Genomic DNA, 144,179 nt, shown 5'->3' on the forward strand with positions numbered 1-144,179 from the left:
GTGAATGAGGCTATTCATGTCAGCATCCTATGCCCTGTTCAACATTTCAAAGATGTTCTAATGTGTGTCTCTGGGACATGGAACAGGTGTATTGATGTTGTGTCACTTTCTCATCTTGACAGGTAACTGCCTACGAGAAGGGGGTGATCTGGACCAACGTCGTCAGGGCCGTGAGGACTGCGGGGGAGCGTGATCGGCAGCTGGCCCAGGTCCGCAAGAGGTGGCAGGACATCCGGTGCTGGACCCGGTGGATCGCCCGGGTCCAGCTCAAGCTCTCGCCTCCTCGCCCCCACGGCGGCCGCTGACACCTGACCACCCACATGAAACGTGTCCTGGCGGTGGTCTTCTCTGACCTCGATAGGCAGTTACAGGAGAGACTGCAGCAAGGAGGGGGTAGGTACATGGCTTTTTGTCGTGATAGGTGTCGCCAGCTTTAGGAAGTGCTATTTTGCATGAATACACTCCCTGAGTTCATATGTGCAGTGCATTTTCTGTTCCCACATGTCACCTGGGGCTCTTTTTCATCCCTTCCTCTCCTTGACATGTGTCCCCTGGTGTGTGTGTAATCACATTTGCACATGGTCATCTAGGGTGCCAGTACATCTAAGTGCACATTGCTTTCTGCATCATGTGGGAGGGTGGTCTGTGACTTGTGTTGGTACCTTGCCTGTGCCATGACCTGTTCACTAGGTTGGGGGTCCATAGTTGTTGTCACTGATGCTGATTCTCAACATAGGAGTGTGAGCTTTCAACTGGACACCCTTGCAGCATGCATGACCAATGTTGTTGCCTCAGACATGATGTGCATGAGTGTGAGATATGCATAGTGCCATGACAGTTGAACATGGTAGAGTCAGCTCATTCCAGGACCATGGAGCAGTGTGCCCACTACAGTCCCCTGAGACACCCTCGCCTCCTAATCATGTGTGTCATCCAACACTGTGCACATTCTCTGTGTGTGCTGCATAGGTCTGCCTCTGTGGCATTGTTCCCTGGCCTAGTTTGTATTTTGGTAATGTGTGCTACATGTGTCCACTGGACAGGGATACACCATTTTGCTTGTGCATACTCACACTGGGCAGTGCCTGTGTGGCTATTCACAACAATATGTTGATGGTTGTTTGTCACAAATATGTGTTGCCAGCCCCACGAGGTGATGTGGTGTAAATGAAGCAATTTTTCAAGCACAGTTGTTGTAACCCTGTATAAGAGGTGTCACTTCTTGATCTGTATCAATTACATTGACTCAGGTATTGGGGGGGGGGGGTGCGGGAGAGGCATACATGTGCATCCCTGATTTTTCATTGCCAGGTCTGACTTGTGTGTGAGAATTGCCTGGACTAAAATACACTGGGCAGTGCCCCAGTGATGCTGGCCAGTGCTTAATGTACGTGCTTTGCAGCCTGTGTCATTTTTTTACCAACAAGAATCCTGCTCATACATTTTTGCCACGTGTGTGGTTCAGATGCAACGCAGTTTGGACTTTGTGTGCTGACATCTGTGTGTACATTCTGGCTTGCCATGAGGGTGTCCCCACAGTACAGCTGGTCTTTTTTACCACCCAATTGCAGGCCTATTAGCTTATGCATTGTCCTGGGTGTGGACATGTGTGCCACTCCAGATGACAGGCAGTAGGTCATATGTGTAGCCAACTGTGTAATCAGGTGACGGATGGCCTGGTGACAACTGACATGATTCAAGTTGTTACTCTTCATGAATTGTACCTTGGCACTCACAGCACTTGTCAACAGTTGTTCATGTTTAACATGTGGAAATTTGATGATTCGTGTTAAGAACACTGATGTGCCTGCATGCAATATGTCGAACAAGGCAGTGCTCACAAAAGTACATTGACACTGTCATTAAATAAGCTGGCACCTTTTCAAAGAAGCCACTGTTATAAATAAATGGTGTTGCAGATTCTCCATATACATGTTCCCACGGTGGTCTTGATTTTGTGAGACTCATTAGTTGTCGGTGATACAAACTAACGAGTGTCAAGACATCAAGACCTCCGTGGGCCCAAGTATATGTACTTTCTGCAACACCATCTATTTCTAACAGTGGCTCCTCAGAAAAGGTGCCAGCTTCTTCAATGACAGTGTCAATGTACTTTTGTGTGCACTGCCTTGTGCAACATATTGCATGCAGGCACATGAGTGTTCTTTTCACGAAACGGCCAATTGGCACATTCAAAACATGTAGATTGGGTAAAGTATTGTGAGTCCCAAGGTACCAACATTTGTTCGTTTTGTGTTCCAAAGGACTTACAGGTCTCTGAGTGTGGTGACACCTTGAGTATTGAGGTGTGTTAGTTTACCTTGAGTGCACCACTACTGTTTCTTTCAGGGTAAACAAGAGGTGTCATGACCTCACCGGTTCACAACACTAGCTTCTCAGTGTATTTCTCATTCAAGTTGTGGCCTTTTGTGTATTTAGTTTCCTGGTGTCAAAGTGGCATGGTGGGTCTACCAACTGGGCAGTACAAGGCTTACATATGTGCGGAGTAATCTAGCTGTTACTCATGATGCATTGCCTGATATGCACTGTGACCAATTGTTCTTGTGCTCATGTGTCAGATGTATACAGGTGACTGATGCTTTTTTGTTTCTTCTCCTTGCCCACAGCATCATCATCCACAAGCGAGGGAGACACCTGCATGGACCTTGGGGATGGACCCAGCGACAGTGCCACCAGTGCTGTGGAGTCAGCAGGAACCAGTGGCACGGACGGCGAGGGGAGTCAGTCGGAGGACCTGTCCGTAGACGAGAGCATGTACGACACCGACGGGTCCCAGGCTGACATCCTTGAGGAGGCGGAGGATGCAACAACATCTGGCAGCATCCACCCATCTGTACCCGCCTCCTCCATTGCCATCTCCGCCCTCCCAGTTGCTCCCGTCCCTTCTGTCCGTGCAGGGTCCCACTGTGTCTCCTTCGGACCAGGCACCGCAGCCCCTGCCCCTGTCACCCCTGCTGCCCTCAGTGAAGAGTCTGTGGACACACTGCAGCAGTTGCAGGTTGGTCAGGCATCAATGCTGCATGTCCTCCATTAACACACTAGACTGCTCACACAGTTGGTGTCGTTCGTGGAGGGCATGTCATCAACGATGACTGATCAACACAGGTTTCTGAGGTCCATGGACTCTTCACTGACGGAAGCAGTGTCTCTCCTGTGGTGCTCCGTCCCCCCCACCCCAGACCCATCCACACTGCCCTCTCCCATGCCTGCCCAACACACACCCAGACAGTCACGGGCACGCACCCCAACAGACACATCCAGCACACCCCCAAGTAAGGCACAGCGAACACCTCCTGGCACGCACACTCAGGGGGATGTAGTCACACCCACAGGGTCTGGGGGCAAACGGCAGACACGCAGCCACAGTCAGAGTCCGCATTCCTCACAACCCACTTCATCCAAAACCACTCCCCTTAGCTCCCCTGCCAAACTGTCACCCAAAGAGACCTACATGGCTGGTCTGTCCTTCAGCCCCACTGTGACACCACCCCGCAAGCGGGTGAGGAAGTCCCCGGGCAGGGGAGTTGAGTCCCCCCATGTCCACCCCCTCCCCCAAGAGCGCTGCACCCCATCCCTCGGACACCCCCCGTCCGTTGGCCCTGGGGTCTCTTCCGGTGCAGGGGTTACTCTGGACGCCCTAGCAGCAGTGTGCAGCGAGGTGCTCACATACACTTTTGGTGCTGCCCCACCCCCTGTGGTGGAGACATCCAGCCCTGCACCCACCACACCTACCCAACCCACTCCTGTCCCTGCGGTCCCTGGTACTCCCACTGATGATGCCCCCCCTCCCTGGTCGACAAACCTTGAGGTGACTTTGTGCAGGCAAGGTAGGGGTGGACACAGTCGGCTACGTCCACCCTTGTACTCGAACTATGGACTGGCCATTGGCCTTAGTGAATAGTGCCTTCTTAAAGATTTTTATTTGTGTGCTGAATAAAGCCTTTTCATTTAGTTTCAACACTATTGCATTTCAGGTACTTGATGTTGGTGATGAGGCTTATGAAGTTGGTGTTCTGTTAATGTGTTAGGGTTCTGAGAAATGTTTTAGTATGATGGTCATGAGGTGGACCATGGTATCTGTGTGCCATCACAATGTCTGTGCAAATATTAATTGGTAGTGTGTGTTCATTTTGATAGGGAGACATTGTCCCAAGGAGTGTTCCTTCCTCTGTGGCACCTGACATGTTCCCTGCAAACAGTAGCACAATTGTTGTGCTGACCTGTGTCAACATATCCTTTGTTGGTGACGGATCCCTTCAACAATGGCCATGCATGCTCACCGATGTCTCCTGCTGAATCGTCTGTGCCATCCTTGCCAGTCACTGTACTTGTGTTTTGGGTATGTAGGAATGCCATCAGGGACCAATTGCCCCTTTTCAGCACTATGCATGTATGTAATCACGGCCTAACACACAAATGGCACGTGTAATGCAGGGTATTTGGGCACCTGACTCACAATTGTGGGCATTGTATCTAGTCGCTGTGAACCCTATTCCTTCCATGAGAGACAACATCTGGGTAGCTGGACCAGCATCTGGACATTCCTATCACTCCTGTGATGTGCGTGACAGTGTGTGTTCCCTTTGGCTAACTTATTTTTGTATGCATTTCCATGACTATACAGTCTGTTGGCATGAAATCAGGGTGTGTATTGTGCGGCATCCTCCATGGGTGGGTATGCATGTGTTATATGTCCTCACACCCACATGTGGTGTGTCATGCAGTGTGTGAAAGACATCCATCCTCCTGGGAGTGGGGCACTGCTGGGAGTCCTCTGCACCCAGCCCCATATCTCTGTCCACTGCTGGGAGTCCTCTGCACCCACCCCTCATATGTATGTCCACTGCTGGGAGTCCTCTGCACCTACCCCTCATATGTCTGTCCACTGCTGGGAGTCCTCTGCACCCACCCCCATATCTCTGTCCACTGCTGGGAGTCCTCTGCACCCACCCCTCATATGTCTGTCCACTGCTGGTAGTGACATGCACCCACCCCTCATATGTCTGGACACTGCTGGGAGTCCTCTGCACCCACCCCCATATCTCTGCTCACTGCTGGGAGTCCTCTGCACCCACCCCTCATATGTCTGTCCACTGCTGGGAGTCATCTGCACCCACCCCCATATCTCTGTCCACTGCTGGTAGTGACATGCACTCACCCCTCATATGTCTGGACACTGCTGGGAGTCCTCTGCACCCACCCCTCATATGGCTGTCCACTGCTGGGAGTCCTCTGCACCCACCCCCATATCTCTGTCCACTGCTGGGAGTCCTCTGCATCCACCCCTCATATGTCTGTCCACTGCTGGGAGTCCTCTGCACCCACCCCCATATCTCTGTCCACTGCTGGGAGTCCTCTGCACCCACCCCTCATATGTCTGTCCACTGCTGGTAGGGACATGCACCCACCCCTCATATGACTGTCCACTGCTGGGAGTCCTCTGCACCCACCCCTCATATGTCTGTCCACTGCTGGTGGTCCTCTGCACCCACCCCCATATCTCTGTCCACTGCTGGGAGTCCTCTGCACCCACCCCTCATATGTCTGTCCACTGCTGGGAGTCCTCTGCACCCACCCCCATATCTCTGTCCACTGCTGGGAGTCCTCTGCACCCACCCCTCATATGTCTGTCCACTGCTGGTAGTGATATTCACCCACCCCTCAAATGTCTGTCCACTGCTGGGAGTCCCCTGCACCCACCCCTCATATGTCTGTCCACTGCTGGTAGTGACATGCACCCACCCCTCATATGTCTGGACACTGCTGGTAGTGATATGCACCCACCTCTCATATGTCTGGACACTGCTGGTAGTGATATGCACCCACCCACGCACCCCCTTGGAGCTGTACACTGCTGGCCAGGACCTACACACACAACAATATGAAGGTAACATGCTGGGCCAGTCCTCTATGCCCACATTCCTTGCGTGTGTACGCCTCGTATCCAAAATGTACTGCTGTTGTAACGGGCTACGTGTGGTATGCACCGTGCCCACGCATTCATGCGTGGGTACGGTCCGTACCACTGTTGTAATGGCGCCGTAGGGCTACGTGTGGTACGCACCGTACCCACGCATTCATGCGTGGGTACGGTCCGTACCACTGTTGTAATGGCGCCGTAGGGGTACGTGTGGTACGCACCGTACCCACGCATTCATGCGTGGGTACGGTCCGTACCACTGTTGTCATGGCGCCGTAGGGCGACGTGTGGTACGCACCGTACCCACGCATGAATGCGTGGGTACGGTCCGTACCACTGTTGTCATGGTGCCGTAGGGCGACGTGTGGTACGCACCGTGCCCACGCATTCATGCGTGGGGCGGTCCGAACCACTGTTGTCATGGTGCCGTAGGGGTACGTGTGGTACGCACCGTACACGTCCACTTCCGTTGTTGCGGTACGCAGGGGTTGCTTGACATGCCCCCCAAGTGACCAGTCCCAGGTGGTAATGTATAGCCTCCATATTATAGGTTTGTGTTTGAGTATGGGGTATGTTTCCTGTCCCTCACCCCCACCCTGGCCCCTGGGTGTTGTTCTCACCTTCTGCGACGTGTGCGTCGGGTGCGGTGCATCAGGTCGTAGGCCAAGAAGACCGGGATGACACGTAGGGCGGGGTTCATGGCTGTACATCGCGTACCGGGGCTCCGTGGCGTAGGATTCTGCTTTCCCGGCAGTTTTTCGCTCCTGTAATCAAAGCGTGGTACGTAGTGACGTCTGGACGAATCGTACTTGCTGGGCCGGAAAACGCTGCTTAAATATGTGCAGATGTCGCGTACAAGCAGTTCCGGATCAGAATCGTTGGTATTTTTTGCCTGTATGGTCTTTTGTACGATTCGTACGGAAATAGGCTTTCTGTACGAATCGTACTTCCTAGGTTGTAAGGAGAGTTTACCGGGTACGAGTCGTACGGGTAAAACACTCCTTACAATGATTTGTACGGCCTTTTTCCATGATTGGAATCGGCCCCTTAGTGTATGGATATATTTTGGTGTACGGCTAAACTGATAGGTTTGAAAAGAAGACTTGAAATCATATGCATTTACTTTTTTTTTGTAAGCACTCAAACATATTTGAGCCACTGTCTGCATATTGTGAGACTGCTGTGAGCAATTGTGGCTGTATTTGCATTTTGAGGCAGCACTAGGTGTTTCCAGACTGTTTATGGAAATTGCATGTCTCACCTGGGCATTTGAGCCATACTTGAACTTAGGGGCACCTCTTATTTGAGGCTAAGGCTACACATGAGTAGACTGCACCAGGGGGTTGATTTTAAATCTGTGAATTATGCAGCTGCATTGACCATCAAAGATCATACTGGAGCATACCTTGCATGTGATGGTTATGCTTGGGTATGTAAAGCTGTTACTGAATAACTGGCATTTTGCCCACACATCTGGGTCCTTACTTACATATGAGGATGTATCGAGCACATGCACAATGTCCTGCATGTGACAATTGTTTCTGGGTAATTGATGGCTGTACTCATTGCAAATCACGGCTGCACCAAAAAAAGCATAGCATGGCAGCACCCTAGTTGCTAAAATCGTTTTCATCTGCTTTAACTACACTTTAATTTGTTGCAGTTCATTTGTTGTTGTTCAATTTTTGCAACAATCTTGCACACCGAATAATGTGTATAGTATTCAGAGTGAAAGTACAAGCAGGGTCCATCATGTCAAGATTTAGTTCATAAAGGACCAGTGACTGGACAAGGGAGTTCATGTGTAACGCGTTGTGAGAGTCTCTTTGTGGATTGTCCTACTTTTGTTGTGTGGTGTGAGCAGTAACTTAAAAGTGAATTTGTACGGAGATTTATGTGTCCACTAGCATGTGAATTTGCATGAATTATTTTGAGATCTCATATACTGCTTGAAACTGCCAGTTCAGCCTGAACTGTGACTCCCAGCATCCTGCTCTATTGAAACTTTCTGGCACGTCACCGGACCAAACCACGCTACACACCAATATCAGGGCTAAAACAGGCACACTCCTCCAGCCACCACCCAGGATGGCATAGCTCTGCATTTTTTCCCGACATGGAACAAAACAAAATAAAACACCCACATAGGACGCTTTCACAACAGTGACTTCCAGTTGGTTCCAATGTCTATTATAAACATGAACATTGTACTTCGTAGAAAGCAGAGGATGAGACCGTAGCTACCTGGCGAGTCAACTGGTATCATGCAAGGGAAGTGTGCGTCAGTTAGACAGGATCCCTTCACAGGTTATGCCCGGAGAGGGGGCAATATCTGTTCAGCCCTGGACCCTATCACAGGAGTGACTGCTCCAGCCCCGCCCCGCCCCCTCAGGCCCACCATCATTCTGCAATCCCGTTTCTGCACCATGGAACCAGCTTGTTCGACTTAAAAACCTCTTGAGTAGGGATACATTGTGGGTGACTACCTCATGTCCTCGCTGAGCCATCCTCATGGTGCCGTTCACTCCATCCACCTGCCTCAGCTCGGGCTCAAAGGGAAGACGGAACTTTCTCCCAGCATTTTGGTCTCTAACTAAAACCAAATCCCCTACCCTTAAGCTGCTTTCTCTAGCTCTTCGAGGGCAACTCTTAAAATCATTACATTGTTCTTACTTGTCCTGTATGGGATCCACACTGGGAACCCCTGTAATCCAGCCAGGGTGATGATGCCTAGCATCTCTGACGGGCGATCCAAGCACATTTTGCTGGGGTGCTGGTTTCTGGTGGAAAGAGGCATCTGCCTGCTTTCTCTCTTGAGCAATTCTAATGGCCTTAGTTATAATCCTCACAAATCTTTCCATTCTCCGTTATTCTGCAACTATTGAGAGATGATCCCCAAGTGCTTGGCACCCATGGGCCACAAATAGCTATCTCATGGCCATTGTTTTGAGTAGTTATCCATGACCACCAACATGTACCTTCCAAATGGGAGACTTCCCAAGCCTGCACTGGCCCTCACCTCACCAAGTGTCTCTGGGGAACAGGATCTGTAACCACCAGGGCTGGAGGGGCTGGATCCCCGGCAGCTTGGCACATTGCACCGCTTCGGATCACTCGTTCTACTCCCTCAACCACCAAAGGAAACCACACTTTATTGAGAAGACGACTCTTAGTCTTTACTGTTCTTTCATTGCCACCTACTGCCAATTAAATTTACTCATAGGACTAGATCTCGCCAGATCACCAGGCGATAGCCCCCTAGCAGGCACCCTTCTTCGGAGGTCACCTGATCTTGACTCACCTTGTACAAAGACAGGAACGTCTGCTAGACTTTGACAGTCTTCAGGGCCAGATTCTGTTTCTGTGAGACCCAGTTATTGGTTTGCATAATGCCAAGTGCTGCACCTGTACACACTCATCTTGATCAGTAGCACTAACAATGTCAGGGAGAGCAATATGCAGGGGCCTAGACCATTCGCTCACTAACCTCACATGCGCTTCCATTTTTCAAACTAGACTTTATTCTTCAGCTGCGGCAGCCGAGGGTGTCAGCAAAAATAGTCTGCGGGGTTCTAGGCCCCAGGCTTGTGTATCTTCTCACATGAATAATCCTGCAACTGCAACACCCACTTCTCAATTCTGGGATGAGGTTTGGATGCTGAGCCCTTGAACAAGGGAAAAAGGCGCTTGTGATCGGGATGGACAGTGAAGTGGTAGCCGTGGAAATACATATGAAAGTGTTAGCCCATGATTCTCAAGAGTTTCCTGCTCTATTTGAGAGTATCGTTGTTCTGTTGGGTTTAGCGCCGGGCTGGCAAACACCAATTGCACCTAGCCCTGTTTGGCTGGCAAACATGAATAACTCAGTTTCGTTAGTGAAGTAAAAGTATATTATTGTAGCATCCACCGGCGGGGCCTCTTTTATTCTCTGGAGCAACTCCTCCTGGACAGCTTCCCAGATCCATAATGTTGTTGATTTGGTCATCTCATGAAAAGAGCAGTGAGAGCAGTTAAGTTGTATAGGAAAGGGCCAAATAATTCACTACAATCCAAAAACTTCTCACCTCTGTGACTTAGATGGGTGAATGGATGGTTTTGATGTCCCTTGCCTTGTTGGGGTGCAGGGTAACCCCTTTGGCAGAAAACTGGTTCTCAGTAGAGGTGATGAAGGTCTGGAGGAATTTGCACTTGTCTCTATGAAGGATGAGGCTGTGTTCTTGGGGGTCTTGTCTGCACTTTCTGTAGCCCACATAGTCCTCCTTCTGAGAGAATGCATAGACTAGTATATAATCGTTCACATTCAATACTTTCTTCGATGAGCCTGACAGCACTTTTCTGACTATACCCTGAAACTTCTCCCCGATTCTTGATACTCCAAAATGTAACCATTTGTACTGGTGCTGCCCCAAGTTTGTTGAGAAAGTGGTGATATAGTGGGAATCTGGAGCAAACAAGATTTGATGGTACTCCGACTGTAAGTCCATCTTTGAGAACTAGCAGGATCCACAAAGTTCTCCTACAATGTCATCAACAGTGGGTGAGGTGGCTTTCTTTATTTTTGAGTCACTACTATTGGCGAGACCCAGGGGCTCTCAATTATGTCCACCTCTTCGAGCTGCTCTAATTCTTTCACTTTAGAGTGGAAGTGGAAAGTCACTCACTTGTGCCTCAGTGCTGTTGGTGGGACTTTGTCACCAACATGTAGCTGTACTTGCTTCCTACTCAGGCATCTGTTGCCTTGAATACGGTTTTGCATTCGTCCAGTAACTCTTCCAACTCTGGTATGCACTTGAAATGGGAACTTGACATATTGAAGGTCCTCTGTCGTTGGGCAACACAGCAGCATTCCTAGACCTCTTTTTGTGAAATATACCTTGGCTCTCGTAACAGTACCCATGTGCTTAATGACCGTGAGGAAAATGCCTGCCAATGGCAAGGGTTTGGATGTCCATAGGCACACACTTTTTTGCATGGCCTGCAGTTGCGGCTGTTTCTCCAATATATTTTCAGCTGCTGGGCCATCATGATAATGGGCGTGCTGGTGCTTATTATTGTAATTCCTGGCCTTTTGTCAATCAGAACTTGAAACCTTGGGTGGAGTGTGCCTTCTGGCAGCTCAGGTCCACTGCATGCACTACGTGCACCACTTACTCGCTCTTCTTGTCATTCATGTCTGGACTTTCGTCCTCCATTTCTGAAGGGGCAAGCGCTTCCACCGTTTGCTTAGCAGGGTTTTGTGGGGGTCAGGAGGACCTGCATGCCGTTGCAAAGTGGTTGGGCTTCCCACACACTCAACATTACTTGCAGGAGGCTGGGAATTCTCCCTGGTGTGAAAAAGTTCCCCTGTAGCGTCCGCAGTGCCCCTTAGGATTTTCTGTCCATCACTCTTATTGCTGGAGTCAGCTTCTTTAGTGATTTGATGGACTAGCTTGCTCTTAATAGGTTTTTCTCAGAACTGACTTTCATATGTGACTCTAGCTCAGGATAGTTGTTTGGAATGCCCCAGTGTAAGGGTGGTCAGCAACGGGTGCCTGGCCCCTGTAGTATCTGCTCTCCTAGTTTCACTGAAGTGCCACCTTGTATTATCCATGAGCTGATTTCTTAGTTCTTGCCTTGGAAAGTGTGGGTACTGCCTAACTCTTTGAGCTGGGTGTGGTAGGATTCAAAGGATTCATATGGTTCGTGCTGAGCCTGCCGCAGCGAGAACCTTCCATAAACAGGATTTGCCATGGGTGGGAAGTGTTCATTCACTGCCTTTACAATGATAGTGTAAGTGTGTGGAGGGCCTGCCTCCGGTAGGCACAATTACAGATTATAGACTGCCCCTGCCAGATGGAGGAGGAGAGAGCATTTCCAGTTGTCTTTTACTGCTGTTACGGCAAAGTAGGTCAAGGCATTCCACTCACAGTTTCCACTTCGGGTCTGTGCTAAGGATGTACCTGCAATGATAAATGGTTCGATAGCCTGTACGGCCGCAATGTTAATAGTCCTTCACCTGGGATTTTATACACCCTCTCCTGGCTACTGATTTTACTGTCTCTCTGACTGTTTCCAACTTCTCCTTTCCTACCCCTTTACAGGTGGTCACCACCAGTGCCGGGTTGTAGCTCTAGTTGTTTGGAGCCTCAGTGCTGCCATCCCTCACTGGAATTGTCTCTCACCAGAGTATGCCCTCTCATATTATTTCCTCTTGTTTGCCTGTAAATGAGTAGTTTATCCCCTGCCAGACAGTGCCTTGTCTGATTTTATCACTTTATTGAGTTTGTGTTATTTTATCTGTCCTTCATTACTCTTACTTGTTTTTCATAGCTACAGTCTATTAGCCCTCACCCTGCCTGCAGGTCTTGTCGTGGATGAGAGTTATCTGTTTGTTGCCGGAGATTCACCCAAGGATGGGCCTCTGCGTGGTGGTGAGGTACAACCACATACCTGGGATCCTCGGCATCCTCTGGCAGTACCTTGGCCATTGGCGAGCTGGTTCATCGTGGCGTGCACATGCTCTCCTTGCGATGTTAAACAGCCTCCTCTCCAGTTCGCAGCAGTCATGCTGCACTCTTCACCCACTATTCTCCCACACACCGGCCATTCCACTTAGCGATGAGGTGTGTAGGTCTTAGTGGCTTCATTATGCCGGGGCTCACGGCTCTCTCACAACCCTCATCGCTCAGTTATGTCTTTTAACAGGCCTCCCCATTAGCATGAAATGACACAGGACCAAGCGATTTAGTGCTCAGTTAATTACTTTTATTATCTTGCACCCATCACTCCACCCTGTTTAAACCTTCCAGTAGGTCACCAGACCAAACCATGGGACTCACCATTAACAAGGGTAAAACAGGCAGGAAGGCACAACTCGTCACACTAAGGCACTTTATTAGAAGATAGTGGGATAGAAACATATGTCATATTAATACTTGAGCATCAGAGGGAGGGAGAAGGGGCTTATCTTTATTTGTAACTTCAAGTAGCACAATGTCCACAATGTATCATTTTGCATGTGTCTTTCTTACTTGTGACACACTGTTACTCATACCATTTTTAGCCAATAACACTTTCTTTCGTTCTAGGACTGGAAGTTTCACTTTTCCATTGTAAGAATGCCCCATAGCTGCTAAAATTACCATATATAAAGAAAAGGTTTCTAGCACTCATGTTAGACCACATCATTAGTTACACAGGACACTCTGCTTGTAAAGGATTCCTATTTACACTTCTTGGGTCACATGGTCTTTAGAGCAGCTGAATAATTTTAATTCCACTTAAAGCACTGCACCTGATTCAGACTGGACTGGTAAAAACAGTTGCCGACCCCATTGAATTTATGAGACTCGCTCTTTTTCACCCAGAGATGTCAGATGCTAACAGCAACTGACTTTATGGTGAAATCCTGTCTAGAAATTAGGATTTGCAGGTCAAATCAAACCCAGAATTACTGATTCCCTTAGTGTACGAAATTTAATTATTTGGGGTGGGTGACTTCCTCCTCCAGTACTAATCACAACCCTTGTCAGAATTAACCCTCAAAGTCACAAAGTCGTTAAATTCACCTGAGTTTAACCCTCTGATAGCAGAGCAGAGAAGTTTAACTTAGGGCAATATTTGTAGTATTTAGCAGTACCTAAACAGTAATGAAGTGAACATGTAAAACAATAAAAATCCCAATCAGAATTAGACAAAAAGAGTAACATTTCAAAAAAAGGCACAGAAATTGCAAAAATCAAATAAGGGGGACCAGAATATACATTTCTAAAGTTTTAAGTGGAAATAGCACAAAAATGCACACAGCACGAATGATAGTCAATAGTCTTGTTAGACTGGGATCTAGGTGCATTTTCAGGCTGAGTGTGATGGTGGTCACCCAACTGACCCTTGCAGCTTGCAGTCCACATCTTTGCCCTGGGTACAGGAAGAGCAGATCCAGACGTTCAAGGATCCTCTGAGATCACAGACAGCAGGTCAAGTCCCCTTTTGACTTTCCGAATATCCAGAAAGTGTTCTGAAGTGGATGCCTGGCGATGCCACATATATGCCTGCTAAGAGCTAGTGGGTTGACTCCTGACTCCTCCCTAACCAATAGGTAAAAGTTCCCAGGGCCAACCCTTCTCACTTTTTCACTAGTTCCTGTTTGCCTATCTGCAAACAGACCCACAATGCCAAGTGCCAAGGCATTTTTAAGCAGCGAAAGACTTTGGTCACACTCAAATTAGGCTCTGAGGGCTTGGTGTGTTTTGAAAGCGTACTGTTGTACTCGTAGTGTCTTCTTACATCTAACTCTAAAATCAACTTTGAAGCAGGTACTGTACCCAGAACAAACCCAGAAACAGAAATTTGTCTTGACATCCTATTTTCTCCCTTTCAACGGTGCCCCAAGTGTTATATGTAAACCCACAGACAGAAGTCTGGTAGGACAAAAGCAGGGTCCTTCAGCAACCTGACAATGGAGACAGAAGAATTGTCTCAGGGTCCTCGTCTCTCACTTTCAAATTTTCTCCAAGTGTTTTATGTGAACCCAGTAGATCTGTTAAGCAGGTTTTGACACTCAAGCAGGATTTGACATGGTAGTGTCAAAAAGGATGCCCACAGCCAGTACCCTGCACATTCTGTGGAGTTCATAGGGGTCATCTGTGCCCATAAAGATAATCCTTTTATTTGCATCTGGGAGAAATTTCACACATGTTTCACATCTTTTCATGAACAATTACTGGCCAGGAGAAGCTGTAAAGCCCATACAAATTAACCTCCAGGAACTTCAGGCAGGGGAAAGGTAACTTTTTAAAAGTGATTAAAAAAAATATTTATTACAAATTCAAGTACACCATTGAAATGGATTTTAATAACTATTAAAATAGTTGTTTAATTAGTTTTTCTAGATGGTCAATATTAATAGTGTTATGTATTATTGCTTCTGCTTTACTACTGGTTAGCGTTCTAAAGCCATCAACAAAAATAGGGTCCAGCAAAAGCAAAGTCAAATAATGCCGAAAAGTCGGATTTCATTTACCTGATCATTACTCATTTTTAAGGGGACCCTCGTGGTCCCATTTGTTATCTCCAAGTAACTCCTGCGCCACTAGTTACGGTACCCAAGTTAGTCAAAATACTCAGAATGAGGGACGAACTAAGGTCCAAAGATTCCTATTTCTTATTTACTAAGCCCATTTTACGAGTAGCAAAGTTTTAATGGCTTGTAATTTGATTTAGATGGATACCGATTCGCAATTCGGAAGGTGTGTGTTTTGGGTGTTCTTTTCAAATTTGGGATCCATACCATATAAATCAATGTTTTGCAGCCTTAATTTCGATCACACACTACTGAACAGTTACTGACTAACAAGTTGGAAGTCCCCTTTGGATTCATTCACCTTTGGGAATCAGGGTTGCAGCTTTGGTGGGACAGGCAGTGGTCTAGGTGACCACTGCCAATTCTTACTAAGATTTTCCCAAAAACTGAAAATTTGTTTTAAAAGCAGCCCTGTTTCTTTTAAGGAAATGCGACTGCTTTAAAAAATCCATTTTGGAAATGAAATCGCAAGGATGGTGGTCTGCTGTCCCTTGAAGGCCACCATCCCAGTGATTGTAGCATCTCATAGAGGGTCGCAAACTGCAGCCTGCCTAATTAAAATTTATTAGGTAAACCTTTCTGTGACCCCCTACAATTATTTATTTTGCAATCCGAACTATTCCTACATAGGTTGGTTCACATAATTAGGTACTGCTCACAATATGTGACAACTTTAGTAACCTGTGCCTTAGTACACCTGGTACCTAGGACTTGTATAAAATTGATCAAACCATAACATTGCTATATGGTGTTCTCCATTTAGGTTTTACCCATTTATCAGATACCTTTCCAAGAATAATGGATTAGAAATTCAGTTTTACTTCTCCATGACAGAAAAGAGACTGAACACTGTTCGACTTGGCCTTCTCTGCAGGGTCACCTCTAAACTTTTTTCCTTCACTCATCCTATTTTTTTAACCCTTTTTTGTTGGCTTTAGGACTCTATGCTCTTCACAACTGCTAACCAGTATTAACATGCTTGTGCTCACTCCTTAAAACATGATAAAATTGGTGTACATCTGATTTTCAAATGTAATTTACTTATACGTCCCTGGTAAAGTGGTACAACATGTACCCAGGGCCTGTAAATTAAATACTAATAGTGGGCCTGAAGCATTAGTTGTGCCACCCACTAAAGTAGCCTTTTAAACATGTTTCAGTCCTGCCATTTCAGGCTGTGGGCAGATTCAAACTGCCAATTCGACCTGGAGAAATAAACCTCTTGGGCTTATTTTTTAATTCTGCCAGCAGAATTGGAAGAATTTAGTAATTCCACGTGTCATTTGAAATGCATATTTACTACTAAATTCCATTGCTCAGCTGGAAGAACTAATCAGCTTAAACCATAGCACTCCCATCAACAGTGTGCTGTGGGGTGTGTGACCGATATATATTTGCTTTTGTTGTACAGATGCAACAGAGGGGAGCATAAGAGCTCTTCCTCACGTGTAGCACAGTGTGCGGCACAAAGGAAAAAAACCGACACCCAAACTGAGCCATCGGGGTGTGGCATGCGCAGTGGCATTAGTCCAGTGTGGCTGTCACTATTGACGTCCTGCATTCCAGCAAGTTTAGCAAGGTCACCGACTCCCCAGGGCTGCAGAGGTGTGCACAGTGCTGGTATGCCCCCGGGTCAGTTGCTCACTGAGGTGGCAAAGAAAGGGAGGGGCCTTGTTCACCCGCGGGCCATTCATTTGTCTGGCTTCTTCGCCACAACAGTAGTACCACGTGAGTACCGTCCCTGCTACGAGGTTGGAGTTATTTGTTGGCTGGTACTCTTGTGTTTGTATGGACTGTTGTTTGGATTTCTGTAAAATGCAAGTTCCTCCAGCACAGTGCAGACAGAAAACCACAGCGCATCGTTATGTTATTTGTTATGTTATTTAATATTATGAAGCTCGCAGCTACTCCGAGCAGGGTCCCGGCGCGAGCCCAAAAGAAGGAAAGAGTGAATACAACGAAGTGGGAATGAATTAGTCAAATACTGTGGAGAGTCAGAGGAAGTGAGTTCCAGGCCATAGCCGCTTTAATAGCAAGTGAGCTGCCCCCCACCCTAGTAAGCTGGAAGCGAGGGATATGGGCCAAGAACTGAGAAGATGATCGAAGATGTCTGGCGGGGGTGTAAAACAAAAACCTCTCCCTGAGGTAGGAAGGACCCAGAGCATGCAGAGTGCAATGGACCAGAGTTAATGCTTTAAACTTGACTTCATTGGCCACTGGCAGCCAGTGGAGTAGTCGCAGATGCTGCCGAACACTGCTTCTCACCAGGGTGTAAAACACAAGTCTTGCAGCAGCAATCTGGGCAGTCTGCAGTTGCCAAAGAAGGTAACCCAGCAAGCCGGTATACAGAGCATTAGCATAATCGAGCTGACAAAGTATTAAGGCCCGAATCACTGTTTCCTTAGCCGCTCTGGGGAGAAGTGGAAGAAATCTCCTGAGTGTTTTCAAGTAGCCCAAAGCAGGTCCCCACTAACTTCTTAATCTGGGTAGAAAAGGAAAGATTTTCCTCAAACCAGACTCCCAGATTTTTTGCAGGTTGGCCCGATGAGGCAGGCACAGGAAACTCAGCTGGCCATAGCGTTTCTTGAAATTGGGGGAGGAAGTTCCACAAAGGAGAGTTTCCGACTTATCCTCATTGCATTTATGCTGTGCTGAAGAAAGCCATTGAAAAACTGCTGCCAAACAGTTTTTGGCCAAGGATGTAGAGCAATCTGATTTTCCCCAGGTAAACAGCAGCTGGGTATCATCCGCATATGCTATAATTTTGGCTCCCAGCTCTTCAGCCAAATAAATCAAAGGGGTAACATAAAGATTAAAGAAGGGGGCTCAAAGAGCACCCCTGAGGCACCCCAGTAGTCACCTTCTGCGGTCGGGAGGAAAATGGAGGAAGCCAAACCTATTGTGTACGTCCCTCCCAAAAAGATTTTAGCCAGATCAAAGCAGCCCCTGAGATCCACACTCCCGCAAGGTGGGTAAGTAGCAGCGAGTAGGGGAGAGTATTGAATGCGACCAAGAGGTCTAACAAAACAAGATCAGCCCTCCCTCCAGTATCCAGACACTCCCGAATAGCTTCCGAGACTTCCACCAAGGCTGACTTAGTGCTATAGGAGGCTCTGAATCCGGATTGAGCTGGATGAAGCAAGACGGAACCCTCAACAAAGTCTGTAAATTGTTTATTCACCACCTTTTCACAGGCCTTAGCCATGACAGGTAGGAGTGAAATAGGGCGGTAATTAGCTGGAATCAACGGATCCAGCGTTGGTTTCTTTTAAGAGGGGCAAGATCTTGGCCTGCTTCCATATTAAAGGAGTTACAGCAAACAAATGATGGACGGAATGCTGACAATGCAAACATTCTCCCCAGTCAAAAGATCTGGGTTAAATCCATTGTTCTTTTGCCCACTACCTCACCCCAGTTTGGACCCAGCCATATGCAAATCAGTCTTGACCCTGTGCCCCATGGTAACAGTCCAGACTGAACTGCCAGGCCAGGTCCTCCCTGGACCAGAAACAAGCATCCTGGGACCGGTTTCAGGGTATGTCACCCTTCTTCAGCCAGGCTAGCTTGAATCCAGTGGCACAGTGAGCAAGGGACCCACGTCTGGGCATACCCATCCCACTTATGGCGAAAAGTGTTACAGCAAACAAATGATGGACGGAATGCTGACAATGCAAACATTCACCCCCAGTCAAACGATCTGGGTTAAATCCATCGTTCTTTTGCCCACTACGCCACCCCAGGTTGGACCCAGTCATATGCAAATCAGTCTTGACCTTGTGCCCTATGGGAACAGTCCAGACCGAACTGCCACGCCAGGTTCTCCCTGGATCGTAAAAAAGCATCCTGGGACCGGTTTCAGGGTATGTCACCCTTCTTCAGCCAGGCTAGCTTGAATCCAGTGGCACAGTGAGCAAGGGACCCACGTCTGGGCATACCCATCCCACTTAGGGCAAAATTTATTACAGTAAACAAATGATGGACGGAAGCGCTGACAATGCAAACATTCTCCCCCAGTCAAAAGATCTGGGTTAAATCCATCATTCTTTTGCCCAATACGCCACCCCAGTTGGGACCCAGCCATATGCAAATCAGTCTTGACCCTGTGCCCCATGGGAACAGTCCAGACCGAACTGCCAGGCCAGGTCCTCCCTGGACCGGAAACAAGCATCCTGGGACTGGTTTCAGGGTATTTCACCCTTCTTCAGCCAGGCTAGCTTGAATCCAGTGGTACAGTGACCAAGGGACCCACGTCTGGGCATACCCACCCCACTTAGGGCGAAAAGTGTTACAGCAAACAAATGATGGACGGAATGCTGACAATGCAAACATTCTCCCCTAGTCAAAAGTTCTGGGTTGAATCCATCGTTCTTTTGCCCATTACACAACCCCAGTTTGGACCCAGCCATATGCAAATCAGTATTGACCCTGTGCCCCATTGGAACAGTCCAGACCCAACTGCCAGGCCACGTCCTCCCTGGACCGGAAACAAGCATCCTGGGACCGGTTTCAGGGTATGTCACCCTTCTTCAGCCAGGCTAGTTTGAATCCAGTGGCACAGTGAGCAAGGGACCCACGTCTGGGTATACCCATCCCACTTAGGGCGAAAAGTGTTACAGCAAACAAATGATAGACGGAATGCTGACAATGCAAACATTCTCCCCTAGTCAAAAGTTCTGGGTTAAATCCATCGTTCTTTTGCCAACTATGCCACCCTAGTTTGGCCCAGATCTCTTGACTGGGGGTGAATGTTTTGATTTGTTCTGCATTCCGTCCATCCGTGTGTCTTTTGCTTTCTCGCCCTAAGTGCGCCAGGTATGCCCAGACGTGGGTCCTGGGCTCACTGTGCCACTGGAATCAAGCTATCCTGGCGGATGAGGGGTGAAACCCTGAAACCGGTCCTAGGATGCTTGTTTCCGGTCCAGGGAGGACCTGGCTTGGCAGTTCGGGCTGGACTGTTCCCATGAGGCAAAGGGTCAAGACTGATTTGCATATGGCCAGGTCTAAACTGGGGTGGCATGGTGAGCAAAAGAATGATGGATTTAACCCAGATCTCTTGACTGGGGGTGAATGTTTTGATTTGTTCTGCATTCTGTCCATCAATTGTGTGTCTTTTGCTTTCTCGCCATATGTGTGCCAGGTATGCCCAGACGTGGGTCCTGGGCTCACTGTGCCACTGAAATCAAGCTATCCTGGCTGATGAGGGGTGAAACCCTGAAACCTGTCCTAGGATGCTTGCTTCCGGTCCAGGGACGACCTGGCTTTGCAGTTTGGGCTGGACAGTTTCCATGAGGCACAGGGTCAAGACTCATTTACATATGGCCAGGTCTAAACTGGGGTGGCATGGTGAGCAAAAGAATGATGGATTTAACCCAGATCTCTTGACTGGGGGTGAATGTTTTGATTTGTTCTGCATTCCATCCATCAATTTTGTGTCTTTTCCATATTAAAGGAACCTGAGTCTCCCTAAGGGAAAGATTAATGAGTTTATTGACTTCAGGGTTCACAATCTCAGCGACTGAGGCAAGAAGCCTAGCTGCACAGGGATCAGATGGGGCGCCTGACTTCAAAGCCTTAAGGATCTTTAGTGATCAATCGGCAAGAAAGCTGCGGGAGTGATTGCAATTTTCCTGCAGGTGCATTTATTTATATACCAAACATGCCACCTGAGGATCATCAGACTTGTAGTGTAAGAGCAGCGACAAGAGCAGAGGGCCTGAAATGAGGAGATTTGGCAGAGGTGGGAATTTAGGGCAAGTGTTGGAGTACCACGGTGTGAGTTCATTGGTAGAGTTGTGTTTGTGGGTTTCAAATGACACTCCTCACTCTGTGTAAGGTACAAACATCGTTTGTTTTAGTGGAGCACGGAATACATGTGCACAGGGTAAACCTTGAACCTTCGGACTTACAGGATTCCATGGAAGGTTCCAGTACAACCCAACTATTCCTGCTCCCTCCTTCCAAATACCCTAATAACAGCAGAAACAAGAAGAAAAGAATTCCACGACTTGAGCTGGCACAATGGTATAGCTGCATGACCATCTATCATGCATGTTTCTAACCCACCCTATCCTTATTCTGCATGTTGATGATGAGTCTGACATGAGCTACATGTTTGTTTCTTAAAGTGCATTGTGTATTCTTTGCCCATTATTTCATGGGCTGGGTTTATTTTTGGGGGGTTTTCTATGTGGAGTTTGACTTGTTCTAGGATGTTGCCTTGATCTTCCTGGAGCAGCTCTGTACAGTGGGATATTTGTGTCTCCTGAACATGAGGGTCAGGGCCAGCATGTGATCACTCTTGACTGCTATAAAGAGGTGTGTAAATATTCTCTGAGCCCTCACATGTCTTTTGTAGCATTTTGTGTCGTCGGTAGGACCTTTATCCCATGGCATCCCAGAGATTAGTTCACCACGGCTCTGTGCTTGTTTGATAGTTTTAAAGATTTCAAAACTACCAAACACACAGCATTGATGAACCTGTCTCTGCAGCATTCCACTGAAAACACATGACAAATTAAGGAAGAGCAGGACATGGTCTATGGTGTAAAATACTCATAGCTACCTAAATGGGGTGGGTCAGAACTCAGTGAAATCTCACAGAGATTTTATGTAACTCTGTAGAATTCCACGGAGTAAAACTCCACAAGTTTGCTTACCCCTACCTAAAATTTCCTTTTAAAATCATGTGAGTCACTCCTGTGGTAGGCCATAAACAGCCCTTGTGGCAGGGTGCAGTGTATTTAAAAACTGGGACTTGTACTTCTAAGCTTTACATGCCCTGCTAATGAAAAAGCTTCCAAATGTGTTTCTCACTACTTCAAGGCCTAACTCTCCAATAGAATTATATTAGGTTACCTTATCACATTAAATAGGTGATAATATTTGTTTGCAAACAGGGTGAAAATATATGTCTGTTCTCTAAATAAATGTAAATTAAAATCATCTTTAATGTTTAGTTTGATTTTAAGTCACAGTTCTGAAAATACCACTTTTAGAAAGTTGACATTTTCTTGTCCCAACCATTTAGTGCCTACAGCCTATGTCCTTCATCACATGACTGTGATTAGAGTGGCAGTTCGCCTTTGTATACTCCTCTCAGACAGTGAGAAAACCGGGGATTAGGTGTTGGCAGGATGGGCCATCCTGCCAGGCTGGGAGGGGCAGAGCTTTTCCCTGTCCCGGGTATATTTCAAAGGAGCTGCCTCAGCACACACACACAAAAAATCACACCAGTCTGTTGCCATTCTAGACCTCTTGGACCTAGGCAGAGAGGAAGACAATTCCAGAACCAACTATGTGTGCGGGGGGAACTCTAGAAGTTTCTTACACTTCAAAGCTGGCACCTGGTATGCAAATAGGACCCTCAGACCCACTCAACAGTTCACTCCTGGACCTACAGAGGACAATCACAAGGCCTGCCTCGTCCTTCACAGGACTGATTTGCTGCTCCCAAATGACTGCCCTGGTGCTTGAAGCCTACCTTGAACCCTCAGAAGATTGCCCTGCTGCTTGAGGACTGGCTTGCTGCTTGAACCCAGGACTACCAGAGTGATTTCAAGGGCTTGTTAGCTGGCCTCCTGTTCTGAGCTACAGGAACACAAAAAGCTCCAACGACTTGAACCCTGCACCTGGATCCCGCCTAAAATGAATCCTACTTTCCAAGTGGCACCCACTCAGTCTGGGACTATTTGAAGTGAAAAAAGATCTTTCAGAGTAGACAAGAGAACAGTCTCTACCTGCTTGCCGATCTGCAAAGGTGCATTGCTGGTCTGCCTGACTTTATGTTAGCTCCTGCGACATAATTCTACACAGCAGCAAATACTGTTCAGATGCTCCTCGTAGAAAGGGTATCCAGACTTATGGAGCCCTAATTGGCTCCAGCCTGCAGCTTCATCCCACTGGAGATTTTCGACTTCCAAAAAGTGACAAAGTCAGAACAAAGAAATCTTCGCAGTGACTTTGTCCAGGGGCTCCTCGACACTGACTGCCCCTCCTCGGATACCGCCGGCTGCCTTTCCTTGCTAAACTGTACCATGTCAGGCTTTTTTCTTGAAAATTTCTTCTAAGTCTGAAAGTAAACCAAGATCGTGAAGGAAGTGACCCAATTAGGGTCACCCAGGTCACTTGCCATCACCTCTCTGCCTTCCACACAAATGACGAGTCAGTCAGACAGTAGAGAATACAAACCAAAGATGTTTTATTCAGGTACACTCGAGTGGTGTCCAGTCTGGACAGCCTCCTTGGATTGCTGCAGAGAAACTGACTTCAGCAAGCATGGCGATACATAGGATATACAGAAGAATGGGTTGCCATTCTGAGACCGGGTCCATGCTATCTCTGCGCCAAGTTCACTTTGCCTTTGCCCGCTGCTCTATGGGCAGGAGCAGGCATATCTAGTGGGAAAGGTATGTAATGGCAAGAACAGTGTATTCATTAGCACAGCTAATCTCAACCTTGGAGAAATACAAAAAAATATCGCAGCTGCTTATAGCTAGGGCGGAGAGAGTGAGACAGAAGTTAATTTAGATCATGGCTCAAAATGGCGGATGAATATAAAATAGTGCCGCAAATGCTAACTTAAGGCACACGTGTGCCGGTATTGTTCTGTCACTGGTTTCTCTTTCTCAGGGACGGGACACTCCAGGGAGTAGCCGTGTGCTTTATAAGTGCCCAGTAACATTAACATTAACATTAATACATGGAGTACTCAGCTATAACATTTTCATGCCAACAACCGGGAACAATCCACCTCATGTATTCGAACCGCGCTGCATCACAGTTGGCCTTACCTTTTGACTTTGCCCCGTCCTCGTGCAACTAGAAGTCCACGATTGGCGCCTTGATCTTTTAAGCACCAGTTTGCACCTTAAAATTCACAAATTCATAACTCCGGTTCCACTGATTGGATATTTGTTGTTCTGATGTAGAATTATTGTTGAAATGTTCTCTAATTTTCTAAACTGGTGTGGGAATTTTCTTGTGTTGTGCTTTTACTGTAATGTTATTTGAGTACAGTATCAATACTTTACACAGTGACTCTAAATTAAGCCTGACTGCTTTTGTCAAGCTTCCTGAGGGTTAAGTACAGGTTACTTTAGTAACCGTTTGTGGTTCAACCGGACAGAGTTTGTGGTTGTTGCTTGAGAAGGGTTCACACCCTTCTCAACCAAAAACCAATTTTTTAACAAACACATCTGGCATTCTGAATAAGGTAACTTAGTCTACCAAAAGCAACTCTCTGCGAAATTGGAGACTTTTCTTTTATAGGATTTTTAATTTGTATTGCAAAAGTTGAAAACAGGAAACATGCATACATGGTTTGGTCATTTACACCTTTTTATGGTTATCACTTAGAATCTGTACTATTTGACTGATACAATTAATTTTTATTGACCAATTTATATTTATGAATGTCGTAATAAATATGCTTATGTGGACACTATCCTTCATTTGAAAATTTAACACTGAGAACACTTATATTGAGATGATAATTAATACTTGTTTATTAGTATCAAAATCCCCAAAAATACTTTAACCTTGGTCATTTGGGGATCCTTTTAGATGTGCAGCCTCCTCACTGTATAAATGATAAGTAGTACACATTTTAAATAGCGTTTTGAGTGTGATTGAATAATTATTAAGGTTTTGTCATGATCCGATATAAATTAAGTATTTAAGGTTGTCTCTAACTACATTCTCAGTTTTGTCTGTTTTTTTTATACCTGTACATTTACAGAACTGCTTTCACTGGTATGTTTGCCCTGTTTTCTATATTCCCAGGTTCATAAACACACTTTGGCTTTTTTATAGCAGTTGTTCTCAGTTAGTGATTGACCTACACAACACAGTGCCTGTAGATATTTTAACTGCATTTAAAACATTGGAACATTGAGAGCTCCATTGAAGACAATGGATTAGTTCGGGTTTTTAATGGCTGGTATAAGCCTTCTGCTACAACATTCCAATGTTTGTCTTTCTGTTTCTCCCTTTTAAATTTGGAACATTCTACCCTTAGTGGATAGAATGTTCTAATAGCCTTATAGCACTTCTACCTTGGGCTATACCAGTTTTTAAAGCCCTCTCCCTCATTATAGGCCTTGCGGCTCAGGGCCATACAACTGGTATAGCCCGAGGCAGCGGGATATAAGACCATATTGTTTTGTGCTGGTCACATGCATATGAAATCATTCTATCATTTAACTGAGTTATTACAAATGCACTTGGCAGTAGTAAAAGTGTAGGTACACTTAGGGTGGTTTTCTGTTTACTTCTAACTTTGGTGTCACTTAAGGAATCTGCACCAAACTGTCCGATTAAATACCATAAATGACTGAGGGACTGATTTGCACTTTGATGGATGGGTTAGTATGTTACATACTGGATAAATACCCCATCTGCCTTGCTGCAAGTGCTTTAGGATACAGTGCACTTGTAACAAGGTGGAGGGATATCAGTCACATTTGTGAGGGTGTAACCCACCAGCCAATCTCTAAATCAGGCCCTCCGTCTCAGCATATTAAATGTTTACTCAGGCCATCCACGGTGGAAAATGAAGAGGAGGAGGTGAAAATAGTTGAGTTTTCAAAGTTAAATCATGTGGGAAAAATGCTATCTTTTATGCAGCAAAAATACAGCATGAAATAACATCACATGCAACATGCAACTAGACCTTAGAGGAGAGCCTTTGCCTGGTTGCTTAAATGAAAAAGAGACTTTTGTAGATGTTGTCTGTTAATTCATTGATCCTTAAGGATCCGGACTCTCAAATCGTACAATGCTAATAAACTTGAAAAATAAACTAATCTTATTAGAAGAGGAAGTATTTTTCCTTCTTCAAATGTAGGACTCGGGTATGCTCAGAGTATTTGTAGAGGCACATGATGTGATTGTCTGAGGAATATGAGACCCTAGAGGGGCAGAAGCTATCCCTGAAAGTAAAAAAGGAGGCACCGGGAAAGCGGTTTTCTCTAAATTTGTCAGGTGGTGGTCTGTCAGGGGTATGGGGGTCAGACGGATGGAGTGCCATCCACCAACGTCTAAATCATGCCCTTAAGTGCAAAGTTCAAAGGCAATAAAATAAATTATTTAATTCCTCTCTTGATGAGAAACTATATATTTTGTCCATTAACACATACTGCAGTAGTTATAGTTCTGTACAGTTGTTGCATTAGACACATATTTTGGTTTAGTCACCTAAGTAGTTTAGGGTATGTAAAGTAGTACTACTTTATAAACTCACAAATGCTGTTAAAAACCTTCTCTTCCAGGGGTGGGATATGTGTTTTCGTTGTAAATGAGGGATGGGTAAGGGAACCACATGAGTGGAGAAAGGGAATACCAGTAACAACACCTAGAGATAAGCAGGGGGAAGGAGATACATTCTTCTGTGTCAGGAACAATATTTTATCTATTTCTTTTAATTCTTTTTAGTATTTTCGATATAAACACAGGCACATAACAATAAATATTGCTAGAATTTGTAGAGACCATATGTAGCAATAAGAACTCACTTGCAGTCAACACCTTGATATGAAGAAAGGGGTGGTGATGGCCACTTGTGAACTTTGAATGTGGCGGGGCGTAACACTTGGCTTGTTTCCAGTTAACAAAGTGGTCAAGCGCGACTTCTTCTTGTAGGGTGTGGGGGGTGTGGAGGAGTTTTAAAAAATCAGTCCAATAGTGCATTTTGAAGCACGATTTTCACTTCACTTAAATATTCTCAAAAGACATAGGCTTTGAAAGAGCAGTTATTAAATATTGATGGTCATTAAATACTCAGGTGTTTTTATTTTTTTGTGGCAGCAGCAGCTGTGTGCTGGGGGGATGCACCTATGGTGCATATTCATTTGTGTAGGACTTTTTCCAGGACTAAAAATTGTTTCCAGAAAAGGACTTGAATAGTCCGATTCAATCATCACCAGAAACATATGAATAACTCTGTGGTGATGAGTTCAATTGAATTTCTTTCACTACCCTTAAGGGGCAGTATTTGACATCATTATGGTGCAAGGTCCCCATGTGAAGATGTGGCCAGAATACCTTTTGTGGCTCTCTAAAAAGCCCCGAGTTGTTTACCTGAATGTGCACAAAGGAACACCACATTTGAACCAGCCCTTTTTGGACAAATGCATCACCACAATTGCCGGGGTCGTCTGTCTAACCTTTCACGTTCACACAATTTGTGACTTGTTTGGAGGAAGGTCCTATTGACTACAGTGTTCTACTGCAGTCACACATACCAAGATGGTGTCCTTGACAGAGGTCAGAGAGGATGGTGGCACCAACGCTACTGCACATAAGGTCAAATTCACCACTTCCTGAAGTGCTAAGCTTTTCAAAAAAACTTTTAGAAAGCTGTAAATCTTCAAATGGTAAAGGATGCATCTGATCTTTATGTTCCCAAATGTCACCACTGATCCTCACCTGTGAATGTTCATGATTCCACTTCTTGGCCTAAATTTCGGCTGCCAAAAATAAACCATAATTCCAATTTTACTGTGCTACTTAGTTCCATCTGTCGGCTTCATAAGCCAGGACTGGTGGCTTAGTGGACCAATGCGTCCGCTACAGGGGCTTGTGTTTGACCTGATGGTCACAGGGTCAAATCCAGGTAGCTTCACTCAGCCTTTCATTCTCCTGAGGTCGATAAAATTAACACCATTAAGTTGGGTAACAATAAACATCTGTTATTCAGTGCCAAGCTGCCCACCGGTGAACGTGTGCTTTACAAACAGACGTTATGTTAAATACCTGAATAAGTTTCCTCCTCCATGAATCAGAATCCCAATTTAGTTTGTGAAACAAGTACATTAACCATGTTGAATGTACTGCTATTTACACAGCACAATGCTGGCTAGAAAGCAGCCCAGTCATTTACTTAAGATTTTCCCCATCCAGTGGGAATTCCCATGTTTGAAAAACAAAATTACATTACATTTTAAATATGGATAATTGCATTACATTTCATGTTCTTACACTTTATGAACATTAATATGTTTGTCAAAGTCACACGATTTTCAGGAAAGTGGTGATGCAAGCCCCAATGTTTACTAATCAAATACTTAACCCCTAGATTACAACTAGACTGCAACTCCTTCCTCATCCGAATTTAATTTTACATGTATGTGTTATGTGTATGTATTGTGGTTGTATGTATAGAATAAAAAAGAGTAAGTGAAATATTTTGAAACATCTCTTTGCAGAAACCAAAGAACAGCACTAAGGTGTGAGGTTGTAAATAAAGGTGCTTTCGCTGTAAGCCATTAGCATCACCATTGCAGAGATCATATTACTGATAAAGGGTTGTCAAGGGGGAATCTATGAGCTTGTTATCAGATAGTTTTAAAGCCTCACACCAACCTCTGTCTGCTGCAGAAGTGAAATTTAATAGTCTTCTTGTCAGAAACGATTAAATCTCGAGGTATTATGAGCTGCCATAAAGCAGAGGAACATGCACAGACTGAGTGTGCCCATCTCTGTGCCTGTTTGCATGTTGATGAAGAGAGAGGTAGTACGGATCCAGCTATTCCTATTTTTATTTTCGAAAATTAAAAGCAAGGTAGAAACAAAGAACAGTTGGCATGGAGCCGCTCCTCCACTATGGCGAAGGAGCGTCGCCACACTGGTTTAAAAGCAGGTAGAAACATAAAATGACGAGTTATTATCAGTTTATACTTTGTGTCCTGCTGCTTTGCAGTGGGCGGGCAGACTGTTTGGTCGGCCCTCTTGGGCTGCCCAAACCAGTCATGTGCACTTTCCCTGTTCTCCATGCAGGGTGCATGGAGAATATGCACACCCCTCCAGTCCCTGGCTGAGCGTCGTGTAAACAACATTGCATTGAAGCATTGTGATTGGCGTAGGGGAGGGAGCCTGGCTGCCTACTTCCTGTTCCTGTCAGAGGCAGGTGAGCAGGGAACAGAGAAGACGCAGTATCCGGCCCCAAGGAAAGCTTTTTTTTTTTTTAAATATGCCCCCCGTGATACATCCCTTGCGCGATACCCCCCACCACCCCTGCGCCAGCCTCGCCACCCATGCCAGCCACCACTCCAGTTGGGGGAGAGGTGTGTATTTTCTACATACGTGTCTTTGTGTGTATGCAGTACAGAAGTGGCTCATTGCTTCTGTAGTTCTGGTTAGATCGGAAATTTCACAATAAAAGTAAATTTGCTTTGCTACTAACACAGCCATAAATCCGCACAAAACTTATTTTTGCTTGAATTCATTGCGTGAAAGTGTTGTGTAGATTTGTGCTGGCAAGTATATTTACTAGGGGTGAGGTGTTTAACTCCCAAAGGGAATGTTACCTCCAGATAAAGGGCACAACTGCTCTAATGGCACTAATTGTTCCTCTGTGCACTGTTACAACTTTGATGAAAATTCTTTTTATCAAAGAAAAGAAACCTTTTTTTCTATGGTTTCAAAATATATATTTGAAGATGAGAAAGCACCACAAGAAGTTCAAAGATGTCTAAGGACTTTGTAATTTTATGAACAACCATGGAGTATGGTTGAGTGTTTGAAGCTAAACATTTTGCTCTCTCTGCTATTTTTGAATATCTTATGATAGCTAAGGACTATCGTGAGGATAGAAAATCTTTCTGGAAAATGTGTTCCCTGGGACTCAGGAAAGACGGGATGCCCCTTGTGAGAAATTGGGTTGCTGGTTCAATGGGTGTGACGTCTGTTCAAGCAACAGCCACAATCCCTATCAGGGTGAATAAAAAAAAGTCACTAAATTAACCCTTGGGAGCTTGGCACAACAAGCAGTCAGGATTAGAGGCAATGTGCAAAGTATTGACAACACAAGAAAAATCCCACACCAATTTAGAAAAATAGAGTGAATTTTAATTAATTATTTGATACCAAAATGACAAAAATCCAATACATAGAACAAGAGTTATGAATTGTTAAGGTCTAAAATGAAATCTAGCACCTGAAAGATCATTGCACCAATCGTAGACATCTAGTTGTGCATGACCGGGAGAAATTGAAAAACATGGCCGACCACAATGGAGCGCGGTTTGAACACAAGAAGTGGATTGGGCTAGATCAGGGCTTACCTTCTGGAATAGAAGACATTTTGAAGAAAATGTTCAGAGAAGGAAAAGTTCAGTGGAGCAAGGCTGTAGGCAGTATCTGAGGAGGAGGTGTCATCGTCGGGAAGCCAGTGGACGAAGTTGCAGTGAAGATTTCTACGTTCGGACTTAGTCTCTTTTTCGGATGTCAAAAGTCCTAGGCGGGATGAAGCTGGAGGCTCTAGCCTACGAGTGTTCCAGGAGGCCGGATACCCCTTCAATGAGGCACTGCTGAACAGATTATGCTGCTGCAGAGAAGGATATAGCGGGAGCTACTGCGAAGGTAAGCTGACCAACGATTCACCTTGGGCGTATAGACGAACAGGTTAGTTGCAGTCTTCCCTCGGTTCGCTAAGCAGTTTTTAGCCAAAACCTTTCTAAGAATCAGATTTTGGATTTTGGCTATCTGGGCACATTTAGCACCACAACAAAAGGTCCAGGACTGGAGGGACACCACTTGGGAGTTCAGGGCTCACTCAGGCTGGGTCCAGTGTGTGTTCAAGATGGTGGGAGCCGGTTATGTCCCTGTAGGTCTAAATAGGAGGCCAGCAAACTAGCGCTTGGAGTCACTCTGGAAGTCCAGGGTTCATGTGAAGTAGGCCTCAACAGCAGGGCAGGCCTCTGAGGATTTAAGGCAGGCTTCAGGCAGCAAAACATACCTTCAGGGTGCAGCAAAGCGGTCTTGTTGAGTACACAGCAAGCCAGAGCAGCAGGCTGTCGCCAGCGAGATCTATTGTTGCTGACTTGCCTCGGAAGTGGGACAGGAGATGGGCACGCGCAGGGCGATTGGAGCCTGTGTACACTCACATACAGCCCCGCTGTGTGCACATCTCCTGTCCCCCTTCCATCCACGCAAGCCAGCTGCATGCAGTAACTGCACCAACAAACACACACACACCAGCCGCTCCCAGCCAGTGCAAGCGTACTCGATCACTCAACAGCAAACACACGCACCAGCCCCCACGGTACAACTGAGCCCCACTCATCGGGCTCTTTTGTGGCTGCTACAGGCTCCGTCTCAGGACTCCCCTGGTCTCATCTCCTCCGCCTCGCATGACCTGGCACACGCGGGGCTTCCCTCACTCATGGGAGCCCTGCACTTTCATCTGCAGCATCGGCGGCCTCAGCCGCCACTTCTGACTCAGGGCTTCTCCTTACTTCTGATGCCACCGTGGGGCTCTCCCTCAGACATGGGAGCCCCGCGTCACCACTTCTCCTCTCGGCCAGCCACTCCGTGGGCGCGGGCTTCCCACGGAAGGCGGAAGTCCCGCTCCACGACAGGCATGACGCTGCCTGACTTCCGGTTTTCGGGCCGAATCGGGCCGGCGGTGGTGATACCTTCACTCCGTGCATAATGAGGGGTAGGCTTCACGAAAAATATAAAGCGCTTGTCTTATCAGAGCCCTTCCCTCGTGTGAACTCATCCCTTTTCTGGGACGTATGCCAGCTCCGGCCCTCCAGTACCTGGATCTGTCCTCTGACCTTGCTGGGGGAGCCGGGGGTCACTCGGGCATGTTAAGGCAGTTCACCCTGAACCTCTCAGTGCGCTTTTCTCAGATTGGGCAGAATATGATTTCAGCTTCCTTGAAGTGGCGGACTCGGCTAAGCGCGCTCCTGTGTTAGCAAGCTACAGGCACAGTGATGGACTCCGGGAGCAGATTTCCCTCCTTTCCAACTTGCACAAATGCCCACTATCAAAAAACCCTGCACAATGCTGGTCGTTACCTGTACCCTCGTGTACTGCTTCATGCCCTGCATTTGGTCTGTTCGAGACCTGTGCCATCTCTACCACTGTGCCCTGGTGCACGGGCTCCCACACGATAATTACATGCGGCCCGATACGCCGTGTGCCCTGCACCGTCCCTGTGCAATGCACTGTGCCTGCTCTGTGCCCCATTTCTGCCTGCTCTGTGCGCTGCTCTATGCGCCCCACTCACTGCACTCCCCTAAACACTAGCACTTGCTCTGCTGGTGCCTCGTGCGCCTTTAGTGCCCCAAACTGCCCATGCCTCCGGCGCCCTCTATGCGCCTTGAGGCCGCAGCAGGCACAACTGGTCTGGGCTCTAGGGGGCACAGGCAGATGGTGACATTTCACTGCTGATTGCAGGTGATGTGGTTACTGGGGCACGTGGGGGGGTTCACTGTGTCATGCAGATCTCTGCTCAACACTTCTTACACAGATGTAGGGGGTCGTAAGCTCAGCGCTATACAGATGCTTAAAGCGGGCGAGCATGTGTTGCACGAGTACAGGCACCAGAATTTGTGAACTGCTTGAAGATGCACTAGTGCCGGTGCATAATGTGGTCCTGTAGGCGCTGAGCGTCCTCCACCTGTACATCTTCAAATTATGTTTCTACTTGCAAGACAGATGTGCTTTACATGCCGTGCTTATCTGCCATTATACTCTCTCCCCATAGTGAGTTTTATATGACTCGTGTTCTGTATCAGCTATCCACGCATACGCTGACAGACATCTTATGAGCGGGTTATTTCTATAGCGTCTGAACTTCCACAGCCACTTCAAGGCGCTGAAATGGAAGGCGCCTTGTGGATGAGGTGATTGTAAACATGTACCCCCGGGTGTGTGTTTACCGACGAGAACGCTGTTTATTGGTGATCTGGATGGGTGTTTATAGACTGCGTGCGAAGTACAGAGGACACACGTGGTTTTCAAAGTAGAAGAGATTATCGTTGGCCGGTGACACACAACCTGCACACGGTGTGTTTACAATTACATTGCAGCGCCTTACCCCTGTTTACAGGCGCTATGGCCGTTTCATTGTGTAGGTATGGAAACAGATTAAGGGTGACATTACCTCTATGCATGTTTGCGGGCCATGAAAAGCACACTGGTGGCATTTGCGTGTTCTTTGTTAAGTAAATGACATGAAACGCGTCATCATTACCTACAATTACAATTTCCAAAATAAAGACAATTTTGTGCGACTACGATACATGCCTTCACACATGATATAGATATATATATATATATTCACTGAAAAAACCATAGGTTTCAGGGGTGTTATAGTTAGCTGGACATTTCCCTTGTACAAAACCCTAGAAATTCCCCTGTTATAGTTAGTTCAGCTAACTATAACTCGCGCCCCCGCAATGCACTGCTGATGACGTCACATATTACATCACTCATGACATGGTCAGTGACATCACCGATGATATCACTGATGACATCTCAAATGACATCACTGATGACATCACTGATGACATCATCCATTGAGTATGTGTTTCTGAACAGTTTTATTATGTTTAATATATATAGGGAAAGGCCTGTTGAAAAATAAGTGGGTGTACAAGTGTGTGAATGGATGATTTTCTAGGTGCGTAACTGAGTCTATAAGTGAGTCATTAAATGTATCTTACTGCAGACTAGTGACTAAACTGTGTGAATGTCTGTATGTGTCTGTGTGTTGGTGTATAAGTGGCCGTATGGTTTTGTGAATAGCTATATGAGTGTCTATATGGGTTATTGATTGGTTGTCTGAGTATCTGTATGGGTGCCTGAGTGTTTGTGTGGGTAGGGTGTGTGTGACTCTGTGACTAGATGTGTGAGTGGGTGATTCAGTGGGTGCATGTTTTTAAGAGTGCATCTGTGATGGACTGTATGGTTGGGTGAGTGTATGTATGGGTGTGTTAGTGATTGAATGTATATCTCAGTTGTACATGTGTCAGTAACTACATATGTGAAACGCAGTGTATATGTGTGTAAGAGTATATAACTATCTATATGAGAGAGTGTGTGATTTTGGGAGTGGCTGTATGCGCCATAGTGCAAGGATATCTGTGTCATGTGCTGTTTGTTTTTCTGCAGGGTTTTGTACGAGGGAAATGTCCAGCTAACTATAACACCCCTGAAACCTATGGTTTTTTCAGTGAATTTCAAAGGTTTTTTAAATGCCAATTCCTAACTATAACGTGCATGAAACCTATGGTTTTTTCAGTGAATTTCAAAGGTTTTTTAAATGCTAATTCCTATCTATAACTTATCTCTGAAGATATCATGAAAAGCATTCTTTTTTAAAAGTAGGGTGCACATTAGTTTTGTGGAAAAGCATCTTTGTGATTGGTTAAGAAAAAGCAGTTTCAACGTGGAGTACATATCATAGGATAAAATTTGCTCAGCTCAACCACACCTGCTACTTGCATTTGGAAGGCACTGTTCGAAATTAAAACAATCGTCAACTTTTAACCTGCACATGTCGTTAAATGTTCAAGAAAATGTTACAAAAAAATATCGTAAAGTTTTAAAAAATTGATGAACTTTTAACCTGCACATATTGTAGAATGTTCTAGAAAGTGTGTTGATAGAATACGTTGCACTTCTGACTTCTATGTGTTGTTGAATATTAAAAAATACGGTTCATATGGAAAATTAAAAAGAAACCAATAGAGAAGTTTTGAAACCTAAAGAATCAAGGAACTATTCTAATTTATTCTTTACATGTATTTATGTGTGCAGCAACAAAATTATAGACACACCAGCACTAGGAAGAGGAAGAAGCAGGGAGTGGAGGGAGGGGGGGAGATGGGCAGAATGGCACACATGCACAATTAAGTACAACACACATATAGACTAACAATGGCCAAAATGAAACACACCAACAAGGAGCACAAGTCACACAACCTGCCAACATCCCACCACTGAACGAGCATAGAAGTGAAAACCACGCTGCATTCATACAGGATGTGTACAAAGGCCAGTCATTGGTGTTGTGGGATGTCTGCGACCGTGGTCATCATGGATGAGATGCCCAGCATGTGGCACATGGTCGAGTTCACTGTGTGTTATGTTGCCAAACGGCTGCTCCTCCCTCCCACGAGCCCCCACACTTTTGTACGGTGAGCTGTTGTATCTCGTGCACTCGTACGGCATGCCATTGTAATGCCTATTTGCGCATGTCCTGCTACATTCCAACTACAAGATCACAGTGCCGTTTGGAGGTGGTGCATGCCACTTTACAACATCGACTGCTGCGGCTCTTGTAACAGGCCACACCAGAACACAGAGACACACTTACCGCACTTCCTGTACACGGACATGTCCGAGACACCCCGTTCCCCTTGCTGGATAGGCACACCCCTGCACTGACCTGTGAACGACAGACCAGCACACGCCAGTTGTGCATGCAGGAGGATGCGTACGTAGCTACACCTCCAGGCTCACTGCCAACGCTGAGGTGACAGCACACTGTGATGTTGCAGGGCTCGTGCCTATCATGCTAAGACAATGACCACAGGGACACACTTACTAAGATGTGGGTTTGGGGGGCATTGGCGGTCCTGGAGTTGTTGAGATGAGTCTTCTGGCCCTCATGGGTATCCCTGTATCATGCTCATTGACTCTATGGCACCTGTGGGTGTTCTGGTGTGGCTCTTGGCTGTGTTCCTTTCATGGTGCAGGCAGTTGTCCTGCTTAACACCAGCAGAAAGCAGGTGTAAAATCCCTGGTGCTAACATGTCTTATCGCCGGAATTTGTTTCGCATTGTAATTGGTGTGAAAGTTGTGATGTGATTTTTTTCGTGTGCACAACAACATACGAACTGAGCAGTGTATCTCGTCAAGATCCAGCACCTGACGCACTATTCCCAATCAATATATATACAATGAGATTTCTTAATAGATTTTGTGTGTACACTGTAAGTGCAGCCAATACCTCAGTGCAATACAATACAGGATTTTAGTATTTAGAATAAATCGCAAAGGTGCACCTCGTGTCTTTTTGCACGGGAACGGCTACTCTCCATTTCATTATCAGCACTTTAACGGAAGTAAAGTTGGGATAAATCTAACACACTATTCAGAAGTTGGTGCAAACTGCAGATATCACCAGTATTCCAGCGATAAGTGCCCCAAAATTTAACACCATGGTGGACTCCATCAAATAACAGTAATAAGAACAAGAAAGAGTCACACAGCAGTTAAGAGAACAACCAAAAACATTATTAATTTTTTTTTCAAACTCTATTTTTTATAATAATAAATATATAAACGATAAACTATTTTCAAACTTTATTTTTTTATTAACATAAATATAAACAATAAACTAATAAACAAAATGTAACAACGATAATACAAAACAACAAGGCAGAACACTCCTGTGGGAACCACGGATGTCGACGACATACCTGGAAAATCAGAAAGATTGTTAAAAAAAAAACCAACATGGTATTCTCAACAAAATACCACAAGAAACAAATCACAGATATATAAAATGTATACAGCTAACAAAATTTTATAAGTTTAACTTACAAAAACTGTAAATGTTGCCGCTTTAAAATATTTACCGAATCTGAGGAAATATTTTTGCAGAAGGCACCACGCCCACAACGTTTTTCTTCAGTGGTGAAGAAATTTTTTACTTTTTCCAAGGGGCAAACAAAGACCAATGCCACCTTCTTCATTCGCAAGATTTGCCAAAGAGTTCTGTTACGAGGGGAAACTAACAAAAAATTCTCGTGCGGCACAGCAAGTATTATGAAACACCTAAAGACCCTTCATCCAAACAATCTTGCACGAGAAGAGTGCAAACAGATGAGAAACACTCCTGTTCTGTATCTGTAAAAAAGAATCACAAATAAATGTATATTAATAACTTTCAAATTTATACTATTCCATCACTGTACAAACACATTTTATATAAAAACTGACTAAGAAACTATAGCCCTGAACCACAAGTGTGACGATCGTTAAAACACTACATGCATAGTGCACACTACTTTGAAGCAGTTCATACCCTAAAGCCTACCTCACTAAAAGACTACATGCTAACTGACTAAATGATTACAGTACTATAAGGAGGCACACTGGGTGAGTGACAGGGTGTTTGCTAGAAGAGTATGAATACTAACTAGGGAATTGAAGGTGTGAAACACAACTGTGTAGGTGATTAGAGGACTGCATCCATACTGCATAGGCATTTAAAGCAGTCCATGTGCTAAGGCCTGGCTCACTGCATGACTACTTGGGTACTGACTGAATGATTAGAGTACAGCAAGGAGAGTGCCTAGGTGAATTTATTAGTGCTAGGCTTTTCGCACAGGGAATGGATTAGTACTTGGTACTGAATGGGTCACTAGAGGAGTGCAAAGGCAGTCACAAGCGCTGGACTGAATGGATACTGACTAGGAAATTGAAAGTGTGAAAGACAAGTGTCTAGGTGGTTAGAAGACTGCATGCATAGTACATAGGGGTTTGAAGCAGTCCATGTGCTAAAGACTGGCTCAGTGTATGAATACTTAGGCACTGACTGAATGATTAGAGTACTGCAAAGATAGTATCTTGGTGAATTTATAAGTGTTTGGGTTTTAGCACAGTGAATGGATTAGTACATGGTGCTGAATGGGTCACTAGAGGACTGCAATTGGAGTGACAGGGTATTTCCTGGAAGTGTATGGAGACTGACTAGGGAATTGAAGGTGAGAAAGACAATTGTGTAGGTGGTTAGAGGACTGCATGCATAGTGGATAAGGGTTTGAAGCAGTCCATATACTAAGGCCTGGGTCACTGGATGAGTACTTGGGTACTGACTGAATGATTAGAGTAATGCAAGGAGAGAGCCTGGGTGAATTTATTAGGGTTTGGCGCAGTGAATGGATTAGTACATGATGCTGAATTGGTCACTAGAGGAGTGCAAATGGAGTGACAGGGTGTTTGCTGGAAGTGAACGGATACTGACTGGGGAATTGAAGGTGTGAAAGACAAGTGTGTATGTGCTTAGAGGACTGCATGCATAGTGGATAGGGGTGTGAAGAAGTCCATGTGCTAAGACCTGGCTCAGTGCATGAATACTTAGGCAGTGACTGAATCATTAGAGTACTGGAAAGAGAGTGTCTTGGTGAATTTATAAGTGTTTGGGTTTTGGCACAGTGAATGGATTAGTACATACTGTTGAATGGGTCTCTAGAGGACTGCAAAGGAAGTGACAGGATGTTTCCTGGAAGTGTATGGATACTGACTAGGGAATTGAAGGTGTAAAAGACAAGTGTATAGTATGTTAGAACACTACATACATACTGCATAGACATTTGAAGCAGTCTATTTGGTACTTAGAAACTGACTAAATAATCAGACTACTTCTAGGATAGTGCTTAGGTAAAACTTTTACATTTTCAGTTCTGGCACAGTGAACAGAATAGTACATGGTACTGCACCTTAGTGTCAAACCTTGACTCATTTTATCAATGCATAAGCAAAGACTAGCTTCTAATGCTACTAAAACTTGACAACATGAGAGGTTTTAAATTAGTTATCTGTCAGCAAATAAACAATGTTACCAAATGCTTCTCTCACAGTGGTTCTCAAATGCACACAGACTCACAGTGTAATTCTAGACAACAACCACTATACCTAGGAGTTTACCAAAAATCATTCACTACTGTGGAAGTGGTAAGCGAACTGCACACAATCTTCATATTTCAGGACTGCACTTTTATGTCAAAGCCTGACTCATATAATCAAAGCATATGCAAAGACTGGCTTCTAATGCTACTAAAACTTCACAACATGACCGGTTTTAAAACAGGTATATGTCAGCAAATACATGATGTTACCAAATGCTTCTCTCACAATCCTTACCCAAATGCACACAGACTCACAGTGTGATTTTAGACAAGCAACACTATCCTAGAGGTTTACCAAAACTCATTCACTACTACTGGTACTGCACACAATCTACATATTTAAGTACACCACATCAGTGTCAAAGCATGACTCATTTAATCAACGCATAAGCAAAGACTGGATTCTAATCCTACTAAAACTTCACAACATGACAGGTTTTAAAACAGTTATCTGTCAGCAAATACATGATGTTACCAAATGCTTCTCTCACAGTGATCCCAAATACACACTAACTCACAGTGTGATTCTAGACAAGCACACTATCCCTATGAGTTTACCAAAACTCATTCACTACAGTGCAAGTGGTAAGGGAACTGCACACAATCTACATATTTCACAACTGCAATTTACTGTCAATGCCTGACTCATATAATGAAAGCATAAGCCATAACTGTCTTCTAATGCTACTAAAACTTGACAACATGACATGTTTTACAACACTTATCTGTCAGCAAATACACGATGTTACCAAATACTTCTCTCACAGTGGTTCCCAAATGCACACAGACTCACAGTGTGATTCTAGACAAACAACACTATCCCTAGGAGTTTACCAAAACTCATTCACTACAGTGGAAGTGGTAAAGTAACTGCACACAATCTACATATTTCCCAACTACACTTTAATATCAATGCCTGACTAATTTAATCAACGCATAAGCAAAGACTGGCTTCTAATGCTACTAAAACTTGACAACATGACAGGTTTTAAAACAGTTATCTGTCAGTAAATACACGATGTTACCAAATGCTTCTCTCACAATCCTTACCCAAATGCACACAGACTCACAGTGTGATTTTAGACAATCAACACTATCCTAGGACTTTACCAAAACTCATTCACTACTGTGGAAGGGGTAAGGGGACTGCACACAATCTACATATTTAAGTACAGCACATCAGTGTCAAAGCATGACTCATTTAATTAACAAGTAAGCAAAGACTGGATTCTAATGCTACTAAAACTTGACAACATGACAGATTTTAAAACAGTTATCTGTCAGCAAATACATGATGTTACCAAATGATTCTCTCACACTGATCCCAAATACACACTAACTCACAGTGTGATTCTAGACAAGCACCACTATCCCTATGAGTTTACCAAAACTCATTCACTAAAGTGCAAGTAGGAAGGGAACTGCACACAATCTACATATTTCTCGACTGCAATTTACTGTCAATGCTGACTCATTTAATGAAAGCATAAGCCATAACTGTCTTCTAATGCTACTAAAACTTGACAACCTGACCGGTTTTAAAACAGTTATCTGTCAGCAAATACACGATGTTACCAAATGCTTCTCTCACAATCCTTACCCAAATCCACACAGACTCACAGTGTGATTTTAGACAATCAACACTATCCTAGGAGTTTACCAAAACTCATTCACTAGTCTGGAAGAGTTAATGGTACTGAACACAATCTACATATTTAAGTATAGCACATCAGTGTCAAAGCATGACTCATTTAATCAACGCATAAGCAAAGACTGGATTCTAATGCTACTAAAACTTCACAACATGACAGGTTTTAAAGAAGTTATCTGTAAGCAAATACATGATATCACCAAATGCTTCTCTCACACTGATCCCAAATACACACTAACTCACACTGTGATTCTAGACATGCACTACTATCCCTAAGAGTTTGCCAAAACTCATTCACTACAGTGCAACTGGTAAGGGAACTCCACACAATCTACATATTTCAGGACTGCACTTTTCTGTCAAAGCCTGACTCATTTAATCAAATCATAAGCCATAACTGTCTTCTAATGCTACTAAAACTTCATAACATGACAAGTTAAAACAGTTATCTGTCAGCAAATACACAATGTTACCAAATGCTTCTCTCACAGTGGTTCCCAAATGCACACAGACTCACTGTGTGATTCTAGACAAACAACACTATCCCTTGCACTATACCAAAACACATTTCTTCATCTAGCAGTAGTACTACATTTTAGTATAGAAACATAACATAACTCATTTCACAAATTCATAAACAATGACTGGTTTCTAATTCTACCAAAATAGAAAAACTGCACAGTTATCTGTTTACAAACACATGAAAAACACAAATGCTTATCACAGAATGGTTTCTACATGCATACACATTGTAGAGAGAAAAAGTACTCCCTACAGATTAGCAGGAAAAATACATTAGTCTGATTAAAATCAAAATAGTCTACATACATCCCCTCACAATTAAATAACTCATCTTTCAAGTTCTTTTGTAGATTAAGAAGTATATCAACCACTCACCATATTTTCTTTTACAGAATCTCTGCACTGTGCACCTCTCAGCAAAAGCAAAGAATGAAAAAGTTTCCCTTTCATTTTCCACACATATACATGTACCATCAAATCACAATCCTTCGCACATAAACTCAAAAGCAAACACACATTTCTAATGGTTAAACATTTCAACCCTTTCCAACTGAAATACATTTCAACCCTTCCCCCAATCTGCCTTCTGCCTGTTACCATAGAAACAGGTCATGGAACACTGCACTGAGCTCACAGGTCACAAGTTCAGCACACAATGTTCCTACACAAGACAGGAAATGTGCTTGACTTTTCAACATATCAGCTTATCATATATAATGTTCCTTACAATCTGTTTTTGTTAACCAATAACAATCATACCTTTAAAAAACAGAAATATACACCCTACCTTTCAGTGTAGAAAGTTGTCATACAACTAATGATTTCTAGTCGTTTTTCAAAAAACGTTGCCGTGGATCCGCGCACCCACCGCGAGAGAATCCGTGCATCCAACGCGATAGGATGCATGCACCGTGTGCGCATTTCCCCGTGTTTTTTTTTTTAAAAAGGGGGCCCCAGGGGGTCCTTCTGAGACCCCCTAAGCACCTCTAGAGGGTCAGAGTATTTCCACTCTGCCCCCTTTATATGTTTTACACACTTATTCCCCTTGCATCTTGAGCCTCGCTTCTACCGAGGCAGAAAATGGCCGCCAACAGTTCCTGGTTTTGAATGTAGAGAGACACTCGACAGCCAATTAGCATTCAGCGCGCGATCGGGAAGGTGCGCGCTCGGTTCGGGGAGGGTGCGCTTACGGTGCGGGTACGTTCCGCGGATCCTCCGCGGCCATAGATATGACTAACTTTTTTACCCTAATTTTCTCAGGAACTACTGAACAGATTCACACCATATATGCAAAAGGCACGAGTCCGAACTGAGGACTACCTCTTTGCCAAATTTGGTGTCATTCCGTTCAGCGGTTCGGGCTGTAGCTGCGACAACAGATCCTATGGGAAATTGCATGGGGAAAACGCGTTTTGGGACCCCCCTTTTTTCTCGGCCCCCGGAGCGGAGCGGAGCTGGCCAAAAGTTTGGAAAATTTCGCGAGGATTCGTCAACCGGCGCCAACGTTATTCCAAATAGAATGCTGCGGATTTCCTATGGAAAATAGGTCCTAACTATAACTATCTACTGACGACCGCCAGTAGATAATATATATATATATATATATCTACAACTCTTTGTATTTATGTAGGGAGTTGGTTTAGTTGTCGCTTAAATACCAGTTTAATATTTATATTTTCTTATTGCAATTTCTTCACAATCCATGCACAATGGAATATAATTAATATAATTGTTCTAAAATAAGAATTCACGCAGGACTGGGCAGGTTCCAACAAGGAGCATTCCCAATAAAGCCGATTTTATGCCTCACCTTATCCAGGCTTGCGCGCCCGACAGTGAATTCTTTTTTTGGACCTGCGACGGGGAACACGCCTCCAGTTCTTAGGAAATGCAATTTTTTTTATTATAAATATCATTTAACTAATGTTGTACCAATAACCTCCCCCCCGACACCGTCTCATCTGTAAATATGATTTTCCATTTTATTCTCCGCTATGGGGATTTTGGCGCGTTCCTTTGCAAGTTGTCGGCCTGTATTCCATACCGTGGGTTACAACCAGAATTTGTGAACATCTCTTACTGTTAATTTTTCTACTTTTAAACCGTAATTGTAGCAACAGTTATACGAAGGATATTTTCTGAACAGAAGTTCTTGGCATGTTAGTGCGCGTTTCTGAGTGGTAGTACGTGTGCACTCATGCCTAAACGTAAGAGTTAATATGTATGAATTAAAGTTTTATATAGCTTTAGTGTGTGCATGCTATATATATGTTTTGTGGGTGGGCTGTGTGCTTGTATAATTTGCATATGTGTGTGTTTTTAGCGTATGTCTGCGCGGTATGCATGTTGTTTGCGTATTCACTAGATGTGAGCTTTTATTTATGTGCGCTGTCTGCTTTATTTGTGTGTGCGCATACGTTTGCTATTGTCTCGAAGCTACACAAGCTTAAGCTATTGGCATTGTAAATGGCTATGCCTTTTTATATTTTTAAAAACAAAATGAAAGGCATAGCCATTTACAGTGCCAATAGCTCAAACTCGCGTAACTGCGAGACCTATTGCATTGTAAATGCTTGTTACACCTGGTACCTACTTTGAAGTTGGGAAAAGTTTATAGAGGTTTCTCTTTGAAGTACTTGGACTTTTGTGACTCCCCTGCCCTGACTCCAAGCTGGCTACAGTGACAATGCAGTGGTGACAAGCCCTTTGTGTGAAGGCAGAGCACAGCCTATTTAGATGCAAGTAGGACTGTGCCAAGCTCCACCCTTCAATCCTGCCAGTTGATGGCCCATTTAGGCACACCTAATCCCTCTATTGTGTGACTGTCTGGGAGAAATTCAAAAAGTACAAATGCCCACTACACCCAGTCATGTGACCTAGGACAGACTGCAGGCCTCCAAATAGCAAGGGCAGGAAAATGCTAAATTTCTAAAAGTGGCCTTTTAAGAATTGTAATTTAAATCCAACTTTACCATTAAAGAGGATTTTTAACTACAATTTAATAGATACCAAACATGAAATGCGTACCTGTTCCCAACCATACATTATCACTTATTAAATGTGTAATAAGGCAATCCAATGTTATTCTATGGGATGGTTAGGCCTCACAGTAGTAAAAAATTAACTTGTGCGTTTTTCACTACCAGGACATGTAAAACTCAAAAGTACATGTTCAACCTTTTAATTATAATGCACCCTGCCTTTGACTAACTTAGGGATGACATATGTACTGAAAGGGGAATTTAAGGCTTGGCAAGGGGTTATAGTGCCATGTCGAATTGGCAGTTTAAAAATGCAATAAGGCTGCAATGGCAGGCCTGGGACATATTTTAAGGGGCTACTTAAGTGGGTGGCACCATAAGTGCTGGAGGCCCACTAGTGGCATTTAATTTATAGGCCCAAGGTATATGGTATACCACTCTACAAGGGATTTATAAGTAAATTAAATATGGCAATCAGGTTTAAGCCATTTTTACCATATTACAGTGTCAATTAGTGCGAGTACACACTTGTACTACTTGCAGCAATAGACAAAGGATTTTTGGGTTGCTTTTAATTTTAGCCTTGCCTGATGACTCTGTACAAAACTTGCCAAACTCAAAGTATGCCCAACTCTGTTACATCCTCAAATGCTGCATGTAAATTGTTCCAGGGGTGGGACACATTAGTGTTTCTAAAAATGTTGGTTTTGATTGAAATTTAATAGGACATTTGTGAAATTTCTATAGTAAATTCTTGGTTGGTAAAAATGCAAAATCCACTCTGCGGCGACCATACACAGTCAGACTAGTGCCGGGGTACTTTTTGAAAGGAAGTGGTTGTAGACCTAGCCTGTATGCATTGCCTGCTGGATACCTGACATTGATGAAAACCAGATCCAGTGCAGCAACTACAGGGTATGGACATATGTCATGTCTAGTTGGTACTTGGCCAAAGGAAGTGGGCTCGTGGTGTGAATACCGGTTATCAACTATGCCCAGCACCTACAAGGAATGTTTGAAGGGCATGCCAAGCAGGCACTGCAAATAGGACACTGGGTCAAGATGACTGAAAGCAGGGTCTTGCTGAATTCCACACTCTGCCCTAAAGTCCAATGCACAATGCATGAGCAAAGCCTATATCAGGAAACAAAAATAATCATATTCTACAACATGATTCTGCCACAGTCTGCACCAAATCTCTTTGCTCCCACATCCCAATGCACATACTTTTCTGCCCAATCTCCGGACAACAGAACCTGCTGTGTAGTGGTTGTTGTCATATGCAAGGGGCTTGGGACAAAGGGAGTGGCTGTCTGCCACACCCTTTGCACAATTCGTATCCCACAAAAAATACTTTGCATGGTCTTTAAACTTATTTAGTGAGCTGTGGGTGCAGTTCATGAAATGTGACTACATCTGGTGCCCAGTTCTCTAAAATTGCACATAGTTTTTGGTTTATTTATTTACTTATTTTTTTATGCTTAATTTAGAAGGTGAACGTGGCCCAAAGATGGTAGACCACTTTACAAAAGAAGACAAATCCATTCAATAAAAATTACATCTGCATAAGCAATAAGAAACTACACACATATGCAACAAGGGAGGAAGTTATCAGAGAAAGGATTATACAAAGGAGTTCATTTGAAGTATCTTTGAAAGAGGAGATGTTCTGGCTCAGAGGGGAGGTGTATAGAAACTCAGAGGTTCATAGATCAAGGGAGAGAGATTTCCAAACTCCTAGTCACACTTCCAGCGAGTGAATATGCAATTGTATGCTCCGTTCTGAAAGTAGGAGGTTATTGAGCTGTGTTAGGATCTGGGCTTACTAGGCCTTATCTGTTTTGATGCAAGACAGTGAAGACAGGCTATAATAAACTGGGTTATTAGTTGAGGGGGTTGGAAGCTCAAGCAGCATTCTCAATTCTTGGCAGACTGAACCACAAAAGTCACAACGTTAACCTATGCTTAGCCCTCTGGTAGCTTGGCACAAAGCAGTTCGACTTAACTTAGAGGCAATGTGCAAAGTATTTATGCAGACCACAAACAGAAATAAAATAAAAACACAGCACTAAATAAATCCCAAATCTGTACAGAGAAATAGAGTAAAGCGTAATAATTAAAATGATTCCAGAATAACAAAAATCCATCCAATCAGTAGAAGCGGAGATATTCAATTTTAAAGCTTTTAGTCTGAATAGCAACTAAAAGCACAAACCACCATTTGCTGTCATCTAGTCATGCTAGACAGAGGAAATGTCACAAGTTCAGGCTGACCACAGTGGTTTGCAGGTCACATACAGGGACCAGGTTAGTCCCCCAGATAGAGTTACCTTCCCAAAGTCTGTCAAAAAGAGGTTTGTTCACGATGAAAGAGGCTGTGAGGAGCAGAGAGAGGGTCACGCATGGTCATCATTGTAACGCGAAGCACAGGCTGGGCGGCATGGGCTGTCATCGCCATAGCGCTGTAATGCAAAGAGCCGGTTGGGCCTTGCAGACAGTCATTGTTGGAGCCTCATATTGTTGGTGAATGCGAGCTGTCATCGCAGTAGCGTAAAGTGCAAATATCACAGGTGTTCACTGGAGCTTTGCGCTGTAGGTCATCACAGGCGGCAGGGAAGGGGTCTGTTCGGGGTCATGAACAGCCCGAACTTCAGCATTTCACCGTTTCTTCTTGGAAGGTGCTCAGAATGTAAGGAAGGCCATTAATATAAGACCTGGGGGCACCTCCAGCAGGGGCCAATAGGGCTCAAGCAGATCCAGTTGCATGTGAAGGTAGGCCAAGGTACAGCAGGTCAGCTGGACACTTGCAAGGAGGCCCTTGGAGCCTATTATATCCCTACAGCTCAAACAGTAAGTCAGCCAACTGACCCTTGGAGTTACTCAGATTAGTTTGGGATTAAGATAAACAAGTCCTGTATTCCTTCTCAGACAGTAAGGCAGTCCTCAAGCAGCAGGGTCATTTTCTGGCAGCAGGAAAGTCCTCCTTCTGTAATATCCACAGGTCCAGCAGTCATCTGATGAGTGGCTCTGGAAGTCCAATATTTTTACCCGGTGCCAGCCTTTTTGTGGGGGGATTCCCTATACTACCCCCTATTCCTACTGACATTGTAATCAAGCCCAGTGTCTTATTGTTAAATGTAATGTTTGCGTTATGCTAGATAGGGGAGGGTTTGAAAATATGCATTACTTATGATGAATTTTTCAGGAGGGGTCCTGCTGATGAAGCAGAATAATTAATTACAGTAGAGGAGTGAGATGGAGGCTTTCATACTATATATGTAAATTCCTTAAAATGTAAAGGATGGATTAGGGTGTGTTCTAGATTATGGCAAGTGTTGAGAGTAGGCAGGGGTTCTTTGGGCATAGAAATCCAAACGTGTTTAACACCACCATGATGCCCCACGGCGAGAGCCTCTGACGACACGAGGCTGCGCCCAACGATCATAAAAACGACCACTAAGCCCCGCAGCGCGGGACGCGCTTGTTCTTGCCAGCATTTGCACTTCACTTACCACTCTACAGCCGTGAGGGGAACGGCCAGCAAGGGGGCTTTCTAAAAAATCTTCTGCATACCGCCGTGAGGGAACGGCCAGCAAAGGGGCATCTCAGTTCATCTCCTGCATATCGTGCCCGCAAGACTACATTTCCCAGCTGCCCCACGGCGCGAGCCTCTGACGACACGAGGCTGCGCCCAATGATCATAAAAATGACCACTAAGCCCCGCAGCGCGGGACGCACTTGTTCTTGCCAGCATTTGCACTTCACTTACCACTCTACAGCCGTCAGGGGAACGGCCAGCAAGGGGGCTTTATAAAAATCTTCTGCATACCGCCGTGAGGGAACGGCCAGCAAGGGGGCATCTCAGTTCATCTCCTGCATATCGTGCCCGCAAGACTACATTTCCCAGCTGCCCCACGGCGCGAGCCTCTGACGACACGAGGCTGCGCCCAACGATCATAAAAACGCCCACTGAGCCCCGCAGCGCGGGACGCGCTTGTTCTTGCCAGCATTTGCACTTCACTTACCACTCTACAGCCGTGAGGGGAACGGCCAGCAAGCGGGCTTTCTAAAAAATCTTCTGCATACCACCGTGAGGGAACGGCCAGCAAGGGGGCATCTCAGTTCATCTCCTGCATATCGTGCCTGCAAGACTACATTTCCCAGCTGCCCCACGGCGCGAGCCTCTGACGACACGAGGCTGTGCCCAACGATCATAAAAACGACCACTAAGCCCCGCAGCGCGGGACGCGCTTGTTCTTGCCAGCATTTGCACTTCACTTACCACTCTACAGTCGTGAGGGGAACGGCCAGCAAGGGGGCTTTCTAAAAAATGTTCTGCATACCGCCGTGAGGGAACGGCCAGCAAGGGGGCATCTCAGTTCATCTCCTGCATATCGTGCCCGCAAGACTACATTTTCCAGCTGCCCCACAGCGCGAGCCTCTGACGACACGAGGCTGCACCCAACGATCATAAAAACGACCACTAGGCCCCGCAGCGCGGGACGCGCTTGTTCTTGCCAGCATTTGCACTTCACTTACCACTCTACAGCTGTGAGGGGAATGGCCAGCAAGGGGGCTTTCTAAAAAATCTTCTGCATACCGCCGTGAGGGAATGGCCAGCAAGGGGGCATCTCAGTTCATCTCCTGCATATTGTGCCCGCAAGACTACATTTCCCAGCTGCCCCACGGCGCGAGCCTCTGACGACACGAGGCTGTGCCCAACGATCATAAAAACGACCACTAAGCCCCGCAGCGCGGGACGCGCGCGGGCGGCGCCCGGGCTAAGCCCGGGCCAAGGGCGGGCCCATCCTTGCCCGTCGTCGACAGGAGGAGACAGGACAGGGCTCCCCCTCTAATCTTCACGACAAGGGGCAAAGATACATCGCGTTGTTACCACTATAAGATCTGCGGACACCCCGAGGGGTGTACGATAATATCGCCAATTTTGACTTAAGCCGCTGACGTATTACGTTTAACAAGTCTATTGTCCTTTCCTTGTCTCTTTGCTGAAGGTCTTTTTAATATTTTAATATTGTCACTGTTACTGAATGGGTAAGAGGAAGGCAATGGAGGGCGGGGGCACTGCGGGGAGCAAAAAGGGTAAAAAGACCAAAATAGCCAGACATGCAGCTAATAACTGTGTCTTAGATAGAATTGAGAGTATTGTTACCGATTGCGAAGAAATATTGGGAGGTAACATCACGGTGATTGCTGTGGGTGATGAGGCGGGGTCGGGTAATATTCCTCATAAGGTTATTCCGTCCATGTTTGCTTGAGACGGGGGGCTTCGGCCCTAAGAAAATCGATGACGAGTTCCTGCAATCCATCTCATGTTCCAATCGATTCTTAGCGCTGGATTCTGTAGTGGAGCCAGTAGTTAGTCCATCTAGGAAAAGGTGTGATCCTGCCGAGGCCGTGGCCCCTCTGATCCCCTGCATTTGTAAAGTTTCTTTTGAGGTTCTCATGGAGAAAGTTGAAATCCTTCAAAGCGAGGTAGTCTCACTTAGAAAGATTATTGAGACTCTAAATGTTAAGCTAAGCCACCCCCTGCCTCCCCATATTTCTCAGCTCAAAGTTACCTCCGCTGCTGTGGCCATTTCAAACGCTAGAACCCAGACTGATTCCTCTGATATGGTATCCGTTAGGGGTCCTCGAGGACTGTCTAACTGTGAGATTGTCCCGCCTCCCCTGTCTTCTCTTCCTAATCTTAAGAGAAGTTATGCGGAGAAACTAAGTTTAAGTAGGCCCCTTTGTATCACTGAAAACTCCAGGGGGGTTAATATTAGGGCTCCCCAAGGTCACTTACCTATCGAGCAGCATGTCCCGACTAATAACATCCGGACATCTGGACTACATCACACAGATAGGGTGCCAAACAATAGAAAAACAGTATACATGGTGAAAGTCCCCAAACCACCCCCCAATCGGGGGTACGAAGGTGGTGAATCACTCCGCAATAAGGTTATACACTGGCTGTGCCAGGTCAGGGGCAGCAGATCCATCATTAGGGAGGACATCACCAGTGCAAAGAGGTTATCGGACCATAACTCCCCGCTCGACTGCATCGAGTTGGAATTAGTAGATGCTACTCTGGCTGAGAACTTAGTGGCCTTGGAATTCCGCACTTCCTCCCCCGAGCCCTCGTTGATACAAATTAGGCATACACCCCTTTGGGCTCCAATGGGGGCGAAAATCCATCTGACACCAGGGGAGCCCAGGGGGGAATCAGGCTTGGACAGGGTGGATTGACTGTTATTAGCAACAAGTATTGGCTACAGCGTGGTCCCCCCACTAACCTGCTCTAATGATCACATTGCCCTAGTTGCCCCCTCCTCTCTAGGCATCTGTGAGAGCAGGGCAATTCTTAGCAACTTGACATCATCCGACATACCAGGAGAAACAGGGCTAATAGATACATTAATTAAGCCCAAACTCCATATTCTTTCCTGGAATATGGCGGGACTAGAGAAGAAGCTAGTACTTCCCGAATGGAATGCCCTAGTCGGAAAATATGAGATTTGTCTTTTCCAGGAAACATGGAGTCTAAAACTCCTACATAAATCAGGATATTCTACCTATTTCTGCCCGGGTATTAGTTCAAGCAAGGGACGCCCATCTGGGGGCCTCCATATATGGGTTAGCACTTCCCTGAACTGGGCAATTACCACCCATAATCGCACCTCACTTGATATTTTGCACCTAACAGTATGTGGAGCTCCTAACAGACCCACATTGGATCTTTTTAATATTTATGTTAGGGGCTCTAAGGGTGCTTTGGGCTCTGCAACTATTTCAGCTCTGGAAAGTATGCTTTCCGGTATTTCCCCTACTTCTTATATCATTATTGGGGGTGACCTAAATTGCACTTTTGAACCGCTCATTGACGAGGATCTTGTTGGCAATGCTCAAGAAGATGCAAAATGGGATATTCCCGCCCTTGCGTTACCCCCCATTAGGATGTGGTCTCAGAGGGTTATCCAATTAAATGCACTTTCACAGGAATTTAATCTCAGAGCGGTAAACGGGAGATCTACCTCTGACTTACATGGGGCTCACACTTTTAATAGGATTACCTCCCCGTCTAGGATCGATTACATCCTTATGGACGTTAGGCTATGGCGAGATCTGCTAGACATGGTAGTTAAACCTTCCTCAGACAGTGATCACAACCCCTTATGTTTAGAATTAAATAATGTTTGGCAGGCATCTGGTGCTGAGGTAAGCTCTCGTCTGCTTCTGTCCACCAGAGAAGTAATCCCCACTAATTGCTGTAGACGCCTCAAATGGCTGAAAGTTGCCAACCAGGAACACAAAATGGAAAGCATTAAGGGCATTTTAGATGCAGAGATTAGTAAATTCATGAATCTCTCCAAATCAGTCCAGGCTCAATCAAATTTTCACCTAGCTTACCAAGAATTCATCACTAAACTGAGTGCCTTTTTTATTGTTGTAGGCAAAGTAGGTTCCCGAGGCACACAGGCAAAGGCTGGTAATCCCTAGTATTCTTCAAAATGCAAGGAAAAAAGGGCGGCACTTATACTGGAAGTCAGGAAAAAAGATCCCCTGGCAGTCACCAAAGCAAGGAAGGAATATTCTGGGGCTCAGAGGGAGGCTAAGAAAATCTGGGACGAGAACCATTAGCAAGATCTAAAACAAGCATCTAAGGAGAAAGATTCGAAAGGTTTTTGGGATCTCATCAATGAAAGGGCTAGGAGTACCTCTTCTCCAATTTCAAATCATGTAACTGCTAATCAATGGCTGGAACATTTTTCTAAGTTGTACTCTGCTGACGACAATTATCCCCTTTCCCCAGACACTGTCCCCCCTCCCACCCCTGGTACTCCTGCCCAACATCTAGACTCCTTTGAATTAGCTGAGGTGGTGACAGCAATAAATAGCATAGCTCCAGGCAAGGCAGCGGGCCCAGACGGACTCCCTGGAGATTTGATCCTATATTATTCTGACACTTGGGCACTCTTCATCCTACTGACGCTGAATTTAATAGCGAGGGGATCACCCGTGCCAGATTCCTGGAAAGGTGCCGAGGTGGTCCCCATTTTTAAAAAGGGGAATAGAGAGGACCCTGCCAACTACCGACCGATTAGCTTAATTGATGTAATACAGAAAGTGGTTGGCAGGGTCCTACTGGCCAGGATTGGAACCTGGATGGAAGACAACAGCATTCTGTCCCACTTCCAAGCGGGCTTTAGGAACAAGGTGGGAACAATTGACCAGGCGTTTAGATTCTTCATGATCTATTGGAAGACAGAACTCCTGGGAAAAGGTAGTTTGTATCTGGCCTTCATAGACTTGAAGACCGCTTTTGATCTGGTGCCACGGGGGAAACTTTGGTACATTTTACAACAACTAGGCATCCCCTCCCTGGTTCTTGACATTATACAGTGTTTGCACAACGGCAACTATGCTAAAATAAGATGGGGGTCCCAAGGGCAATTGACTGAGAGCATTGCGGTGAAAAGTGGGGTCCGCCAGGGATGCGTGCTGGCACCCACCCTGTTCTCTTTATACATCAACGGGGTGGTTGATTTTCTGCGACCGGAGCCGGCAGACGCTCCTTCCCTGGCTGGGGTGAAGACCCCGACCCTCCTGTTCGCAGATGATACTCTCTTGATTTCAAACTCACCGAGGGGACTCCAGAGGCTTTTGAATAGGTTTGCCATCTTTTGTGAATTGCATGGGCTGACAATCAACACCACCAACACTGAGATTATGAGCATTAATCCGTCCAAACGTTTTAAAAACTATTTCACCCTGGACGCTGTTCCGCTGGATAATGTGGAGGGCTTTGACTATCTGGGGATTCGCATCGCAAAGGACATGAGATGGGGTCCCCACCTTGCCAAGATGCTTTTAAACCATAAGAGGATCTCTGGTGCTATCTTGAGAGAACAGCGCTTATCTGGGTGCAGGCCAGTGGCCCCTGTGCTTGCTGTTTACGCTGGCAAAGCGCTCTCGTCGGCCATGTATGGATCTGAGCTCTGGGGCTTTCAGAATGTTGGTGAACTTGTCATATCTGAAAACAAGTTTATGAGAGACATGACTTCCCTACCTACCTCGACGCCTTTGAAGCCTTTATTCTTTGACCTAGGTAGGCACTCCATCCAAGATATTGCACGCCTGCGCCCTCTTCTCTTTTGGGTCCGTATTAGAAGGACTGCCGAACTGTCCAATTACGCGGCAGCTCTCGATGAATTGCTAGTAGCTGACACTGGGAGCAAGATCAAATGGCTAACGGATCTTCGGAAACTTTTGACCGCCATCGGACTAAAAGAGGCATGGTGTAGCCAGACCCCACCAACAAAGCAGGTTTTAAAAAGAATTTACTGGGAATGGGTGCAGACACGGGTCACTCAAAATCCCAGATTGGGGAAATTGTCGGAGGGATTCTTTCAGCACAAAACCACCTGTAAAATGGAACCTTATTTGGATTTTATCCAGATCCCCAGAGATAGGGCATTATATATGAAGTTGAGATTTGGGTCACTCCCTACCAATAGTCTAATTGCAGGTTGGAAAGGGTCAAACACAACACTCATACCCTGTCCGGGATGTGCTTATCACAACGAGTCCATCGCACATCTCCTGTTCGCCTGCCCGGCATATAGGCTTGCCAGAAACAGGTGGCTAAAGCCGGTTTGCCTTTCACTGGGTCCAATGAGCCAGCGCAATGCACTCCGCATCCTATGCACAGATACTTCATCACTCACTCTGATATGCGGGGTGGCCAAATTCTTGGGCTGCGCTTGGTTAACAAGAAGCAAGATTTTGGCAGGGAAGTCAAATTGCCCCACTAGTCCAGATATGAATTGGGATTAGAGTCCATTTATTTGGGGCAACAAATCTGGGTCTCTCTTTTTATATAGGGTTTTAGCCAATACTTATAGTTTTATATTTTTTATGGTTTTAAAAAAAAAAACATAGAACAAAAACAAGTATTGGAATCTGTATTGTATAAGCTGTTTCAGGTTATGGTTTAATTGTTTTTTTAAATAACTTTGTAAATATGTCTCTCTTTTTATTCAAAACTGTACTGCTTTTATGATATTTTATATATCGAATAAAGCTTATACTACACCATGTTGTTTAGGTCACTGCAACTTGGCTAGACATATAAAGCCTATCTTGGCACTCCAGAAAACCTAATTAAACAACTATCAATAACCTTATACAACGTTTGCAGAAGTTTGACTGGAAGACCTAATAACACATAATTAATAATAGGTAAAAACATAATTTTGATAGTGTTAAGCCGGGCTCACTGAGCTAGAAGTAGAGGTGACCATTTATCTGAAAGCATGTCAATTGTTTGCCTAATTACTTCAAGATGTATATTGATTGTTTCTTATATGGAATTTGAGTATAAAATTAAATACTGAGGCATTTCTGTTTTATGGTTTTCCAGATAAAACTTGTGTTTAGAAACATTTCTTTGAAACAATACTTATTAAGTGGCATACATTCAAATTTTTCAATATTCGGTTTGTAAACAGAATTGTTTGAATAAGAATTTACTTCATAAAAAAAAAAGAAATAGTGGTATCAGGTTTAGACATATTGCACAAAATGTCATTTGCATATGCAGTAATTTGATTTCAAAGTGTTTACAGGCATAGCTAGTAAAGCTTGCAGATCTGTGTATTTTTTCTAAAAAATAGGGTTCAAGTGCTAGAATGAATAACAATGGTTATGGGGGCAACCTCATATGGTGCCTCGTTAGAGATGAAATTAGGAGGATTGTATACTATTGACAAAAACTGACATTTTTTGAGAATGAAATATTAATTGCATATGTTATGACATTTTCAGACCAAAACCATGCCTCCTTAAAGTTTTTATTCAATCAGAAGCTTTCTCAGCATCTAATGCAATTACAGCAACAGAATCAAGTGATTTTAATGCACCATGAATCATATTCAAAAAGGGTCTGGAACCATCACTTATGTTTCTACCTTTAAAAAAGCCAGAATGCTCATGATTCACTTAAGAAGCAATTATCCAATATCTTAGCATATATTTTACAGTCTTTTTTGGGGATCAAGCACATCATTGAATGTAAAAAGAAGCATTGAGCTTAGCCTGTAGAGAATTGTTTTTGAAACATTAAGAGTAATTTAGGTATGAAGAGAAACATGAATAAAATGCCACAGAAAAACCATTGGGCCCAGGTGCTTTATCTGTGGAAACGCCTGAAATGGCATCTTTATTTTTAGTAATATCAATATCAGCTTCTAGAGAGGAAAGGTCTAGTGATTGTGATTTGTGGTGTCTTGTTAAAAAAAAGATGTAGGGTAGCTTGTGATTGGGCACTCTCTGGGCTATATTACTCTTGATAATAGTCCACAAAGCACTTAAGACTGTCAGAGTACTTGTAAAGTGCTTTAACATTAGTGACCGTAATGGCAATACTTTTGATTTTTGTTTTTTAAGATTTTAGATAGTTAGCAAGCAACTTACCAGCCTTAATGCAACCACCATAATATTTATTGTCCTTTTTCAAAATTGTGCTGCAAGCTGCATTACTAGATTTCTTGTTAAATTCAAAGTTTGCTTGCGTGAGCCGACCAGAGTATCTTTGCGGTTGGAGGAGAAAGATTTGTGTTCTAAGTTCATAATTAAGTAAAAATAGCGTCTCTTTAATAGGGCAACATAGTCAATAATAAAACCACAAACTATGAATTTAAAGGAATCCCAAATTTAATTAAATTTGTAGTTGTTAGTGGTGTTAATGTCAAAACATTATTTAGCACATTGTTTGAATGTGGTAATACAAGTGGGATCTTGCAGTAAAAAGGTTGTAAATCTCCATCAATTGGAGCATGAAGAGTCTGATATCAATTCTAAGTCCACTATCACTAGGGCGTGGTCAGAGATTAAAATTGCAACAATTTTAGATTGTATAATGGATTGAGTGATATTTTTAATTAAAAAGATATCATGTATTCTGAATCTGGTGTGATGTTATGTTATGCGGTTTTCTATAGCACACAGCTGCCCCAGCAAAGGGGCGTCCCAGTGCTGAAACAGAAAACAGCAGAACAGAAGACAACAGAAACAGCCTACACAGAAGGAAAGAGGTGCGTTTTGATAACCTTACGGAATGCCTGGTAGTTTTCCATACTACGAATGGCGATGGGGAGCATATTCCAGAGTTTGGCTGCCAATACACCGAACGGGCGTCCACCAGCACGAGCCCTCCTCGCCCGCGGAACAACCGCAAAATGCTGGCCCAGAGACTGAAGATGGGGGGAGGGGGTGTATGGTGTAAGCAGATTGGCCAAGATGTCTGGAGAGGAGAGCTTTAAGATTTTAAAAGACATGCAGAGAGTCTTGAACTCTATGCGTTTTGCCACAGGCAACCAATGTAGCCGACAGATAGCACTGGAAGTGGGGCACATCCTGGGCAGGCCTAACAGGGTTCTAGCTGCAGCGTTCTGGACCCTTTGCGGTCTTGTAATTTCTGCCTTATTGACTCCCAAATAGAGTGAGTTGGCAAAATTCAGTCTAGACAGAATGGATGCCTGGACAATCACCTGTCTCATGGACGGGTCAAAAAACTCTAGCACTGGTTTGAGCCCCCGTAGAATGCCAAAGCAGGTTCCTGCTACTTTCTTTGTTTTTTATTGCCCCCTCACTGTTTCTTTGTGAAGAGTTGTTGACAGCAGCAGGTTTGGGGATTGAGAAGGATTGATTGTCCCCTTTACATGTTATGACTTCAGCTATGGTACTCTCCTCCTCAGGTGAATTATGTCGTTGAGGTCTAAAGCTGGAGAAAACTATGAGCTTGTTAGATCTGCGAGTATATTTTGTTCTTACTATAAATTTAAGAGAGTGAGTAGAGTAGCTAAAGGAATATTATCCTGGCAATGACTGCAAAGTAATTATTCCATCCAAATGAACAAGCAGTAGGTGCCGTATATTAGGGTGAATTATTTTTCCCTAATAATTAGTCTAATTGCCTCCCATGTTTTAGGAAAAGCTGCTTAGAACCAGTTTTGCTATATTTTAAGAAAATCTGTTCCCTTATGTGACTATTTTAGAGCCTCTGTTTGTAGCGTGACATCGCAGTAGAAAATAAAATGGCACCAAGACATGCCAGTATGAGGATCGGCTAAAAACATAAATATTATGAAAAATAAACCACTTAACGATCTATCAATCCTACCATGCTGCTCCTCAATGCCTTCAACGCCCGGTCAGACCAAATTTCTGCAGCAAAGAAGGCAAGTGTTGCAACAGTTTCCTGATTATGCTCCTTCCGAGTGGGGGACCTGAACTCAGGCAGCCATCTTGTGGCTCAGTTAGCCACGCCCTACATCAGGGAGGATATCGTGAGACAGATTTGTGTATCAATAGCTTATTTGTGATATTGGGTTACTGAGTTATTGTGAAGGACTCATAAAGGTTGTATGTAAAGGATAAAAATAGTATGAGAGCCGACATAGAGCTCTTCAGGGTAACCTGCTTTAACATAACTGGACTGCCAAGCCAGTATTGATTTTGACCTGGTATGCCTGGTTCAAAAAGTGCAAGTCAAAATATTTCAGAAATACGCCTATCCCTTGCGTTAATGGAGAATCCTGACAGTACAGATGATTCGCTGTATCAAATGCAGCAGTGCATACTAGGCAGGATTTCTGTCTAAATTAGGTTTGCGAGTTGTGCATGGATATTCCCACACCTGACAATTTACCCCCTTCGAATTTTGCCAGTAAAAACCTTTCAAATGTTACTGGGAAAAACTTTCCTTTAAAGGGGGTATATGGAGAAATAGATGCTCAAAAAGTGAATCCCGAAGGAATGATGTGATAACAATATTCCCGCCAAAAATGGAACATCTTGGTTCGCTAATTAAAATGAAGTATTATTTCCTCAGTTTACTGAAGCACTAAGAAAGAGGTCTTGGGTGAGATCTGAAAGACTATAGGGAAAAAAGTGTTGTTTAGCACAGTGCTTCCGAAACTGGGGTCCGAGGACCCCCAGGGGTCCGTGAAACATTCCCAGGGGGTCCGCAGGCAGCAGTTTTAAAAGCACTGCAAAGTTCCTTGTAAAATTTGTAGTTTTTGAGCAACTATAAAAGTATCAAGAAAATGCCAGTGATTTATGTACCTGCTGGAGAGAGATGAGAGTTTTATCCAGTGGCAGCTTTTACTTATCTAATGTGACACAGAGGGTTAATATGCCACTGCAAAGAACATCTACAATGCATTTTAAAAAAACAGTATTTTATATGCATAGGTCAGTGAGTTACTGATTTTGTCACTGAGATTATTTTGTCACTGTGCAATTCATAAGGGACAATCGTAATCTAGCACAGTGTCCTATAAACTGTCATCAAAGAGGTGCTTTCAAACTGCATGGTAAAAGTTAGCAACATATGTTTATTCCCAGTCTATCATTATCCTGATGCTGCTATGTTCCCACTTCCTGCACATGAACAATTTTGTAATACTGTTTTGTCACTTCTATGTGTGCTGCCTAATGCAGCACACATGGAAGTTACAAAACGTCATTTTTATTAAAGATTGTTTATGTTCAGGAAGAGTCACCTTCCTGAACATAAACAATCAAAGGTGTTTTGCTTTTTCTGCTCAAAAAAGCAAAAACGAGGAGAAATAAGGCATTTCTCCTCATTTCGCCAAGTTAAGACCAGGTTTTTCATGGTCTTAATTTTGGTGTGGTCTCCTATTTAAGCTGCCCTTGTAAATAGAGGGTAGCGTCAAAATCAATGGGTGTTGGAGTGAAACGCCCACTGCAACTCCCACTGCCAAAATTTTTCACGCTAAGCATTGCATGAAAGGGGGCCTTATTTAGAAGGCAGCGTTAAGCCACAATAAGTGGCTTAACACTGCCTTGTAAATAAGGCGAAGCCCCTATTGCCACAGGAACATCGAACGTCGCAAAAAGTGACATTCCCATAGCGATAGGGTCTTGTAAATATGCCCCTAAAATCCTTACTAATTTGAGTATATGTTTTGTGTGCACATGTGTGTTTATTTTTTTCGAATTGCTGTTTTAATGTTTGAAATGTAAATCCTACAAATTGCTTGGGGGTGGCTTCCAGTGGTGACTCAATGGGGGTCCTCAGGAGTCAAAAGTTTGGGAACCACTGGTTTAACACAATCAGCAATGCCATAAATCCTGTTACTAGTGTTGTCATGAATGGTTTCAGCAGGGATTTCATCACAAGACCGGAGGCTACCACTATGCATTATTCTTTTAATGCAACTTCAAGTACAGCCACTTAAAAGTTACATCATAAAGCAAAGCTCTAGAATAAACAAGTATAACTTGGCTACAGAAGCACAGAGATCTGTCTGTTTTAAATGCGGCTTCAAGACAGATAAATTGCTTTCTCCCAAATCTCTGTCACTGTACTGATCCTTTTATCTGCTTCTACCCATTTTTATCCTTTTTCTGACCTTTTACCGATTTATATCCTCTCTCTGACTGTTTTTTACCATGTGTCTCTACTTATCTTGTCAAGCTCTACACCGAATTCAGTGAACTTGTCAAGCTCTACTCCGACTTCAGTGAACTTCTGAATTTCCTCTCACACTTTTCGTCCCTCGCTCATATGCGCGATCCTAATGCTTCTGATACCTTTTACCTCGGGCTGCGGCTCCCTTTCACACCTTTCTGAGGACATTAATCTAGCCACCCCAATTATAATGTGAATGCTCAGGCACCTTCATTTTAGGGCTGCGCCTTGTGACCACTTGTGTCGCATTTACGGTTACCGCCGGAGAGAACCCTCTCTCCCGCTTGATGCCGTAAGATCTAATTGGCTCAGGCTCATCTAATCTGCTCAGGCTCATCTCGCTTCCAGGGCGCAGCGTGGATGCTCATCGTAGCTCCAATTTACGGAGTGTCGTTCGCGCCACCGTCGTGCCTTCGGTCCCCCGCACAAGTGCACGTTAACTCCAAGCCCAATATAATAAATACAAAAAAATTAAAAAAGAGGAAGCAAACGAGGAAGTCATCGAAGGGCTCTCCCACATTATAGGAGAGACCCTTAGCAACGACCCATAACACGCTAGGCATGTCCTGACTGTTCAAGCTTTTCTAGCAATGCTGCATTCAACAGCTCATTACCTGGCGGTTGGCAGCTCATTAACGTTTCCTCTCCTGCCTCTAATTTCTAGTTTATTTTTCAAATTATCATATTCCTGGCTCCATCCATTATATATTCCTAAACTACTTGCCCAATCTAATAAAAAAAAGAAAAATACCCTATTCTTCTTAACCACCAATTCAACCTGGGCTAAACCCCCATTTTCTTCCTTTTACTCCTACATAGTGGTCCCTCCATAAACACTCATCATGTCTGATGCTGAGTCCGATAAATCTCAGTTCCAGGTACCCGATCCTAATACTAACAAGGAGCTTATTAAGAAAATGATACAGAAGGAATTACATTCCTGCATGAGGGAGACCATTAGTAAGATTGTTGCAGGTAAGAGATCTCTTTCCGAACCCAGTAACCCCTCCGCACTCCTCGGAGGGCACTCTGATGACCCGAACAAAACTGGGGGTAAAAAAATGAGGAAATGCAACAATTTAGAATATGAAAGCACTACGTGAGGTCCAAACACCTCGAATATATTGGGAGGTCTATGTACCTCAAGAACTGAAGGAGGACTAAGCTCCTCAAATAATTCGGGAGGCCTACGCACCGCAAAATGGCTACGTGCCCATAACGACACATCTCATTTGGATGCCCTACGCGGCTCACAATATCAAAGTGCTAATACGGATCCCCTCTTATTCAATGATACTTCTAATGAGTCCTTAGATGTATACATTTTGGACTTAGATCAAATTGATGATGATATGGACCTTGATCTCTCGGAGGAGGAACTCCACTCCTCCTCAAAGGAGAATATATTTGACCTCCTTGGCGGGGAAATGTTCTCCCCTGACAACTTACAGCACCCTAGGAGCTCCCAATGATGGTCCCAAAAACGCGTTGCCAAGTTTATTAAAAGATGGGTCAAACACCCCCTCGAAAGGGAGACGAGAAACATACTGAAGGCAGAATGCCCACGTCCCGGCATTCAGGACGAATACTGTCTTACACCTAACTTGGACCCTGAACTCATTAAGTTTCTATTCAAATTGGGCAGAGATCCCAGGAAAAGTATGGAACGCTGCCTCAAATGTTGTCAGGACCGCATGCTTGACATGCTCGGCCCATTTTGCCGTATGATTGATCTAATTGAAGAGAGCTATATCAAAGGTTCGCAACCCAATATTGACCTCCTACGGGGGTGGAGCCAGAGGACACTTATCCTCCTAGGTAATGCCAACGCTTCTCTAAATGCTGAGAGAAGGAATGTAGGGTTGTCCAAAATTGACCCCAAGCTCTGCAACATGGCAGAAAAGGAATCCTCATCTAACCCCAATGGCCTCCTCTTTGGGGAGGATGTGATTAAAGGTTTGGGAAAGTATGTGGCAACCTTTACGGCTCTTGATAAAACGCAATCCAACATACGTAGAGTCTTCAACCCAAGTGTTTTCGCAAGGGCCGACAGAAAGGGTCGTTCTGCCGGCCGCCTCTTCCAAAGACCCTTCTCAATACAAAGAGGTTTCGGTCGCCCGTTCCAGCCCAACACTTAATTCTTCCCTCAACGAGATTGATCTTCCTGCTTCAGAGGCTTCAGGGCCAGAGGAGCCAACCCCTCCAACACCTCAAGTAAGTACCCTTCCTCCTCATCCTTCCTCTTTAACACAGAAAGTGGGGGTCACCTAAAACATTTCCTACACGTTTGGAAGCAAATCACACATGATCCATGGGTTTTACAGACTCTTCAAGGTTTCAGAATAAATTTCACAGAAAAACCCATTCAAGTTTCAGCTCCCCAAGTTTCAAACCCGGCTCTAGAGCAACAATCTATCCTGGCAGAGGAGGTAAATTCAATGTTATCGAAAGGTGCAATCGTAGAACGCAAGAATTTCCTGAGCAATATTTTCCTTGTTAAAAAAAAAGGACAAGGGGTGGAGACCAGTAATAAATCTAAGAGAATTGAACAAGTATCTCACCTACAATCACTTCAAGATGGAAGGTATCCATCTCCTCAGGGACATGCTCTTAGAAAATGACCGGCTAGTGAAACTAGATTTAAAAGATGCCTACTTCACGATCCCAATGGCATAGGAGTCGCAATCCTTCCTTCAATTTGCGTGGAACAACCACCTATATCAGTTCCAAGCTCTTCCCTTCGGTCTATCTTGGCCCCCCTGGTAAAATGAAGGCCATTACCTCGGTCCTGAGAGAAAGGGGTGTCCACCTCATAATTTATTTAGACGACATACTCATCATGTCTCAAAATCATTCCCAAATTCTGAAAGACTTGATCACTACTGTGGATCTAATAGAGAGTACAGGTTTTATTATAAACAGGGAGAAATCCATCATGACTCCCTCAAGGTCTCTAGAGTTCCTGGGCTTTACGGTAGACACCGTGAATTCTCTGCTCTTACTTCCCGCAAAGAAGATATCCAAGATTCGGAAGGAGATACGTCATGTTCTAATGTTAGAACTCCTAACCTTAAGGGAACTAGCCAGACTTCTTGGCCTCCTATCATCATCTATACAAGCGGGCCCTCTACATTACCGAGCCCTTCAAAGAGTCAAGGGCAGGGCCCTCCGTTTCGGGCTTTGGTACGGAGACAAAATTCATCTAGACACAGAGGCCAAGGCGGAACTGACTTGGTGGTTAGAGAATCTAGACGCATGGAACGGGAAAGCCATTTTTGGGACTTCCCCGGATTACATACTGGAATCGGATGCCAGCCTTCATGGCTGGGGTGCTTGTTTTCAAAACCAGAACACAGGAGGTTTATGGTCTTATTCGGAGAGTTCGCACCACATGAACATTCTGGAGTTAACCACCGGCCTTTACGAGTTGAGTTTGAGTAATAAGTTTCAAGAAATCCCTTCAGGGGAGGTCAGTTGTCCTCAAAATGGACAACATGTCAGCTGTTGCCTATATAAATCACCCAAAAACTGTGGAGGTTCTGCTTGGAACACCAAATTTCACTAAGAGCAGAATACCTTCTGGGCCTAAATAATGTCTGTGCGGATTGGAATTCAAGGTTCCTCGTAGATCACACCGATTGGAAATGAAAGTCAAACGTCTTCAAGAGTCTAGACTGTCTTTGGGGTCCTCTAGAAGTAGACCTCTTCGCAAGCAGACTCACGTCCCAACTTCCCAGATACTTCAGCTGGATGCCAGACCCCGGTGCTCTGGCAGTAAACACCTTTCTCCAGCATTGGAAAGACATTCAGGGATAAGCTTTTCCCCCCTCTTATGAAATACCCTTTCAACTTCCAGCTTACCCAAGCCTCCTAAGAGACATAAATGGTTTGGATCACCCACTTCTTCTGAATGGAACTTTGAACCTTCTTGCCTGGAAAGTGTCAGGTGAGCCAATGAAATCTCTGGGCTTTCGGCGTAAACTTATTCTCTCTTCCAAGAATCTTGGGCCCCCGGTACACACTATAGATACTAAATATATCTTTTTTAGATTGGCTCAACTGTGGTGATGCCAACTTGAAATTTACGGCCAACAGAAGTAAGGAGTCAGTGGATTTTTTGGACATCACTATCAAAATAAAGGATGATAAACTAAATGTTGAACTCTACACTAAACCATCAGATAGAAATACCCTCTGCCATCACACGAGCTATCATCCTAAGTGCCAGAAGGATAGAATTCCTTTTAGCCAGTTTTTACGGATTAGACGAAACTGTAGTGACAACAAATATTTTGAACAACATGCACTCTTTGTGTAACAGAAACTCCTACAACGAGGATACCCCAAGAGACTCATCAAAGATGCCCACAAGAGAGCTAAATACTATAACCGTGACAGCATTTTTGAGCCCCATGACACGCCTCAAAAAGCCTTACAAGAAATTGTTATGGTGACCAATTTTAATGGCATGAGCAACAAACTAAAGAATTTGATTAATAAAAATTGGTATTTATTGAATAAACCAGGCAAGTGTCCATTGAGCAAACCTATATTTTCCTATAGAAGGAATAAAACCATCCGAAATCACTTGGTAAAAACCTTTAGCGAACCTAAGATGAGTGTACAAACTAATATCCGAGATGGAACTAAATTAAAAGGCAATTTTCCCTGTAGTTCATGTACACATTGCAAGACGATTATCAAAGAACAAAAAATAGTACTAAATGGCATATCACACTGGATAAATGAAATGGTTAATTGTCGAACCAAAAATGTGGTGTACCTGTTAACTTGTCCCTGCCAGAAGGGATATGTAGGTGAGACAAGCAGAGAGATGCGGTCTCGCCTTACAGAACACAGGTCAGCCATAAAAAATGGCAAAAACAATGCTCCATTGGTAGATCATTGGCAAGAAATGAAATATAAGGAAGATGATCTCCAATGGTTTATACTGGAAAAAATGAAAATGTCAATACGAGGCGGTGATATGGACAAAAGAAGAAAACAAAGAGAACAATTCTTCATGTCCAAATTTAAGACCTATTACCAGGGCCTCAATAATAGAGAGGAATGGGAAAGAATCATTAGGTGAGCAGACTGTATTGTTTATAATATAAGTAAGATGCAACACTTGTGTAAATACAAAAATGTCTGAAGATGCACCTGTTAATGCCGTCAAATGGACATTTGCTCAATTTTATACAACTATAAGCTTTATCTATTTGCGGCTTTAAGCTCTTAATAAGATATTGTGATTCTATTCCCACTGTAATTTATTGACAAGTAAAATGTGGCCAACGTGTTTTCTAGCTTCATAACTAAACAGTACCATAAATGCCGGTATGTGCAGGATGAATAGTTCCACATTGCTCTACATAGTAATATTGAAGGTAATACAATAGGTATTTACGCTCACTAATGACTCAAATATTTTAACATAGAAAAGATCCAAGTGATTTGTAAGCAATTCATAATAAATTGATTTTTTTTTTAAATAATAACCTTCGTAAAAATGTGTCTGTATAATTTAATAACAATGAAATACAGACGACTTATAGCGAATTGTTACACTCTGTAAACAGGATAAGCACTGCGAGTGATTAAGCAATAGATATCTAACACTCGTTCAAATGTTTGCTTGGCCTAATGGTTGCAGCGTTCTTTACAATTTAAATAAAGTTTGCGTAACCTTGTTAAAAATCGAAATAAAAACATTAAGGAACTACTAAAATGGCCGCACTACACGTAAATACGTAATTGCGGGAAACGCGGAAACATATAAATAGAGAGGATATGACGTTGCCGTTTGTGAAAAACACCCGAGAACCCAATAAGAGGTGACGCTACGCTCCTCGCAAGGTAAGAAACCGAGAACTCTATATATATGTACATGGGGGTGTTGTAACCAAGATACCCGTAGTATGCAGGTAGACTTTCTGTCTAGCAGTATAAATAATTTGCAATACAGCGTGACTTTATAATGTTTATGTAGCACATCTTAGCAACAAGGACAGTCTTGATACTGTGCAGCGGACTACAAAGATGGCCGCGGCGTTGTGGGTAGCATTTTTTGATTACAACACTATGACTTGTGTTAATTAATAAATGACTTGCCAGGATTGAAGTAGTGTACTTCAGGAATTAGAATGCAGAGCTTTCCTCAAACGGAATAATAGCGGACCTTGCAATGTAGATATAGTTCGAAGGGAGACTCACCCGACCTGAACGGTTGATTTACGACACTTATAACTACAGCTAAGGGATCCCTATGAATGGCGGCCACATGGAATATCTATCAATAAGAATTATCCTTTTAGTGCACCATGGAGGCAGCGAACATTGATACGCGAAGCTAAAGTGCAAATAATAACTATGCGATCCAGTCTTAGTATCTCAAAAAATAAATAGTGAGCGATTTCGCTACAGATTCCATGGGGTGGAGAGTATATAACCCACTCTGGCCATTAGCATTTAATTAATAGCCTTGTGGAAATATGGATTTTTCTGGTCAGTTATGTCCCCTATCTTGGACCCCAACGGTTCTATGGGCATGTCACAAGTACATGTATGTTCCCTCCAGTTCCAGTTTTGATGACGCAAACACATGTGCGTCCACCGTCAACATGTCCTCTGTCAGATCCGCCATGAATGGGCTGGATATTCGCTTCCTAAGTATGAAAAGCCACCGACTTTATATGGCTCAGTTACTCCATTTTTACAGTTCAGGCGAGTAGGCCCGATTCTGTCCTCAAGCCTTTCCCTGCTCTCTGCCTCTGACAGCTTCAGCTTGAGCTCGCATCTGTATCCATGAACTTTGTCCTACTCCCTGTGCGGCTAACGGTGCCTGCCTCGGCCAGTTTTGCCTGCCTGCCAAGAAACCGTATTTCACCTTCGAATTATCTGCTTCCCCCCCAGCCGATGCATTCCTGCCTAGTAGCTTAAGTAAACATTCTTCCAGTTACCAAGCAAAAAGGCCCATCTTCTCTGTCCTCATGCAAGTAATTCATAGCCCTGTTACCATGGAATATTCCTACCCCCTCGCATTCAGTGTAGACACCTAGACGCTTGTACACGCACGCACAGTCAGTATAGAATAGATTCTGTCCGAGAGTCCTTCTTTTGTGGATAACATAGTTCTTTAAACATAGGATGTTAGATATGATTTGGGATTAGGTTGACTTGACCCCCAGACTTCTTGTCTCCACACGTAGAGCTAAATGTCAAGTCCCCGTCACCCCCTAGTTACACGTCAATTACACGTCAGACTGCTGCGCGCGCATCAATGCCAAGTATTATCTTATAGATCCACCTATGTATTACATCATAGCCAATCATGTTCCTTTTTACTCATTATTACACCCATTTTCGGTTACGCACACCAAACGTCAATGTCCTTATCAATTGTTACGCCTACTGTATTCACTTCATTATGATGTATGTATTATAAAAGTTACTGCTTGTCAATAAAGTATGTACTTCACTTCCTGAACTCCCGTGGTGATGGAACTTGAAGCATCCGATTATAATCGCTTATTGGAATAAAGCCCATTCTGAAACTCTAATATCACGGATTCTGCCTCTCATTTCATTGAGCTATTTTACTATGTTCCTGTATCAAATTCAGTCCCGGTAAAGGAGAAATATTTACCACATGATGGCGCCCGAACAGGGACACTTTCTCATCTCACGCGCCGGCGGTGCGTTGCAGGCCCGGTCTCCTGCCACAGCTGGACGGACAATAACGCGTACCAGCAGGATTTCCTGTATCTCCCTCCGGTCAAGCGGGGGCGACTGAGACTGCAATCAACACCCAGACGAGGCGGTGAGAAGTGCGAAGTATCCCGACCAGAGCCTAGCTGAGAGAGCAAGATCCGAGGTATACAGAGACCCACCAGTCCGACGTCAAGCCCAGTGTCCGACGAGTCGAGTCGAGTCCAGTCCAAATCCGAGTCAAGTTCAAGTTACTGAGGCCTTCCGTTTCCGAAGCTACCCGGTGAGTACCATTACTGGGGAGGCATTTCTGACGTGCACATAGGTTGTGCCGGTCAAGACGGGTTTGGGTACACAAATCCGGTCTGCACTGTTTTAGCAGTGTATCTGTACTGTTTAGCAGTATATCAAGTATTCCGAAGTGTCTAGTTATTATCTAGTTATTGTCGAGAATTAAGCTTGGTGATTAGTTATGCAGACGATCATCATTGTTGTTTCAGTTAAAGGTTTAATGTTAAATGTTTGAAGTGTTTAAGTATATCGTGGTATGAATGACTGTTCATTATCGTGTTTATTGTATTAAGTCTGTTCAAATTCAAGTATCAGGTCAAAATCAAGTATAAGGTCAGTTCTCAATATGCCGTTCTTTTCGAAATTAAGACAGATCACTACCAGAAAAGGGGTTCTCGAAGAAGCCGTCCCTATTCCTCCTAGGGACACCCCAGGGCACTTTATGTATCACAAACATGGATTAGACGCTATATTATTTCTTGATTTATGGGTAGACTATACCAAGGGATTACCAGAAAGTCAGAGGTGGCCCACAGCAGGGACCTGGGATGCAGAGTGCATCATGAAAGTCGAGGAAGAGTTATGGAAAAGGAAAGTCAGACAGTCGCAGAAAGACGCCGTTGAATTATGGCGTAAAGAATCACATAGACGAACAGAAAAAGCACGTAGACAGGAAGAGAAGAGTAAAGAGAATTCCAATAAAGTTCGAGAGAATCTATTAATTGAGGAAGGTATCCGAGTGAAATCAGAACAAGTAGACAGACAAAGAAATGCCCTTATGAATGGTATGTATCCCCTTCTGGCCGAAGGATTACCTAAGGCTACTCCGGAAACGCCAAAAGACTTGCCAACCCCATTGTTCCCAATAAAGGTACATCCTAAGGGGCATCCTAGAACCGCAGAAGATGTTTTTCTTTCCTCATATTTAGATGACGCAGCTCCCGAGTATGCCAATTCCGCCCCACGTAGACCGCCTACCAGGGAGGTTCAACGCCAAGATCCAGTACCCGTATCCCTACAGCAACAAATCGAGTCACAAGTTCCGGCAAGCACATCTGTTTCTGTATCCGCTCCTACAGCTACTTCTATGGCTGTGTCCACACCTGTAGTTGCTGTGTCACGTTCAACGAATCCTTTTACACCCGACGCCCCAGATGGAGCCGCGGGAGGAGCTACCAATGTCTTTTCTACGCCACCCAGAATAAATAAGCTTACTTTTCAAGAGTCAGCGCATTCACGTACACCCAAACTCCTTAGTGCCCGTGCGCTTAAGGAACTTCTTATAGATTGTAGATATGACCCGGTGCCGGGAAAAGAGGACGAAATGACCCTAGCATCATTACGTATCAGACGAGCCGCAGTGTATTTAGCGAAGTTACCAGGAATGACTGCGCATCTAGATAATCTATATCATTTTGTCCAAACAGGGCGAGATCCAGAATGTATTTACAGAGCTATGGAATACCAGAAAGTAGAGATACAGGGGGAACTGTTACGTTTCCTCATAAACTGTGTGATCAGAAATCAAGACCGACCGGGGGTAGACCCGGAAGCCATGAGAATTCTTACAAGATGGAGCCAGAATATATCAGAAGGGAGACATGATAAACAAAATTGTATAATAGCCATGTGCCGAAAGATCCGTAAAGAAATAGAACGCCTACACGAAGAGAGATTAGAGACAGACGAGTTCGAACAAAACGAGGAAGAAGGGCCAGGACTGCCCACAGGACAGTCAGACACCATAGCCTATGTAGGTAGAGGAAGATCTTGTAATAGGAATCAGACTAGATATCATACTGACTCAATACATCCGACGTGTCCAGATAATAACAGGAATTTTCAAATACCTATAATTAATATAAGGTCTAACGAGCATTCGTTCCAAACCGCCGACAAACTACTCCGAGAACGAAGGGGTTATCATTTCCTCGATTCTATGGATGAACAAGATTTAGCCAGGGCAGCTGTCCATTGGGTGGACAGTCCCGGAAAATATAGTGATGATACAGTAGTACGCACATTTTTGAATCTTACCCCAGATGAACAAAGGTTAGCTGGGATTTATATGATCCAACAACTCATTATACTATATCGGAGTCAGCATTCGGACCCTGGTCCCTTGCCTGACATACTGACTGAATTACTTATGAATAAATGGAGAGGTCCAGGTACTGAATTAATTAAAGAAATTCTAGAATCAAGAAAGCAGTATATTCTTTTCGTATGTTCAGAACATGTTCCATTATCCATCAAGGAAAGAACTACGTATCACATAGATAGACAGAATCCCTTACGAGAAGTGCACCCAATAAAGGGTGAGGACAATGAGTTTAAACGCGTATTTGTATATACGCCTATATCGAAAATAGAATTATTAGAAATGAAGAAAGTAGTACCCAGTCATGACAAGGACCCAGCGGGGTTTCACCGAGAAATTAAAGACATGTTACTCATGGGAGAGTATACCTACCCCGACATTATGACAATATTAAAGGTGTTGATGCCTGCTGGCATTTATGAGAAACTCAAAGAAAAAGAGTGGGAGGTAGGTGATCAAAAGATAGAATGGTCAGCATTAGAAGCAGAAGAAAGGGCCCGAGGTCCAGGTTCGGGGCTTGGGGACAAAACTAAGGCATTACCAGGACTACTAGTACAGGTACTGCCACGTTTATTAACTACGAAAAAGGAAGATTGGGGTACAATTTCAGCCTGTAAACAGAAGCAAGATGAAGACACTAGTGATTACTATGCCCGTTTTGAAAAATGTTTTGGTATAAATAGTGGCATAAAAGCAAGTAGCGAATCATACCCACATCTGTTTGTAACAAAATTAGTAGAAAATGCTCTGCCTCCAGTAAAGAATAGAGTATTAAAATTCGAAAGTACCTGGCAAGGTAACACTCCAACACAAATGTTACAAATGTTACAGTACCACCACAATAGAATTAAAGAGGAACAAGAACATGAACACAGACGCATGAAAGACACAAAAATGAAAATGCTAGTTTCCCAGACAGTTCCAGCTGAAGGACATAAAAAGGGTATGACACATTCCGATTCAGCAGGACCTGTAAAAGGGACATGCAATTATTGTAAAAAGCCAGGCCATTACGTACACGATTGTCCAGTTCTAAAACATAATATCGCCATAGGTAAAACACAAGAAAGATCACGGCCACTCAGACAAGACCAGAATGAACAAGGAGCTATACAGCATGTCCAGGCAATGCCAGCCGCACAACAGCCAATACAGTTTGTGCCAGCTGCACCCCCATTGCCTGTTGCTGCCACACAAACAACAACACGACAAATGTATCAGACCGCACAGTATGAATATCCCGAGTATCAGCGTTACGCATGAACTAGCCTAGAGAGGGAAGTTGACTTACCCCTTATCGAGATTCCTGTAGATCAAGAAGGACCTTATGTACATAGTAAATTATTAGGTCAAGATAGAAAATTTTTACTCGATACAGGGGCAAGTCGAACAACTATAAAACGTAGTGAAGTTCCAGGGGCACCCCTCTCAGGCTCACAGAATATTTCCCTGGGTTTTTCAGGCAAACCTATTGTTAATGAAGTGTCACAGCCTCTGCCACTCACGATAGGACCTCTGACCCGAACTACAGATTTACTGCTTACTAAATCATGTCCAGAAAATTTATTAGGAATAAAAACGTTAAAAGCTCTAGGAGCCATAATATGTTGTTCTCCGGAAGGAGTGAGATTGTTTTTACGTGATTTTAAAGGTCACTATGTATCTAGAGACATGGATCCCCGACTACAGACTTTACCTACACATCTATGGGCACAAGGCCCTACTGATGTTGGTTGCATGAATATTACACCATATCGAGTCACACTAAAGGCAGGAGTGGTGCTACCACGAATGCGACAATACAAGTTACCACCAGATGCTGTAGTGGCTTTACTACAAATCATTGACGAGCTCATTGCCCAAGGAGTAGTTGTGGAAACAGACTCCAATATATGTAATTCACCGATAATACCGATTCTTAAACGAACAGATCCGAAGGCCCCGCCAGTATATCGATTGGTTATTGATCTGCGCGAGTTAAACAAATGCATTGTGCCACAATTCCCTGTGGTCCCAGATATCTCGTCATTACTGACAGCTATTGATTCCGAAGCGACATTCTTCACTGTAATCGATCTCAAGAATGCCTTTTTCAGTGTCCCAATAGATCCGGAAAGCCAATATTTGTTCGGATTTAGTTTAAATGGACGTAGCTTTAAATTCTCACGCGCACCTCAAGGATTTACAGAAAGCCCCAGCATCTATAGCCAAGCATTGAAACGAGAACTTGACAGTATCCACATGCCAGTTAACACGGCTCTGTTTCAATACGTCGATGATCTGCTGATCACCGCAAGAAGTGAACCTGAATGTGAGAAAGCATCACTGACAGTTTTACAATTTCTAGCCGAAAAAGGGCACAAGGTGTCCCCTTCTAAGCTGCAATTCTGTGTCCAGCGAGTTGTTTATCTTGGACACTCGCTGGACAAGGAGGGAAGGCAGCTTACACCCGACCGCATTCAGTTGATAGCTAACATGCCAATACCCAAGACACAAAAGAAGGTGCGGGCTTTCATAGGCCTCACTTCATATTGTAGACAGTGGATCCCGCAATATGCATTCCTAGCAAAACCACTCATTCAGTTGACAACCCAGGAGGCAGCCACATCGACTGTTCTCCCTTGGACTCAGGAACACACACAAGCTTTTGAAAAACTAAAGAAAGCTTTATGTCAAGCACCAGTTTTAGCAACACCATGTTACAGAAAACAGTTTACACTCTTTGTTACAGAACGCGAAGGTACTGCTTTGTCAGTACTCACACAGGAACAAGCAGGAGCACACAAACCATGTGCTTATTTTTCTAGTACATTAGATCCCGTAGCTCAGGCTTTGCCTGCATGTCTGAAATCAGTGGCAGCAACAGCCTTAGCAATCAGACAAAGCGATGCCATAGTGTTAGGACATCCATTAACAGTTCAAGTACCACACGCAGTAGAGGTTCTTGTAAATAGAACGCAAACACAACACTTGACCGTAGCACGACTTACAGGGTATGAACTTACATTGTTTCAGCCACATATAGAAATAAGACGCTGTAACACATTGAATCCTGCCACACTTTTGCCAGTAATCGGAACAGACCCACTAGCTCATGACTGTATTGAAGTCATTACTGTAACGACAAAACCCAGACAAGACTTGACCGATGTTCCATTGTCAGATCCAGACCTGACATTTTATGTCGATGGTTCATGCATGAGAACAAGTACAGGAGAGTTAGTAGCCGCTTATGCAGTCACAACAGATACTGAAGTCATTGAAACTAATCGTATAAATACTTTGTCAGCTCAAGCCGCAGAGCTCATCGCTCTGACACAAGCCTGTATTCAAGCCACGAATAAAAAAGTCAACATATACACTGATTCACGTTATGCATTCGGAGTTGTACATGACTTCGGCGTGCTGTGGCGAGAGAGAGGTTATTTAACTTCCCACGGTGCCCACATTCAGCACGGACCCCTCATTCATGCATTATTAGATGCAATACATCTACCCACTGCAATATCAATTATGAAATGTAAAGCCCATACAAAAGTTACTGATACCATTTCCCAAGGCAATGATCTAGCCGACAGAACAGCTAAACTGACTGCTCAAACTCAAACCCCCGATATGACAAAGACAATAGTCCCGACACCGACACATTGTATGACAGTTAAAGATCCTACTCTTGACGTAATTGACATACAGACACATGCTACACCAGACGAAATAAAGAAATGGACTGAATTAGGAGGGATCCAAACGGACCAAGGATGGATGATGAAGGAAAGGTCTGTGTGGTTCCTCCCTGATTCAATGGTCCAAGTCGTAATTAACACTATACATAGTCCAGCACATCTAGGAGAGAAAGCTATGCTAGACAGCATTCAACACATTTGGTTCAATAAACATTTACGAGCAGCAGCCAAACAAAAGGTCCGTACCTGTATGATCTGTTGCCAGTTCAACCCAGGAAAAAGTGTTCCCGTAGAACAGGGTGGATTTCAGCCTCCTGATCACCCTTTTGAAGTCCTACAGATGGATTATATCCAGATGGAACGATGTCGAGGATTCAAATATGTTCTCGTAGTTGTCTGCGCTCTGTCCCGTTGGACAGAGGCGTACCCGGTTTCAGATTACACTGCCCCGACTACTGCCAAACAGTTGGTTCGAGAATTCTTCCCACGATACGGTTTACCACGTGTTGTCTACTCAGATAACGGCCAGCCGTTCTCATCCGAATTAATGAAACACGTTTCACTTCTGTTAGGTTATCAGTGGAAATTCCACTGTGTCCGACATCCCGAGGCAGCAGGTCTCGTAGAAAGACATAACCAGATACTGAAAATCAGACTGTCCAAAATATGCAGAGAGAAAGGTGTCGACTGGATAGTAGCATTACCAGTTGCACTCTTTTACATGAGAATGGTAGCACACTCTAGAACAGGGCTATCCCCGTATGAGGTGATCTTCGGTAGACCACCGAATATGTGGGGGACGCCCATACCACGCAAAATAACTGATATTGACTGTAATATGCTGACAGATTACTTGGCTTCCTTGATGTCTGCACTACAATCTTCTCGTTCACAGGTAGCTGCAGCCTTTCCCGACAACACTGAGGTGAAACCCCATGACGTTGTTCCGGGTAATCTTGTCTTTGTGAGAAATTTCGACAGAAAGAATCAACTGGAGCCCAGGTGGAAAGCACCCAAGTTGGTCCTGTTGACCACAAGAACAGCCGTGAAGATCGAGGGCCGCAAGGGCTGGATTCATTCAAGCCACATAAAAAAATTTCATGGACTACCTTCGGATATAGACATTGTGCCCTGCACTCCCTCACAGACTGATTCAAAACTTCCTTTGGTGGAAAAAACTGAAAGCGAACTTTACAAACTAAAGCTTAGGCCCAACAAGTCGAGCAATTTGATTGTTTAAGTCCTCTCCAAGGTGAAGCGGTTGAATTGTCTCTGACATGTATCCCCTGGACCTAAGTAGAGGAAATACCGGAAAAATGTTGAAACGACAGGCGTATTGTAAATCACTGCGTAGCCACTGCATAGTGACATTATTAATTTTGTTTTTATTGAGTCTTTTAATAATTATTATAAGTATGTTGTTGCACATATATTACCCTATTTCTAGACATGTTTATAATGTTGCTGCTGAACATTCTTTTAGTGACTTACCTCCGCATGAATTGTCTTATAGACTTGCGCTGCGCAATAACACTTTCATTAGTATGTTACATCATTCCCATCAGACTAGTAACGCCACCAATTGTTGGGTGTGTGGCCGACTCCCTCCCTATCAGAATTATGAAGGAGTCCTGCCATTCTTTCCGCATCCATTTACACATAATGGCTCCTGTGGAGCATGGTTTAGTTTAATTAATTCCATAGACTCAGACACGGCAGTTTACCAAGACCATTGGATATGGGGAAACCTGAACCTAGTTTTACTCAAAGTCTGCTACCCTGACAAGGAGGGTCGCCCCAAAAGAACAGGAACTGATCTAGAAAATGAAGTATATGGATTAGGTAATTTTACACCTAATCTCATGATTCTAAATGTCGTATCCGAAGTTGAGCTAGTCTTACCCACCATGTCAGTATTCCCAGCAAAAGGTGAATTGTGTGTAAGAAAGGTTGGTTCTATACATATGGGCCATAGTAAATGCACTACTACAGTAGAATTCAGTGATCAAGGCAAATCTTCATTCAGAGCTTCTCGCCACTCCTACTTTATATGTGGTCAGACTGCATATATGCGTCTACCTCCAGATTGGGATGGTACCTGCTACATAGCATTCCTTTTGCCACCTGTTTTCCTAGCTCCTCCTGATTATTACAGAAATATTCATTTAGTACACAACAGAGAACGGAGAGATCTCCCCATTGTCGATTACACTGAGACGGCATGGGACAAGTATGTAGATTTTAATAAAGGCATCTTTCCCTATATAGGTATTGTTACTAATAGTAAGCTAATACGTAGATTAACTAGAACCCTTGAAGCAGTAGTGAATGAAACTATTTCCGCCTTAGGCAATTTAACAGAAGAACAGTCTGCTATGCGGATTGTTGTGCTTCAAAATCGTCTTGTCCTTGACGTCATCCTGGCTGATAGAGGCGGAGCTTGTAGGGTCATCGGATCAAGCTGCTGCGTATTCATACCAGAAAATTCGCCATCCGTATATAAAGCCATCACTCGCCTTCATAAGATAGTAAGCCAGATACACCAGAACCCAGGCACTTGGACTTGGTCCAGTTGGTTTTGGAATACGGTATCAGCCTGGGGATGGAGAGTTCTATCCTTCCTAGGTATAGGCCTTCTCATACTATTCAGTTGCTGTCTATGTCTGCAATGTGGACCAGCAATTTGTGGTCTATGTGCCACATCGTGCATTCCACATCAAGATTTTCATTCAAGATCCCGGAAGAAGAAAGAAGAACAAATGATGCTATATGAACAGATCAATGGATTGATGAAGATTGATATCTCTTGAAGGGCAAGAAGGGGACAAGGAGGGAATGTGGAAATATGGATTTTTCTGGTCAGTTATGTCCCCTATCTTGGACCCCAACGGTTCTATGGGCATGTCACAAGTACATGTATGTTCCCTCCAGTTCCAGTTTTGATGACGCAAACACATGTGCGTCCACCGTCAACATGTCCTCTGTCAGATCCGCCATGAATGGGCTGGATATTCGCTTCCTAAGTATGAAAAGCCACCGACTTTATATGGCTCAGTTACTCCATTTTTACAGTTCAGGCGAGTAGGCCCGATTCTGTCCTCAAGCCTTTCCCTGCTCTCTGCCTCTGACAGCTTCAGCTTGAGCTCGCATCTGTATCCATGAACTTTGTCCTACTCCCTGTGCGGCTAACGGTGCCTGCCTCGGCCAGTTTTGCCTGCCTGCCAAGAAACCGTATTTCACCTTCGAATTATCTGCTTCCCCCCCAGCCGATGCATTCCTGCCTAGTAGCTTAAGTAAACATTCTTCCAGTTACCAAGCAAAAAGGCCCATCTTCTCTGTCCTCATGCAAGTAATTCATAGCCCTGTTACCATGGAATATTCCTACCCCCTCGCATTCAGTGTAGACACCTAGACGCTTGTACACGCACGCACAGTCAGTATAGAATAGATTCTGTCCGAGAGTCCTTCTTTTGTGGATAACATAGTTCTTTAAACATAGGATGTTAGATATGATTTGGGATTAGGTTGACTTGACCCCCCAGACTTCTTGTCTCCACACGTAGAGCTAAATGTCAAGTCCCCGTCACCCCCTAGTTACACGTCAATTACACGTCAGACTGCTGCGCGCGCATCAATGCCAAGTATTATCTTATAGATCCACCTATGTATTACATCATAGCCAATCATGTTCCTTTTTACTCATTATTACACCCATTTTCGGTTACGCACACCAAACGTCAATGTCCTTATCAATTGTTACGCCTACTGTATTCACTTCATTATGATGTATGTATTATAAAAGTTACTGCTTGTCAATAAAGTATGTACTTCACTTCCTGAACTCCCGTGGTGATGGAACTTGAAGCATCCGATTATAATCGCTTATTGGAATAAAGCCCATTCTGAAACTCTAATATCACGGATTCTGCCTCTCATTTCATTGAGCTATTTTACTATGTTCCTGTATCAAATTCAGTCCCGGTAAAGGAGAAATATTTACCACAGCCTTATTAGTGAGTATGTATGGACCTGGTTTTAAAATTCGTAAATCAGTGAGACTTTCTTCTTAAACCCTAGGAACCGGTTTCTGCTTGAATTAAACACGAGCAGGAGAACCACCGGTATCGTGGATAATAAGTGGAACGAACCGCACTTCTTCGCAAGTTATGGGAAGGTGTAGAAAGAAAGAAATACACATTGTTTGTTTTTAAGGTGAGTTAATCCATTTCCTAGTAGAACTTTCAACAACCAGGGTTCGCTAACTTCTAGAATATTAATATTAGTCAATATACACCTTGCCCCAATAGGATCTATCGAGTATTAAACGATCTCAATGACTGGCTATATACACCATTGATGAGCAGTCTTAGGAGATATACGTGCAAAACTAGGGTGAGTGTTTCCCAATAATTTAAAATCAAGAGCTAACAAGTATTAAGACATGCTGCAACAAGACAAAATTAAAAAATTGTAAATCCTCACAGAATCTTGTATCTGATTGGATTATTAGGATGCAGTGAATTGAAACGCCACTTTGGTCATTTAAGGATTACGATCACGTAGCCTCATCTTTGTGTAAGTATATGCATATAATTCAATATGGCTTAATCGCAGATATTTCACCATTATATCCTTGGTGTTATATAAGACTCAGGGGGATCCATTTTGGGTCTTCAGTGATATGGATCCGTTGATACCTATCAAGGGAAGTACTCTAGGAAACATCTAATTAATTAAAAGCAGCAGTACTTTACCCTGCTTGTTATGATTGTACCAATCATCGGGGTCAGGAGGTTATGCTACATTAAGGCTAAACAATGTGGCAGTCCTTCTTAGTACCAAGTACAGCTTTTCTGTACTTTCAGAACTAAACATTGGATTATAGAATGTTAAATGTTCTATTCTGTCTAGGCATCCATAATCAAGTATATCGAACCAAAGAAGAGACTTAGTACTATAAGCACATGAATGTAATATAATTATATGTATTCCCTCTTTTGTAGATTGACTGTACTTGGTAGTGAGAGCAGTTTTTAACGTATTGGTCCTGAAGAAGGTGTTACGTATCATACTATACACCGAAACACGTCGACAAGAGGACAAAATTGTATTTGTGTTTTTAAAATTTCATTTTGTATAAATAATTGTTTTTGACTCTCATTCTGAATGCTTTATTTTATATTTGATTTAATCATGTGTAATCAACGACTAGAATTGTTAATGTGAATTATCTTGATTGATTGTAACGTCTTTATATGAATGTTGTTTTTAAAGATGTCTACCTCAATATATCAAATAACTGTGGATACATTACTGTAATACATTTTGAGATACAGGAAAGTTTTTAAATAAAGTAGTTATATACCCTATCTCTGTTGTGCTTAAGTCTCTTAAACTTCCTGTCTTTGGTTCAATATACATTGGTAGGAATTTCACGATAGGAGTCATTCGAGTAAACCCAAAAGGGAAGTCTGTTAATTTTCAACGTTCTATGTACCCGGTCCCTTTTGGTCAAACCAGGGAAACTCTCTCTTTGTATTTAGATTGTAACAGCTCTTGTAGCTGGAGAGTCATTTTGTGAGGGCAATGGACACTCTCCGCACATTTGGGTTTTCGGAAGACCAATTAAATAAAATAATAAATGGTACTTCCAAGACTATCAATACTGTAACCCTATCCAAAGGTGACGATGAAAAATTGAATAATTTGTGGAATCTAAAGAAAAAAATGATCCGCTCCGAACTTCATTCTGATTTCTTAATAGAATATTGAAAAAGGGCATAATCCCAAAAGGGCTACAAATTAGAAATGAACCCGGTCTCTTTGTTAAAAATGAAAAATTCAAGGAGAACTGGACCTTAATAGCCAATCGCTGCAGCCGCGACTGGATGCTGTTGATAATAGAAACAGCTCAAGAAATAATTATAATTGAAAGGGAAGAAATAGAGACCCTAGAAAAACAAGTGAAAGAGAGCACAGCCCTAGAAGACGCCAAACATAAACTGGAAGAAATCCAGGAAGACATAACTGTTTATAGAGATTACTTAATAAATAAAAAATCCAATAAATTACGTAAGGATATAGCCAAATTTAACACAGAGCTAGTATATCCTTACTTACAAAAAGATTACTATGATCAGCCGATTCCAACAGGATATGCACCAAGGAATAATCAATACAATAAAAATAATTATTTTAAAAAACTGTTACGTTTTCTGACACTTCATACAACAGCTCAGACTCGGAGGGAGAAAGAAGTATTGACACCAGACCTAGAAATGACCCTAGAGAGGAAGCAGCAGGAAGTAGTCGGGATTATCCTGTTTTTTTAGGACAACAACAACGGAGACACCCCCAAACATTCAGAACAAGAGGAAGGGGTCGCTCTGGAAATCAACAGAGGGAAACGGGACTGAGGAGACCCTATATGCGGACACGCAGTCAGAAAGATTGGGACTAGAAATAGATCCCCTCAAAGCCCCTATCATTAATCTATCCAGTAGGGTACTCACTACAGATGAAATTGTCACTTTAGAAAAGGGTTTAGGTTTTGCACCCAGTGCGCAAGCATGTAAACACACAATGGAGAAAGACATACGAGATTTATTTAGAAAGATTAGAATAAAAAAATTCTTTGAGGATAAAGAACCAATGCCTACTCAAAAGAAATCTGGCTTAAAACCCCAGTCAATATGGACACCGACAATAGGCATGGTAGGACAGGAAGTTGATACTTTTGAAAAGGTAATAACTCGAGGTTTAGAGGTTATGTTTGACAAGAAACAATGGACAGATAGGAATTTAACTAAAAACCAAATGGATGCCCTTAGGAACCTCCAAGACTGTGATTCTATCACAATCAAACCTGGGGACAAGGGTGGTAGCATAGTTGTCCTCGATACGGTTGACTATAATAGGAGGATGCAGAAGCTGCTGGATGTACCATCACACTACAGAAAATCCAATGTAGATGAATGGATTAAATTAAAAGCTATGGTCAGTAACCTATTGAGGTTGGCAAAAGAGGATGGCATAATTTGTGAGGACAAGTTCCGGTTTTTACACAATGATCATCCTTTAATTCCAGCTCTTTATGGGCTCCCAAAGGTACATAAGAACATCACTGACCCCCCCATGCGACCCATTGTGTCAGGCATCAATTCGATCACAGAACCACTTAGCAAGTATGTCGATAAATTAATTAGTCCACTTGTCAAAAAGTTACCATCATATGTAAAAAGATACAACGGACATGATTTCAAAGGTAGAAGGACTCAACTTTAACAGAGAATCTGAGTGGTTAGTGTGTTTGGACATAGAGTCCTTATACACCAACATACCCCAACAAGATACTGTTGAGATGATAAAGGAGATATTTAGTAAGGAAGGAAATGATCTCTCATCCCTGGAAGTCTTTATTGAAGAATGTATTGAAATTATCCTCATGAATAATATTTTTTTATTCACCAATGATTTTTATTGTCAAATCAAGGGCACCAGTATGGGAGCCACATGCGCTCCCAGTCTGGCTTGCCTCTATGTGGGCAAATTTGAAGACCGCCATATCTATAATGAAGTCACTCCCTATTTCGAAAATATAAAACACTGGTCCAGATTTATAGATGACGTGTTCTTCATCTGGCAAGGAGATGAAGCGGACATGGTATCTTTTTTAGATTGGCTCAACTGTGGTGATGCCAACTTGAAATTTACGGCCAACAGAAGTAAGGAGTCAGTGGATTTTTTGGACATCACTATCAAAATAAAGGATGATAAACTAAATGTTGAACTCTACACTAAACCATCAGATAGAAATACCCTCTTGCATCACACGAGCTATCATCCTAAGTGCCAGAAGGATAGCATTCCTTTTAGCCAGTTTTTACGGATTAGACGAAACTGTAGTGACAACAAAGATTTTGAACAACATGCACTCTTTTTACAACAGAAACTCCTACAACGAGGATACCCCAAGAGACTCATCAAAGATGCCCACAAGAGAGCTAAATACTATAACCGTGACAGCATTTTTGAACCCCATGACAAGCCTCAAAAAGCCTTACAAGAAATTGTTATGTGACCAATTTTAATGGCATGAGCAACAAACTAAAGAATTTGATTAATAAAAATTGGTATTTATTGAATAAACCAGGCAAGTGTCCATTGAGCAAACCTATATTTTCCTATAGAAGGAATAAAACCATCCGAAATCACTTGGTAAAAACCTTTAGCGAACCTAAGATGAGTGTACAAACTAATATCCGAGATGGAACTAAATTAAAAGGCAATTTTCCCTGTAGTTCATGTACACATTGCAAGACGATTATCAAAGAACAAAAAATAGTACTAAATGGCATATCACACTGGATAAATGAAATGGTTAATTGTCGAACCAAAAATGTGGTGTACCTGTTAACTTGTCCCTGCCAGAAGGGATATGTAGGTGAGACAAGCAGAGAGATGCGGTCTCGCCTTACAGAACACAGGTCAGCCATAAAAAATGGCAAAAACAATGCTCCATTGGTAGATCATTGGCAAGAAATGAAACATAAAGAAGATGATCTCCAATGGTTTATTCTGGAAAAAATGAAAATGTCAATACGAGGCGGTGATATGGACAAAAGAAGAAAACAAAGAGAACAATTCTTCATGTCCAAATTTAAGACCTATTACCAGGGCCTCAATAATAGAGAGGAATGGGAAAGAATCATTAGGTGAGCAGACTGTATTGTTTATAATATAAGTAAGATGCAACACTTGTGTAAATACAAAAATGTCTGCAGATGCACCTGTTAATGCCGTCAAATGGACATTTGCTCAATTTTATACAAATATAAGCTTTATCTATTTGCGGCTTTAAGCTCTTAATAAGATATTGTGATTCTATTCCCACTGTAATTTATTGACAAGTAAAATGTGGCCAACGTGTTTTCTAGCTTCATAACTAAACGGTACCATAAATGCCGGTATGTGCAGGATGAATAGTTCCACATTGCTCTACATAGTAATATTGAAGGTAATACAATAGGTATTTACCCTCACTAATGACTCAAATATTTTAACATAGAAAAGATCCGAGTGATTTGTAAGCAATTCATAATAAATTGAATTTTTTTTTAAATAATAACCTTCGTAAAAATGTGTCTGTATAATTTAATAACAATGAAATACAGACGACTTATAGCGAATTGTTACACTCTGTAAACAGGATAGGCACTGCGAGTGATTAAGCAATAGATATCTAACACTCGTTCAAATGTTTGCTTGACCTAATGGTTGCAGCGTTCTTTACAATTTAAATAAAGTTTGCGTAACCTTGTTAAAAATCGAAATAAAAACATTAAGGAACTACTAAAATGGCCGCACTACACGTAAATATGTAATTGCGGGAAACGCGGAAACATATAAATAAAGAGGATATGACGTTGCCGTTTGTGAAAAACACCCGAGAACCCAATAAGAGGTGACGCTATGCTCCTCGCAAGGTAAGAAACCGAGAACTCTATATGTATGTACATAGGGGTGTTGTAACCAAGATACCCGTAGTATGCAGGTAGACTTTCTGTCTAGCAGTATAAATAATTTGCAATACAGCGTGACTTTATAATGTTTATGTAGCACATCTTAGCAACAAGGACAGTCTTGATACTGTGCAGCGGACTACAAAGATGGCCGCAGCGTTGTGGGTAGCATTTTTGATTACAACACTATGACTGGTGTTAATTAATAAATGACTTGCCAGGATTGAAGTAGTGTACTTCAGGAATTAGAATGCGAGCTTTCCTCAAACGGAATAATAGCGGACCTTGCAATGTAGATATAGTTCGAAGGGGGACTCACCCGACCTGAACGTTGATTTACGACACTTATAACTACATATAGCTAAGGGATCCCTATGAATGGCGGCCACATGGAATATCTATCCATAAGAATTATCCTTTTAGTGCACCATGTAGGCAGCGAACATTGATACGCGAAGCTAAAGTGCAAATAATAACTATGCGATCCAGTCTTAGTATCTCAAAAAATAAATAGTGAGCGATTTCGCTACAGATTCCATGGGGTGGAGAGTATATAACCCACTCTGGCCATTAGCATTTAATTAATAGCCTTATTAGTGACTATGTATGGACCTGGTTTTAAAATTCGTAAATCAGTGAGACTTTCTTCTTAAACCCTAGGAACCGGTTTCTGCTTGAATTAAACACGAGCAGGAGAACCACCGGTATCGTGGATAATTAGTGGAACGAACCACACTTCTTCGCAAGTTATGGGAAGGTGTAGAAATAAATAAATACACATTGTTTGTTTTTAAGGTGAGTTAATCCATTTCCTAGTAGAACTTTCAACAACCAGGGTTCGCTAACTTCTTGAATATTAATATTAGTCAATATACACCTTGCCCCAATAGGATCTATCGAGTATTAAACGATCTCAATGACTGGCTATATACACCATTGATGAGCAGTCTTAGGAGATATACGTACAAAACTAGGGTGAGTGTTTCCCAATAACTTAAAATCAAGAGCTAACAAGTATTAAGACATGCTGCAACAAGACAAAATTAAAAAATTGTAAATCCTCACAGAATCTTGTATCTGATTGGATTATTAGGATGCAGTGAATTGAAACGCCACTTTGGTCATTTAAGGATTACGATCACGTAGCCTCATCTTTGTGTAAGTATATGCACATAATTCAATATGGCTTAATCGCAGATATTTCACCATTATAGCCTTGGTGTTATATAAGACTCAGGGGGATCCATTTTGGGTCTTCAGTGATATGTCTCCGTTGATACCTATCAAGGGAAGTACTCTAGGAGACATCTAATTAATTTAAAGCAGCAGTACTTTACCCTGCTTGTTATGATTGTACCAATCAACGGGGTCAGGAGGTTATGCTACATTAAGGTTAAACAATGTGGCAGTCCTTCTTAGTACCAAGTACAGCTTTTCTGTACTTTCAGAACTAAACATTGGATTATAGAATGTTAAATGTTCTATTCTGTCTAGGCATCCATAATCAAGTATATCAAACCAAAGAAGAGACTTAGTACTATAAGCACATGAATGTAATATAATTATATGTATTCCCTCTTTTGTAGATTGACTGTACTTGGTAGTGAGAGCAGTTTTTAACGTATTAGTCCTGAAGAAGGTGTTACGTATCATACTATACACCGAAACGCGTCGACAAGATGACAAAATTGTATTTGTGTTTTTAAAATTTCATTTTGTATAAATAATTGTTTTTGACTCTCATTCTGAATGCTTTATTTTATATTTGATTTAATCATGTGTAATCAACGACTAGAATTGTTAATGTGAATTACCTTGATTGATTGTAACGTCTTTATATGAATGTTGTTTTTAAAGATGTCTACCTCAATATATCAAATAACTGTGGATACATTACTGTAATACATTTTGAGATACAGGAAAGTTTTTAAATAAAGTAGTTATATACCCTATCTCTGTTGTGCTTAAGTCTCTTAGACTTCCTGTCTTTGGTTCAATATACATTGGTAGGAATTTCACGATAGGAGTCATTCGAGTAAACCCAAAAGGGAAGTCTGTTAATTTTCAACACACTATAGATACAACTGCATCTGGAAAAGTTGGGTTTGTTGGTGCCTGGAAAGGAATCTGGATTCCATGGAGGCTCCTATTGTGCATGTAGCCAATATTCTCGTCGAACAATTTGAAAGAGGTCTTTCCTATAGGTCAATTAGCTGTTATAGATCTGCCATTTCTGCGGGTCACTCCCTTTTAAATGGTAGAACTATTGGGAAAATCCCTATAATTTGCAGAATTATGAAGAGTATCAGACTTAAAAAGACCTCCAAAACCTAAATTTGACACCCTTTGGGACGTTAAATTACTACTTGATCTTTTTTGTAATTGACCGATTAATAACTTGTTAGATAATAAGAGACTCTCCATCAAATTAGCTTCTCTCCTTTACCTAATATCCTGCCACAGAGTTTCGGACGTTAAAGCGTTGGAAATATCCAACAGATCCTATGAAGCTTTCGGCATCAGATTTAAAATTATCAAGAGAACTAAAACGATGTCTGATTCTATTTTTTACCCTAGGTTTGACACTTGTAAAAAATTATGTGTGGTGGATTGCATGAAGGAATATGACTCAAGGATGGAGCCTCGTCACACTGCTGGAGGAAAAAACAACTTCTTATATCCTTCGTTAAGCCCTTCAACCTGTCATTTCTTCTTCCATAGCTAGATGGGTTAAACTGGCTATGCAATTGGCAGGTATCGATCTCCTTAGATTTCAGGCACATTCCTTAAGAGGGGCTATGGCTAGCCAGTCCTTTTGGAAGGGAGGTAAGTTGGATGATATCCTCAAAGCAGAAGACTGGTCAAGTTCCTATACCTTTGCAAAACATTATTGCAAACCTGTCGAAACACATGTCTGATGTAGTTCTACTTGACTACCAACATGCATAATGGTAGCCTCCGGTCTTGTGATGAAATTCCGATTTTCCTATTACCATGACCAGAGAATCTGGGTTTCATTAAACACACGGAGGCTAACATTATCCCAACCCTTCCTCCCGGGAGTGGAGTTTGATATCTCTTTGTTCCTATTGCACTCTTCTTGTTCTAAGAAAATTGTTAATGGTAATGTTGTGATTAATTTAGAATATAATTACGTTTTTCTGACTGTTTTCGCCTCTAACATGTGTAGTATCAATTACCACTATCTCTCTTTTTTCCCCTATACATAGGGTGTTATGTACAATTTCCTAATATTTTGTCCTTTTTCAGATAATTCGTCTTGATTGGTTCACCATCACGATCCGATGCAAGCAACACTCGACTCCCCGTTTTCCTCTGTTCCAAGGACAGGCCTTCCCTGTATGATCCCAGCCTCTGAACTTCGTTACCTTTGGAAGAACTTTTCCTTTTGCTCTCACTGCATTTAAAAGAGGCAGATCTCTGTGCTGCGGTTGCTAAGTTACACTTGTTTATTCTAGAGCTTTGCTTTATGATGTAACTTTTAAGTGGCTGCACTTGAAGTTGCATTAAAAGAATAATGCATAATGCTAGCCTCCGTGTCTTTAATGAACTCCAGATTCTCTGGTCATGGTAATAGGAGAATCGCAATTTTATTGCATATGTTATCACCTCTGTAATTGATGATGACATTTTTGAAGCAATACATGAAGTTATTTGTGAAGTCTATTGTCATTCAGTGTCTCATCATGAACAGAGCAGGTCAAAAAGAAGGATAATGTAGTGTTGGCTCTCCAGCTTATTCACTGCTGTCATCATTTGGAATGTGATTATTCATGATGACATATTAGAATTTTGGGTTCTGAGCTCTAGTCAGTTGGGAGCTTGGGACTGAGCTGGAAGGTGACAGCTCCTGGTGGGGTTTACTTTGGTTTTATCTTATTCTTATTATCTTAATATTTCTTAATTACCACCTTGTACCATCTTACTCAATAAATACCTATTATTACAAGAACCTACGTGGACCTGATCATCATTTACATCACTACAGATTGGCGACGTTTTGGGCACATCTGCTTACTACTCCAATGGACTTTTGAACTTCAGGGTAAAGAACTTTCTCTGATTATTCTACGTATCCTTAAGCTTACTGGCACGCTAAAAATCCCCACCAGTGACCATCCCACACTACTGGTCGTCCTCATCCTGACCTGCCAGTCCCTGCTTTCTAACTCCTTTATTTCAAACTAAGGCAGCAATTGATTTCTAAGCCTACAGTGATTCATTCTACTTGTCACTTAACTCCCGTTTCGCTGCCATGAAGCAAATGTCATTTTGCCCGTGTTTCATGATTCCCTGCTTCCTTTATGCAGCGTTGCACGCGAGACTTTCAACCCTTATGAAAACTATTAACCCTGCTTTACTTTATTCAACATCATTAATTACATTCAAGCGTTTGGGATTTAAACTTTTACGGATTTATGGCGATTTCTACATTATATATATATGTATTTACCACTCGCCTCTCCGTCTCGGCAGTTAAATCGCCACCTTTTGATTCAAATGAGGCTCGTGCTAACACACTGCGCATTCATCCAGCGCGTGCAGCCTCACATAAGCCCGACGTTTCTCCATTGTTTCTTCGAATGCTATGACGCTCCTTCAACGTTAATAATGCTGCGCCGTAGCTTTTGGTGCATTTTCCTACCTTCAACAATCCTGCATAACGTAAAAAGCGTGCCGCCATCTTTAGTTTGGCACATCCTAAAGTTTACTCAAGATTGCTCCATACTTCACGGCCTCCAAACAACATTTTTTGAATTTACTCTTCATTCAGTGGTCTCACGCCCACACTTATCTGACGCGCCCTCATCAATATCATCGCATTTTCTCCGTAATGTGGATTAATTTCATGGCCTTATGAGTTTCCGATTTTCTTCAGAAAGTAAATAAAATTAAGGAAGTGCCTCAGCTGATCTTCCTATTTCAACGCAGGTACTGTTTTCCTGTATCTACACTTCGTATTTGAACAGTACTTGATCAACAACGCCACGCATGTTTCCTATTTTCGGTGACATGCACTCCATTTATTTACATTTAGGCAAGTTCAGTAACATTGTTTTTTTCATCTTTTAATTGATTTCTAAGCACATTGACAACGGTGACAACTTTATTTATGCTAGTTTAATATTTTCTTCCTACAATTGACAATGGTGACCACTTTAATTAATTTAGTTTATTGTTTTCTCCTATCAATTATCACATTTTAGGTGAGAATTCCCTCACCAGTTCCTGTTTCAGTATGTTTGATTTATGATATGCCGTGATTTGTACTAATAATTATTGTGTGCACTGTATTGTTATGCCTTTTATAATTTTATATGAAACATTGATTTTACGTTGCAGCAGGTATAATTACCAGTTCTTTAATTACGTTAATTGTTCAAGGTTTAATGCTTGATTATAATTTCATTTTGTGATTCAATGCCCTGTTTTGCTGTCCTAGCTGCTTTTCCATTTAATTTGATTGATATATGCAGTAGGTATACATTTTTACCACTTCTTTAGTTACGTTAATTTTTTTAATGTTAAATGCTTGATCTAAAATCAATTTTATGATGTATTTCGCAGTTCTGCTATAGAAGTTACTTAATTAATTATTTCATATTTCTGTACATACGTTTTCTACATTTACCGGTTTAAAATGTTAAATGCTATCGCTGTTTCTGCTGTTCATTTACTTAATGAAATATTTCATATTTCTGTACATACGTTTTCTACATTTACCGGTTTAAAATGTTAAATGCTATCGCTGTTTCTGCTGTTCATTTACTTAATGAAATATTTCTGTATTTTTATAAGTGGACGTTCCCAGTCTACATTCACCGGTTTAAAATGTTGATTGCTGACGTCAGCCTTCAGGTTCAGTGCACTAAACCTTTTTATGATTTTCATGAGCTCTATGATTGTTATTGTTTTTTCCTTTGCGCAAATGTTTTATTGCTTCTAAACATTTTCTTGTGCGTAGACGTACGCTACATGAAATTTCATTATTATTGTATTCATAACGTATGAGTTTTGAATGTTCTGTGCACGGAACGCTTTTATCTGATTATTGTGCCAGGTTCTCTCCGCCTTTTTTAACGGTTTCATTCTGAATGAATTATTCTTACTGGCAATTGAGGTTTTCCTCTGTTCATGCTCCTATTAGGTGTTAATTTTCACCTTTCTTCTTAATATTACTGGAGTTTTTAATTGTTTTCTCCTGTGGAGCACTTCCTTTGTTCATGTATATTATTTGTGTGGTTCTACCTTTCACTACTTCGTTCGTTGGTTCACAATTACACCAGTCTGGCCAATTGGTGTGTTTGGCGATACCTTGAAATTTGTGTTCGGTGTCCACTTTTGTATTATCTTTTTCTCTTTGTCCTTGGAAGAGAGGATGTGTTGTCTTTCTTATTTTCCGTCCTTTTATCTCCATTCTTTGCTTTGCTTCCCTTTTGTCTTTTGACTTATTCCTTCCTTTTATTCACCTTCCTTCATTACTTCTCTTGACTCTTCTCAGTTTAAATTTTTCTTCATTTTCACCTCTTGTGTTTCAACTGTTCTTATATTTATGTTCTCCCTTCTTCATATTCTTACTTACCCCGTTTCTACTTTTCTTTCATATGTTCGTTGTTATTATTTGTAATTGCTTTGTTCACATCTAAGTTTTGGTTGCAATTGCAAAATGTATAAAAGGGGAAGATGTGTAGTGTTCGCTTTCCAGCTTATTCACTGCTGTCATCATTTGGAATGTGATTATTCATGATGACATATTAGAATGTTGGGTTCTGAGCTCTAGTCAGTTGGGAGCTTGGGACTGAGCTGGAAGTTGACAGGTCCTGGTGGGGTTTACTTTGGTTTTATCTTATTCGTATTATCTTAATATTTATGAATTACCACCTTGTACCATCTTACTCAATAAATACCTATTATTACAAGAACCTACGTGGACCTGATCATCATTTACATCACTACAGATAATAGTTCTGTATCTCACAATGGTAGATTATTTGCAGCAGTTCTTTTGGTTTTGGCATAACAATAAGTTCTCTACAACTAACATTACTGTTATCATCTGATACATGTCCTACCCAAACATTTTTGTACAGATATATTTTTAATAGTATACTTTTATAATTCTCCCAAGTTGCTCCTGTCCCCTTTGCTTCCCAGCGACTATAGTCAATGACCTTGGTGTGCAGTAACTGGACACAAAGGATCTCATTAAGCCTCTCCTTAAGCCCAATAGCACCACTTCTAGTACACCAATCTTCAGGTCTCACTAAAAAAGGTTTGCAGAATATGACTTTTTGTGCTCTATATTATCTTTATTAATGAAAGTGCTTGCACCAACTTGACTTTTTTGTTCGAAGAATTATTTAAAGAGGTTGTGTACACATTTAAAGAGGGTAAATAGGAAAGAAGGGAGAAGAATGGACACAAATAAAAAGAGCAAAGAATTCACGTTTGCTAAAACAAAAAATAAAAATGTTTTTATTTAGAAAACAATATGTCATCTACTCCCTTTTTATTTGGGTTCATTCTCTCCTTGCAACAGATGACTCATACATCGACTTCCACAATCCAATCGCAATGCCAAATGTTCCATTTTTTTTCTTAAAAAAAATAGACTTTAATTAATAAAAAGTCTGTTTGTATTGTGTGAAATGGAATTATTAATTGGGGTTCATGAAGTGAGTGAGGTCCAGTCAAAGATTTCATTAATTTAAACCTAAGCTTAATCCTTGGTAGCTAAGGCCCAGAGCAGACATGCCCAACCTAAAGAAAATGTAAAAAGCAATTAAAAGTAACAAATCAGTTAAAAAGTGAAAAACACATCACAGTATAAATCCCACTCCAATTAAGAAATTCACAGTAAAATGTTATAAACAAAATAATAAAAAAACAAAAAAAATCCAGGAAGGGGAAAAGGAGATAAGCATTTTTCAATATTTAATGAAAAATAGCGCCAAAAAGAAATAAGTGCCAATGACAGCATATGGTTACAGTAGGCCAAGACCTATGCATGATTTCAGACCGACCACAATGAAGTGCAGGTCAAATGCCCTAACCAGGTTCATCGTTTACCTTCCTCCAGTGGGGCAAGCATGCAGACTGTATCTGAGGAAGTCCTATAGTCATATAGTGATTGGATGATGTCCTGCTGAAGCAATTGGTTTGACAAGAAAAGCTCTGAGCAGAAAAAAAAATTGCCCAGTGTCTTCTTTATGTCGCTAGATACTTTTGTCGCCCTCACCGGCTTGTGGAAATATGGATTTTTCTGGTCAGTTATGTCCCCTATCTTGGACCCCAACGGTTCTATGTGCATGTCACAAGTACATGTATGTTCCCTCCAGTTCCAGTTATGAAGACGCAAATACATGTGCGTCCACCGTCAACATGTCCTCTGTCAGATCCGCCATGAATAGGCCGGATATTCCATTCCTAAGTACAAAAGGCCACCGGCTTTATATGGCTCACTTATGCCATTTTACAGTCCAGGCAAGTAGGCCCTGATTCTGTCATCAAAACTCCTCTTGCCTTCTGCCTCTGAAAGCTCCAGTCTGAGCCTGCATCTGTGACCATGAACTTTGTCTCATTCTCTGCGCGGCTCACGAAGCCTGACATCAGCCTATTCTCTGCCAAGAACTGTATTTCACCTTCGAGTTATCTGCTTCCCCCTCAGCCAATGCATTCCTGCCTAGTAGTTTAAGTAAACATTCTTCCAGTTACCAAGCAAAGGGCCCGGCTTCTCTGTCTTAATACAAGTAATTCATAGTCCTGTTACTATGGAAGATTCCTGCCCTCGCACTTAGTGTAGACACTTAGACGCTTGTACACGCACGCACAGTCAGTATAGAATAGATTCTGTCCGAGAGTCCTTCCTTTGTGGATAACATAGTTCTTTAAACATAGGATGTTAGATATGATTTGGGATTAGGTTGACTTGACCCCTCAGACTTCTTGTCTCCACATGTAGAGCTAAATGTCAAGTCCCCTTCACCCCCTAGTTACACGTCAATTACACGTCATGCTGCTGCGCGCGCATCTATGCCAAGTATTATCTTATAGATCCACCTATAGGTGACATCACAACCAATTATGTTCCTTTTTACTCCTTGTTCCACCCATTTTCGGTTACGCAGACAATTCGTCATTTTCCTTATCAATTGTTACGCCTATTGCATTCGCTTCATTGTAATGTATGTATTATAAAAGTCATTTCATGTCAATAATGTGTGTGCTTCACTTCCTGAACCTTCGTGGTGACGGAACATTGGAGCAACCGATTATAATCGAGTTAATGGAATAAAGCCCATTCCGAACCTCTAATACCACGGATTCTGCCTCTCATTTTACTGAGCTATTTTATTATGTTCCTGTATCAAATTCAGTCCCGGTAAAGGAAAATTATTTACCACATGAATGGCGCCCGAACAGGGACACTTTCTCATCTCACGCGCCGGCGGTGCGTTGCAGGCCCGGTCTCCTGCCACAGCTGGACGGACAATAACGCGTACCAGCAGGATTTCCTGTATCTCCCTCCGGTCAAGCGGGGGCGACTGAGACTGCGATCAACACCCAGACGAGGCGGTGAGAAGTGCGAAGTATCCCGACCAGAGCCTAGCTGAGAGAGCAAGATCCGAGGTATACAGAGACCCACCAGTCCGAAGTCAAGCCCAGTGTCCGACGAGTCGAGTCGAGTCCAGTCCGGTTCAAGTTCAAGTTACTGAGGCCTTCCGTTTTCCGAAGCTACCCGGTGAGTACCATTGCTGGGGAGGCATTTCTGACGTGCACATAGGTTGTGCCGGTCAAGACGGGTTTGGGTACACAAATCCGGTCTGCACTGTTTTAGCAGTGTATCTGTACTGTTTAGCAGTATATCAAGTATTCCGAAGTATTCCGAAGTGTCTAGTTGTTGTCTAGTTATTGTCGAGAATTAAGCTTGGTGATTAGTTATGCAGACGATCATCATTGTTGTTTCAGTTAAAGGTTTAATGTTTAATGTTTAATATGTTTAAATACGTTCTGTATATTGTGGTATGAATGACTGTTCATTATCGTGTTTATTGTATTAAGTCTGTTCAAAATCAAGTATCGGGTCAGTTGGTCAAAATCAAGTATAAGGTCAGTTCTCAATATGCCGCTCTTTTCGAAATTAAGACAGATCACTACTAGAAAAGGGGTTCTCGAAGAAGCCGTTCCTATTCCTCCTAGGGACACTCCAGGGCACTTTATGTATCATAAACATGGCCTAGATGCTATATTATTTCTTGATTTATGGGTAGACTACACCAAGGGATTATCAGAAAGTCAGAGGTGGCCCACAGCGGGAACCTGGGATGCAGAGTGCATCATGAAAGTAGAAGAAGAGTTATGGAAAAGGAAAGTCAGACAGTCACAGAAAGATGCCATTGAATTATGGCGTAAAGAATCACATAGACGAACAGAAAAAGCACGTAGACAGGAAGAGAAGAGTAAAGAGAATTCCAATAAAGTTCGAGAAAATCTATTAATTGAGGAAGGTATCCGAGTGAAATCAGAACAAGTAGACAGACAAAGAAATGCCCTTATGAATGGTATGTATCCCCTTCTGGCCGAAGGATTACCTAAGGCTACCCCAGAAATACCGAAAGACTTGCCACCCCCATTGTTCCCAATAAAGGTACATCCTAAGGGGCATCCTAGAACCGCAGAAGATGTTTTTCTTTCCTCATATTTAGATGACGCAGCTCCCGAGTATGCTAATTCCGCCCCACATAGACCGCCTGTCAGGGAGGTTCAACGCCAAGATCCGGCACCCGTATCCCTACAGCAACAAGTCGAGTCACAAGTTCTGGCAAGCACATCTGTTTCTGCATCCGCTCCTACAGCTACTTCTATAACTGTGTCCACACCTGTAGTTGCTGTATCACGTTCAACGAATCCTTTCACACCTGACACCCCAGATGGGGCTACGGGAGGTGCTACCAATATCTTTTCTACGCCACCCAGAATAAATAAACTTACTTTTCAAGAGTCAGCACATTCACGTACACCCAAACTCGTTAGTGCCCGTGCGCTTAAGGAACTTCTTATAGATTGTAGATATGACCCTGTGCCTGGAAAAGAGGACGAAATGACCCTAGCATCATTACGTATCAGACGAGCCGCAGTGTATTTAGGGAAGTTACCAGGAATGACTGCGCATCTAGATCATATATACCATTTTGTCCAAACAGGGCGAGATCCAGAATGTATTAACAGAGCTATGGAATACCAGAAAGTAGAGATACAGGGGGAACTGTTACGTTTCCTCATAAACTGTGTGATCAGAAATCAAGACCGACCGGGGGTAGACCCGGAAGCAATGCAAATTCTTACAAGATGGAGCCAGAATATATCAGAAGGGAGACATGATAAACAAAATTGTATAATAGCCATGTGCCGAAAGATCCGTAAAGAAATAGAACGGCTACACGAAGAGAGATTAGAGGTAGACCAGTTCGAACAAAGCGAGGAAGAAGGGTCAGGACTGCCCACAGGACAGTCAGAAACTATAGCCTATGTAGGTAAAAGAAGATCTTATAATAGTACGAGATGTCTTATTGACCCGATACGCCCGATATGTCCAGACAATAACAGGGGTTTCCCAACACCCATAGTCCATATAAGGTCTAATGAGCATTCGTTCCAAACAGCTGACAAGTTACTCCGAGAACGAAGGGGTTATCATTTCCTCGATTCTATGGATGAACAAGATTTAGCCAGGGCAGCTGTCCATTGGGTGGACAGTCCCGGAAAATATAGTGATGATACAGTAGTACGCACATTCTTGAATCTTACCCCAGATGAACAGAGGTTAGCTGGGATTTATATGATTCAACAACTCATTATACTATATCGAAGTCAGCATTCGGACCCTGGTCCCTTACCCGACATATTGACTGAATTACTCACGAATAGATGGAGAGGTCCAGGTACTAAATTAATTAAAGAAATTCTAGAATCAAGAAAGCAATATATTCTTTTTGTATGTTCAGAACATGTTCCATTGCCCGTCAAGGAAAGAACCACGTATCACATGGATAGACAGAATCCCTTACGAGAAGTGCACCCAATAAAGGGCGAGGACAATCAGTTCAAACGCGTATTTGTATATACGCCCATATCGAAAATAGAATTGTTACAAATGAAGAAAGTGGTACCCAGTCATGACAAAGACCCAGCGGGTTTTCACCGAGAAATTAAAGACATGTTACTCATGGGAGAGTACACCTATCCCGACATTATGACAATATTAAAGGTATTGATGCCTGCTGGCATTTATGAGAAACTCAAGGAAAAAGAGTGGGAGGTAGGAGACCAAAAGATAGAATGGTCAGTATTAGAAGCAGAAGAAAAGGCCCGAACTGCAGGAGCAGGGCTTGGGGACAAAACTAAGGCATTACCAGGATTACTAGTACAGGTACTGCCGCGTTTATTAACTACAAAAAAGGAAGATTGGGGTACAATTTCAGCCTGTAAACAGAAGCAAGATGAGGACACTAGTGATTACTATGCCCGATTTGAAAAATGTTTTGGTATAAATAGTGGCATAAAAGCAAGTAGCGAATCATACCCACATCTGTTTGTAACAAAATTAGTAGAAAATGCTCTGCCCCCAGTAAAGAATAGAGTATTAAAATTCGAGAGTACCTGGCAAGGTAACACTCCATCACAAATGTTACAAATGTTACAGTACCATCACAATAGAATTAGAGAGGAACAAGAACATGAACACAGACGCATGAAAGACACGAAAATGAAAATGTTAGTTTCCCAGACAGTTCCAGCTGAAGGACATAAAAGGGGTATGACACATTCCGATTCAGCAGGACCTGTAAAAGGGACATGCAATTACTGTAAAAAGCCAGGTCATTACGTACACGATTGTCCAGTTTTAAAACATAATATCAGCATAGGTAAAACACAAGAAAGATCACGGCCACTAAGACAAGATGAGAATGAACAAGGAGCTTTGCAGCATGCCCAGGCCATGCCAGCCGCACAACAGCCAATACAGTTTGTGCCAGCTGCTCCACCATTGCCTGTTGCTGCCACACAGACAACAACACGACAAATGTATCAGACCGCACAGTATGAATACCCTGAGTATCAGCGTTACGCATGAACTAGCCTAGAGAGGGAAGTTGACTTACCCCTTATCGAGATACCTGTAGATCAAGAAGGACCTTATGTACACAGTGAATTATTAGGCCAAGACAGAAAATTTTTACTCGATACAGGGGCAAGTCGAACAACTATAAAACGTAGTGAAGTTCCAGGGGCACCCCTCTCAGGCTCACAAAATATTTCCCTTGGTTTTTCAGGAAAGCCTATTGTTAATGAAGTGTCACAGCCTCTTCCACTTACGATAGGACCTCTGACCCGAACTACAGATTTATTGCTTACTAAATCATGTCCAGAAAATCTATTAGGAATAAAAACGTTAAAAGCTCTAGGAGCTATAATATGTTGTTCTCCGGAAGGAGTAAGAATGTTTTTACGTGATTTTAAAGGTCATTATGTGTCTAGAGACATGGATCCCCGATTACAGACTTTACCCACACGTCTATGGGCACAAGGCCCTACTGATGTTGGATGCATGAATATTACACCATATCGAGTCACATTAAAGGCAGGAGTGGTGCTACCACGAATGCGACAATACAAGTTACCCCCAGATGCTGTAATGGCTTTACTACAAATCATTGACGAGCTCATTACCCAAGGAGTAGTTGTAGAAACAGACTCCAATGTATGTAATTCCCCGATAATTCCGATTCTTAAACGAACAGATCCTAAGGCCCCGCCAGTATATCGATTGGTTATTGATCTGCGCGAGTTAAACAAATGCATTGTGCCACAATTTCCTGTGGTTCCCGATATCTCGTCATTACTGACAGCTATTGATTCCGAAGCAACATTCTTTACTGTAATCGATCTCAAGAATGCCTTTTTCAGCGTCCCAATAGATCCGGAAAGCCAATATTTATTCGGATTTAGTTTAAATGGACGTAGCTTTAAATTCTCACGCGCACCTCAAGGATTTACAGAAAGCCCCAGCATCTATAGCCAAGCACTGAAACGAGAACTTGACAGTATACACATGCCAGTTAACACTGCTCTGCTTCAATACGTCGATGATCTGCTGATCACCGCCCGAAGCGAACCTGAATGTGAAAAAGCATCACTGACAGTTTTACAATTCCTAGCCGAAAAGGGGCACAAGGTGTCCCCTTCTAAGCTGCAATTCTGTGTCCAGCGAGTTATTTATCTTGGACACTCGCTGTCCAAGGAGGGAAGGCAGCTTACACCAGACCGCATTCAGTTAATAGCTAACATGCCAATACCCAAGACACAAAAGGAGGTGCGGGCTTTCATAGGCCTCACTTCATACTATAGACAGTGGATCCCGCAATATGCATTTCTAGCAAAACCACTCATTCAGTTGACAACACAGGAGGCAGCCACATCGACTGTTCTCCCTTGGACTCAGGAACATACACAAGCTTTTGAAAGCCTAAAGAAAGCTTTATGTCAAGCACCTGTTTTAGCAACGCCATGTTACAGAAAACAGTTTACACTCTTTGTTACAGAACGCGGAGGTACTGCTTTGTCAGTACTCACACAGGAACAAGCAGGAGCACACAAACCATGTGCTTATTTTTCTAGTACATTAGATCCCGTAGCTCAGGCTTTGCCTGCATGCCTGAAATCAGTAGCAGCGACAGCTTTAGCAATCAGACAAAGCGATGCCATAGTGTTAGGACATCCATTGACAGTTCAAGTACCACACACAGTAGAAGTCCTTGTGAATAGAACGCAAACACAACACTTAACTATAGCACGACTTACAGGGTATGAACTTACATTGTTTCAGCCACATATAGAAATCAGACGCTGTAACACATTGAATCCTGCCACACTTTTGCCAGTAACCGGAACAGACCCACTAGCTCATGACTGTATTGAAGTTATTACTATAACGACAAAACCCAGACAAGACTTGACAGATGTCCCATTGTCAGATCCAGACCTGACGTTGTATGTAGATGGTTCATGTATGAGAACAAGTACAGGAGAGTTAGTGGCCGCTTATGCAGTCACAACAGATACTGAAGTCATTGAAACTAATCGTATCAATACTTTGTCAGCTCAAGACGCAGAGCTCATCGCTCTGACACAAGCCTGTATTCAAGCCACAAGTAAAAAAGTCAACATATACACTGATTCACGTTATGCATTCGGAGTCGTACATGACTTCGGCGTGCTGTGGCGAGAGAGAGGTTATTTAACTTCCCACGGTGCCCACATTCAGCACGGACCCCTCATTCATGCCTTATTAGATGCAATACATCTACCTACTGCAATATCAATTATGAAATGTAAAGCTCATACGAAAGTTACTGATATCATTTCTCAAGGCAATGATTTAGCCGACAGAACAGCTAAACAGACTGCTCAAACTCAAACATCCGACATGACAAAGACAATAGTCCCGATGCCGACACATTGTATGACAGTTAAAGATCCTACACTTGACGTAATTGACATACAGACACATGCTACACCAGACGAAATAAAGAAATGGACTGAATTAGGAGGGATCCAAACGGACCAAGGATGGATGATGAAAGAAAAGTCTGTATGGTTCCTTCCTGATTCAATGGTCCAAGTTATAGTTAACACTATACATAGTCCAGCACATCTAGGAGAAAAAGCTATGCTAGACAGCATTCAACACATTTGGTTCAATAAACATTTACGAGCAGCAGCCAAACAAAAAGTCCGTACCTGTATGATCTGTTGCCAGTTCAACCCAGGAAAAAGTGTTCCCGTAGAACAGGGTGGATTTCATCCTCCTGGTCACCCTTTTGAAGTCCTCCAGATGGATTATATCCAGATGGAACGATGTCGAGGATTCAAATATGTTCTCGTAGTTGTCTGCGCTCTGTCCCGTTGGACGGAGGCATACCCGGTTTCAGATTACACTGCCCCGACTACTGCCAAACAGTTAGTTCGAGAATTCTTCCCACGATACGGTTTACCACGTGTTGTCTACTCAGATAACGGCCAGCCGTTCTCATCCGAATTAATGAAACATGTTTCACTTCTGCTAGGATATCAGTGGAAATTCCACTGTGTCCGACACCCCGAGGCAGCAGGTCTCGTAGAAAGACATAATCAGATACTAAAAATCAGACTGTCCAAAATATGCAGAGAGAAAGGGGTCGACTGGATAGTAGCATTACCAGTTGTACTTTTTTACATGAGAATGGTAGCACACTCTAGAACAGGGCTATCCCCGTATGAGGTGATCTTCGGCAGACCACCAAATATGTGGGGGACGCCTATACCACGCAAAATAACTGATATTGACTGTAATATGCTGACAGATTACTTGGCTTCCTTGATGTCTGCACTACAATCTTGTCGTTCACAGGTTGCTGCAGCATTTCCCGACAACACTGAGGTGAAACCCCATGACGTAGTTCCGGGTGATATTGTATTTGTGAAAAATTTCGACCGAAAGACTCAGCTGGAGCCCAGGTGGAAGACACCCAAGTTGGTTCTGCTGACCACAAGAACAGCCGTGAAGATCGAGGGCCGCAAGGGCTGGATTCATTCAAGTCATATCAAGAAATTTCATGGACAATCCTCGGATATAGACATTGTGCCCTGCACTCCCTCACAGACTGATTCAAAACTTCCTTTGGTGGAAAAAACTGAAAGCGAACTCTACAAAGTTAAGTTGAGGCCTAGGACGTCAGACGGTTTGATTGTTTAAGTCCTCTCCTAGGTGAAGCGGTTGAATCTGTCTCTGACATGTATCCTCTAGACCTGAATCATGGACAGTCGCGAAAAATGATGAAACGACAGGCGTATTGTAAATCACTGCGTAGCCATTGTATAGTGACATTATTAATTTTGTTTTCCTTAAGTCTTTTAATAATTATTACAAGTATGTTGTTGCACATATATTACCCTATTGCCAGAAATGTTCACAATGTTATTGCAGAACATTCTTTTAGTGACTTACCCCCGCATGAATTGTCCTATAGACTTGCGCTGCGCAATAACACTTTCATTAGTATGTTACATCATTCCCATCAGACTAGTAATGCAACTAATTGTTGGGTGTGTGGCCGACTCCCTCCCTATCAGAATTATGAAGGAGTCTTGCCTTTCTTTCCACATCCATTTACACATAATGGCTCCTGTGGAGCATGGTTTAGTTTAATCAATTCCATAGACTCAGACACAGCAGTTTACCAAGATCAGTGGGTATGGGGAAACCTGAACCTAGTTTTACTCAAGGTCTGCTATCCTGACAAGGAGGGTCGCCCCAAAAGAACAGGAACTGATCTAGAAAATGAAGTATATGGATTAGGTAATTTTACACCTAATCTCATGATTCTAAATGTCGTATCCGAAGTTGAACTAGTCTTACCCACCATGTCAGTATTCCCAGCAAAAGGTGAATTGTGTGTAAGAAAGGTTGGTTCCATACATATGGGCCATAGTAAATGCACTACTACAGTAGAATTCAGTGATCAAGGCAAATCCTCATTCAGAGCTTATCGCCACTCCTACTTTATATGTGGTCAGACTGCATATATGCGTCTACCCCTAGATTGGGATGGTACCTGCTACATAGCATTCCTTTTGCCACCTGTTTTCCTAGCTCCTCCTGATTATTATAGAAATATTCATTTAGTACACAATAGAGAGCGGAGAGATCTCCCAATTGTCGATTATACTGAGACGGCATGGGACAAGTATGTAGATTTCAATAAAGGCATCTTTCCCTATATAGGTACAGTTACCAATAGTAAGCTGATACGTAGATTAACTAGAACCCTTGAAGCAGTAGTGAATGAAACTATTTCCGCCTTAGGCAATTTAACAGAAGAGCAGTCTGCTATGCGGATTGTTGTGCTTCAAAATCGTCTTGTCCTTGACGTCATCCTGGCTGATAGAGGCGGAGCTTGTAGGGTCATCGGATCAAGCTGCTGCGTATTCATACCAGAAAATTCGCCATCAGTATATAAAGCCATAACTCGCCTTCACAAGATTGTAAGCCAGATACACCAGAATCCAGGCACTTGGACTTGGTCCAGTTGGTTTTGGAGTGTGATATCAGCCTGGGGATGGAGAGTTCTATCCTTCCTAGGTATTGGCCTTCTCATACTATTCAGTTGCTGTCTATGTCTACAATGTGGACCAGCGATTTGTGGTCTGTGTGCCACATCGTGTATTCCACCACCAAGATTTCATTCAAGATCCCGGAAGAAGAAAGAAGAACAAATGATGCTATATGAACAGATCAATGGATTAATGAAGATTGATATCTCTTAACGGACAAGTAGGGGACAAGGAGGGAATGTGGAAATATGGATTTTTCTGGTCAGTTATGTCCCCTATCTTGGACCCCAACGGTTCTATGTGCATGTCACAAGTACATGTATGTTCCCTCCAGTTCCAGTTATGAAGACGCAAATACATGTGCGTCCACCGTCAACATGTCCTCTGTCAGATCCGCCATGAATAGGCCGGATATTCCATTCCTAAGTACAAAAGGCCACCGGCTTTATATGGCTCACTTATGCCATTTTACAGTCCAGGCAAGTAGGCCCTGATTCTGTCATCAAAACTCCTCTTGCCTTCTGCCTCTGAAAGCTCCAGTCTGAGCCTGCATCTGTGACCATGAACTTTGTCTCATTCTCTGCGCGGCTCACGAAGCCTGACATCAGCCTATTCTCTGCCAAGAACTGTATTTCACCTTCGAGTTATCTGCTTCCCCCTCAGCCAATGCATTCCTGCCTAGTAGTTTAAGTAAACATTCTTCCAGTTACCAAGCAAAGGGCCCGGCTTCTCTGTCTTAATACAAGTAATTCATAGTCCTGTTACTATGGAAGATTCCTGCCCTCGCACTTAGTGTAGACACTTAGACGCTTGTACACGCACGCACAGTCAGTATAGAATAGATTCTGTCCGAGAGTCCTTCCTTTGTGGATAACATAGTTCTTTAAACATAGGATGTTAGATATGATTTGGGATTAGGTTGACTTGACCCCTCAGACTTCTTGTCTCCACATGTAGAGCTAAATGTCAAGTCCCCTTCACCCCCTAGTTACACGTCAATTACACGTCATGCTGCTGCGCGCGCATCTATGCCAAGTATTATCTTATAGATCCACCTATAGGTGACATCACAACCAATTATGTTCCTTTTTACTCCTTGTTCCACCCATTTTCGGTTACGCAGACAATTCGTCATTTTCCTTATCAATTGTTACGCCTATTGCATTCGCTTCATTGTAATGTATGTATTATAAAAGTCATTTCATGTCAATATTGTGTGTGCTTCACTTCCTGAACCTTCGTGGTGACGGAACATTGGAGCAACCGATTATAATCGAGTTAATGGAATAAAGCCCATTCCGAACCTCTAATACCACGGATTCTGCCTCTCATTTTACTGAGCTATTTTATTATGTTCCTGTATCAAATTCAGTCCCGGTAAAGGAAAATTATTTACCACAGGCTCAAGAGTTCTATGTTCAAACTTTGTCTCTTTTTCATAGTGGGAAAAGGCTGCAGGCTGTATCTGACAATAAGAAGCAGGAGGTTGGGTACATTGTCACTGATGGCCAACTGAAATGGATTTGTTGCTGCAGAAAGGCTCAAAGCAGGAGAGACCCGCTTCTCCACCCCAGCAAAGACCCACTGGGCGGATTAGCTTGGGTGGTTGCTCCAGGACTTCTGGAGGTCTGGAAGTCCCAATTTTTCAGAGCTGTTAGGAGAAGTCTAGTAAGACACAGCCACAGATACCAGGAACAGCGGTTGGGAATGAAGACTCACTAACGCAGAATCTACTAGCAGGGTCCAGTGTGTGTGTCCAACATGCGTCCACATGCTCCAGGTCAGCCAGGCACATCAGAGAAAAGTCCTCTTGCAGGTTCTTGAGTCCCTGTTGATGGAGCACGATTTTTAAAAATAAAATCTGCTTGATGAAATCCACTCAAATGCATGTATTTTAATAACAATACGCAAAATTACTAATGTAACACAATAGCGTATAACATGAGAAATGTGCACAAGGCACAATAGTTGCTTAGCTAAAATAATGTGAAGAATGCTAACTGAATGTTATTCTGTCTTTCTAACTGCAGAAAAATAAATGACAAAAGAAACAGCTTTATTCTTCGTGAAAGTAGTATAGGATTTAGAAATTATTCTCTGTTTTGCTAAAACTAATGTAGGCCTCAGTATTGTCAGAGGATGTTCCTTGGAGTGTTGATATTTAGCCTGTTTCTAAAGGTCTTCTAGGTTTCTTTCCTGTTTAGGTGAGGGATGTAGATGACGAATGTAACTGTTATAATATTGTAGATACATTTGTAACCAGGTTCTTTTCCTCGTCCTCTCTTGAAAAATATACAATATTTAGAGAAAGAGTGTTTAGAAAATAGTGGTAAAGTTACTGTCAGAAGATTGTCATGCCACTATGAATAACCAATAGAGAGGCTTGCTGAAGAAAGAGAATGCAACACTTTAGCAGAAGAAAGGAAGTAGCGTATTATAAAGATTCCTGTGGGAAAGAGTTCTTCGGCTCGTTCACATGAATGGTGACCTGTCCTGCGTTCGTGTTGCTGCATGCTGTGCTGATTCCTGACCTCTGGTTGGCAATATCTGCTGATCCTAAGAGACTGTCTAGAGACTTTGCACATCGTCAGCTGATGGTGCTGCTCTTGCTATTTCCCTAACAGCCGTGGGGTTAGCTTTTCAGACTAATCGCACACTGTGCATTAGTATTTCTATTTCGTAAGCGAAAAACTGTTTCGCTGATGTTTCTTTCTCTCTCTCACTCCTCTTTACCTGATGTTCTGATGTTTCATGAATTAATTGTATTGATTATTGTGAATCTATTTCCTACTTTATAAACCAAATAAAGACATTCTAATTTGTATATTGAGAAAAGAATAGTGTTTGTCTTTATTACTGAGTTACTGAGTTATTTGGATAATGTTTGTAATGACCAATGTTTAGCGTATTTCTTCATTAAAGGTCCTCGTGGAGAAATAGCATTCAGTCTTTCATTATTTAGTCCCTTTTAACCAGTGCTTGAAATGGAAAAATAGAAGTGCAGGTACTCTGTACCAGAGTACCTGTTTGTTTCTGAGAAGTGACGGTACTCTCCAATTAAGAGTATAGCATTTCTCTTGAGAAGTGCCAGGACTCTCCCTCTCAAAATAAAAAAGTGCCGGTACTCCGTACCGGACAGTACAGGCCCTTTTAAAGCACTGCTTTTAACTCTAACAAAGATTCATCGGAGGACCTTTGATATTGCTAACACAATTTTGACTTATGGGCCCGTCATTAGAGTTACGTTTCCAATTATTATCTAATGGTTGGTGTGGATAGGTAAGCTAAAAAAAATCCCCCAACACTTCCGCTGCATCATTGTTGTCACATAGAAGCTGAATTCTTTGTTAAAGGTCATAAAATGTAGATGCAGTCCCTCTTCTGTTCTTCCCCAGGTGCAGAGAGTTTTCTGAAGAGGGTGTCATGGGGTGCCACATTTATGGTTGGCACTAGCTAATGGGTGCTAGTCACTCCTAGTTCCTTATGAACTTTTGCAGGAAACTTTCCCAGGAGTTACTCGATCCATGACATTCACAGTTCTTGTTTGGCCTACTGCAACGCAATCACACAGTGTACCTTATGGAGAAACCCTTTCCTCCCTTATACAGAGCCTGTGTGCCTGCCCAGAGTTGTGGCCAAGGAAACGAGCATTCCCTTTCTCTGTGGTCACTAGAAACCAGTTCTGAAGGTAGCCCCCCCTTCACCTCGATGTGGTGCTAACCTGCCTGGAGAACAAAGGGTTGTCTTTTTCAGGTATCACCTACATTTAGTTTTACAAGGGGGGTCCTTTACAAATTACTGAAGTTCCTGGGTACATCCTCTTCTGCAAGAGGGAGAATAACACACACCTCCCCATTCCCAGGCCATAGTGGAAGATATTTTCATACTCACCAAGGCGAAGCACCGGGTGGGCAGCTGCTGGAAAACTAACATAAATTATCGTCCACTAGCTTCAAGCAGGGAAGATTAAACTATTAAAAAGTTGCTTCCCCTAAATATTTAGTAAAAATTAAACTTGTCCATTAAGTTAGGCTTTTAATAAATATTAAAAAATAGTGGTTGAACTTTTTTCCTAGTTGATCTCAAACACTAGATAGCAGAATTTATATTTTAATCTGTAATCTAGTTTTCCTTATAGAACAGCCAGAGCTTTTCACAGTTAAAAAAGCCGTTGGGACCTTGTCCCTGGGGCATGGTAATATCAAATGTAGTAAACACAACACAAAGATGATAGACGGAGTGCTGAAACGTTTTAACCACTCACACCCAGTCAAGAGATTTGGGTGTAATCCATCATTCTTTTGCTCACTATGCCACCCCAGTTTGGACCCAGTCATATGCAAATCAATCTTGACCTCATGGGAACAGTCCAGCCAGGCGAGGTCCTCCCTGGACCGGAAACAAGCATCCTGGGACCAGATTTGGGGTATAACCCTTCATCAGCCAGGCTAGCTTGCTCTGCCCAAGGAAACAAAGGGGCGGCCATGTTGCTTTCAGACATAGAGGGGCACTGTGGGATGTTTTGCACTAAAACATACAGAAAGTGCTTCAAAACTGGGATGCATCACCCCTAGGAACGTTTGCCCCATTAGTCATGGAGTGTACTGGAGTTTCTCCCACCCACAGGATGTCACTTCCCATAAATATGGCATCCCCAGTACACACCTCAGATAATGTCTGGACCTGTGGAAGAACAAAAGAGGATTGAGTCTGCTGTCTGTGACCTACGTAAAAAGCCCTGAAGACTGAACTTGCTTTCCCACTTGTAACCAGGACAAAGACGTGGGCTCCAAGGTTAATTTGTGGGCTACAGAGACACAACAAGCTTTAAGAGTCTTTTTCCTGTAATCCCAGCTGCCCAGTTTTAACTGGACCTGACTTCGGCCCTGCTACTAGCCTTTACTGCAGTAAGTTTCGACCCACCCAAGTTTCTGTCCCCACCCTGGACTGGTATCCTGGACCTTTGGTTGGTGTCAAATTGTGGTCCTAACTAATCGTAAAACTTGGAACTTAGAAGCGTTTTGCCAACTTTTAGCTCTGAGAACCGATGAGGGACTGGGACCAGTCTGCTAAGTCAATTTGACAAAGGTGCGTTGCTGCTGGGTGGAAGATTCAGGTTGCTCCCACTATATTCTTCACCACAACAGCAAACCTGATTCAGCGATACCTTGTGACCAAGCTATTTGGCTTGGAAGAGCCCTCTTTGGCTTTAGCCTGCAGTATTCCCTGCTGGAAAACTCCGAGCTCCTAAAATGTCACTAAGTCCAACATTTGTTCTGTTTTTTCTAAATTAGTTTGGGGTTTTTCTAGCCTTGTGTTTTGACTTTATTACTCTTGGGGTACTGCATCAATATTTAACTCATTGCCTCTAAATTAAGCCTTTCTGCCCAGTATCATAGCTACCCGGCAAGGGTTTGAGCTCAGGTTAATTTAGTGACTTTTGTGTTTCAACCTGACAAGGATTGTGGTTATTCTTTGGTGTGGCTATTCACCTCCCTCAACTAATTCCCTCAATTTCTCACAACAATTATGAAAAATTATATTAAAACAGCAAATATAGAAAGACTCAAGCAAATTCAATATTTCATGCAAACTCGTGCCATATGTTTTTACTGATTAGAATAATCCTACGTGGGCAGTATATATGAGCTCAAAAAAACTTTAGAAAGGATGCAACTTTAACAAAAAAAAATAATGAAATAGTATAGTGTTTAAAGTATAGGGTTAATATATTTAAATTTCTTTCTCAATCAATGTCAAAAGTGAAAACATACAAAAGGGGTGGTCTTTTTTCAGTGATCAAATTAATATACAACTAAGTGAGGCCCCTGATTTTAAAATTGTAATACATTATGGCTAATCATTGGCAATGATGCAGACATTTGCAGAAAAACTGGCTCCCACAAATCAATCCATAGAATACAGTTTAGTGGGCGCAAAAAATCAGTAAGTTTCAAAATGTGGGTATAATATTAACTTAAGGACCTCTTTATTTATTTGCGAAATAAAAGAAAAAAATACATGGATAACAACACTAATAAATTGGTTGTTTAGTTGTGTGAATTGTCAGGTCTGTGCCTTTGCACGTGAATTCAATGCAGTCACGAAGACATATTTGATATTGATAGAAAATATAAGACACCATTTGATTCATGTTAATTTTTTAAGTGCATGCAAAATTTGTAATATATATATATATATATAATTAAATGTATGATATAAAATTGCCAAAATAATGCGGGCAATTGATACGTAACATATGTGTTACACACCCTAGCATTTTCTGGAAATCCATGTACAGCTTTAGAAAAACAGTTGTGGGAAAAGAAAAGGCTTAATGAGAATTAAAGAGTCTAAATTATGTTATGCATTTGCAGCACTTTATCCGGATCAGTTAAATAAAGGTTCTAAGATTGCAATCTTCTTGATGTAACCTGGAAATATGGGGTTAGAATCTTCAAGTTGTAGAAAAATTGATTATCTATATACAGTTTGAGAAGTGATAACTCCTAAATAAAATAAATTATTATACTCTAGGTGAAGAAATGAATGTGTGTTAGAGAAAAACATATATGTAGCTCCAAAATAATATTATACATTATGATTGATAAAGATAATCTTTGTAAGCAAATATAAAGTTGAAAAGAGGAAATTACTTGTTTAAACTTTCAATGACCAAGCTGCATTGCAGCTTGACAGTGAACTGGTCAAATGATCCAGTATTCTCAGAACTAATTGGTTGAGATCAGGGATGCTGACCTAGGCACACTGCAGCACTTCCAGATAAGCCGGAAGTATACTTTCAAAATTAGCAATGCAGAGGCCTTTGCATGTTTGTTTTGCAACATTTAACGTTTTTTTCTAAGACAGACTAAGTATCAAACAGTTTCTCCTGAGCAGCTGCTGATAAACATTTGTATCATTTCATTTTCCTTTCTCTGAAGCAACAGTGACATACTTTGAGGCTCACTGTAAGACCCACAGGACATGGAAACGTAAGGTCTTACTTAGTAAACACAACTGGGGGTAATGTAGTAATGCCACATTTTCACATGCCTCTCTGAGCTGCAAAATTCTTTTTATTGCCTTAATTCCACACAGCAATTCCACCTGTTTTTACGTTTGTGCAGGGAATAAGTGCAGTCTTGACACACAAGCTGGGATCCCAATCCATGACCAGACCCAAATCGCTCTTCAGTTGGGATTTTGTCTCTTAATTCTGAAGTGAGATGAGGATTATCATTTTAGTGGGATAAGAATAAACAAAACACATTCATTTCATTTGGCTTGCTGAACATTGTTAAGTTGCCTGATTTTATTTTAAAATTAGCACATTGCAAACCCAAGAATTGGTGTGTTGTGTGAGATAACAGGCAAGTCCAATGTTTTACTGTAATACATTGTCATTTCTCTTCCATTTTATGAAGTCGCTATCCACACACAGTACGTGAAACAAGGTGCTTCGTAGAGATACTCTGGAAATGTTGAGTTCGGTGAGGATACGTTTATTCTTACAGAAAGGTCTCAACCAACTACTCCAACTGCTGTCCAGCCCTCTCTCTGACCAAGGTCCTTCTTCTACATTCCACAATGACCTAAGTACATTATACAGATCAAAAATCCATGCTATCACATAATGCATGTTCCCACATATTACCGTACCATTTGAATGCATTATTATTTTAGTGTAAAACAACTTGTGTGATACCATTTTACATGTAAATAACATGTTAAAACCACAGCACAATTTTACATGCAAAGAACATGATCAAACCACAGCATGCCCTCAGAATCCGTTGGTCCATCACCAGCAGCACTGCGTACATCAGAATACATCACATTGCACACATATCAAAAATCATATTAACCTAAGATATTACAAAATGTAATAAATATAAAATACACCTATGCTAATACTAATATGTGTTTATTGCAATGTACTGCAAAGTAAACACACACATATACAATATGACATACACACACAATGGCACACAATACAAATGTAGGTGATATATGGCTCTGCAACATCTTCCAGCACAAGGAGAAGAGGTCGGAGTCTGGAGGTGGGTTTTATTTATGTGTTTCCAATAGTTACTTTTGGAAGGCACATTTTATTTTCTTCAGGTGAGGCCTGTTTCCTTATTCTTTTCAATCTGTTCTTCTACATAGCATCTGCCAAAATCTCTGCTTACTGTATGCAGAGCATCTTTTGGGCGATATACACCTTAAAATACGCCCAGTCGCATTTCTAGTTGTATGTGTCCCACCTCTCAAGCTAGGGTGGTGGGATCACGTAGACCTCATTCTAGATACATACACATTTCCACACTGAGGTAGTGGATTGCCTCTAGGTGGAAATCTACACTAGGAAGCACATATAAATCTATAGGCGCAGTGATTACCGCAGAGATATTAAGTGTAGCAGCCAAACTTCGGGTCATTAAAGACACTGCCTACAATCCTCAATCTTTACCAACAAATCGCTGAATTCAGGTGCTATTAGTCTAATTAGGTCAATGGAAGCAAAACAGAACTACAGTAACCAGACTTCTTTAGGCTATTACACAAAAGTGTATGACAGGAAATAGCGTCTGTATTGGCCTGGACGGAGGTAGAAACTCTATCTAGATTTACCTTAAGTAATTGGGCCATGATGTAAATCAGAAGTAAGGGCCTTATTACGAGTTTGGCGGTCCGACCACTCGAACAACGCTGCTGCTGTCTCTACAAGACATAGCGCAAGTAGTCTTCCAATCGCTGTATTACGAGTTTACCGTGGTGCCCGTGGTGTGGCTGCAGAGATATTGCGGCGGTGGTGATTACTTTTCCTTATATATCAATGCCTGTGTGAGTATTTCGATTGCAAATGTGTCGAATGCACACATATGCATGATACATGTGGAAAAATACCACCTACCCATTGCAGGAGTCCGGCCCATATGCGGGCAGTCCAGGCAATTGGTATAAGGTACAAAAAGGACTTAACTGTAGATTGCCGCAAACAGGGTCGTTATTCCTCAGGGTGAAGATGCTTGCTTTGAAGGGGGACATGGAGAAAGGGATCCACGTCGAACTCTGCCAGGAAGAACAGGAAAGGGGTGAGTATGCACCTCAAATCCTTCGCGGTCATCTTGTCGAAAAGCCAACTCATTATACGGACAGCGGTTAAACTCCTCTGTAATGCCCAACTCGTAAAATGGCAGACTGCTGAGCTTGCAGAGGTCAGACTGCAACTGCGGGTACGGCGGTTCACGGTACCGCCAAACTTGTAATAAGGCCCTAAGCCTGAAATCCAAAAGTAATCCAAGAATACCACAAGAAAAGGTCACACCTGCTCCTTGAAAAATCTATGCGAATTGGGCCCAATGTGTTTGCTTTGATCTATTAATCTCTAAGTATGACAAACAGCAAGAAGACAGGTTGTATGTTTCATGTATTGATCCAACTACTGCTTAATACAGAGAGACACATTAGGGGCACTGTTTGGCTGGATTAAGGTTGGTTTTGATCTTTACTCTAATAACTTCATAATTACATGATGTGGCTAAATTAGGGATCTTTCTAGTGTATTCTCATTAGTAACATGTGCTTGTAAAGAGTGCATGCTTGCACCAATTTTATTTACCATGTATACATATGATATAGAACGATGCACAGAATTCCACATTTGATCAACCACATACCCCACAAAGCCATGCAAATTCTGCTTTATGTTGATTATGTTGTGATTATTAGACATGCAGAACTTTTTCTACATACTTTTATGAAAGCCCTACGGATGCGTTGTGTAAACAAAGACCTAGGTGCCGATTCTGATCCGGTAAAAATAATTTGCGTACGACCCGCATCCGTATTTTTTTACGTACGAGTCGCACAAGTACCGTACAAACTGGCAAGTACGATTGGGACGTGAAAAATAACTACGAATAGTGTTGGGAAAAGTCCACGAGCGTGCATCGGAAAGTGTCCACGTCCGAATATCGTCTGGAAAAGTGTACGAAAGTGATCTGGAAAGTTTAACTTACAAATCGTAAAACACAAGTCCGAGCGCGCAAGTACGATCCCGACCGCCCGTCCGAATACACAATCGCACGTAAAAAGGCCCGTACGGAGCCAATGCTGAAGCACACATGTACACGGGTAAACTCATGCCCGTGTACGAGCCGTACAGCCCCCCCAATATGTCTGCACCGTACACCACCCTGTCCGCACTGTACCCCCAGCTCCCCCACCGCATTTACTTGCCGCACACCAACACCATACCCCAGCACCCTCACACAGCATCGCGAATGTGCGGATCGTACCTACGCGAAAAAGACACATACAGAACCAGGACTGTGGAAAACAGCACAAGGAGGGCCAAAGCGACTCGCACAAAAACACAAAACACGTCTACACGACAAAGTACAACTCAATGACTGACCTGCCACATCCAAACTGGCCAACAGAGGCCCCAAACACAACCACCTCTTATAACACACCCACCAAAATTCAAACACAGCCACACCCACAAATTGACCAATAAAAAGGGCCCACACACACAAACCATGAGCCCTTGCAACAGACCTACTGCGGACAGAGCTTACACACAAACCACCCCACATAACTCATACCTTAGCTACCCCGCCACTCACACACCTTCACACAACCTCCCCCACAAACATCCCCCTCTTCACATTCACACACACACACATTCACACCCACACACCCACAACCGCCCACACCCACATCCAACACCATGCCCACAGACAAGAATCCAAAGTTCACTACGGCGGAGCTGGAGCTCCTCGTCAACGAAGTCATCAGAGTCGAGCCACAGCTGTTTGGAACAATGGTCAGACAGACCAGCATATCTGAAAAATCTGCCATGTGGCAGAGGATCATCGACAAGGTGAATGCTGTTGCGCCCGTTCTAAGGACCAGGCATGAATGCCAAGCCAGGTGGTACGATCTGCGCAGGGCGGTCAAGAGGAAGATGAATGAAGAACATGCCCAGACCAACATCACTGGAGGTGGTCCGCCCCGCAGACCCGTACACTACCATCCCTGGGAGGAGAAGGTGATGGCCGGTTGGACTACACGGAGTGGAAGGAGTCGCAGAGCCTGGTGAGTACACAAACAACTCACGTAACATGGGGGGAATGGCATCCACACCCCAAAAACAACAAATGCACGCACCTACCCCCAAGCACTCACCGCACACAACCACACTCAATAACCACGCCCATGCCACGAACGTCACCATTCACCCTTCACAAATCAAGGCAAGGCCATGTCCAAGGCTACAACAACCACAAACACAAGACTGGATGTCCGGGAGGCTGGGCCCCACACAACACATCGTGAAAATGAGACGCAGACACCAATGTCCTCAGCCCATATGGCATAGGGACATACCCATGCACAATGCCCAGGGACTGGCAAACTACTAACAAGGTCGCTGACACTGGGCCCTGCTGTATGCAGCACAAGGCCCTCCTGGGACCACTGTACACTCAAACACCAACTCCACAAGCACAGGCATCTAGCACAGGAACTCACACACACTGTCATGCCAGCATACACCATGAGGGGACACACACATCACCTGCGAGACCCAAATTACAACTCACACAACACACAACAGCACGCCCGGTCACACCCCCCCCAACACAAGCACACACCCCCGGGGCAGGCAACGGATACACCCACTCCCACAATGGACATGTGCCACAACAAGACCAATCCGGAGCCAAGTAAGCATCAGAGCAAGGTGGGAAACAAGAGCCAATTTCCGGGGGGGGGGGGCAGAAAAAGATTTCGGGGGGGGGGGTGGGCTAAATCTACCAGGCATAGGCAGAGTGGCTGTAAGAAGGGGTGAAAACACAACAAAAGCCTCATTTACGAGTAAATGGTCTACCATACACCTGTGAAGTACTCAGGTCCGGCTGCAATTAGACGGACGCCAGCCCGCGAGGCTGTCTCAGCCGGGTTGACACACATGACGGGGGGGCAGAAGCCCGGTGAGCCCAATGGGTGTTGCGCGCCTGATCAGAGCCAACTATCTACAGGTCACACACTCAGGAGAACATCCCAATCTGTCCCCCGCAACATACCCATCCCCAAGTGGACACTGAGAGGAATGCCAGGGACATCCAACTACCTGGGGGAACTGTGTCAACTTGAATATGTATGAAACATGGATGTGGCATGAAACAGCATTAACATTGTCTCTCTCTCACACACAGGGCAACGTCGACGATCTCCCCCCAACACTGGGGGGGAAGAATCACCGTCCCAGGCACCACGTGAAGAGGATCCCACCGGCAGCGACGACTCTCACCACTCCGTGGATGACCCCGACCAACCTGGCCCCTCTGGTGTACAAGCACCTGCAGCACCTGCGTCAGGTACATCTGTGCCAACCACCACCCCCATTCCCGCCACATCCCAGGACACAGCCAGGATCCCTGCTCGCACTGAACAACACAGCCAGTCTGACCAGGAGGGACAAGGTTCTGCGGGCACCCAGGAGGAGGCAGACAACCCTGCCAATGCCATCCCTCAGGGGTCCCATAGACCCGATGTGCCCACAACGGCAGGCCAGGCTCGTGTGGGCAGGGGTGGTGGGAGTGGAGGCAGGAGGAGGCGCGAACCTGACCAGCCAGCTCAGGACCCCGGTATGTCACACATACGCAACATCCTGGACTCATACCGGCATGACACCAGAGGCATGGACCAGGTTGTGTCCAGACTTTCCGGGATGCAGGGGACCCTCGATGAGATCAAGAACCTGCAGGTCGAGCATCATGCCAGTCACCAACAACACCAAGGACGGATGGAGGCAAGACTGGCTGAGCTCCTGGCGGTGCACAGGGATGTGAGCCAATCACTCCGTCAGATCGCCCAAAGTCTGGCAAAACCTCCCTGTGCCACCAGGCGTAGACCAACACCAGACACAGGGAGGGATGAGGAGGAGGATTCATCTGACGGAGCGTCCCCAGCATCGTCAAGGCCTGCATCTGAGGGTCCCCGGAGGAAAGTGGGTCATCCACGTAAAAGACCGTGAGAGTCAGCGGACCATCCCCATCTCCCAGGTCACCTGGCCTGGCACCTGGCCCTCTGGCGCAACAGCAGCACCTCACCCAATGACATTCTCTGCCACATGGACTTGCTGGTCACAGTCTGACCAATGATGACCAACACTGTGGTCTGGACTCCCAATGCCAAGGATGCCATCTCCCCCAGTGAACTTTGGATTCTATTCCCCCGGTAGAGCACCTTAGCACATGTACCAAAAGACTCACCCCACCAAAAATGAATTCACATTGTTATGCACAGGAGATGTTGCTGTCATTTTGCATTATTCTACGACATATGTGTGTGGAAATGTCTAACTATGCCTGAGTGTTGAACCAACTCCAGCCATCCATCCCCTGGGAACAGAGTCTGGTACAGGACACACATGGGTCACAAGTATCATTCAATGTAGGCATGGAGCACAACACTCACCTGTGATGGCCTCTGGCTGCTGAGGGGGGGCTTGCTAAACTGTGCGGACAGACCTATTTGGGAGATCATCATCAAGGGGTAGAGGCCATGGCCCATGTGGAGGTACCCGGGGAGGGAGTCTCAGGTATTTGTGGCCAGGTGGGAGAACTATGTCCTGTATGCTGGAGTACGGTGGATGTGAAGAATGGTGGCCAGGGCAAGGTTGGATGCAGGGAGATGGACCAACGGGATCTAGGATGACAGATGTACAAGGTTGGTGTGGGGTCAGGTTTGTGGACTGCCTCCTGAGTGTGGGTGGGGTGTGTGGAGGACATCCTGCAGCAGACAGTGATCCATTGCAGCTATCTATGGTGGACGGTGAGGTGGCTGGGGCGCAGGGTGTAGAAGCTGAGGTGTGCAGATGCCCCCTGGAAGTGGACCAGTGTCCTTGGAGTTTGGATGTACTTGCTCCTTAGAGGGCAGGGCAGTATATGAGATGGATGTCGTCATGGACCTGGGGGATGGTCTGTCGTAACTTGGAGTGGATCTATCTGTGGATCATGTGCATGATGCAGAGGGCGTTGCAGCATGAGGTACAGATGCAGTGGACTAGCATGGCATATGTGAGCAAGCCAAACATGATGCACAACATCTCGTGTGTGTGGCCACTGGGTGCCTGTGCAGGGCCTGCAGCAGCAGGCGCCATCTCCCTGCCAAATGGCCCATCTTGCACACAAAGACTAGGATGTCAGAAGGACAACTGCAACAGGCGCGTGTGTAAAGTGAGGAGTGTCCAGTGTCACATGGCACACCCAGAGACAATGCATGCACAATCACCAAAGAACCATTACACCGGATCAGGAAACTGAAGGCCGACCAGCGCACTGGAGACACACCCTCAGCAACTGGTGCTGGCCCATTGTGTGGTTGACCTCGCAAAAAAACATACACAACCATGTACTACATGCCCAAAAGGGAGCCTAATCCATGAATAACTGCATGCATGTCGCTAAACTACACATGGACTCCTATGCATTATCTACAGCAAGTATGCCAGAGATGCCGCATGCCAAGTGGCAAGAGACCAGCATTGACAGAGACGAGGCACCTTGGAGTATGACGAACACCTTTATTACTCATCCTCACACTAATGGAATTGCATCCATTGGAACAGAATCACAGGTCATTCGGCTGAACATGTGTGACCCACACTGGACACCCCCTGCAACACACAGATGTGGTGAATCCTACTGAGCTGGCACACAAGTGAAGGGTTTGAGCCTCACACCCCTTGATGCACACGGCGAGTCTACAATTCCACATTGAGCCTCATATGGGGATGTCCCACACCATGTCCAGCATGACCATCCCGTATGTTCCTGAGGGACGTCACGTGGCCCATGGTGAGGCGACATGTATGCATGGTAACACAACATGCACAGGAGCAGTCCCCACATATCACAAACACGTACCACCCACAAAACGCCTTGCTGCACTCCTTACCCAAAAAGACTTTTCACCATCTCTGTGCATGTAACTCTGACCCAGCACACGTTGTAATAATCATGAGGAATAGCAGGAGTGCAAAGATGACATGAGCAGACGACAGCCGCAGGAACCTGGGGAGGACAGACACACAAGTCAGCGAGGAGCTAGTAATCCGCAGACATGTACATGCACTCTACAGGATTGATGTTGTCACCATGGAAATAATGATTTTTGTGTTCCTGCACAAATATGGGGAATGACATTGGCACTTGTATGACGCATCAGAACACACCTCCAAGTCACTTGGCACACAGTCAGCTCGACACACACATTGCAACACATGCCACACAAGGCACTAAGCGTGCACACTCAGACACAGGGACTCACCATCATAAGAAGAAGTTGCGGATCAGCTGACTCCGGATGTCCTCATTCTCATCCTCACTTGCCCCATGCCCAAGCCCTTCATCCTCCACGGGTGGATGATCTTGCCCATCAGGATCCAGGATGGGTGGCACGGCCTTCTCCACTGCCATGTTGTGCAGCATGCAGCACACAAGGAAGATTTTGCAGACCTTCACCGGGGCATATGGGAGTGCGCCGCCGGTCTTGTGGAAGCACCGGAATCTGCTCTTCAGGAATCCAAACGTCCTCTCAATCACGCGCCTCGTCTGCCCATGGGTGTCGTTGTACCGGTGTTCTGCGGCTGTTCTGGGGTTGCGGAGAGGCGTCATCAGCCATGGCATGTTGGGATAGCCAGCGTCCCCTACGTGGAAACATCATGGACAGAAGTGGGTCAGGAGAAGCAGTAAGATATGAAGAAACAGCTAAATACAGGACTAACAGAGTATACCCACCAACAAGACATGCACGTTCGTTGCGCAGCTGCCGCATCATTTCAGGCACCCTGCTACGCCTCATGATGTAGGCATCGTGTGCTGATCCTGGAAAACGGGAACAGACATGGGATATCATCATGTTAGCAAGACATACCACAAGGGCATTGATGGAGTGGTAATGCTTGCGGTTACGGAAGGCTACCTCCTGTGCGTGTGGTGGCACCAAAGCCACATGTGTTCTATCAATGGCCCCAATGACATGGGGCATCCCTCCCAGGGCATAGAACTCACCCTTGACACCTGTCAACTGCTCACGAGTTGGAAAAGTTATGAATTCATCCAGGTGTAACAACATGGCCTCTAACACACCATGCAGGACACGGCTGAACATGGTCTGGGACATGCCACCTACATCAGCTATGGTCAATTAAAACGTACCCGTGGCAAAGAAATGTAGGGCTGCCATCACCTTCATCTTGGGGGTCAGTGCAGTAGGATACCTGTGTAGCGGTTGGAGGTGTGGCTCGAGCCTTGTGGTCAAGACGTCAATCAACGGTTGGGAGAAGCGGTAGCGGCGTATACAGTCACGTTCCCTCATGGCAGCCAAGTCTGGCATTGGTCGGGGGAGAGGCGGTGCCCTGCAGAAATTTGGAAGGAATAACGAAGATTGAGTACAGCACTACACCACTGACAATGGACTGAGCACATGTTCAACAGCTACTACACATATGTTACATACAGAGTCTGTACTGTGCAATGCATCCAGGACACGTATGCCAGCCAGGTAACACCCCTAACAACAGTCAGCTACACACATGGGTGCGCAAGGTCAACATGACATGCCATGGAACTAGCTGTGGGCCAGTGTAAGTGAAGAGGCTGACGCATTACAGGAGTGACAGACATCCACATATGTGCATAAGAAGGATGTATTATCACACAGACCGGTTGCGGGACACTAGAGGCACAGGTCGCATGTCCTTGAAACAGGACAGTCCACACACCTTGCCATGAAGGGGTACATGTCAGGTATGATGACACATACATTGAGACTACGCAGATATGTCCTAGTCTCGCAAGTCCATGTGCGATGCATACATACACCCGTTACGTCTGATTCCACATGTGGCCTGGTGTGCGTAATAGTGTGCCATGCCCATCGACACGCACACACATGTTGGATGCAGCAAATGCAGATGCATGTCACGGAACAAATACAGCTAGCTCATGGGAACACATGACACTCACATGAAATAGTCACAACGTGCAACGCCGGTAGTTACATGTGAGGTGTCATTATCCGTGTCCCTGGCATCGGGGGACAGTTGCGGGTGTAGGTGACTGTGCCATGCCAGTGATGCAGTGCTCGACTGTCCCCAGTGAGTAGCTCCTCTGTATCGATTTAAAACAAGTAATTTGCTGTTGTGTCTTTCTCCCCATTGTTTCCCAGTGGCATGGTGGGTAAACCAACTGTGTGGTGCAGGGCCTACATATGTTTGTAGTATTGTAGATGTCACTCATGTTGCCGTTCATGCTATGCGCTGTGTCCTATGTAGATTGGACTCATGTGTCATATGTATACAGGTGTCTGGTCATTTCCTGTCTCTTCACCTTGGCCACAGCATTGTCGGGGGAAACCGAGGGAGACACTGGCACGGACGTGGGGGAGGTAGCCAGCACCGGGGCCACCAGTGCTGGGGAGGAGGCCGAGGGGAGTCAGGCGGAGGACCTGTCCAGTCCCAACACCGACTATGACGCTGACGGGTCCGAGGCTGTGCTCCCAGAGGGGGCGGAGGCTGCTCCCAGAGCTGAAAGCAGCACTCCATCTCTCGCCGCACCCTCCATTCTCATCACCGCCCTCCCAGTTGCTCGGGTCTTGTGTCCGTGCAAGGTGACAACAGGTGCGTGAGAGACGGCAAGGAGGTGTATTTAAGAGTGAAGGGTGCACTTCCACTCCGGATCATTCTGTGGTGTGTAGGCACATTCAATTGCATGGTGCTTGTTACATGCATGCTCATGATGTAGCTTGTATTCTGTAAGGGATTTATGTGCCAGTCATGACCCCGTCTTGTGCGCTGCTTGCTAACGGTAATTATGTGCTATACAATGATGAAGCTTGCTGTGGGATGCTTGCGGGAATTCCTGACATCGTGACTGTATCACTACGAGTGGTTTTCTGTCATTCCGTCGTTTTCCCACCCCCGCATGGCTGGCTGGATGTATCCATCTGGCCTTCCATTCCAACCTTGAAAGCTGAGTCCGACAAGATGAGCAGAATAAGGCCTCCATTGTCTCACAAACAAGTCGTGTTGACTTCATCCCGAGAAACATTTGTCCTTCACGTAGCTCACACGTGCAAAGAGGTGCAAGCGCTTTTTTTTTTTTTTGTTTTTTTTTGTTTTTTAAAAGTTTTTATTGAACAATAATTCGATTACAAGCACGGGCCTACAACCACCAGGGCCGGCCGCTAAGTACAGAATGAAATATACATTTATCAAAGCTGCAGTCGGTTCCCGGGGGTCGGCCCCGTAGTGAGTCCGGATAGTTCTAGAGGCACAGGAGACTTAGATCAAACAAACACAGAAAACTAAAAGAAAAACAAAAGGCGAGGCATAAAGACAAACGGCGCAGGTCAGGCTTCCTCCGGGGAACTCCAGGTCAGACCATTAAGCAGCACACCGAAGGAAGGAGTACCGGGAGGCTGGGGACGGGGGGGGGGGCCAAGGGAACTGAACGTCCATATGTAGTCATTCCAAAAGGTGCCCGGAACCGTCAAGGGTCAGGGGGACATGGCGATATCGGTGTCCACCCGGGGGGGCGTACAGATACCCCCGCGATAAGCATTCCATTGCCCCCAGATTCTGCCCCATGCCCCCGGCTTACCACGGGCAACATACACAGTCTTCTCCCTGAACATACACCAGTCCATATTCTCCTTCCATACTGACACGGTGGGCGGCCGCTGGGCACCCCAAAGCTGCGCTATATCTCTCTTGGCAATCATGTTCCCCAGGGCCGCCCACCGAGTCTGAGCCGCGCTATAATCATTGGGCTCCCACACATTCAGGACACAGCGACGCACCTCCGGCAGCAGCACAACCCCAGTGACCTGTCCCATAACCGTATGTACCCGGCGCCAGTAGTCCGCCACCTCGCGGCACTCCCACAGGATATGGAGAAAGGTGGCACTGAGCCCACAACCCCGCCCACAGAGCCCATCGTCGGAATATCCCATCGAGACCAAGCGAGGACCCGTCACATACACCCGGTGAAGAATCTTAAGCTGTACCAACCGGAGACGGGCTGGAATGGCGACCTCTTTGGGGGACGACAGTGCAGACTGCCAGTCCTCGTCGTCCAATTCCACCCCATCCCCCGTCCAAGCCTCCCGAAGGCGCACCAAGAGGTCAGCCCGATGATTAATCAGTTTCTTATAAATTAAAGAAATAGTGCTGTCCGGGACATGTCCGTCAAGTATGCGGTCCTCGAGGGGCGAGGAAACCGGGATCGTGGTCCCCTCTCGAAAGACCGAGAGAAGGGCGTGTCGAACCTGGGCATAGCGGAAGAACTCCCTGTCCGTAAGCTCATATTCGGCCTGAAGGGCCGCGAAAGTCTTAACCGCGCCCTTATGCCACAGGTCTCCCACTTTGCTGATACCAATCGTGTCCCACTGGTCAAACCCCTTCGTAGTCCAGAGGCTCCCCAGGCGATCGGAGGCAAACAAAGGAGTAGCACATGTCAGTCGCTCACCCCAGCCCGTGGCCGCAGTGGCGGCCCTCCAGGTCCGCACAGCAATCTTAGTAGGACCCGTAAGGGTCCGGCCAGCCGAGCGGGAGTACAGCGCCCTGTTATAGTCCCCGCCGGGAAGCAGGAACTTGTCCATCTCATACGCCGGGTTCAGGCCAGGCGCATACGTGGCATGGTTGATGGCCGAAAGCTGCGCGGCCCAATAATACCTGCGAATGTCGGGAAGCGCGATGCCCCCGTCATACCAGGGGAGAGTAAGCTTAGCAAGAGCAATACGCGCCCGCCCGTCCCACACCAGTCTCCTCTGCAGGCTCTCTACCTCCCGAAAGTAGGCCACTGGGATGACATCGAAGGAATTCTGGAGTGCATAGAGGAACCTGGGAAGGGACATCATTTTGAACAGCGCGGCCCGACCCAGCGGGGACAGGGGCAGCCTGCACCACCGGGCCGTATCCTCTCGCAATCGCCGAAGCGGACGCAGGAGATTCAGCTCATAGCGAGCCACCGGGTCCAGCGAAACGTATATCCCCAGGTACTTAAAGCCGCTCAGTGATACCTGGATCGGAAGCCGAGGCGGTAGGAGTGGAGGACCACCGGAGATCGGATAGACGCAGGATTTAGACCAATTGATCGTGAGACCCGAATTATTCCCAAAGGAAGTCAGAACGTCAAAGAGGACGTTGAGCGACTGCCGCGGCGAGGTGAGATATAGGAGAATATCGTCCGCATACAGCGAAACCCGATCTTCAAAGCCCGGGGCCCACCGGATCCCTCGAAGCGAGGGCTCCCAGCGGAGCCAAGCCGCGAGTGGCTCCAGGGCGAGAGCGAAGAGCAAAGGGGACAACGGGCATCCCTGCCTCGTGCCCCTGCCGAGGGCAAAGGGCCGAGAGACCCGCCCGTTCACCACCACCTGAGCCATGGGTCCCGTGTACAGAAGCTTCACCCAGCCAATAAATCCTTCTCCAAAGCCAAATTTAGCCAAGACAGCCCAGAGGAATGGCCACTCGATGGTGTCAAAAGCCATCGTGGCATCCAAAGAAACCAGCACGGCCGGTTCGGAGAGGAGCTCCGCCCTGGCAAGGGCGCCATGAAGACGCCGCAAGTTAAGAGCGGTGTTACGATGCGGGATGAATCCGCATTGGTCCGGATGAATCAGATCGCACACGACGCTCAACAGACGATTGGCAAGGACTTTCGCCAGGATCTTAGGCTCCGCATTTAGCAGTGAAATAGGCCGGTAAGAAGTACAGCGATCTCGCGGCTTGTCCTCCTTGGGGATAACGACTATCGTGGCCAAACGCTGATCGGCCGGGAGGGAACCCGCCGCCAGAGACTCACGGAACATGCGACTGAGGAAGGGCGCAAGCTTGTCAGGGCGCAATTTATATAGCTCAATGGGCAGACCGTTGGGACCCATAGCCTTGCCCGAGCGAAGGGAGCGGATCGCGGTCGCTATTTCATCCACCGACAAGGGGGCGTCCAGCCGCTCACGGTCCTCAACGGACAGGCAGGGCAAGGCGATATCCCTCAGTAGAAGGCGAGAGTCGTCCTCATCCCTGTCAGTCACTGGGGAGTACACAGCCCGGAGGTGGTCGGCAAAACATTCCACAATCTCGTCAGGCTCCGTCACACACACACCATCCGCAGCACGCAACTCCGGGACCACACGATTCACTCTCTCCTTCCTGTCCAGCCACGCGATCAACTTTCCCGCCTTGTCCCCGGCATCGTACAGTCGACCCTGCTGCTCCCTATACATAGTTTTGGCCGCGTCAGTGACCAGGGACCTATATTCAAACTGTTTCAGGCTGAGGGCATGGAGCCCGTCCGGAGTAACATTCGCCTCCAAGGCCGACTCCAGCCCCAAGATGTCAGTCTCCAGCCTCACCACTGCCTCACTCTTGACCCTCTTAGCCACCACTATCTGGGAAAGGGCGTGTCCGCGGATCACGGTTTTAAAGGCTTCCCACAGGGACATTGCAGAAGACACCGACCCCTCGTTATCCAGGAAGTATTGGTCCATAGCCTTAACCAGGCTGTCACGAGTCGTAGGGTCTCGCAGGTACCATGGGTTAATGGGAGCGATCCGCCCTGCAGACCGCGGCCCGGTGTCAAAAACAAGCCACAGCGGAGAATGGTCGGAGATACCCCGCGCCAGGTGCCTGACCTCTCGAATCCGACCAGTCTGCGCCGCGGGCATAAGGAAGTAGTCTAACCTAGAGAGACTCCCATGCGCCCCCGAGTGAAAGGTGAATTGACATTGGGTCGGATGCATTAATCTCCAACTATCCACCAGGCCGAATCCCACCCAGCCATGCCTGGGCAGCGGGGAGGGTCCTTGGTGGGTGACGATCCAGTTCACCCGAAACCACAGAATTAAAGTCCCCGCCCATGAGCAGGAGGCTGTCCGGAAGGTCAAGCAGCATTCGACCCAAGTCAGTGAAGGTGGAGTTCTGGAGGCCCGGGGGGACGTAAACTGAAACCAGGGCAAGGGGCTGCCCCTCCCACCTCCCAATCAAACACACATAGCGCCCTCTGTCATCCGAGACTATCTTAGTGATCTCCACCGGAAGTGAGGTTCGCAGCAGAATGCCCACCCCCCTGGAACCAGTTGTGAAACCAGAATGGGCCACGAGGCGATATCCCCCCCTATTCATTGCATGACAAACATTGCCAACCAGATGCGTCTCCTGGAGAAACACCACATCAGGAGTCAAACGACGCAAATATTGCAGTACTACACCCCGCTTGATACGGTCCCCCAACCCATTGACGTTCCATGACATAAGCCTCAACCCGTCCCCCCCCATCCCCCCCAATAGATCAAGGGTCCCCCAGCCTGCAGCACAGTTCCCAAATGTGGACAAAAATCAGTACCTCGCCCTGTAAACAAAAAACACACAGCAAAACAAACCCTCCTCCCCCCCAACCCCACCCCAGGACCAACTCCCCCCACCCTGCACCCCTGCGGGCCAAAAAACCCCCCCAACTTGCAGTGTGCCTGTCGCCCCACTAACCCCATTCTACGAAAAGAACCCAGAGGAGGTAAGGGACCCGTCCCCGCCCGCCCCCCTCACTGGTCCTGGTAAAACACAATATGCAAATGAAATAAGACCCGACTGTACAGTGCAAAAAGGCAAAATCAGGACCAAAAGTCATTCTAAAGGGGACCCATCACCTGCGGTGCCCGCAGAGGGTCCGGGACGGCCACCTCCGTCCGGCAGAGAGTCCAGCCAGTCACTTGCAGCCACAGGAGAGTCAAAAAAGGCTGTCCGATCCCCATGTTCCACTCGGAGTTTTGCAGGGTAGAGCATCGAATACTTTAGGCCCAGCTCACGGAGACGACGCTTCACCCCTTGGAATCCCATCCGTTGTTTCTGGACCAGTTGCGTGAAGTCCGGGTAAAAATTGATGGTCGAGTTCTCATGACGAACCGGGCCGTGGGTCCGTGAGGCCTGCAGAATAGCGTCGCGGTCCCTGTAGTAGAACAGTTTGGCCACGATAGGCCTCGGGGGGGCCCCCGGCCGTGGCCGACCGCCCGGAACTCGATGGGCCCGCTCCACGGCAAAGAACTTACTTAGGCCAGCCGAGGACAACTGTTTCAGGATAAGTTCCTCGACCACGAGGTCAACCGGGCGGCCGTCAGAGGACTCCGGTACACCTATGACGCGGATGTTGTTGCGTCGGGCCCGTCCCTCGAAGTCCTCAAGACGCCGGGCCATATGGTCGTTAACCACCCTGATGTCTCCAAGCGCGGCCCGCAGATCCGACACATCCGCACCGAGGGTGGAGGTCCGTGCGTCGAGAGCCTGGACCTTCTCGTTAGTTTTGGAGAGGTCGGCCCGGATCAGGGTGACATCGATCGCGACAGTGTCAATCTTACGGGCCAGGGCCTCATATTGCGTCGCGATGGTTTCCCTGATGCCATCAATGGCGCCCATAATGTCCTGCAAGGATAGTTCCGTAGTGGCGGTCGCGCCTCCTTCCGCAGTATCCGAGGGGAGGCCAGCAGCGCCAGAGGGCCCCCTGCCCTGGGTGTAGCGGTCCATGTTATTGCTCTGGACTGCCCCCCCGCGGAGGGAAGCCTTGGTCTTGCGGCCCTCGGGACCCCCTTTGCCCCCCATGTGAACACGGTCACCCGAGGGGACCTCCAATCAAGAGGTGTAAGGCAACAGCAAGAAGACCACAAAATGTCGGTATAGGGGGTCCGAGGCGATAGGCGCTCTAGTGGCAGATGAAAGAAAACCTCATGCAGAGGCCCAGGAAGCACCTCTCCACCCCGAGCACACCTCCCTGCCGGTCTCCTGAAGTGCAAAACCGAAACCGAAAGTGGTGGATCGGCAGCTGGCACCGCGCTGAAGCCGCTGTTGTTCAATTGCAGCCCGGTCCCTCGGGTCACCTTCACCCCGGTCACCTCCGTCGGGTGGGTCCCAAAAGTTCCGACGACGACAACTCAGGATTCCCAGGTCCGATTTGAGTTTTGAAAAGAGATATACGCTCAGCTGGTCTTTATCTCCCAGATTCCATAAGCCACGTCAGGATATTCTCAGGATAAATTCCGAGGAGCAGAGAGGGTCCGGGGAGCCCTGTGCTCACGCGACCATCTTGGATGCGCGCTAGGCTCCTCCCTCGTGCAAGCGCTTTTTAACACTAATCTCCCACTACATATTTTGGACTCGGTTCAGACTCTCTTTCATGCCTCGTCAACAGGTGGCCTGGCTGTGTTTTTTCTACCTTGTGGTCTCCGGCCTCGTGACCTCCTTACAAACTCTGTTTGGTGTGATCCCCGCATTTCATCATTCGATTTTGTCTAGCGTCTTCGGAGGTGTCCCTTTGCGTCTCGCCCTCGTAGCTGGGGTGCCAGAATTTATCTGCGTACTACGCTGTGGCTTCACAACTTGCGTTATAAGACAGCATGCACCGGCTGCTCCATCTTCGGAACAGGATGCTGAATGCTATGGCACTCTGCCGCTGGCGACCTTAAGCAGTGCCTATGGATTGTCCTTCCGGTTTCTGTTCTTTAGCTGCGTGCAACCTGTCTTTCATTGCCGAGATTGTCCATTCGAATGAGCTCTGGATTTGTGCCTGTCTAACTCGGTGGCTCCTGACCCGGATTTTGATCGACTGATGGGCCCCTTATTGGCTCATGAGTTGGACTGTTCCGGCGTCAGCATCATGCCCTGTGCTGCTGCACATGGAGTCCTAGGCAATTGGGACATCGGAACGGCTGCAAATGAATTCTTATCCAGAAGTTATCTGGATGTCCCCACCTGTTGTCCACAAATTGTGCTGGATGCCCCGATTGTTGAGGAACACGTGTGTTCTTTCCCCCTGCTGGACTGGATGGCAGACAATTTTGCTGAACGTTCAGATGATTTCCTCTTGGAAGCTGTTGCAACTTATTGTGCTTATACCTGGATAGAATGACTTAAGCCCTGCTCATTTCATGGGTAATTGCCCTTCAACATAGTTTATTATTGACATTTCTTTCCTGACTTCTTTGCTTCCCTTCTATGGACTTCCAGTTCATGCCCTTGGTTCCGTTCTATCACACATGAACTCTGCGTTCTCGAATTTGCGCCCCTAGTGGTTAGTGGTACGAACAAGGGGGGGTGTAGTGACGATTCCTATCTCCCTATGTACAATGCAAAGTTGGCACCACCGCGTTAGTTGTTGGTAAGCCATCTTGCCAATTTAGCAGCTTTTGCACGCGACACTGTAGTTGCGTGTTATTACTTTAGAAATGCCTACTCGAGTTTACTTCACATGAGGACTGTCTGTTGATTGACATCCTTCACAGTGAGCAGCGACCCTGTACTGTACATTGTGTACACACACAGTCTGGGTGACTAGACGGTGCATGTTGTTGTGTGCAGGTTGATCGTCCCAGTATTCAGCCATGACATGCACGTAGCTGCAGTACCTGATGGACGAGTGCTTGCCATATTGCAGTGCAGCACGTTTTCGTTTCATTGTGATGGAAGACTTTAGCAGGAGATGGGACTAAATGATCCTTTGATGTGATTCCACTGAGCTGATCTGTACGATGGGGGGGTCCCCCGTTCAAGCCTAGAGACCTTCTATTAGTCGACTGATACTACTATTAGTTTCCTGGTGACAGGATGGTTGCTGTTTCCACTGTCAGTTTCTTATGATTGCTCCTTTCATTGTCTATGATATTGCTACTATGCTGATGCTTCTGACCTTAACCATTTGTCTGCTTATGTTAGCCACAGTCCTGCATCTTTGGACGCGAGGTTCATTGAATGAACTCTTTCAACTTTACCTTGTCTGTGTCTATTCTGTTGTGGACTGATCTGAGAATAATTACGAACAGGTATGTCTGATTCCCACCATTCCTGAGAATGTTGTAAGTCGCTTGTTCTGGGTTGTCTATACATTGGGACCACCGAGCTCAACCTCGGCTAACGAATGGGACACTTAGCTAGTCGGATGAGGGGTTCTGGGTTCTGAGGAGAGTATGTGGTACGCCAAACATGTCTCCTTCGTGCCAGGCACCGCACCCCCTACCCCTGTCTCCCCTGCTGCCGTCAATGCAAAGTCTGTGGACATTCAGCGCCAGTTGCAGGGTGCTCGGACATCGCTGCGGCGTTTCCTCCATGGCCACACCAGACTGCTGACACGGATGGTGTCGTACATGGAGGGCATGTCATCAGCGATGTCTGACCACCGGATGTTGCTGAGGTCCATGGACTCGTCACTGACGGCAGCGGTGGGTCTCCTGCAGCGCTCCGTCCCTCCCCTACCCCTGCACCATCCGCACTTCCCACTGCCATGCCTATCCCATGCACACAGATGTCCCCATGCACGCACCACACCGGACACAGGCAGCACACAACCATGGAAGGCCAAGCGCACCCCTCCTGTCACGCACACACGGGGGAGAAAGCTCAGGCACTGGGTCGGGGGGCAAACAGCAGCCATGCTGTAACAGTAGGAGTCCGCATTCCTCAGGACCCACTACCTCCAATACCACTCCCCTTGGCTCTCTTGCCCAACAGTCGGACAGAGAGTCCTTCATGGCCAGTCCGTACCTCAGCCCCAGTGTGACACCGCCCCGCAAGCGTTTGAGGTATTCCCCGGGCAGGGTAGTTGAGTCCCCCCCTGTCCACACCCTCCCCCAGTTGCGCTGCGTCCCATCCCTGTGACCCCCCCCCTCCTTGGGGCCTGTGGTGCCTTCGGGTGCAGGGGAGACACTGGAAGAGCTTGCGGCCGTGTGCAGCGCCCTACTGCCCTCCTCCTTTGGCGCTGCCCCACCCCCTGTGGTGGAGTCGTCGGTCCCTACACCCACGACACCTACCCGTGCCCCTCCTGTCCCTGCGGTGCCTGGTTCTTCCCCACACATGATGCCCCCCCTTCTGTGGATGATATGGTACAGTGTACTGTGCAGGCGAGCCTGGGGCGATGCGTCCCTACGTGTCCCCCCCCGGGACTTCGCATCTGGTGTGGCCTATGGGCTTGTTGAATGGTGTACTGTGGCTACTTTTCTTCGAGATGCTGAATGTGGTTGTTATTTTATCGTTTGCACACTATTTCTATTCTGGTATTGCTGCTGGTGCTGCTGCTCCCTGAGTTGGGGTGGTGATGATGTGTTGGGTGTCTGGTAAATGTTGTTGTGTCCTGCTCATGGGGTGGACCATGGTATCTGCATGCCGTCACAAGGTGTCTGCATATATTCGTAGGTCATGTTGGCTCTTACTGCATGGTGACATTGTCCCAAGGTGTGTTCCTTCCTCTGTGGCACCTGTCATCTTCCCTGCAGGGTGTTTCCCAATTGTTGTGCTGAGCTGTGTCAACATTGCCTCGGTGTGTGACACATCCCTTCGACTTTGGCCATGCATGCTCTGCAATGTCTCCACCTGCATCGTTTGTGGCATCCTTGGTGGGCACTGTACTTGTGTATGGCGTATATTGACATGGCTTCATGTGGACATTTTCCCTTTTCCGAACTTTGCATGTGTGTACTCCCTGCCTCAGACACTTGTGTTACGTGTTCTGCAGGGTATTTGGGCACCTGCCAGACAATTGTGGGCATTGTATCTGTGTGTACTCCACCCTTTCACTTCCATGGGGGGCAACGACTTGTTGGCTGCCCCGGCACCTGTACATTCCTATCATTCGTGGAATGTGAGTGACAGTGTGTGTTCCCTTTGGCTCTCTTTGTTTAGTGGTGTTTGACATGAGGGTGCAGTCTTGTGGCATGATCTCAGTGTGTGTATTGTGCTGCCTCCGCCAGGGGTGGGTATGCATGTGTAATTCATCCTCACACCCACATGTGGTGTGTCATGCAGTGGGGGTAGGACGTCCATCCTCATGGGAGTGGGACACTGCTGTCAGTGATGTGTTGTTATGGCACTATCATCATTGTCCTAAGTTAGGGATACGTACATTCACCCATGGAGCTGTGGTCATCTGATAATGATGTACACTCACCCATGTCTCTGTCCACTGCTGGGGGTCCTCGGCACCCACCCCTCATATGTCTGTCCACTGCTGGGAGTGATAGGCACCCACCCCTCATATGTCTGGGCAATGCTGGGAGTGATGGGCACCCACCCCTCATATGTCTGGGCACTGCTGGGAGTGATAGGCACACACCCCTATGTATCTGTCCACTGTCGTGGTATGAGCCGTACCCATGCGCTGATGGGCTGGGTGGGGCCCGTACCCCTAGGGCACCCCAACTTTGGGGGTGCGGCCCGTACCCATGCCTTTGGGACGTGGGTACAGGCCGTACTGGCGTAGTGGGTGTGACATAGGGGTGGGCGTGGCATGTGCCATACCCACGCGCTGATGGGCTGGGTGGGGCCCGTACCCCTAGGGCACCCCAACTTTGGGGGTGCGGCCCGTACCCATGCCTTTGGGACGTGGGTACAGGCCGTACCGGCGTAGTTGGTGTGACGTAGGGGTGGGCGTGGTATGTACCGTACCCATGCTCTGATGGGCTGGGTGGGGCCCGTACCCCTAGGGCACCCCAACTTTGGGGGTGCGGCCCGTGCCCATGCCTTTGGGACGTGGGTACAGGCCGTACCGGCGTAGTTGGTGTGACGTAGGGGTGGGCGTGGTATGTGCCGTACCACCATTGTGGTGGTGACGGGTACGCGTCCACGTCCACTTCCTTTGTGGCGGGACGTGGGATTGGTGGACACGCCCCCCGAAGTGACCAGTCCATGGTGGTAATTGCTGTGCATGATGTTGTAGTTATTTGTGGGGTGTGGGTTATGTTTCCTGACCCTTGCACACACACACCCCCCCTTTGCCCCTGGGGGTTATTCTGACCTTCTGCGGCGTCTGCGTCGGCTTCTGTATACGAGGTGGTAGGCTATGAGGGCCGGGATGACGCGTAGGTTGGGGTCCATCGCTGTCCCTGGCGTGCCGGGGCTCCTTGTTCGCGTCGTCCTCAGTTTCCCGGCAGTTTTTGGCTCCCGTAAAAACTGCTGCGTGCGGAGTGACGTCGGCACGAATCGTACTTGCTGGTCCGTGAAACGCTGACTGACTCCGTCCGGACGTCGCATGTGCGCCGTCCCGAAAGAGATTTGTATGTAAAAATGTTGCCGGTCGGTGTTTTTTCCGACTCGGGCGGTAATGGTATTTCTGTGCAAATCGTACTTGCGAGTTTGTAAGGTGTTTTTCCCGGGTACCAGTCGGACGGAAAAAACGCTCCGTCCGACCATTCGTACCCGGGTTTTACAGGATCGGAATCGACACCTTAATGATAGGTAGCAATAAAACCAACTGATTGATCTTCGATAAAAACTTACATGTAAAAGAAGCTTTACAATTGATAGCACTCCAATCCAGTTGGTCATAAATATTGGTGCTAGAAATTTACATGAAAGGCTTAGATGCTGACTAAAGACAAAATGGTAATGGCCAAGCTGGCTCAACAACCTATTAAGGAAGATCTCAAAGATGCAAACCAAATGTTTCCTATAACAACCTTTGCCATGGTAAAATCGACTAAGATTGAATAGATATTTATATGTGTGTATATGTGTGTGTGTGTATTTTTTTTATATATATATATATATATATATATTCACTTAAAAATCCATAGGTTTCACACATGTTATAGTTAGCTGGACATTTCACTCGTAAAACACCATTGAAATTCCCCCGTTATAGTTAGTTCAGATAACTATTACTCGAGCGACCGCAATCCACTGCTGATGACGTCACATATTACATCACTCATGACATGGTCAGTGACATCACCGATGACATCACTGATGACATCATCCTTGTGATAGAGTGGCGGTCGCGCGAGTTATAGTTATCTGAACTAACTATAACGGGGGAATTTCAATGGTTTTTTACGAGTGAAATGTCCAGCTAACTATAACATGTGTGAAACTTATGGTTTTTTAAGTGAATTTGCAAGCTTTTTTAAATGCTAATTCCTAACTATAACGTGTGTGAAACCTATGGTTTTTTAAGTGAATTTGTAAGGTTTTTTAAATGCTAATTTATGTATGTATTATTATATTTTTTATATATTTATTTTACAATAAACTACCTATTTATATAGTTATAGATTGACTGTATCCTGTAATATGGAATGGCTCAGCTCTTTTTTTTTTAATTTGGATAAAGTTGAACAGCATAGTTAATATCTTCTATAAACTTATAAACAGTTTAAAATGTTTTTTATTTTTTTTAATGTTGACTGACATCTAACCACCAATCAGAATTACGCTCGCGCACGGCACCGTGCGCGCACGGTGCGCGCCTATAGATATTTATGTACTTTTAACTGCAATTTTCTCAGAAACTACTGAACAGATTGACACCATATATGCAAAAGGCACATCCCTGACCTGAGGACTACCTCTTTGCCAAATTTCAAGTAATTCTGTTCAGCCGTTCGGGCTGTACCTTCGACTAAAAGTCCTATGGGAAAATGCATGGCGACTGCCAGTATATATATATATATATATATATATATATATATATATATATATATATATATATATATATGTTACCCAAAATCCTGGAGCGATCCTTGTCTGGATCCAAAAGCAGGTACGGACCGCAGCGTGGAGAAAAGTTTCTTTTATTGCAGATTTACATGTGCAAGTGCATATTTCATTTTAAAAGCAAGTGCCCAGCCTGACGTGTTTCGACTGCCCAACGGCAGTCTTGATCACATGACGCGCTGGACCAATCAGTGCATATATATAGTGTCCAATCAAAAAGGCACAGAATACCATTTAAACGGAGTGCAAACATAGAAACAGGACTATTTGTTTAACATACAAATATACCTATCACAATAGATCCTGCATGTTGCTGTTCGCGTTTTTTAGTGTGTTTTTTGTGAACCAAATACATACAAATCCATAAAGGATGTGTCTTTGCCGGAAGCGCAGCGGACGAGCGCAGCGGGCGCGACGATTGCGGGCCGAGACCGGGCTCAGGGCAACCCCCCCTGCCCGACCGTCTCCGGACCTTGAGGCATACAGATATAGTAGGGAAGCACTGATGCTGCTGGATCCACTGGCTGGCAGAGCTATCTGCCCACGCCTAGCCCCTAACATAATATCTGAGGACAAGAACCCCTGCCCCAACTGCCTAGGGCGTTTGCCACATATTAATCCCCTCCCACTTGAATCATTATCTAAACCGGATCAGATCCCAGGCAACAGGCATATCCCGCTAAAGCATGCTGAATATAAGCACACTACTAAGGGAGAATTAATCAGTGGATTACTAAATGTCAGATCCCTCCCGAAACATGCCACTGAAATACAGCTACTGATCGAATCCAACAACCTGGATATTCTATTTTCAACCGAGACATGGACGGCGGTGGGAATGGAATCAGAGCTAGGGCCGGCATGTCCGGTAGGATATAAGATTGTTCATAAACCCAGGACTATGGGACGAGGTGGAGGAATAGGAATTATTTTCAGGGAAGAGTTAAATATTGTAACATTGGATATCGATATGGTCTCATGTGCCGAAGTTCTCGGGATATCGATCAGACACGATTCAGGCCATTGCCTCACGGGCTTAATCTGCTATAGGACACCGGGGCACATCAATGCAATGCAACAGCAGGAACTGATCACTGTTATTAATAACATGTCAATCTCACATAGCAGACTGCTGGTACTGGGAGATTTTAACCTGTGGGATAACGACCAACTACACACGGCCTTCTATAATATTACACAATCCTGTAACAACTTAGGTCTGAAACAATGGTTAACCACCCCCACACATAGGCAAGGAAATATACTGGACTTAATATTCGCTGCAGAGGATCTCATTACTATGGGAACAACACTACCAGTAGATTGGTCAGACCACCATCTCCTACTATTTAACATCCATACCTTGATCAATACAGGACCAACAAACACGCAGACTAGGACATTCATTAGCCGTGACTGGAAGGGTCTGCTAAAAAGGAAAGAGGAAGGGAAGTTCGACTTCCGTCAAGTGGGGAACTCGTTTGGTCTAGAGAACGATATTACCACCAATTATCATCTACTATGTAAAGAGGTAACCAGGAAACTTGACGATATTGCACCACTGAAAGCAGTTAGAAAAAGAGGAAAACCCTCCGCGCCCTGGTATATGGATAAATTGAAAGTACTGAAAAATGCCTGTAAAAAGGCGGAGGGGCATTGGAGAAAAAATTATCTAGAGCAGGAGAAACTGATCTGGAGGCAGCCAACTGTGCAGTATAAGAAAGAGATCACCATAGCCAAAGCAAACTACTTCGCAGACCTAATATTAAACAGCTCCAACAAATCTCGTGACACCTTCAGGAGCTGTCCCATCCTGAATGTGCTAATAGCCAAATCAAGCCCTCACAAGAATTATGTGATGGTCTAGCATCCTTCTTTCAGGAAAACATCACCAAAACCATCGAGGGTATGAAGGATGTCTCCATTCCTCTAGTGCAGTATAATAGTAACACCGAGAATAGGGAGAAGAGCGAAGGAAATGTAAGACGCCCCACTCCAAAGGCCATCTTGGAGAATTTTGAGACCCCGACAGAACAAAAATTTGCAAGAACAGCCCTTAATATAACATCAGGATCCCCTTTGGACCCTCTACCTCATAAAATAGTAAAGGAGTTCGGGGACGAACTCTTTCCAGTACTTCGACAGCTGTGTAATCAATCTCTTAACACAGGCACTGTACCAAAAGACTGGAAATTGGCAGTTGTTACCCCCCTGCTGAAGAAATCAAATCTAGACCCGAACTGCCATAAAAACTATCGACCTATATCGCTCCTGCCATACCCAATTAAGATCATGGAGCGGCTGGTCAGCAGGTCACTAGCCCTCTTCCTGGAAACTAACAACATCCTTGAAGAGGAGCAATTCGGTTTCAGACCAGCTCATGGAACCAAGTCAGCTCTGCTGACGGTTCTGGACGACCTACGAATGAGGGCGGACAGGGGAGAATCAGCAATCTTAATCCTGCTGGACCTGTCCGCCGCATTCGATACGGTGAGTCACGACATTCTGCTAACAAGACTGAAGAGCATTGGAGTTGGGGAAGCTGCGCTCGACTGGTTTCACTCCTATTTGACGGACAGATGGCAGGCAGTAGCAATTCCTCCGTACCAGTCAGAGTTTGTTACAGTTCCACATGGGGTCCCACAGGGGTCTGCAATTAGCCCGATACTTTTTAACGTATATATGCAACCCCTGATGGACATCATCAAGGCTCACGGCATTAGCGTGATCAACTATGCGGATGACACGCAGCTGATGATTTCTCTTGATGGTGCCCACGCAGTCTCACTTGAGACCTTTCACAACTGTATGTTGGAAATGACATCCTGGTTAAATCAGAACTCATTACAATTTAATAGTGACAAAACCGAAATAATGCATTGCAAAGTAGGTAGAATCACTAGAAGTCTACCCACGGACTTCTGGCCTCTGGAGCCAGGTGAGTCATTAACCCCAGTGAAATCAGTGAGGAACCTTGGAGTCAGTTTCAATGACAGTCTGAGTCTAGAGACCAATGTCAATAAGCAGGTGAGTAGCTGCTTCGCCTTAATGCGAGGACTTCGAAAGCTGCTGCCCCTTTTACCAACACAGGTTAGAGCCACCATAGTTAGGAGTACCATTCTCAGCCGCCTGGATTACTGGAATGCTCTGTTACTGGAATCCCCTGCCTACCTGATTTCCAGACTTCAGAGCATCCAGGCGGCTGCAGCAAAATTGACACTCTCCCGAGGGCGAAGATCCTCTACTACCCTCGCTTTGGCCGATTTACACTGGCTACCTGTACACCAGAGGATCCTTTTTAAATCCCTATGCACTGTCTTTAAGGCAGTGCATGGGATGGGCCCCCGACCACTTCAAAACAAATTTAAGTGGTATGAACCCACTCGATCCCTTCGATCCTCCTCTTCTAATCTCATCAGTATACCCAGGATCAGGAAAGCCACCTGTGGTGGCAGAGCCTTCAGCATAGCGGCAGCTCATCTGTGGAATAGACTACCTATTGACATCAGGAAAACAGATGAACTGATGGCCTTCCGAAAAAAGGTGAAAACATGGCTTTTCCCTAAAATCTAACTATCCAGAATAAAAAGATATCCCTTCTGCTCCTGATGCACAGCGTTTTCAGCTATATGTACACAGCGCCAGGATGCCCATAGGGTTGCAGAGCGCTTTTACAAATGCTATAAATAAATAAATAATAAGAGCCTAGTGCTCCTTAATTCATACTTCACAAACACAAATTATCCAAATACGCAAAATCAAATTTTAGAGTAACTCGAAATACACTTTTTAGCATAGTGCTAATTGTCGAGATACACTAACTAAAATATACTCAAAAATGCAGGCCTAATAACAACAACATCTGAGCACTATTTTTCAATCATTAATCACATCCAATGGCATTTCTGAAAAGTTGTGCAAATGGTGCAAAAAAAAGTGCTGGTATTAAAGTGCTTAGTTACATAGAACATATATATACAGTGAAATTCATAGCAGCTTCTAGTAGACGTCTCTTGTATTTTCTTATTTTCCAATCTCTTGGCATATTTTATAGTTGTATGTATACACGTCTCAATCTCCTGATTACTTTGTTTTGTAGCAGCTATTGAGACAAAAAGTATATATGTTTTTTTGGGTGTTTTGGCAAACCATTAATGTTACATTTAGCAGCAAAACTTGTTAAACGGTATCATATTGTCATTATCCAAAGAACTGTGGAACAATGTCCTACAGTTTGATATATACATAATTAATGTGGTAGCGTTTAAAAACTGGCAAAAGCCCCGTAATACCCAGTAAAATCGAGGGGAAACCCCCCCCCGATAAAACCCAGTAAAACCAAAACCTCACCAGATAAAAACGTCACCACAGCAGCTCATAGTGATTATTGAGCCACAGTAAAACCTTCCATTTTGGCAGGCATTAGATTAAAACATATACTTATTCATAAATGAGTGATGATAAAATGAATAAAATCCCAGGGCTTAAGAACCAGTAATGTACTCCACTAAAACCAGATAAAACCTAGGAAAAAAACCCAGACTAAAACCCAGCTGAAGTAGGAACACAACCAATTAAAAAGCTAACCTGAGACGCCATCACAAAAACCATCCCCTTCAACAGTATTCATAAAAAGTTGTGCAAATCTTCACTGTTGTTGAGGCCATTCGGTATTTTAGTATCGAGTAACATGATAAATTCTGATCCCACCTGTCTCAATCATTTTTCCCTGTTACCGCCTCTGGTGTTTTTGGGTATTGAGCTGATAACATAGTATCTGAGGTCATTAAGATTATTGTTGTGTACTAATTTCAGATGTCGCGCCACAGGATAGTTGGGGTCAGAATTGACCACCGCTCTAAGATGTTGTAAAATCCTGTTAAAAACTTGCAATTTAGTGCTGCCGACATATAATAACTGACAAGTGCACTCTAAAATATATACTGCATAATCAGTTCGGCAAGTATAGTGTTCTTGTATTTTGACAGGATCAGAGCTAAAAGCAGTAACATATTCAGAAACATTTTTTCCGAATTTACAAGCGCGACATGAGCTACACTTGAAAAAACCTGGTCTAGCTGTGAGCCAGGTATTGGAAGTATTAACCTCAGGACTATTTCTTACAAGTGCATCCCTCATCGAGGGTGCCCTTCTGAATGTTAGCGTGGAAAGTTCTGGCAAGATTCGTAACATAGTGATATCTGACCGAATTATTGGCCAGTTTTTGTATAGAATCTTGCGTATCTGTCTCTCCTGTTTGCAATAGTTAGTTATCAATCTAATGTTATCAACTGATTTGAAAACATTGGTATCAGTATCATCATTAATCTGCCTTACTGGTGTTTGAATCTCAGGTGTTGTAAACAGCTGTATGTCCCTGTTAACATTATTCGCCTTGTCTCAAGCTATTTCGAGATCTGTGGCCTTATATCCTCTGTTTACAAATCTTTCAAAAGTTTCAGCCTGGCACACTTCAAGATCCTCTTCATGGCTACAGATACGTTTAATTCTAAGGAATTCTCCAAAGGGAATGCTACGAATGAGATAGCGAGGATGTGAACTTTTAGCATGAAGTACAGAATTCCCAGCTGTTGACTTTCTGTACAGTCTAGTATGTATAGTTTCTTCCCTTATATAGATTTCAACATCCAAGAATTGTACCTTCACATTGCTTATGTCAGATGTGAACTTAAGATTCAATGTATTCTCATTGATTGCATCTACAAAGTTATTGGCTGATTCAATAGAGCCCTTCCAAATCAGACAAATATCATCAATCTCCACCAGTGGAGAACATGCTGTTCAAAGATAACTTTGTGAGTGACCTTCAGGACATGCTCCTCCCACCAGCCAACGTGTAAACACGTGTAGCTGGGGGAGAAGCATGCTCCCATAGCCACTCCGCGCAACTGTTGGAAAACTTCCTTGTTAAATAGAAAGTAATTGTGGGTCAAACAAATATTTATCATTTTTACAAGTATTTTGTTGTGTTCATACATATGTATACTCCTTTTGTCCAGATAATACCGAACTGCATTTGTACCATCACTGTGGTTAATACTGGTATACAATGAACTTATGTCCATCACTATTAAATAACAGTCATTCTCCCATTTGACTTTCTTCAATTTACTCAAAAAATGTCTGGTATCTCTAATGTAGGAAGGCAGACTTTCCAGAAATTCGTGTAAAAAGTAGTCAACATACTTTGACATTGCTTCCAATAAGCTTTTTTGTGCCAATATAATTGGTCTGCCTGGGACTGGTATTATATTCTTATGCACCTTAGGAATGAAGTATAGAATGGGAGTCATAGGATGGTCATTCTTTAAAATCGATATTCGTTTTTAGTTAGTAGACCCACACGTTTCCATTGTGCCAACTCAGTAAATACCTTTTCTTTATTTTTTCGTAGTTCTTGGAAGCTAGCTTTTCTGTAGCAACTGCTATCATTGAGATGCTGCCAGGCTTCTTCCATATATGGGTGCCAATTCCGATCCTGGAAAAACCGGGTACGAACCGTCGGTCGGAGGGTTTTCTCCGTCCGACTCGTACCTGGTTGTAAAACTTCACAAACATGGAAGTACGATTCGCACGAAAACACCATTTCCATACGATACGTACAAAACACCAACCAACGAAAATAAACATACAAATGACCTCCGGAAAAGCGCCGAGGTGACGTCGGGACGCATGTAGCCTGCTTTCCACGAACCAGGAAGTACAATTCGCACCGACGTCATCCCGCACGGAGAATATTTTCCGGCAGCCAAAAACTGCCGGGAAATCAGGACGACGCGCACAAGGAGCACCTGTACGCGACGGACAGCCATGGACCCGAACCTACGTGTCATCCCGGCCCTCATAGCAGTCGACCTCCTCTACAGGTACCGCCGCAGATGCCGCAGAAGGTCAGAACAACACCCAGGGGCAAAGGAGGGGGGGGGCAGGGGCAGGACACAAAACCCCCACACAAGTCACACAGCACACATGCCCTGGACATACCTGACCTCCAGGCCCTGGTCACTTCGAGGGGGTGGGGGCGTGTCCAGCAACGCCAGCGTCCGCCACAACGGAAGTGGGCGACGACGCGAACCGGCAACACAACAATACAGGTACGTACCGTACCCACGCCTTAAGAGCGTGGGTACGAGTCGTACCACGCCCAAACCCACGTCACCCCAACAATGGCGGTACGGCCCGTACCCATGTGCCAAAGGCCTGGGTACGGGCCGCACAAGCATTCCACAGCGTGGGCACGGGTACGTACGGACCGTACCCCCACCCGTGTATGTATGGAGCGTACCCCCACCCCAACAGTGGATGTACGAACCGTACCCTCACCCGCATATGTATGGAGCGTACCCCCACCCCAACAGTGGATGTACGGACCGTACCCCCACCCGCGTATGTATGGAGCGTACCCCCACCCCAACAGTGGATGTACGGACCGTACCCTCACCCGCGTATGTATGGAGCATACCCCCACCCCAACAGTGGATGTACGGACCGTACCCTCACCTGCGTATGTATGGAGCGTACCCCCACCCCAACAGTGGATGTACGGACCGTACCCTCACCCGCGTATGTATGGAGCGTACCCCCACCCCAACAGTGGATGTACGGACCGTACCCTCACCCGCGTATGTATGGAGCGTACCCCCACCCCAACAGTGGATGTAAGGACCGTACCCTCACCCGCGTATGTATAGAGCGTACCCCCACCCCAACAGTGGATGTACGGACCGTACCCTCACCCGCGTATGTATGGAGCGTACCCCCACCCCAACAGTGGATGAACGGACCGTACCCTCACCCGCGTATGTATGGAGCGTACCCCCACCCCAACAGTGGATGTACGGACCGTACCCTCACCCGCGTATGTATGGAGCGTACCCCCACCCCAACAGTGGATGTACGGACCGTACCCTCACCCGCGTATGTATGGAGCGTACCCCCACCCCAACAGTGTATGTACGGACCGTACCCTCACCCGCGTATGTATGGAGCGTACCCCCACCCCAACAGTGGATATACGGACCGTACCCTCACCCGCGTATGTATGGAGCGTACCCCCACTCCAACAGTGGATGTACGGACCGTACCCTCACCCGCGTATGTATGGAGTGAACCCCCACCCCAACAGTGTATGTACGGACTGTACCCCCACCCGTGTATGTATGGAGCGTACCCCCACCCCAACAGTGGATGTACGGACCGTACCCTCACCCGCGTATGTATGGAGCGTACCCCCACCCCAACAGTGTATGTACGGACTGTACCCCCACCCGTGTATGTATGGAGCGTACATGGCCAGACGCAGGAGAGGTGGGTGCAGAGTCCTCCCAGCAGTGCCCAGACGCAGGAGGGGTGGGTGCCTATCACTCCCAGCAGTGCCCAGACACAGGAGGGGTGGGTGCAGAGTCCTCCCAGCAGTGCCCAGACACAGGAGGGGTGGGTGCAGAGTCCTCCCAGCAGTGCCCAGACGCAGAAGGGTTGGGTGCCTATCACTCCCAGCAGTGCCCAGACACAGGAGGGGTGGGTGCAGAGTCCTCCCAGCAGTGCCCAGACACAGGAGGGGTGGGTGCAGAGTCCTCCCAGCAGTGCCCAGACACAGGAGGGGTGGGTGCAGAGTCCTCCCAGTAGTGCCCAGACACAGGAGGGGGGGTGCCTATCACTCCCAGCAGTGCCCAGACGCAGGAGGGGTGGGTGCCTATCACTCCCAGCAGTGCCCAGACACAGGAGGGGTGGGTGCAGAATCCTCCCAGCAGTGCCCAGACGCAGGAGGGGTGGTTGCCTATCACTCCCAGCAGTGCCCAGACGCAGGAGGGGTGGGTGCCTATCACTCCCAGCAGTGCCCAGACACAGGAGGGGTGGGTGCAGAGTCCTCCCAGCAGAGCCCAGACACAGGAGGGGTGGGTGCATAGTCCTCCCAGCAGTGCCCAGACACAGGAGGGGTGGGTGCCTATCACTCCCAGCAGTGCCCAGACGCAGGAGGGGTGGGTGCAGAGTACTCCCAGCAGTGCCCAGACACAGGAGGGGTGGGTGCAGAGGCCTCCCAGCAGTGCCCAGACACAGGAGGGGTGGGTGCAGAGTCCTCCCAGCAGTGCCCAGACACAGGAGGGGTGGGTGCCTATCACTCCCAGCAGTGCCCAGACACAGGAGGGGTGGGTGCAGAGTCCTCCCAGCAGTGCCCAGACACAGGAGGGGTGGGTGCCTATCACTCCCAGCAGTGCCCAGACACAGGAGGGGTGGGTGCAGAGTCCTCCCAGCAGTGCCCAGACACAGGAGGGGTGGGTGCAGAGTCCTCCCAGCAGTGCCCAGACACAGGAGGGGTGGGTGCCTATCACTCCCAGCAGTGCCCAGACGCAGGAGGAGTGGGTGCAGAGTCCTCCCAGCAGTGCCCAGACACAGGAGGGGTGGGTGCAGAGTGCTCCCAGCAGTGCCCAGACACAGGAGGGGTGGGTGCAGAGTCCTCCCAGCAGTGCCCAGACACAGGAGGGGTGGGTGCCTATCACTCCCAGCAGTGCCCAGATGCAGGAGGGGTGGGTGCAGAGTCCTCCCAGCAGTGCCCAGACACAGGAGGGGTGGGTGCAGAGTCCTCCCAGCAGTGTCCATGGAACGCAAAGGGTGGAGTACCCACAGATACAATGCCCACAAATGTCAGTCAGGTGCACAAAGACCCTGCAGTACATGTAACACATGTGTGCGAGGCTGGGAGTACACACGTGCATAGCGCCTAATAGAGAACATGTCCACATGAAGTCAATTCAACAGTCTACATACACAAGTACAGTGACCACCAAGGATGCCACGAATGATGCAGGTGGAGACATTGCTCAGCATGCATGAGCAAAGTTGAAGGAGTCCGTCACACACCCAGCTGATGTAGACACAGCTCAGCACCACATATTGGAAACACCCTGCAGGGAAGAAGTCAGGTTACACAGAGGAAGGAACACACCTTGGAGCGATGTCACCATGCAGTAACTGCTTACATGAACAAAGTAATTTAGCCAACAGCTTGTGATGGCACACAGATACCAGGGTCCACCCTATGACCAGCACAAGACTACATTTCCCACACACCCAACACATTATCACCACCCAAAATCATGGAGCAGGTCCACCAACAGCAATACCAGATAAACAGTAGTGTTCCATGGAAAAAATATAAATTGCTTTATTCAGCAGGATGTAAGTAAGATTCATCAGAAATGTCAATATATACAAGGCCCATAGGGCAGTCCATGACTCAAATCCGGATGGGGGATACAGTGGGACGTGTGTCCCCTAGCTTGCCTGCACAGTCAGACTCCTTTGTCTTCCACAGGGGGGGGGGCATCATGTTGGGGGGAAGGAAAAGGCACCGCAGGGACAGGAGGGGCAAGGGTAGGTGTTGTGGGTGCAGGGACGGACGACTCCAACACAGGGGGTGGGGCAGCGCCAAAGGTGGATTGGAGCACGGCGCTGCACACTACTGCCAGGTCGCCCAGCGTCTCCCCTGCACCTGAAGGAACCACAGGCCCCAAGGAGGGGGGGGTTACAGGGATGGGTCGCAGCGCTACCCGTGGAGGGTGTGGACAGGGGGGGGACTCAACCACCCTGACCGGGGACTCTGTGGGGCTCAGGGACAGAGCGGCCATGAAGGAGTCTTTGCAGGATTTGTGGCCAGGAGAGCTGAGGGGAGTGGATTTGGAGGGAGTGGATTTTGGAGAATGCGGACTCCCACTCTGGCTGCGTGTCTTACGTTTGCCCCCCGACCCAGTGGGTGTGCCTACTTCACCCTGTGTGTGCATGCCAGGAGGTGTGCGCTTGTCCTTCCCTGCTGGTGTGGTGCCTGTGTCTGGTTGGGTGTGTGCATGCTGACGTCTGGGTGTACGTGGGACAGGCATGGGAGTGGGAAGTGTGGATGGGGCATGGGTAGAGGGTGGGACGAAGTGCTGCAGGAGACCCACTGCTGCAGTCAGTGTCGAGTCAAAAGACCGCAGCAAGTTGCGTTGGTCAGCCTGCGATGCCGAAATGCCCTCCAAGTATGCCTCCATGTTGTTGAGCACTCGGCTGTGGCCATGGAGGAAATTAAGCATCGCAGCCTGACCAACCTGCAACTGCCGCAGGATGTCCACAGACTCGGCATTGGCTGCAGCAGTGGAGACAGGGGCAGGGGGTGCGGTGCCTGGCAGGAAGGAGACACGTGGTGACCTAGCACGCCGGGAATGGACACGAGCAAGTGGGAGGCCGCTGATGGCAATGGAGGGGGCGGGGAGAGATGTTGTGCTGCTGTCAGCTGTTGGAGCAGCATCCGCCCCCTCGGAGAGCTCAGCCTCGGACCCGTCAGCTTCATATTCTGTCGTGGCAGTGGACAGGTCCTCCGGCTCACTCCCCTCGGCCTCAGTTCCACTCGATGTGCCAGCTAAGATGTCACTGCTGGCACTGGTGCTCGGTCCCTCCGCACGGTCCGTGCCGGTGTCTCCATCCGTGTCCCCCGACGATGCTGTGGGCAAGGTGAAGAAACAGGAATTAATCACACACCTGTATACATATGTCACATGAGTCAAATCCACATCGGTTACAGTGCATAGCCTGAAAAGAAAGATGAGTAACATCTACAATACAAGGTACATATATAGGCCCTGCAACACACAGTTGGTTCACCCACCATGCCACAGAGAAACTATGGAGAGCATGACACATTTGCAAATGACATGATATGGATTTGGACAGAGGAGCCAGGCTCTGGGGACAATCCAGCACTGCATCTGCACCACACAGGGTTGCCGTAACTAGGGATGAGCAGGGACCATCTCCATGAACTTGAGGCACATGCTGCAAAGGTAAAACTTAAAGACATGCCCAACATGAATGGGTCACTGCACCTTGAGTGTATGTCCAGACAAACATCACACACTGGCCAGACCGAGCAATGAGATTTCAGGTGTCGACATGTAGGCCTTGCCCGCACTAACCACCCCCTACATGAGACAATATGATGAGACACAGGAAGCACTTGCATCTCTTAGTCTGGGAGAAATACACATGGGCTGCAAGAAACCCATATTGGACACAAAATACCCCATGTGCGCCTGTACAAGGATCTCATTTACGAATGGCCATCATCAGATGATTGTAACAAGACACACAGGCACTGGCCACCGTGAGTATGAACGCGGAAAAATTGGTCAGGCTGTACAGTGGACACTTGTAGAACACGTTACGTAAATATACATGGTGCCAGGGGACAATGGCACAGAGCACATCCTATGCTGTAGACACTGAGAGTGTCCACATATTGTGATGACACACATGATACCTAGCTAAACATGCCCCAGGGGACAGTAGTGGCCACAATATTCCATGGTCCTGAATGGTAATGACTGCAACACAGGCCACCATCGCTGCACTCTGCGTATCGCACACTCATGCACATCATGTCACAGGCCACAACATAGGACATGCTTGCTGTAAGGCATTACACTTCAGAGACATACTCCTATGTCTGGACTCAGCATCAGTGCCAATTGACATGGACCCCACAAGTACTGAACTGGACAGGGCACCGGCAAGGCCCCAAAACCTGTTACACACCACCCCCACACATGATGCTGCAAGCATTGGTCACGTGGAGAAACTGCCAGCCCAGATGACCTTGTGAAAGAGTGACTACACACAGACCAGGGAACACATGGCAAGGAGGGGAAGGGAGGAAGGACAGCACCGCTATACTGTGGGTGACAGGACCTGCACCGCACATTTAAACACTGGCAGTGTATCCATGCAACTGCGCACTTACAAATGCTGGTGACACACAACAAACACACATGTACCTACCCCCTTCCTGCTGCTGCTTCTCCCGTAAGCGCCTGTCCATGTCAGGAAAGACCATCGCCAGCACACGCTTGTGGATGTGGGTCAGACGGCGACGCCCATGTTTCTTAGGGCCCACAGGTGAGTCCCCCAGCAGGACCCGTGCGATCTTCCGCGTCCAGCACCGGATATCCTGCCAGCGTTTTCTCACCTGGGCCAGGCGCCGCTTGCGACCATCCGTCTTCCTCACGGCACTGACGGCGTCCTTCC

The sequence above is a fragment of the Triturus cristatus genome, chromosome 8 (assembly GCF_964204655.1).
Source record: "Triturus cristatus chromosome 8, aTriCri1.1, whole genome shotgun sequence".
Taxonomy (NCBI): Eukaryota; Metazoa; Chordata; class Amphibia; order Caudata; family Salamandridae; genus Triturus; species Triturus cristatus.